The sequence below is a fragment of the Mangifera indica genome, chromosome 3 (assembly GCF_011075055.1).
Source record: "Mangifera indica cultivar Alphonso chromosome 3, CATAS_Mindica_2.1, whole genome shotgun sequence".
NCBI classification, from domain to species: domain Eukaryota; kingdom Viridiplantae; phylum Streptophyta; class Magnoliopsida; order Sapindales; family Anacardiaceae; genus Mangifera; species Mangifera indica.
The window spans coordinates 20915390-21037542 of record NC_058139.1 but is presented as its reverse complement, the minus strand read 5'-3'; the positions used below and the strand labels follow the sequence as shown (position 1 = coordinate 21037542).

General features: G+C 31.6%; 14 protein-coding genes and 1 pseudogene across 42 annotated transcripts; 7 read left to right on the top strand and 8 right to left on the bottom strand.

Annotated features, from left to right (window-relative positions):
* Nucleotides 1-5213: 5213 nt before the first annotated feature.
* Nucleotides 5214-7157, bottom strand: LOC123210621 (auxin-induced protein 22B-like). The gene is made up of 4 exons (XM_044629088.1): nucleotides 6766-7157; nucleotides 6467-6669; nucleotides 5819-5918; nucleotides 5214-5722 (listed from the first exon to the last, which is right to left on the bottom strand). The coding sequence occupies exons 1-4, from the start codon at nucleotides 6966-6968 to the stop codon at nucleotides 5647-5649; spliced, it is 582 nt and encodes a 193-aa protein (XP_044485023.1). The 5' UTR covers nucleotides 6969-7157; the 3' UTR covers nucleotides 5214-5646.
* Nucleotides 7158-22420: 15263 nt separating this feature from the next.
* On the top strand, nucleotides 22421-24985 carry LOC123210477 (auxin-responsive protein IAA14-like). Its single transcript, XM_044628854.1, has 5 exons — nucleotides 22421-22843; nucleotides 23120-23346; nucleotides 23623-23758; nucleotides 24286-24347; nucleotides 24625-24985. The coding sequence occupies exons 1-5, from the start codon at nucleotides 22596-22598 to the stop codon at nucleotides 24666-24668; spliced, it is 717 nt and encodes a 238-aa protein (XP_044484789.1). The 5' UTR covers nucleotides 22421-22595; the 3' UTR covers nucleotides 24669-24985.
* Nucleotides 24986-27440: 2455 nt separating this feature from the next.
* Nucleotides 27441-33840, bottom strand: LOC123212464 (sec-independent protein translocase protein TatB). 8 transcript variants are annotated; one of them, XR_006501548.1, is made up of 10 exons: nucleotides 33589-33840; nucleotides 33227-33364; nucleotides 32864-32985; nucleotides 32159-32297; nucleotides 32008-32066; nucleotides 31721-31919; nucleotides 31292-31403; nucleotides 30700-30925; nucleotides 28900-29870; nucleotides 27441-28742 (listed from the first exon to the last, which is right to left on the bottom strand). XR_006501548.1 is itself a non-coding variant. In XM_044631617.1 (8 exons), exons 2-7 carry the CDS (start codon nucleotides 33285-33287, stop codon nucleotides 31300-31302), a joined length of 684 nt encoding a protein of 227 aa, XP_044487552.1. In that variant the 5' UTR covers nucleotides 33288-33364; nucleotides 33575-33840; the 3' UTR covers nucleotides 30573-30925; nucleotides 31292-31299. The 8 variants fall into 8 exon arrangements, 5 of the variants coding, with proteins under 5 accessions (XP_044487552.1, XP_044487551.1, XP_044487550.1 ...); XR_006501547.1 differs by having other exon boundaries at nucleotides 29799-29870; XR_006501549.1 differs by lacking the exon at nucleotides 28900-29870.
* LOC123211629 lies at nucleotides 28156-29235 on the top strand (annotated as a pseudogene).
* Nucleotides 33841-44196: 10356 nt separating the features above from the next.
* Nucleotides 44197-49197, top strand: LOC123212587 (magnesium transporter MRS2-2-like). Of its 2 annotated transcripts, XM_044631763.1 has the most exons (11): nucleotides 44198-44582; nucleotides 44680-44709; nucleotides 44802-44955; nucleotides 45067-45188; nucleotides 46133-46207; nucleotides 46911-47138; nucleotides 47219-47263; nucleotides 48196-48240; nucleotides 48329-48358; nucleotides 48462-48581; nucleotides 48676-49197. In XM_044631763.1, the coding sequence occupies exons 1-11, from the start codon at nucleotides 44334-44336 to the stop codon at nucleotides 48760-48762; spliced, it is 1185 nt and encodes a 394-aa protein (XP_044487698.1). In that variant the 5' UTR covers nucleotides 44198-44333; the 3' UTR covers nucleotides 48763-49197. The 2 variants fall into 2 exon arrangements, with proteins under 2 accessions (XP_044487699.1, XP_044487698.1); XM_044631764.1 differs by lacking the exons at nucleotides 48196-48240; nucleotides 48329-48358; nucleotides 48462-48581; nucleotides 48676-49197 and adding an exon at nucleotides 48038-48185 and having other exon boundaries at nucleotides 44197-44582.
* A 3192-nt stretch (nucleotides 49198-52389) lies between these two features.
* LOC123210540 (E3 ubiquitin protein ligase DRIP2-like) lies at nucleotides 52390-59756 on the top strand. 2 transcript variants are annotated; one of them, XM_044628958.1, is made up of 8 exons: nucleotides 52390-52533; nucleotides 56157-56327; nucleotides 56681-56780; nucleotides 58076-58403; nucleotides 58499-58938; nucleotides 59015-59065; nucleotides 59204-59276; nucleotides 59352-59756. In XM_044628958.1, exons 2-8 carry the CDS (start codon nucleotides 56201-56203, stop codon nucleotides 59514-59516), a joined length of 1284 nt encoding a protein of 427 aa, XP_044484893.1. In that variant the 5' UTR covers nucleotides 52390-52533; nucleotides 56157-56200; the 3' UTR covers nucleotides 59517-59756. The 2 variants fall into 2 exon arrangements, with proteins under 2 accessions (XP_044484893.1, XP_044484894.1); XM_044628959.1 differs by lacking the exons at nucleotides 52390-52533; nucleotides 56157-56327; nucleotides 56681-56780 and adding an exon at nucleotides 57233-57582.
* Nucleotides 59757-61423: 1667 nt separating this feature from the next.
* On the bottom strand, nucleotides 61424-62216 carry LOC123210523 (PRA1 family protein D). Its single transcript, XM_044628925.1, has one exon. The coding sequence runs from the start codon at nucleotides 62152-62154 to the stop codon at nucleotides 61597-61599; it is 558 nt and encodes a 185-aa protein (XP_044484860.1). The 5' UTR covers nucleotides 62155-62216; the 3' UTR covers nucleotides 61424-61596.
* A 5296-nt stretch (nucleotides 62217-67512) lies between these two features.
* LOC123211026 (DNA-directed RNA polymerase V subunit 7-like) lies at nucleotides 67513-69695 on the bottom strand. Of its 3 annotated transcripts, none has more exons than XM_044629530.1 (2): nucleotides 69587-69695; nucleotides 67513-68211 (listed from the first exon to the last, which is right to left on the bottom strand). In XM_044629530.1, exons 1-2 carry the CDS (start codon nucleotides 69590-69592, stop codon nucleotides 67621-67623), a joined length of 597 nt encoding a protein of 198 aa, XP_044485465.1. In that variant the 5' UTR covers nucleotides 69593-69695; the 3' UTR covers nucleotides 67513-67620. The 3 variants fall into 3 exon arrangements, with proteins under 3 accessions (XP_044485465.1, XP_044485467.1, XP_044485464.1); XM_044629532.1 differs by lacking the exon at nucleotides 69587-69695 and adding an exon at nucleotides 69322-69562; XM_044629529.1 differs by lacking the exon at nucleotides 69587-69695 and adding an exon at nucleotides 68301-68873.
* Nucleotides 69696-70802: 1107 nt separating this feature from the next.
* LOC123212221 (DNA-directed RNA polymerase V subunit 7-like) lies at nucleotides 70803-71790 on the bottom strand. Its single transcript, XM_044631301.1, has one exon. The coding sequence runs from the start codon at nucleotides 71563-71565 to the stop codon at nucleotides 70984-70986; it is 582 nt and encodes a 193-aa protein (XP_044487236.1). The 5' UTR covers nucleotides 71566-71790; the 3' UTR covers nucleotides 70803-70983.
* A 3897-nt stretch (nucleotides 71791-75687) lies between these two features.
* LOC123211512 (CRM-domain containing factor CFM3A, chloroplastic/mitochondrial-like) lies at nucleotides 75688-82409 on the top strand. Of its 13 annotated transcripts, XR_006501429.1 has the most exons (9): nucleotides 75688-76772; nucleotides 77434-77977; nucleotides 78056-78186; nucleotides 78322-78672; nucleotides 78999-79155; nucleotides 79237-79319; nucleotides 79393-79529; nucleotides 79910-79969; nucleotides 80084-82409. XR_006501429.1 is itself a non-coding variant. In XM_044630286.1 (8 exons), the coding sequence occupies exons 1-7, from the start codon at nucleotides 75813-75815 to the stop codon at nucleotides 79480-79482; spliced, it is 2316 nt and encodes a 771-aa protein (XP_044486221.1). In that variant the 5' UTR covers nucleotides 75688-75812; the 3' UTR covers nucleotides 79483-79529; nucleotides 80084-82409. The 13 variants fall into 13 exon arrangements, 6 of the variants coding, with proteins under 6 accessions (XP_044486221.1, XP_044486222.1, XP_044486223.1 ...); XM_044630286.1 differs by lacking the exon at nucleotides 79910-79969; XM_044630287.1 differs by lacking the exon at nucleotides 80084-82409 and having other exon boundaries at nucleotides 79910-79970.
* An 841-nt stretch (nucleotides 82410-83250) lies between these two features.
* LOC123210768 (transcription factor bHLH92) lies at nucleotides 83251-84814 on the top strand. 2 transcript variants are annotated; one of them, XM_044629242.1, is made up of 4 exons: nucleotides 83251-83641; nucleotides 83856-84116; nucleotides 84228-84353; nucleotides 84502-84814. In XM_044629242.1, the coding sequence occupies exons 1-4, from the start codon at nucleotides 83306-83308 to the stop codon at nucleotides 84520-84522; spliced, it is 744 nt and encodes a 247-aa protein (XP_044485177.1). In that variant the 5' UTR covers nucleotides 83251-83305; the 3' UTR covers nucleotides 84523-84814. The 2 variants fall into 2 exon arrangements, with proteins under 2 accessions (XP_044485177.1, XP_044485176.1); XM_044629241.1 differs by having other exon boundaries at nucleotides 83254-83641; nucleotides 83856-84137.
* Nucleotides 84815-85979: 1165 nt separating this feature from the next.
* Nucleotides 85980-88016, bottom strand: LOC123210442 (40S ribosomal protein S15-4-like). The gene is made up of 4 exons (XM_044628800.1): nucleotides 87913-88016; nucleotides 87686-87834; nucleotides 87521-87578; nucleotides 85980-86440 (listed from the first exon to the last, which is right to left on the bottom strand). Exons 1-4 carry the CDS (start codon nucleotides 87913-87915, stop codon nucleotides 86192-86194), a joined length of 459 nt encoding a protein of 152 aa, XP_044484735.1. The 5' UTR covers nucleotides 87916-88016; the 3' UTR covers nucleotides 85980-86191.
* Nucleotides 88017-88640: 624 nt separating this feature from the next.
* LOC123210082 (40S ribosomal protein S15-4) lies at nucleotides 88641-91418 on the top strand. The gene is made up of 4 exons (XM_044628276.1): nucleotides 88641-88784; nucleotides 88863-89011; nucleotides 89120-89177; nucleotides 91002-91418. Exons 1-4 carry the CDS (start codon nucleotides 88782-88784, stop codon nucleotides 91248-91250), a joined length of 459 nt encoding a protein of 152 aa, XP_044484211.1. The 5' UTR covers nucleotides 88641-88781; the 3' UTR covers nucleotides 91251-91418.
* Nucleotides 91419-96252: 4834 nt separating this feature from the next.
* On the bottom strand, nucleotides 96253-101566 carry LOC123210061. 5 transcript variants are annotated; one of them, XM_044628235.1, is made up of 6 exons: nucleotides 101304-101566; nucleotides 100063-101020; nucleotides 99805-99902; nucleotides 97694-99738; nucleotides 97404-97517; nucleotides 96253-96418 (listed from the first exon to the last, which is right to left on the bottom strand). In XM_044628235.1, exons 3-6 carry the CDS (start codon nucleotides 99805-99807, stop codon nucleotides 96325-96327), a joined length of 2256 nt encoding a protein of 751 aa, XP_044484170.1. In that variant the 5' UTR covers nucleotides 99808-99902; nucleotides 100063-101020; nucleotides 101304-101566; the 3' UTR covers nucleotides 96253-96324. The 5 variants fall into 5 exon arrangements, with proteins under 5 accessions (XP_044484170.1, XP_044484166.1, XP_044484168.1 ...); XM_044628231.1 differs by having other exon boundaries at nucleotides 97694-99962; XM_044628233.1 differs by having other exon boundaries at nucleotides 97694-99902.
* A 4517-nt stretch (nucleotides 101567-106083) lies between these two features.
* Nucleotides 106084-110802, bottom strand: LOC123212115. Its single transcript, XM_044631166.1, has 6 exons — nucleotides 110047-110802; nucleotides 108146-108311; nucleotides 107422-107598; nucleotides 107231-107314; nucleotides 106756-106837; nucleotides 106084-106663 (listed from the first exon to the last, which is right to left on the bottom strand). Exons 1-6 carry the CDS (start codon nucleotides 110466-110468, stop codon nucleotides 106230-106232), a joined length of 1365 nt encoding a protein of 454 aa, XP_044487101.1. The 5' UTR covers nucleotides 110469-110802; the 3' UTR covers nucleotides 106084-106229.
* Between the last annotated feature and the right edge of the window lie 11351 nt (nucleotides 110803-122153).

Below are 122153 nucleotides of genomic sequence, written 5' to 3'. Positions count from 1 at the left end.
GTAGTGACATTACATTCAACCATCTCTAACTTGTACAAATCTTGGTTGTACATGTATCTTTTTAATTAACATGCAAATCAAATAAAACCTCGGAACACCATGTGTTAGTGCCTTCTTCAACTTGTTATAAAAATGAAGAGAGAGACAAAGGCAAAAGGTCCTCTCTTTTGCATCTTCTTCAATTATTTATCAAGCTAGAAAAACATTTTTGAAATTCTCCAAGAATTCTTATTTTCAAACTTATTTCATATAAACACTCATTAAATTATCCCCAATGAATGCGTTATACAAAAGAGTAATAATTGTTGACTTAGCTTGTACCGAAGCAAATGAACCATTTTAAAAACTCTCTTTCATTATTGTTCTATCATGGTGTGTTTTATTTGTATGGACACACCTTGTCACATATTCATTGCAATTCTAACGTATTTTCTCTAAGTAATTCTGCCGTCGTATCAGTGCAATTTCATGCATTAACAAGTTATATATCACATGGTTTTATCCAGACACGTCTATAAATCAGACTGAATCTTAGGCTTGTATAGTAACAAGCTTTTGAGCACGACCGACTCATAGATTTTTAAAAGCCCAGAGCCTAGCTCCATATATAAGGCCAGATTAAGCCTTAAACGGGCTGGCCCATAGGCTTTAATCAGGGTAACCTATGGATTTTAATCGAGTTTGCCTATTTAAATAATTTTAATTAAAATTTTTAAATATAAATTATTTTTTAATTATTAAAATCGATGACAGTATCCCAAATATTTTATCTATTCATCCTCAACATCTAAATTTCCGAATTCATTTGATATTGAATTTATTTTTAATATTTTGTAATGATAAAATTGAAATAAAAATAAAATTATAAACACAAAAAATTATTATTTATAAATTTAGATAGTTTTCGAGAAAAAGTTGATGAGAGAAAATGAGATTGAGAATATAATAAAAGAATTGAGATTGAGAGATTTGTAAATAAAATTGGAATTAAAAAAATTTGGATTGGTTTATATAGAAAAAATAAAAAAAGTTTAAAAAAACCACTACAAGCAGAAGCCTTTGGTCTTTTGTTTTTTTTAATTTTGCATACAGAATAGGGGGATCTATGGGCCTAATATTAAAGCCTACAGCCCGACCTAGAAGACTCATAAGCTAGGCTCTACATGCTACAGTGTTAGATTTTAAATTCGTGTTTTGGGTTGGGCCTCTATTTGGCTCAACCCAATTGACATGTCTAATTTCATCAATTAATTTGGTATTTAATTAATAATTTTTTTTATAACAAAAAACTCTATTTGACCTAGATTGACATATTAGATCGAATTCTGTCACTTTAAATAGGATGAATTCTAAATTTAATGAGTATTTTCACACCCACTTAACCAACTAAGTCAACCTCATTTTTTAGAGTTCAAACTACCCTTAAGGGTATTAGTGATGTTGAAAAATACCAAACTTACTTAAGATTCTCTCCACTTGTAAAACTTTATTCCTCAATCAAACACTCCTCTGAGCTCAACAGCTCGGCTGCCCAATCAATAAATGACCTAGTAACTTGTTGATGCTCGGCCACTAAACAAAGGGAAAACACCATTTCTGCAACTTCTGTTCATATGGCTTTCCCTTTATTAAGCAATGCCCACCTAAAAAATCTATACTAACCTCATTTTAAGCAAGTTGTGACATGTTAATCATAATTTAAAAAACTAAAGTTAACACAAATCTTATCGAGCATTGAGAAAATTTTTGGGAATCTGTAAACATAGTTTTGACTGGTATTCCTTCTGCAAAATAGGGATGATCAGATGGAGCCCCACCCCATGAGGCTAGAGTTTCTACCTACTGACCACTTTGTGTATTTTATTTTCTGTTTACAAAACAGTACATAAAATTTTCTTACAAAATATTTCATCTAAAAATATTTTTTCCACCTTAATTATTATAAATAACATCCTTTCACCTAAAATTAAATTTAAAAAATAATGTAAAAATAAAAAAATAATTTTATCATCAATTAATTTTAAAAAATAATTACATTATGAAAAACCTCAACATTTAAAGAAAGTAATTTAACCGTTAAAAATTTTAATTTTTACAATTTTTTTAAACATATATATTTTGAGGATTATACTATTAATTTATTATATTTTGTTCAATTTTTTAAGGAATAATTATAATTTTTGAAATTATTAAAGGATTAATTGAAAATTTTAAAATCAACCCTAAACTTTTTCAAAATTTTAAACCCTTTGGAAACTTTTATCAACATATTGAATATTTTTAAAAGTTATAATTTTTTTCAATAGATAAATATATTTGATTAATATCTTTATTTATAGAAAGAGAAGAAAAAGATATGGGAATGAAAGAAAAAGAAAAATAAATGAATTTTTTCATCATTTAGTTATTAAAATATTTATTTTAAATTTTTATTAATTTATAATTATATTATAATTTAAAATTTAATATAATAAATTTATTTTTTAATACTGTTATTTATATATCAAAAATTTTTTTATGTCGTATAGGGAAAAGGATTTTCAGATTAAATTTGGGGCGGACAATGTTATTCATTCAGTGAAAGTCCTCGAAAGAGTTGCAGGTGACAGTGGCAGTGGCAGTGGCGGTGGCAGTGACAGTGACAGCACCCATGTGATTTACAAGCACCAAGGATCCATTCAACTACAGTTACTGAAAGACTTACATACCTAGAGAAGGTGGGATGAGGTTTCCGAGGTGACATTTCTGGTTGCCATATTATTACCCTTATCTCTCTTTGACTGTAACCCAATGAAGGGAATCAAGAAAACAAGATCTGACATGATTCCAGGACTCTTGACTCAATTGATACTCAGTTTGATTCAGTTGTCGGCATAATGTCAAGCTTCAGATGTGGCTCAGTATTCAACCACACATATCTGGGCAACTCTTTTTCTTTGTATTTCGTAAGCAGATATTTCTTCAGCCATCAGCTTATTCTGCAATCTCTACTCACAGACAGTTGAGATTTTTAGGCAACAGATTTTGAGACAGAAGTACTAATGACTAATGACCAAATAACAGGCTCAGAAATGGCCACATCGATCACTTCTTATAATATCATTTGCTTCCCCTTGCGTCAAACTTGCTGTCACCAGAAAATGTTTGCTACTTGGCAACCAACCAGCCACAGCAACCCTTTTTTTTATAATAATAATAAATAAATGAGAATAATTTTTATTAAAAAAATATATATTATTATATAATTAGATATTATTTTATCTTTAATATCATATAATAATTTATTATTATTTATATTTAATAATTATGTATAAAAATTATACACGTAACATCATTAAAAAAAAACCTAATTTTTGCCTTTATTGATAAATGAGATTTTCAAGCATATAATCGTGTATCACATGATACGTGCGTTAAGCTTTTTTGGTCTATTGATAAAGTATAAAGTTGAATCTTCATACAAATATGTTCTAATATGCATAATGAAAACATATTTGATATTCCAACTATTATCGTTCAAGTAAAATAATAAAACATAATCTCACGCATCTCTTTTTAAATGTCGTTTATCTTATATAAGAGAAATATAAAATAATAGTATTATCACAAGTCTTTTATATTGGCTATACTAAGGACTTTTGATCTATAAATATGTTAATAAAAAATGTTTCTACCATCAAGAAAAAATAACTGATATATTAAATTTTAATTAATTATCAGTTTAAAAAATTAATGTAAAGGTTATTTAAGTTTTAAAAAAAATAATGGTCGTCGTTAAATTTTAAAATGGAGTTATAAGAAATTAACATAATGAGTATCTTTAAATCTTTAAAAGAGTAATTACAAAAATTAACATAAACCATAATGTTTAATATGTAGGCCTCTAACCTGTTCGACTTTGTAGTCGGGAGAAAAAAAAAAAAAAAAAGTTTAAATCCATAGGTTCATTAGGTAAAAGATGATCAATATTAGTTCAGAAAGGCTCAAGTTTTTCACCCATTTCTGATATATTTGAAGAACAAATCTTTATGATAACCCATTTTAAGTTTTTCATCCGTCTTAAATGGCTTTCTTTGTAGTGCCTTTCAAGCAGGTTGACAGGGTGTATTGGGCTGAATGAAGACATAAAATATTACGAGATTCAGCTTTAATGTTATTCCTTTATGTCTCAGGCAGGAATTTAAAGATTTTTGAACATCAGATAGACGCTTGTGATCATAACAAAAATAAGTATCCGATGAATTCCAGGGTGACTTTCTCTTTCGGCCATAGACTGACATGGAATTTATTGTAAACTTTTGGTCTACTCTTTGGTTTGTAATCAGTTAAAAGATCATTGTTAACTTTAACGTGCGGTCGTAGAAAATTATGTATATTATTTATACATATAATTTTATTATAAAACTAAATAATAGTTTGTTACTAAAACATTATAATTATAGCGATTAATAATCAAAGTTTTAATAATCAGATCGAGCCTTGATCCAAATAAGGTATCGGTTTAGGTAAACTTATGCTTCGATTGATCAACCAACAATTGGATTGGTTCAAATCCAAACAATTTCAAAGGTACTAGATTAGAAATAATAGGGGAAACTCTAATGAATCAAAAGGTTATGCCAAAGAAGAAAAGCTTGATGGTGGGTGCTTGAAGGCTATTATTGGTGCCTTCGAGGATAGACGCGTGTTTAACAGTTGTTAGGGTTGGTTCTCCCCTTTAGATAGACGTTTCAGGAGCAATGTCAAGCAAGAATTGGCAATCTAGAAGCAACAATTTTTAGATCTAAGGGTGTGGGTCGCAACTCAAGAAGTCGAGCAAGATGACAATTGTTTATGTCTAAGCTCCGAGGCTCATGTAGGTGGTGATGAGACCTCGACAACTTCTTCTTCTCCTATTGATCTCAAATAGTGTCAAGACCAAGCTTTTCAGTTTGGCAAAATCAAGCGGATCCAGTCAAGTCATGATTGGTTCGCGACTCTCCCAAGGCATTTTTCGACTATCGAAAGATGAGAAGAGTAGAGAAAGGAAAAAAGTGAAAAAAGAAAATAAAAAATATATAATAATGTAGGTGAAAATATAATTATTTGATTCCAAGATAAACAATCCAAGCTTTTTTATAAGAATGTCTCTCTTCCTTTGTGTTATTCGAATTCTAATATTTCACAAAGAGTTTTATATTTTTATTACTAAAACTAACTTGTAATAGTAATAATTAATTAAAGAAAATATTTCTGTATTTATATAAAAATACAACCCAAACTTGACAAGCATCTTCTCCTTCTACTTTCCTTCTTTTTTTTTTTTTTTCTGGAAAAGAAAATTTACACAGTTGCATCCCATGGAGCAACAGTTTCATCAATGGAGTCTCTGTTTGATGGGCTCCGTCGAACAACACGAATGACGATACACATGCATGAACTATCTTGCTGCCAAACTTGAGGGAAAAAGCTGTAACTTTCCTATGATTTTGCCTCTAAATTCCCAGTCCAAATCCTGAGAAAACATCCATAAGGTAATCGGAAAACCCGATAAGAAATTCATCATCTTCGACAACCCAAGCTGAAGGATTTCTTCGCCGTCATGAGAAACAAATCTCTGTTAAAAAAAATCCTCCTGTTCTTCTGGTTTTGATGTTGCTGTGGCTTTTAAACCCCACAACCTAAACCTCTTGCTTCTGACCCTTTCATGATTCTCAGCCTTTTGCAAGACGACATGAACATACTGCAACCAATATATAAATATAACTGTAAACACATATATATATATAGATAGTTGAGAGTTGAGAGAAGAAAGAGAAGAAGTGGAGAAAGAACTTACTCCCATGGAACATCTCCAACAAGCATCCAGTCACCATCTTTGTCCTCATAGGTAGGTGCATATTCAGAGCCTTTAAAGCCTTCTCTCTCAGAGTACTCACCTGAAAAAGTGAAAAACATGGAAGGTCAAAATCATTCTCAGAATAACCTCAGGCTGATCCGAATCGAGCTTACTCAGATTCGAAAATTGATTCGCTTTTAATTTTATTCTATTTGAATTTATTAATTTAAATTTGAATTAAATTTGAGTTAAAAAGTATGAGTTATTTTAAAATTAAATTAAATTAAACTCAATTTAACTTATAAATTACGTAAATAGTGTAATTCAGTGTGAATTTACTTCATAATTTGATTTGAAAATTCAATAATTATTAAAATGATATTATTTTATCAATGAATCATAAATATGAAACAAAAATTTTAGCTACAAATCTGCCCAATGGATCCAAATAATAAATTTGAACTAAATTTAAATCAAATGATTTATATTTGAGCTAAACTTAAACCACTTTAAAGTTAGTTTAATAAATTCAAAATCGAATTTAAACCAAACTATATTTTATTCGAATAAAACTTGAACTAACAAGTTTTCGACTCAATTCGGTTTGTATTTCAATCCAAAAAAAAAAAAATTTACCATATATCTTACCTATGGTGAAGTTGAACATGTTTTCTAGAGCCTTTAACAGTTCAGGGTATCCCTTGTAAACCTTGAGGTCAATCTTTCTTAGATATGGTGCTCCATCCATGCTCACTTTCACGTAAATCCCAGGAGCCTCAACCTCAGTCTTCTTCGGCTGTAAAGTGTTCTTTCGGTAGGATCGGATTGGTGGCCAACCTACTATTTGCGCTCTGCATTTCACAACATATCTCAAGTCAATCCATCGTTCTCTTTAACTTCCCTTTTTTTTCCCTTTCTTTTAACTTGGTATATATATTTAAACTTACTTGGAAACTGGGGCAGCTTCATCGGATTTGCTTTCGGTGACACAGTCATCGGCGGTGTCCGGCGATGAACGCTTGCTGGTTCTAGCTGTTGAAACAGCTTGTTCATGATCATCATCAGCTTCATCAATGCCCGGTAAGCCCAATCTCAGCTCAGTTGCCTTAAGGTTGTGATCGTCATTCTCATATGTAACAAGGCCTTCCATTGTTGCAAAAATTGAAGAAGAAGAAGAAGAAGAAATCTCAAGTTGAATTTGATTCAATAACTTTGTAGAGAGAAGAAGTTTTATAGGATATGAAATGTGAAACCTAGCAAAAAAATGGGAGTTTTATAGGATGTGAAAAGCAAAGGGAAAGTAGGAGGGCATTTTTATTCTCTTGAAGCATGAATTATGGACAAAGGCAAGCTCAGATGTCGGTAGCAATGGCAGCAACTTTGAGGCAAGTTGTTGTGGCAAAAGGGGGACAATGGTGGGACAAGCTCAGCCGCCCACATGGAAGACTTGGGACGGTCAAGATTCAATTTTGGAGGTTGGGGGAGTGAAATCAGGAGCGTTCATTTTATGACTTTTTGAGAAAGAAAATAATTTTATGAAGGGGAGTGGGAGCATTCCCATGTGGAAATGGGTCCACTTCGGGTGTTGGGTATGGGTAGAGCTTGGGCACGTGGGTCTGGAGTTTGGCATATTTTTATGGTGAATCACAGTGCCCACCCCGTGTTTGGTTAGAAGGATTTTTTTCATCTTTTAATTACACATATTACACTTTTTCACTTAAAACCAAATTCTATTTTAAAAAAAATATTTAAAAATAAAAAAGAATAATCTTTTTTATAAATCTTACTTCAACATTTAAAAGTTGATAATTTAACCTCTATAATTTTAGTCTATATAATTTTGGAAACACTAGTCATCATCTTAGATAACCACAACTTGTTAGTTGTTTCAAACAATCTATCGTAATCACGTACAATGATTTCATTAATGACAGAAGGATCCCACTAGCACTCGTCGAAATCGATAGAATAGTCAAAGTGAGTTACAAGCACACACTCCTTATCTCTTACACTTGTCAATTGTTGAGTCAATTTTTGATTGAGTCACAGGTGAAAAAGAAGGTAGTGGTGGTGGGGGATCAATTGGGTGTGCAAAAGAAAGGTGAAAAATAGTAAGGATGTCGTCGCTCAGTGGTGATAATAACAATAGTGAGAAAGAAAAAGAGAATTGATACAAATTAATATCTAAAGAAGTAATATGAAAATTTTGTTAATTTATAGTGATATGATAATTATGAGAAATAAAATAATTATAAATAATATAATAATTTAACTTTCTAACATTGTGTTATGTATTTTTTGTTAATGAAGTTTGGTATTAGGTAGAAAAGTGTAATTTTTTCCACTAAAGGGTTGAAAAGTTTTTGGACCAAACTTTGGGTGGGAAAAATAATTCACTTTTTTTTTTTTTTAAATTAGCTTTTATTCTTTTGTAGGGCACATCACATGTGGAATGTCATGTGTTACATGTAACCCCATTTACTTCTTCCTTTACAAAATTAAAAAAAAAAAAAATCTGGCTTCAATTTAGTAGCTGTTGTTATTATTAGTTCTTGGTATAAGTTCCTTTCTCCCTAATTAATTGATTATGAAATGGAAGAAATTTGTTTATGTTGGCTTCATTTATCAGTAAAGATCAATCACAACAACCTCCATCATTTGACCTTGATTTCTTTTTTAATTCATCAACATATTTCTAACCCCCTATCTTATTCTTCTTTTTTAAATCTTTGAATAATGTTAATATTTTCAAAACCAAACTGGATCATCGAATTCACCCAGTTTAATTCTGAATTGGTCTACAGTTTAATCTGATTCTTATAAATATATGAATTGTTTCAAGACTTGATCAAATTCGATCAAACCAATCAAAATTGGATTTGATTAAACTTTTATTTATTTTTTAGTTTTTCCAATAGTAGACAATAAAAAATCTATCCCATCACTTGATCGGCGCGTCATCTCTCTCTTGAATATTGATCGCTTTGTTTTTTAATTTTTTTACACAATTTTATCGTTTTGTAACTTTTGTTTTATATATATTAAATCAAAATTTAATTTTAAAATATAAAATTAATGTCTTAGTTACCTTCATTTCTTCAATTTGATCGCAAAGGAAGCCGTGGAAGTTAGAATAAAGTGCGAATTGTTTGATTAACATATTTGATTTTTTTTTTTTTTTTGCTTTTGTTGAGTTATTTTTATTTTAATGAATTAAAATTTATATTTCAAAGAAGCAAATATACTTGGTTGTTATTGAACATCGTACAAAATTGCTTCTAATGAACTTCATATATTTTATGTTTAAAATATGTATTAAATGATTAATATTATTTAAGAAATTTATAATAATTTGATAATATATTGAATTAGCTGGTTAAACCAGTCAAATAATAAATCAGTGAAATAATTGATTCGCTTACCGATTCAGTTTTAAAAACATTGAATAATACATATACCATTATCATTGTTTGGCTATATCTTAATATTCTTAATTCATTATTTTACTATAATTTTTAGTCTATGTTTTAGTCTTCAAATTATTAAAGCATTTATTTGTGTTTATACAGATAAATATATATAGCTTTATACGATCATTCTTGCTCTTAGAAAAATGTGTAAAAATTACACTAAAAAAGTGTCTATCCACGATAAATGATGCGCTAAGTGAGCAGCATAGTCAACACACGACATGTGAAATATGTCATCTGCTCGTAGATTACTCTAAAATGTACGTAGGAATCTTCCATTCAAAGGCAATAGAACGAGTAAATATTGATAGTTTTTATTATCTCCTTAACCTCTCATTTCTATCTCCTCCTATTATAGGATCACGTATCCTTCAATATATCTTTTATGATATAATGTCAACAACAGAAGTCAATAGATGTATAAACTTAATACACTATAAAAATATAGGTTTTTTTAATATGTAATTACACCAATATTTTTTTCTTGTTATATAAATACAAGATTGTGTAAAGATAAAAAGAAACTTTTATATAATAACTATTGTTATTTTGCTTTAACTCTCAGAAATGTAAATAATATAATAGTAGACGTAAGCTTTTGATCAGTGAATTAAACCACCATACGAACATCTTATTCACTAAATTTTAGCTATGAAAAATCAAAAAACAAAATTATCCCGCTCATTTTTATTCCTTTTGCGCAAGACTATATAGTTTTTTAAACATGTATGAGATTAAAAATTACCCGTTAAGTTTTGCACACCCAAAATAGCACCTGTCATCCAATTCTGTTAATGTCTTTTGTTAATTTATGGTTTAAATGACTAATTTACCCTTATTTAGTGTAATGACCAAAATACCCTCATTAATTAATTTAAATTATTTAGTTTTGTGATTGAATGTAAATTGTTTATTTATCCTTAATAATGTAATAGCCAAATTACATTTTATATTTAAACTGCAATTAAAACAACCTAATTCAATTCAATCCTCCTTTTACGTTTAACATAACTAATCAGCTTCTCAAGAATAAGAAGAAGATAACGAAAAGGCAGAAGATGGGCATTTTTGAAATCAAAAAGGCAAAAAATTGCGATGAAAACATCACCAGAGAAGAAGAAGGTGCCAGTAAGATAGAGATTATAGTGTCAGAGTGAATTGTCAGAAATAACGGTCATTAAAAAATTAGAATATAAAATATATTGGCCTTTGAATGTGAGAAAAGATGCCTTTTTTTTTTAACTGAACCAGAAGACTAAGGGTGGAGAGAAGGGACGCAAGGGGGCGGCTGCAGAGAGGAAGAAAAATGGTGAGAAGAGACACAAGGGGTGGCTGTTGAGGGGCTTTAGAAAACCCTAGCAAGGGTATTTAGTTTTTTCATGCAGTTGGCTTTTGAAAGCAAATGACAATTATAATCTTTTTACTAACATATTTTACTATTAGTAACAAGTTTACGAGTAAATATTGAGATTTTTCAAATTTAACGGGTATGACTTTGAAATTGCATCAAACCTCGGTGGGAAAAAGTCTTTTGACCTTTAATAATTAGCTTAGAAATTGCAATAGGTGATCTTGAAATTCTACCTTATAATAATATGGAGTAGCCCAAAAGTCTGTCGCCTAAATGCCTAGCTACCAAAGCAACAAAAATCATATCATCATTGACAAATTAAGAGAAGTCGAACTCAAAGAGTCACTTTATTAATTATATAATTAAATATTTTTTTTATTTTAAAATAATTAAATTACTTAATAATATATCATCATTTATAATTATATTTTTATTTATATTTATATATATTAATAATACGTAATATATGTATAATTAATTTTAAGAGTACATTTAGTTTGAGTAATATTTTATTACTAAAATTATAAGATTATCTTTAATATAGATTATTTAAAAGATTATTGAGTATAAATTATTTTATTTGATAAAATTTTCTAAAATTTGATATATATAAATAATTATTATGTTTATTTAGAGATAATAAAATAATACTAATACATTATTTTATTAAAATAACCTTGGATATAACTATTCTAAAATATTTTTTTATGTTACTTGTTACATTAATTTGAAATAGGGTTATTTTTATCTTAAAAAATTAATTAATAAGGATATAATTATAATAAATTAAATATTATTTTGTTAATTTTTAAATAATAATAAAATCACCAGTTATATTATTTGTCATAAGACTATTGATATTAGAATATTATTGAAATATTTTATTTTTTATAAACCAAATAAAATAAGATAAGTAATAAAAAATATATTACAAGAATAATATAATTAAAAATCATTCAGTTATATAATAATATATCATCAATGTATCTATAAATAGTTATATTGATTAATTTTCCCACAATCCTGAATTGTGAAATTTTGTAACTATGACTACAAATTTTAAATTTTTAAATAACTCTTCAGGATGAATGTATAAAAAATATCTTTTATGAAAAAAAGAAAAAAAAAACTAAATTCTAACTGAACAAGTTTTGAAGTTTCATGTATTTAGATTTCAAGAATATATAAAACAGTATTTATAAATTTATGAAAATATATAAACACGTCAAAGGAATTGGGTTTCAATCAAGCCTTCTTTCATTGGCACGGCCCATGGGGGCTTGACACACATTGTAGTAGCCCATGGGTTGCACCATAGGCCATGAAGTTTGGCCCACGGGCTGACTGAAAATATATTGTAAATAATTTTATTAAAATTTTATTAATTATTTTAAAAATTTTATTATTTATTAAGGAATCCAAATAATTTACATGAAAACTCTAAAAACATTTATTAATGTTATGGAAAATTAAAATGTAATAATAAATTTATTATTAATTTTATGAAAAAATCAAAAGATAATGTGAGTAATCTAAATTTGACGCAAACGGACTTTATATAATCTTATCACCATATTAATTATTTTTTATTATTCTTATGAAGAAAACTAAAAGATTAGTATAAGAAATACAAAAAACATAATAAAAATAAAAAAATAAAAAAAAATATAATTAACAAGTTGATTTGCGAAAAGCCTGTAAATTGGTTCATTATAACACAGGCCGTATTATAGACCTATATATTATGGTAGGTTGATCTAACACAAAAGCCCATGACTATGCAAACCTTAGGCCTAGGATAGTGAGCTGCATCAATGCCGGCTGTCTAAAATTATATTTGAATGGTAATTAATTTGCCTAATAACTACTGATATTTATATTTATTAATTCATGAAATTAACAGTGCGAAATGGCCCTCAGATAAGAAAGAGTCCCACCCTGTGCACACTGGTCTCAACGTTAATCTCCATAGGATGCTCGATGTTTGAGGAAAGATTTATATGGCTAAGCTTATAACATACAAATTATCAACTTCCGGGTCCGTTAAATTTCCGTTTCACTCGTGCACACAGAAAAGTTAATGGCAGACTCGAGGGATCAGTTGACCCTCTCTTGGGTTAGAAGATTTTCTTATTTTTTAATTAATTTTTTTTTCAGTTTTTGACCCTAAATTTTATATATGGGGCTTTTGCTTTTTAGCAATTTTTTTTTTCTAAAGTAAAAGTATTTAATTATTTGTTGTGGTTTTGTAGAAGCTTGTGAACGAGTTTAAATGAAAATTTAATGATAAAATTATGTGTATTCAGTTTTAAATATTTAATCAAATACTTAAATTATGTGTTATCATATAATTAGATATTTAATCGAAGATTCAAAACTAAAAATTAATTTATAGTGTTACTCAAATTTAAAACCCTGTAATTCTTTCGATAGATAGAAGTAAATAACTTTCACATTAGTGTGAAAACACTTATTCACATGGTGTTCAAACTACGTATCATAATATGTATCGAAAACATAGTTTTTTATATCATGTATTGAATATCGTATCGTATGATATAACTTTAAAAAAATAAATAATTAATAAAAATCTAATTAACACGACATCATTTTAGATAATCTCGTACATCTTTGAAAATTTAAGATTTCTTATATACATTCATATTATATTTTCATTTTCTTTAAAAAATGCATCAATCGGTAATATATATCATATTATATGATATGTTTACTGTATCGTATTAATTCGATACACTTTATGATATATATTATTTTCTATTTGTATCATATCGTATCATAAGATACGTATCATATACCTTATGATATTGATAACTATGCTTCATGAACATGGTGATCTATGAGAGGCTAATTTATGAAAGCATTTCTTAAAGTAAATAACTTAAAGGAATCAAACAAATATAGCTGTTAATTAGCTCGCAGTCTTTAGCCAAGGCAGATCACATTTTTAATTGCCCTTCTAGCTTTAGCAACATCAATGGTGGCTGGCCTATGACAGGCTAGCATTTTAAAGAGAACTGGTGGTTAGTTTGCATTGGAGTTGCAGACAAGCTTCAGTCTGGCATATGTTATCAAATCAATTGGATATTAGGTCTCTTACTAAATTTTTGTCCACAAAAAGTTTCCGGGTCAGATATGTATACATATCTTCGATTTGAAATGACCCTCCAATGGAGTTGAATGCATAGTTGGCTTGGCAATGGCAGGTTGGCGACAGCTTTGACTGAGTACCCGGTGAAATGGACTATTCGCCATTTGTGGTGCACGGAGATTCTTATTTATGTTTGGTTTCTTGACAATACTCCTGTGGTCGCAATTGATTGAGATCTTTCTCGAGTAATATTTTATGTATAAACTTATGTTTACAAACTAACATATAATATGTGACTAGATGATTTTAAAGTTAGAGAAGAAATACACAATCACATCACCTAATCATAAACTATCAGCTTAATTTATTCAAATAAATTTTTATAATTTATATATACATATAGTTTTATTTAATCTTTCCGCAACAATCAAGCTGCTGTTAATTTCTGCATATTTTTGTTTATATATATTGAACCCCGGCTGCCCTAATCAACGAAGAATCTGTCATAAAGAGTTCAATTCAAGAAGTCTCAAGTTACAACTTTCTTTTTATAATATTCCCTTTTTATACCGAAGAGATAGTTTGAGTGAAAAATATGGAGGATATCCAAGCATCAAAGTATAGATTCAAAAATCACTAATGACATATCAAAATTAAACTCTTGATTATATCAAGATCAAACTCTTAATTTATCTAGTACAAAGATTATGGGTTAATCACTGGATCCAGAGTTCACCTGCTTGATACAGAAGTAATATTTTTTTACTAGTTTCACAACTATAATCTTGTGCTCACCAACAGAGAGATTGCAGCACTTAAACAGGTTATGAGAGAGTTGGATTCCTTTGGGTCTGCAACTATGCAGTCGGTGTTGATACTTTTTTTGCCGACAGATTAAGCATGACGAGGGTTAGAATTAGCGAAAGATTGTCAAAGAATAGCCCAGATGTTTAATATAATTAATATTATAAAAGTCAAAGGTTCAAGAAGCAAGAGAGTTCCTTCCTTAAGCCAAGAAAGCTCGACAAAATGGCAAAAAAGGCCATCATGGTCCTCACAGGCCAACACATGAAGGAGCCAACCCAACTCATGAAGCTCCCCACCAAAAAGAGAGTATGCAATAGACAAAAACACATTTTTGGAGTCTTTGATTTGATAATTGAAGGGAGGGCAAGCTGTATGTAGCTTTCCAATGCATTAAATCCGTGGGTGGGCATCTTAGAAATTTTTCTGATGTAAATTAATATTAATTATAATTTTTATTTGATAAAACCGAATAATTAAATAATTAAATGATAATTTATTGATGAATTTTAAGTGATCAATAAAAATAAATTTAATACACTTAAATATTATGCACTGAGTGATTAACATTAGTGTGAGTTTTAAAATCGAATATTTGATGGGGGTTACTAACTTACGTTATATTGGTTAAATCCCTTTTCTGAAACTCATATAAAAATTTTATTAATTGAGAGTTGTCATTCAGAGGAGAAAGATATGTCACTCCAATTTAGGTCATTTCATGAGTTTTATGGATTCAGTATTTTATATCCTACGTGTAAATCCTACAAGATTAGGTTTGAATGTTTTTAATGAAATCTTATATACATGCAATCTCTTCTAAATTTACAAGTCTATTATATTTGTAAATTCATCTATGGAGTTTAATTTCGAGGGAGAATTGAGGACCACTTTGGGGGAGAAAGGGTCCACCATTTTGGGAAGCATAATGGAGCTCCATAGCCAGAGGTGGAAGATGAAGTATCTTTCACTAATATAAGGGACCAAACACTGACCAAACCGTGTGCATTCAAAGACATAGCCGTCCCACCCAGCCCACCTCTATCAATAATCATGTGTTGTGGTTTGGAAGATTTATATGTATCTTGATGATGAATTGTTGCTGGTGTTGGTTTTGCCACCCTATATCACCGCCTTTCCGGCACCTAGCAATTCCCCCTTATGGTCTTTCTTATATTTGCGTTTTCAATAAAACCATATATATATATTTTTTATACATAATTTAAGTATATAGATAATATATTATTAAATGATTAATTGATTTTAAATTGAAGATAAAACAACACTGAATTACATTATAACATATCATTTGTATACCTAAATTATGTATAAAAAATATATACACATAACATTGCTCTAAGGTTTTTTGAGTATTATTTTATTTACTTTTTGTTTTCATATATATTTGCGATAGCAAATCAATATAATATATGATCATGTAGCTTATATGGATCACTTTCTTCTATTTTATTTTTTTAAGATATGATTTTACCAATATATCAAAAAGCATATTATGTGTATCTTGTTTTAAATATTTATTTAAATATTAAGATAATATATTATCATACGACTTCATACATCAAATACACACTCTTCATAAATTTGCAAAGAAGAGAAATGCATGTGGGCAATGGAGAATATGAAAATTGAAAAGAGGGTACACATGTGGAACCGAAATGAAAGGACTAATAAGGATCCACAAGCATCCCTTGGATGTCCATTATGGGATATGTAAAATAATAAAACTACACGCAAACAATTTTGAGTAATTAATTAGATATTTAAATAATATATTATTATGTAATTAGTTAATTGTAAATGAAATATAAAGTAATATTTAATCATTTGATAATACTTTATATTAAATTTTCATATAGTAGGAGCTGTAATTGCTGTTATAGTTTTAATGTTAGGGACCCTTGATTACACCTTTGGAACAATCACACACCATAACTTCCCTGATATATATATATATATATATATATATATATATATATATATATATATATATATATATATATATATATATTTCTGTGTGTGTGTATGTGTGTGGTCTTTATCATTTATTTCATGGTTTGTGAGCAGAGGTGAAAAGGTTCCGTTATTTTCACAATATTAAAAACTTGCAACATCTGCATTTGGGAAATTAAGTGCTCACAGTTGTAGCAGAAATGCTTGTAAGTAAATGCTTGAAAGTTGCCGTTTTGTATTCTTCTGCATACTCTCCCAATTTTATGAAGGCTAAAAGACTTATTTCCACCCAAGGTAAAGACAATTTATCTTTGTTTTTCTAGACAACACTCGGGAGACGCTTCAATTCGTCCCGCTTCATCATGCAACGAATCTTCGATTCGTGGCCGAGATTCATCAACCATCCTTCTTTGATTCGTCTTGTCTCAACCCAATCTTCGATTCTTCTTCATCTAGGAGATGGGAGGAAACGCCGACAAAGAATAAGGTATGAGAGGTTAGCTAAAGAATGAAACTCAACCCTTGGGGGAGGGGGAAGGTAATTTTTCAAACTTTTTTATTGGAGAAAATTGTTAGTTTTTTAAACTAATGAGTGGAATAAGATAAAATTTTAGTTTTTTAATATTATTAGTTAAATGACGTTTATACACTTGTAACTAACAACAAATTTTAATATAAGTTGAATAACAGGTGGATATTTGAGTTTTTTTAATTTACTAATGAGAAGTTTAAAAATGGATCCAACCTTGGGTGGGAATAAGTCTGTTGGCTCTTTTATGAATTAATGATTATGGTCTATCTAACTTGTACTTAAATCAATAAAATTATGTATTATTAAGTAATTAGATGATTTTTAATTAAAAAGAAAATAAATTTTAATAATTTAATAACATATCATACGGTTATCTAATTGAGTATTAAAAACAAGACACAGATAACATTCATTACTCATACGAATATAAAGAAAATTTTGGATTAGTTTGACAATGCTTTATATGAAATCCGAGAAGCCATTCTGCATCCCCATTTGCGAAAATACATAAACATACTTAAAATATTTTCTTTTCTAAAGAATGCTTTCATGTATGTCGTTTAATCACATGATAAATATAAAATCTAGCCTTTTTCTTTCCTCACAAAACCAAATGGGTGGATTTGATCCGCACCAAGATAAGTACACGACCCATTTGAGTATTATAAAAAAATTATCAAAGAGATGAATAGTATTACCAATAAGGCAATACAGTGTTGTCGAAAAGATAAATAATATCCCCAAAAAGACAAATAAATCAAACTTAATCTGAACTACTGAATTAAAGTTATAATTTGAGTTCAACTTATTCAAACCGGACAATGGATTCAATCGAATCCACACAAGGATCTTGTACAAAAAGTATGAAGAGATTTTATCCAGCTGCTTACAAGTATAAAGAGTTTGGTGATTCTCTTGTCAGCCAGGAAACGGGATTCGTTATCCTCTTTAATATCCATTGAATAGGTGTTAATCAGTGCATCGTATATTTTTCAGAATCAACTTTTGATCATAATCCTTGTGCTGGATGATGCGTTGAGTTGAATATCTTCAAATGGATTTGTATTTGGAAAACGCAAAAGTTTTTACTGCACATTCGGAAGAAATGTTGCCCTGGTCAGCCTCAGCACCCCCACCATAGTAGCCATTGTCTCAGCTTCTGCCAACATTTGGAATATTGTTATTGCAGGGAAGATTCTCATATATTTCATTTGTAGGGTCACCTTAATAAACTAATGCACTGTTAGTTAAAAATAAATTCATTCAAGATAATATATCATTACGTACTTAGATAATTTTGAATTAAAAATAAAGTAATACTTTATCACATGATAATACATCATTTAAGTATTCAATTGAATACTCAAAACTGATATATATAACATTACTGATTAGTTAATATGACACGTATTTTTCTCCTTGCAAGAAGGTATCAACTTTTAAAAGTGCATAAGATTAAAAAAAAAAAATTATTAGCTTTGTTACAAAAGTTAACTCTATCAATTAAATACATTTTCCTATTTAAATTTTAATCCTTTATTTGGTAAATATATACATGTGATCCCGGTCCTAAGTTTACTTTGGAGTAGTTGGAACTTGTTAAAAACTTTAGCTGAAAATTCAAAATTTTTTGGGATTAAATATTGTTGAGAGATAATTCAGTGACAAAGATATATGTATTCAGCCGTATGCAATTTACCCTCCTCCGAAGTCAACCTTTAAAGTACAATCAAACATAATGGATAATAGACTATCACTAATCAACTTTTCAGTCTAAAGCTTACAACGGATTCAAGACTTGAACATCAAGATAAACAATTAGCGATTAAACAACATCAAATCAACAATTAACAAAAAGAGTTCTTTTGTGGTTATGAAAGAAGGGTCTCAACCAAATCCCACAACACAACATTATCATAATGGTCATCTAACAAAGAAGTTAACTTTTACATAAATAAAAAATTTTGTCAATATAAGCACAACTTCATATATTTAGATTTAAAATCATGGGTCAAGACCTGAAAATAAAGGAATATTTGGATGTGTTTTTCCCTTTAAAAACTTGTATGTAATGAGGAAGGAGGGAAAGGAGAGGGGAGGGGTGAAAACACATACAAAAAACTAGAGATATTATAGATTCTTGTATATTAGATTCTTGTACAAAATAAAAAAAAAAAAAACCAATGAGAACATTGTAGACTTAGGCATTTTAATCATTAGATCAAATCATATAAAAACTTTGATGTCATATATTTCCCTCTAACTTGTCTCAATTCATCTTTATATTTATTCTCATACACATGTAGTAGATTATTTAAGTCTTCTCAAATTCTAATTGCTACTAGTATAATTTATCTTGTGCAAGACTTTAAATTGTTTACATTAATTAGTTATGAGAAACCACATAAGCAACTATCGATTTCACCTTTAAGCAAAAATATTGATAATATAATTTTTAAGTATAGTGGCATGCGGAATGTGTGACCGTAAAAAGACCACAAAGCCACACTTGGATAATTGCCAAGATATTTTGACTCATCTTTAAAGGTGTGTGTTTGTGTGTGTGTGCACGTGTGTGTATAAGGATCACTTAAAAATCTTACAAACTATAAGGCCACTACATAGAATACAAAAATGTATTTCGTCATAGGAGTTATCTAAAATGGGAGTCATTGTGCACCCAATGGGTAGTTTAGTTGGCAAAGATGAGACACAAGAGGACATAAGTTTTGAAACTCATTAGAGACATAATAAGGTCAAACTTTTAATTTATTGATTGTAACAATTGTTGGACTGGTCATTAAACCCAAGACTTTCACTAACTTTATGTGATTAATTCAAATCCAATTCAAGATTAGTTTGATTCAAATAAAGATTTTTCGTTATTAAAAAACCAGTCACATTGCCCTTACTAGATAGGAGATACTATTAGACTTTACCAAGCCTAAAAGATGAAAAGGGCATGCATGCTTTTCTTGAAGGAGAGTCTTGATGGACTGTTAAAAGAAAGATGTGGCTGAAGAAGCTCGATGGGTTGGATAATTACTAAGAGAGTTAGGTTAGAAAGAAACAAGCTACAATGGGGCTGGGAGATGGTGACTGGGCAAGGGCACAACTAGGGTTAGGGATGTTTCCTTATTGCAGAGATGTGACTTGTCTCTAAATCACCTCCATGGCCTCATAGCTTAGAATGAGTGATGTTGATAACTTCCACTGATTGATGTGTTTATGTGTCCTGCAGGCTGATCGCTAGCTAACACAAAATTTAAAAATTTCATTTGTGTAACTGATCAAAGTGGTGGTTTACGTTTATAAAAGTGAGGGTTTGCAAATATTTTGAAGAGTGCATTACATTTTTCCACCCAAGGTTTCATCTTAAAATACTTTTCCACTCTTGGTTGGCATAAATGACACTTTCCCACCGAAAATAAAAATCTATTGATGAAAAAACAGTTTGAGGGAGTGAAATTATTATTTTATTCATATTATTTCATTTTTCAAAATTATAACATAACCACAAATTAATAAAAATTAAAAATAAACCATTACGTAACCAAAATATATAAAAACTCACTTCTTTATCTTTTCATCCATCATTATCTTTCTCTCTTTCTATAGATATGTGTGTTAATGACATATAACCGTATATTTTGAGAAAACTGTAACTTTTTAAAATATTATGAATGTTTATAAAATTTTTTAAGAGGTTTTTAAAAGTTAAAAAAAAGTTTAGTAGTGTTTTTAAAATTTCAATATATTCTTCAATAGATTTAAAAATTACAGTTACATTTTCAAATAATTGAATATAATGCAACAAATTAGGAGGCATAAATGTTATATTATAAACTATTGTGTCATAATTGTATTTTTAAAATATGCAAGTGTTTGAAAAGATTTTAGAGATTGATTCGCGAGTTTTTAATCATTTTTAAGGGTTGAATTTTCATTTTTAAAATGTTTGGATCTTATTGAAGATAGTTGTTATTTATTTTTTTCAAAATTAATCAATAATAAAATTACTATTTTATCTTTATACTATTTTTTTTTTTTATGGGGTTTGATTTTGATTAAAAAAGTATTATTTACATCAATTAAGTCGACCCTTGGGTGAAAAAATTGTTATTTAACCTATTTTGAGTGAATGAATTATTGGTTCATGTGAGTTTGTGCACGACTGAGGGGGATGGTTCCTAGAAGAATTTACCTATAAACAATGAACATAATTCATTAGATAGAAAACATGTATAGTGCTCAGTGTGATATGAAGTCTGAGAAGCCACGGGACCCCATGAATTGATGGAAGGGAAAGAGAAGGAAGAGGTGGAAAGGAAGATGGCGCATTGCTGAAAAAGGTGGTTCTGGTAAATCAATTTCGTAAAATTTATATTATATATGTTACTTCCCAGAATCATATAAATTAATTCACAAAGAAGATGAGAAAATTTTATTTCAAAGGTGATGTAATAGTTTCAATTTCAAAGACCAGATTTACAATTTCTCAATTAGCCTCTTGTAATTAATGACAAAGGGATAAAGATATAATTATATTCATATATTGTATAATTGCAGTGATTATAGCATATTTTGCTTAATTACCCAAAAATAATCGCCGCTTAAGTAGTAATTAGTAGATGGAATTGATTTTGAAGTGGGTTGCATTATTGCATTGCACGTGAAAGTAGATTTGGCAATTCGTTCCGCTAAACTAGATCCCTGATCGCTCCTCCGAATATTTCATAATAGGCATGAGCACGAAGATGAGAATAACTAAAATAATCATAATTAAGAACAAAAAAGAGATAAAAATAGTTATATTCTTAACCAAATGCTCTCAAACCTATTCTCAACCCATTTGCCTTCTCTTCGTATTTTTTTAAATTATTAAATATTTAAATACTTTTAAAAGTTTTAAATTATTATAAATAGTATTAATGTATAATAAATATTTTATTATTTTTTAATCAAAATGAAAAATAAAAGAGAAATTTTCCTAGGGAAGAGAACAAATCCCCATTATTCTCGTATTAAAGATAAAACGAAAACGAGAAAAAGTTTTCTTTACAAAAATGGGGACGGTATTAATGGATTTGGCCCTCCTTATCTAGTTGTCATCCCATGTATGAGTTAGCTGGTTGACCTTGACCACGACGGAAGGGACATGAACAGTAGCAGTGTAAAATTGAGAAACAGTAGAAGTAAACTGGTTTCCAAATCCAAACATCCAATCAAGATCTCAACGTCATCAGGCTGGTCAAATTAACATCTTAAAAATCAACTTCTGAAGTATGTTCACATGTGGAAGAACCATGCATTAGAGAGCTTGATATGACATACACATGCAGCTAAACACATAGTACCCCGCAGTTATATTAATGGGGTCTCTTTCTAGCATCACAACAACAATACATAAAGGAAGAGAAGTGGAAGAAGACACAAAGTAGAAGGAGAAGCGAGAGAAAGAGAAAAGCAAAAGTTTATGTGTCTTGAGAAAACAACAAAGATAAAAGGAGAAGAAGAAAAGGGTTTAGTTTTTCTTTTCCATGGAAGTTAGCCTGAAAATGGACCTGAAAGAGACTGAACTCTGTCTGGGATTGCCTGGTGGTGGCAAAACTGAAGCTGAAACACCAAAGGCCACTGGAAAAAGAGGTTTCTCTGAGACTGTTGATTTGAAACTTCATTTTCAGTCTAAAGAAGCTGTGGATCTGAACAGGAATGTTAAAAATCCTTCTCCTAAAGTGAAAACCCTCCTCACTTCTTGCACCAAAGATCCAGCCAAACCAGCAGCAAAGTAATTTGCTTTTCTTTTTTTTTTTTGGTAATTGGAAAATCCGGTCTGGTTTGGTTGGAAGAGTAAATTCTGGGCACAATCTTTGGATTCATAACTGCTATATCATATAAGTCAAAATTTTACAAATTGTGATAAAGATTCAAACCTAGTTTTTTTACCTAAAAATTTTAGTATTTCATCAGTTTTGTTGCGTCTTTTCCTCCTCTACTTTGTTTGCTATGAGAGAGAAAACCCTTATTCTTTACTTAATATAAAGTGTCTTTGGATATATTTCAGGACTCAGGTTGTGGGTTGGCCACCTGTACGATCTTATCGAAAGAATATAATGGCTCAGAAGAACCCTAGTGAGGAGAATGAGAAGGCGGCGAGCGGCGGCAGTGCAGCGTTTGTGAAGGTTTGCATGGACGGAGCTCCATATCTCCGTAAGGTAGACTTGAAAACGTACAGGAGCTACCAAGAGCTTTCTGCTGCATTGGCCAAGATGTTCAGTTCCTTTGCCATGGGTAATGAATACAATTATGCATACAAATAAATTATACAAAATTATTCATATAATATGAGGTAATAGTTTATGATTGGGTGATATGATTATTTATTTTTTCTATAACTTTAAAATTGTCCAGTCATATGCTATCACATCAAATTATATAAATAAGTTTGTATAATTTGTTTGTATATATATAAGATTGAAACCCTTGTTTCAGTATCATAATTTGATTATATTCTAGCTAGCCTGTTGCTGTTTTTGTAATATATGTGGTTGTTTTGGAAATGTATAGGTAATTATGGAAGCCAAGGGATGATAGATTTCATGAATGAGAGGAAGCTGATGGATCTTCTTAACAGCTCTGAGTATGTGCCAACCTATGAAGACAAGGATGGCGACTGGATGCTTGTGGGTGACGTTCCATGGGAGTAAGTTCTTCATTCCATTTTAAATAAAATTATGCGTACCTATTTTAAATACACAAATAGATACAAATTTCATGTGTATTGTCATGTAATTGGGTGATTTTGAATTATGAATAAAGTAACACCCAATCATATGATGATTTATATAAGTATATATATATATTTGTATACTCAAAGTAAATATGTATAGTATCGCTCTTCCACTTACAGCCATAACTTTAATCATTTTAATAATAATTGCTAACACAAAATAACGTGCTCACTTAATTTAGATCCATTGCATTGTACCTCTCTACGCTACCTACGCTTAACATTACAATAAAACTATCTATACACAAAATATAATTTGATATATGATAATATATTATTATATGATTAAATAATTTTAAATTAAGTATAAAATAACAATCGATCATATAATGATACATCATCTATATCTCTAATTGTACACTCAAACACGTGTTTAAAGCATTACTCATATAATTAAATTAGTGCAATTATATAAGGTGATTTCTTTTTATCTTTTACAGGATGTTCGTTGACTCATGCAAGCGTTTGCGCATAATGAAAGGATCAGAAGCAATTGGACTTGGTATGTATAGTTTTTAACTTTTTACAGTAATGCTATATATCTAAACAAATTGTAAAAACGTATTCGTATAATTTAATGTGATAGTATCTGATTAGATGATTTTGAAACAAAAAAACAATTTTATCATTCAATCATACGTTACTATCTCAGTTTGTATAGATAAATTTGTACGGTTTGTTTATCCACATAGTTTTATTCTAGTTTTTAACATGATTCCATCAAAGACTAGAGTAAAAATCCTAATTGTATTAACATGAATTTTCTCTGAATTTCTCAGCCCCAAGAGCTATGGAGAAGTGCAAAAAGCAGAACCTTAATTAATTTATATTTGTGGCTTGTTCGTCTTCCTTGTTAAGTAGTCCCATGTATCCCAGCTAGCTCAAAGACTGAAACTATTAAAGCAAGAAATCAAAGAAGTTGCAGAGAAGATGGATGAAAATTGAGCAAGCTGGGCATGTGTTTCCATGGATGTGCTGTCTGTATTTTTACTATTACGTGATAATGGTATATAGATATATATATTAAAAATATCTAGACATTTGTAATGGACAAAAGCAATAAACTGAAACATGTTTATTGCCAGTAAACAGCTTATAATATTGGATTGTCCTTGTTGTGATGGTTTCTATTGCTTCAAATCAACTTTCTTCATATGATTTATTTGGTTTAAATAATGAATAAATTCCTAGTTTGTTCTTGATGATTATTTTTATTTAAGAGGGGGAGGGAACAGGGCCATGTGCATGGTGATGGGGGTTGCCTTCATGGCCATTAATTTATGTAGCAAAATGCACATTTGCAGGCTGGCTGAGTGAATGTGGTTTCGATTTTTTTATTTATGGAGGTGGTGGTGGTGGTTGCCAGTTGCCAGTTGCCACCACCAGCATCTTCTGTTTATGTCTTTAAATTTTGATGGGATCACCAACATTTAAAGTTAGGTTAATTTATTTTATTAATAATAAAATGATCCTGGTCCCCTACAAATATTTTGCTTACTTTATCAGTGAAGTTTCCTTGGATCGGGAAGCAGCCTCATGTTCTTGGGAGAGAGAGAGAGAATCCGGTCGGAGATAGCACTAGAGAAAGGGAGGAAGAAAAGAAACAAATCTTAGGGGGGAAAATATAATTTTTTAAAAGTTAATTATGAGAAAAAATTGTTATTTTTTTAAACCTAGAAGAAGAATAAATAATATTTTATTATTTTTAATATCTTATTAGTTAAGTGATGATTTTACGGCCGAAACTAACTATTTCAATTAATTTTAACAATTTATAAGTGAGAGTTTAAGTTTTTGGAAGTTAACAGGTACCAATTTGGGTTTACATCAAACCTTGGGTGGAAATAATTCTTTTGGCCTAATTAAGTTTTTAGAAAAAAAAAAAAAAACTCTTATTTTTAATTAATATAACAAATTACATAAATAATATTTTAAAATAATTAAAGTTAAAGACATTTAATTAAAATAACATGTTAATATTCTTTTTTTATTTCTAATTAAATACAATAATTATTTATATCTGTCAATTTTTTATCAAATTTTATTAAATATAATAATAATTTATATTCGTTAATCTCGTAAGTAATCTATCTTTGTAATAATTTTTTATTTTTATAATAAAAAATTATCCGAACCAATATCACCCTGAAGGTATCTTTTTAAGAAGGGTGATTAAACAGGATCAATTATTAATAATTAAACAATGTTATATACACTCAATTTTGAATATTTAGATGATGAATTATTATATAATTATGTATTATTTTATTTTTAATTTAAATTTATTCAATAACAATATTATATATTATTTAAATATTCATTTGAATACTCCCACTAGATTTATTATTAATAATTTAATTCTGAATAATGATATATGCTTTGATTCAACAAGAGGGTCTATTAGAGGGAATTAAATAGAGATTAAATGTGAAGTACATTGAAGGAACATGAAAATCTAATTCAAAAGTTGAGAAGTTGATTGATACAAGACTGATGGATTTAGTGCATTGCTATATGTACATATTTTTCTTTTTGCATATAATTTAAATACATAAATATTATATTATCATATGATTGAGTGTTATTTTATCTTTAATTCAAAATTATCTAATTACAAGATAACATATCATTTATGTATTTAAATTGTGTATAAAAATATATACATATAATTTTATTGTAAGTGAAAATAATCCAATGAAGTTTTAATTGAAGAGGGAAGTAGGGTAAGGTTCGATCAGAACTATTATAACTCAAATTTTAGTTTAAATCGAATAATTAAAATTCAAATATTTAAGTTTGAATAATATTTTCGAACCAAATTGAAGCTTTAGTTTGTTAATCTCAAACCAATATCAAATAAATTCTTTTGAATTTAAGTTAATTTCAAATTGTATCTAATTCAAATTTTATTTGAATCGAATCTACCCAGAAGGGAGGGATACTACAAATAAAAACTCTATTATGAAAAAAAACAGGTAGCTCATGTACTGTCGTAGTCAATTGCTGTATCATGTCTGTCGTTAAGGTCAAATGTTTCAATCACCAGGTATATAGTTTTGGTCCCAATCCCAAAAGCGGAAATAGAAAAAATTGTTTGGAATTAAAATTGCAATTAAAGTTGAAACCATGACACATGCAATGCAAGGCTGGCATGACTCAACTTCTCATTGTGCTTTCAACAATTTATAGGTACACAATTTGTACATATAGACGATATATCATTATATGATTATGTGTTACTTTATTTTTAATTTAAAATTATTCGATCACATGATAACACATCTGTAGATACAAATTGTGTAACACCATAAAAAATATAAATAAACATAAATATGATGAGGTATATGGCAAGTGTTGGCATTTAAATATTGAGTGGTATTATGTACATAAATATTCACCAACCCACTGCTCCAGCTGAAGTTGTGAGCCTTTTATATGAAACAAAAACAAGAGTTATAACTTGGACCTTGAAAAAACCCAATTAAGGATTGGACTTACGTTGAGCCGACCTTGGACAAGAGTCAACTGGGATTGACTCAAATCCTAAACAACTTCGAACTTGACTCATTCAAATAGTTAAGGAAAAAGAATCATCTTAGAAGAAAACAAAGAATTATTGACAAAGCAAACTACAATGAAAGAGTTCGAGCTAAGTCAAACTTCGATTCAATCTTACACAGCACATATCAAATCCTCCTGTATAAACTAAGCCCATCCAATGCCCGGTAATTCACAATCTGAAAGCAATCAGTTGTAAAATTAAATCAATAATAACTGTGTCATTTGTCACTACTAAGTCAATTTCCAACTCAGAAAGATACTCTGCTCAGGAACCTATCCAATAACCATATATTTAATTCTAGGTCATATGAAACCAAAGAGTCTTAATGGTTTAGAAAGTGCCGGTTAAGAATGCTTGATCATTATCAAAGCTCAAATAAAATAATTTTTAAGGTCAAATATATAACCAAGTCGTTAGAAGTATTAAACACTAATTCATTCTCCCCACCAAAATTTCCAACCTTGCTCTGTTCATTGTTCCACCACCAGCTTAAGCTACCCACGGAATAAATCAATGGCTATCCCTCTACCCGAAATGGTCTTGCCGTATAACAGATACAGGCAAGAGGCCTTCCCATTCAAATATCCCATCAGAACTCCAACCACAGAAAATAAATCATCATCTCCATGGCTAAAAAGAAGAGAAGACGGAGAACCAGTGTGTAAAAGGTAGAGTTTCATCTAAGAATAATGGGTGTATAGTTTAAGAGCTTGAAAGAGAGAAAGAGATAGAAGATGATGAATAAAACATGATAGGAAAACAAGGCAAGAGGAAGCTAGCAGATACTTGGATAGAAATTCATGTTGTGGATAACTGGGACGGTATGCTTGACCATTTGGATCCCCTCTACCATCTGAACTAATATGATATAGAGAAATGGCTCAAGCTGTTATGATGCTTTTGACTCTGAAACATTCCCCAAGTGCTGAGGCAGTTGCAAATATACACCTACCAAGTCTTTTGAGTGTCTTGGTCTAATGCAACATGGATATTAAGTAGCTTCTTACCACTATGCTTCATGTAACATCAATCTCCGAGGCTTTTTCCAGAGATCAGTATGTGCTGAAGCATGGAGTGAAACAGCAAACTGGATTGGCTATGATGCATTATCAAATGATAAAATATCAACACATCTTGGACAAAGGGGTATAAACATTGCTTGGAGGGGTATGACCATTGCTTGGAGGGGTATGATGACAACGTTGGAGTGTATAGAAGACTTTATGTACTTTCTAATGCTGATTTCATCGAAAATATTGCTAGTCCAGATCCAAGGGTCAGAGCAGAGTCCGGGGTCCTTGATCTCTACACAAACGAGAATAAAAGTTGCCAATTCTGCAAACACTCAGCAAGATAACAAAGTTTAGGAGAAGTTAGTCAATTAATACAATAATACAAGGATGAGAACTTGAGCATAGCAGTCACAGGTAACAGTCTAGGGAGTGCACTAGCAATACTGAGTGTATAAGATGTAGCCAAGACAGGGGTAGACCTCATGGACAGTGGGAAAGTTGTACTTAGATATGTCTTCTCATTCTTGGGACCAAGAGTTGGGAATATCAGGTTCAAGGAACAGCTTGAAGAACTTGGGGTGAAAATATTGAGAGTGGTGAACATTCATGAAAAGTTACTACATGCACCTGGGATATTTTTCAATGAACTCATACCACTGGCACTCCAAAAACTAGGCAAGATGTCTCTGTGGCTTTTCTTGCATGTTAGTGTGGAGCTTGCTCTAGATCACAAGGACTCCCCCTTCCTAAAAGAAACAAGTGAATTGGGATGCTTCCATAATTGGGAAGTTCATCTTTGTCTACTGATGGGTTAGTACAGCCTTCTTTAGCATTCAGCAAGACAATCCCATCACTGAACCAAGCTACTCAGGTCAGTATGTCACACCATAGGCAAAAGAAGCATTTAAGTAAACACATCATATTTGTCACTTAGTACTTCTTTGGCCCACCAGAGTAAGCAATTTTAGGTAAACCAAATATCCAGAAAAGTCCTGCAATACTGTGCAATTGTAGAAGCATTGAATAGAATTGCACTGAAGATGCAGAAGAAAATAGGAAAGATGGCAGAAGAAAATATGTTATGTCCCACTAAACATACAGAACTAATTTGGATCATTATGTTATCAAATCTACATTATATACACTCAGTCATTCCAGAAAAACAAATGAATGCATGAATTACTGAATCAGAATCAAGAATTCTGAAACTACATTATTATGCAATCTAAATTCTTCAGTCATGACACATTGCAACCAACAAAAGCCACAATGATTGAGTTAAAGGCAACTTGGGTCTTAAATGATAACATATCATTCACTTTTTCTCATATTGAACAGGTATCATGGGAACTGGGAAGGGCCAAAGAATTGCGCATACCAGCAGAAGGGATATTGCATTGGTGAACAAAGAAGCTGACTTCCTGAAGAAGCATTTCTGGATCCCACCAAACTGGCAGCAAAGTGAGAACAAAGGACTTGTGAGAAACCAAGAAGGCCATTGGGTGCAGCCTGAACGGCCAAATCCCAGGGATCATTTATAAGTAGATCAGCAATACCAAAAATCTGTATTTGGATAACTCTGAGATTGAGACATTATGTAGCAACAGAACCAAACTAGCAACTCATCAAGGAAAGATGGGAGAGCCATGAAGTGATAGCTGAGATGACACAACATTTGATTGGATTGTCCAAACTCAAGGTAAAAAACAAAACTTGCAATTTTACTAAGAGTTCCGTGAAATGTATTAATAAGGCTGTCTAGTTCAACTATGGCCAAAAATTTATTTATAGGAGTAGCATTTCAATCTTAAATTGTAGTACAGCCTGATGATTATGCTATTTTTCCTGTTCAGCCATAAGTAACAATTGTTTTACATGAATAGGAACATTAACAGCAAGAAGCAAGTAAACTTAAAATCAATTCAATCAAAATACCAATAACCTTCTTTCAATAGAAGTTATACAACTAAATCTGAAGGCAGTCCAAACAACGACAACATTCAAAAACTAAAAGGGATTATATATCCTAACAGAAGCATAAATCTACTTTAATTGAGTGAATAACCAACAGTCTTTTCTCTTTTTTAAAAAAATGGAGAACATAAAATTTTTTGAATGAAACAGCTGTTGACACAACCAAAAACAGAACAGGTGAAGCAAATGTGGAGTTTCTTGGATTATTACCACAAATATGAAAGAGACAGTTGCATAATTAACATGGAAGCATCATATTGATCACAAAGATGGGTATGTAGCCATAAAATTACCCCTAGCAATACATAAATTAACTGCTTGTCTGTCCTTGAATGATCGAAGATTCACTTGAACATCATATAGTTTCCCCAAGATGCAGTTGAGCCGACTGAATCAAAGGCATTGAATTACCCTTAGTTATATCATTCTGAACCACTTCCATTTAGGCCAAACATATATACAAGTGTCTGAAGAAAATAAACCCAGACACCAGTTTAACCAAAAATGTAACATAATGGTTCCATGGTAATCCTGTGACAATAAAATAGAAACAAGGGTAATAAATACTAAGTAAGTTATCCTGCAGAAACCATTGTATTAATATACTGCATTGATTATGCACAGGCACAAGATATTTTCCAAGTGATGCATGTGCTTACAGCCCCAGAGAAAAGGATAACCACAACCATGGCAATATAAAAATTATTTCTTTGGTCATATAAATTGTAAATCAGTGCCGAAAAGCTGTTAGCAAAAATTTACTGAGTATGCTTAGAAAGATTTTCAATATCTATACCTCTTCAGAAAACTTTATCAAACAGTTTCTTATAGATTTTCTAATCAACAGTAATGAGCAAAAGAATGATGTACAAAGGTAGACAGACTAACGAGCAGTACTTTTGCATTCACGGTAATTGATTCTCAGGCTGAGAAAAGAAATCTTTGGCATTATGTGCTACCTCTGATTCAAGTACAGCTTCCAACAAAATATCTGATCCTTGTGCACTGTCTGCACCATATTATATGCTAGTTATTTAAAGTTAAAGATAATTTCAAACTAGAGACAAATTCTTTCAATAATTTTCCTTGCATGCTTGTGAAAAAATCATTTTAAAAAATGTCAGTTTGATCACCAAAGTAAATATATGCAAAGTGTCAAATGTGAAAATGTTTCCAAGAAAATTTTCAAGACCATGCTTAATGATAGAATTTTCAGTTTTCATCACTTGTGGAGGAGAAAAAAAAGAGAAAGAGATAAGGCAATTCCTTCAAGAACTTGCCAAGATCATTCGTTCACTAAAAGATAAAATCACATAAATGTTTTACCCTTGCGACCTGGAAGCATGCCAGTGCTTTCGGCTGATACTGGAAGTACAGTAAACAAAGCAGCTTCATTTTCAGAATTTTCTTTCTCTAAAATGCTCTTCAAAGAACCACTCTTCACAGCTTCAGATTCAGCCAATCTTGCATATGCAGTTGCTTGGCTGTGTAAGTCTAATGAGGCAGATGGTTTGACGCTACAATCCTATAAAAGCCATATAAAGACTATAATAGACATTTAAAAAAAGGCTTTGTTATGAGGAATAAAAATGGTGATTCACAGGATCAAAAACCTTTAACAAAGTGTCTGGTGATGGATAGTTTCCTTCATATTTTGGTGACAAAGCACTGTCTATAAAAAAAGACAAACAGAAAAGGCAATCAAGTGAAGCTTAAAACACATATCAGCAGAAAGAAAAGAAATGCTTAGGCTGTGAGTTCTACCATCATGATTAGAAGTGGGCTCTGAAGGATTGTCCATCAGCTTTCGAGTCAAGGGACCAGGGTTAATAAGAGATACACTTCTGATTTCATGACGAATTGCCTCTAGCTGTTGCATTGCATCTTGAAGTTCTTTTTGTACCTAAAAGATACAAGAATAACAAAAGATGAAAAAGGTTTCCCGAAACTGTGGTTACTGCCATGTCTATAAACTAATTACAGGATGTCAACACACTCCGCAGATGACCTCAACTAAGATCTCTACTAACTTCAATTTGGTAAGAGGTAAACAACAGCAAAGTTAGCAGGTAGGAACCAAACTTAACACAGGGCACATCATTTCCCACTGTAAGAGGTGTTCCAAGGAAAGGGGTAGGTTATATCATCCTTCCAAACAAACAAATATGATTACTTCCATAAACGTGCTCAATCTGGGAAAAAAAGAAGAAAGAAATGACAAAGAAAAATCATTAAAAGGAGAGAAACCTCACAAGGCTTCAGCACAAGTTGTGCGTCGCAACACACTCATTTAATTACTATACATTGCACATATATGTGCACTAGGATAAACAGCAAAGTCATCTCCCTTGTCCATGAACAACACAGTACAGTAGCATGGTTTAGTGAAACATCCAAAGAGAACTAACTGTTACTCCCATTAAACACAAGAACTAATTTAAAACAAAAGAGAGGGGTTGAAATAAGAACCTGGCGTGCTTGAGACTGTTGCATAACATTTTCAAATTGGCCACGAGCTAATTGAACATACCCAATGGCCTTACCTGCTAATCTCCCAGCTGTTCTCGCAATTATGGGGAGGTCTTTAGGCCCTAAAACACATAAAACATCAAAACAAGATTAAAATTGTGTTTCCAGTACACCTAATGAAAGAACCAACTTCTAGTGTATACGTATATAGATATGGGTTGGTTTAGATATGATGTCAGAAAATAACATGTAATATTATCAATTAATTGTTTTTTCAAACTAACAGACTAAGAGAAATGAACAGCTTGAAGTTTATGGCTTCCGCTTTATTTTAAGTCACAAGAAGGAAGCGAGAGGGGATACCCACAAGGGCAGCAGTGGCACCGATTATGAGGAAGATCTCTCCGTACGAAATACCAAACATAATTGGAGCTTTCCACTTCTGTGTTGCACAGGATTATCAACAATGAAGAGGGAGAGTTACAGATAGAATCTTTCAGACTGGCAACAAAAAAAGCGCACATTCAGAGCACGACTACTAATATGTTAATTCAAAACACATATTAGAAGGTTAAAAACAACTTTAAAAAAAAAAACAATCACAACAATTGAGTGCTCGCTTCATTCTGCAAGAGCTAAAATTCGGCAACAAATATAAGCTAAAAGTACAAATTTCATGAACTTTAATATTTAGTACACTTAATGTGAAACCTGAAGTTTTATACCAGTTAACGTCAGAGGTACATAGAATTGCTGGGTTCAAAATTCCAGCGGCTGGCCGTCTTGCTGGTGGCGTGCATAGGGAGCAGGATGCTGCTTAAAGGCTTAGTAGCTGAGAGGGCGGTAGCAGCTGATTAGTTGGCTGTTTCAGCTATCGGCGGCGACAGCGCGAAGAGGTATTTTGGTCGTAGATCTCATGGTTCAAAATTTTATTGGGCCAAAGGACAATTTCCCACCCAAGGCTTTGCGCAACTCAAAAAGATATTCAGTTTAAAAACTCAAATATTTATTAATAGGTTAATTTTTGTTAAAATTTTTTATTAAAAATAAAAATAAAATTATTATTTTATCACTAAATTCTTAAAATTTATATCATTTTTTTTTTTCATAGTTTGAAAATTTTATAATTTCTTTTAAGAATTAAATTTTAAAAAATTATTATTTCCCCCTTTCAAGTTTGAAAATTGTTTTCAGTCGATTAATACGACAAATAAACAATAGTCAGAACAATAATATATGATATCTAGATGACAAAACATTATCTATCATCCAAATTTAGACGATGTTTCATCATCGACAAATATTGTCTTTTGTCATCTAGATGACAAATGACACTTTATTATCCAAACGTCATCCTGTTGTTATTTTGGACACCATTTGTTCATTAGATTAATTGTCTAGAAATGATTTTCAAACCTAATAAGAGAAAACGATAGTTTTTTAAAACTTAATCGTAAAAAGAAATAGTTAATTTTTCAAAATATAAGAGACAAATAATATAAACTTTTAAGATATAGTGATAAAATAATAATTTCATATTTACTTTTAAAAATAATTAACATAAAAATAAGTATTTAAATTTTTTAATTATCACGTATAAGTTTTTAGTATTAAACTAAAACCTTGATAAAAAATAATTTTTCAGCCAATTTTAATATTTCAGAATGGACGGGTCAGGATGGCTCTTTAATCAAGCCCGATGGGTTGTTTAAGCCCAATCCAAAGTCTTGACATAAAACAGCCTTGTCGATAATATTTGAATTCATTAAGCTATTTATTGAAAATAAAGTTTAAAAAGGGAGGAAAATGGATATTGACCCGAGATGAGGAAATAATCCTTGAAAAGGCTTGAGAGGAGAGTAAATAAAATGTATGTTTTCCAGATCCAGAACTATGCCTAGACTGCTTCCACAAAAGGCTAAGATTCAAGAAGACGCGGGATATACCTAGTCATTGTAGCTGGAGCCTGACGCAAACCAAGTCTGAGTAAGGGTATCCCCAACTCGAGTTGAATCATCCTAAATTTGTTGATAAATTTATTTTTTTGGACTAATTTTTATCCCTTTTTTTAGGACTTCTCTTGGTATGCAACAACTTTTCTTCCTTATTTCTAGTGACTCTTTTTCGTACTCAACTTTATTTGAATCGAGGGATGAATATGAACTGAAATAATCAGAATACTTCTTGATTTAAATTTAATTTGAATAAAAATAGTTTAATTCAAATTTATTGAATTAAAATTAAAAATTATTTGAGTTTAGTTTGAATAAAAAATAGTTTAGTTGAATTTATTATTTGAGTTTAGCATAAATCTATATCGAAATTTATAGTTTGAAATTGTGATTCGAATTTACTATTTATTAAAAAAACAATGTCATTTACCCAATAGTAGATAAAATAATATTGTTTAGTAAACAAATCACAAACTCGAATCACTAATCAAAATCATGAATTGGAATTATAAATTCAAGTTAAACTTAAATCGATATAAATCAAACACTTTCTTATTCGAATCTAGTGTAGTTTTAAAGTTAGTCGATTATTTACACTCGAATTTAATTTAAATTTAAACTAAATCAAATTTAATTGAGTCAATTTTTAAGATTAAGTTGATTTATTTCGATTCGGCCGCTACGGTTGACCTAACATAGGTGAACCCGATGCTTAGGTAATATAAATCTTGTTAGAGCTGGATGTACATGTGATGTGATGTCATGTCCTCGTTTGAAGGCGTGGAAAATGAAATCAAGTTGTTTAATCATGATTAAACAAGTGATTAGTGTGCTAACTACTTGTGATAACCGACCGATAAAGCAATTAAGTCATAACTCTGCAGTACTCAAAATATAATTTTATATGCTCCCTCTCACCACATCACGTGTCATGCAGAAATTCTTGACAAACATTACATTCCAAGCAAAATTAGGTCCTATTTCATTATACGCTAAAAACTATTTTTTATCCAAGTTTTAATCTAATTATAAAAATATATTTATGATAATTTGAAAATTTAATTAATCTTTATTAAAATTTTTTGTTAGAGATAAAGATAAAGTCATCATTTTATTACTAAATCTTAAGAGTTTAGAAATTTATATCATTTTTCTTTTGTAATTTAAAAAATTAATAATTTTTCTTTATGATTAACTTTTAAAAAATTATCATTTCTCTCCAAGGGTTTGAAAATTATTTTCGACCAACTAATCCTATGAATGGACGATGGTCAGACAATAAAAGGATAGTGTCTTGATGACAAAGTATTGTCTATCATCTAAACAATGAAGGATGATGAAGCATCATCAACCTGGACAACGCTTCTTGACAACAAAGCTTCTTCTCCACATCGACAAAGTTTCTTCTCCACCTGAGCCACTAGATTGATGACACTTTTTCTTCAGACTGACAACAACGAAGGAACGAGAGAAAGCGAAGACGAATGGGTGGGAATCAATTCGTCGAACAAGTGTGGCTGCTCTTTCGATCGAAGAATGAACTTTATAGTCAAAGAAGATGGGTAGGAAGATGTAGTTGATCGAAAAGGAAATTTGTTGTCAAAGAAGAAGAAAAGAGAAACCCTTAGGAGAAAATACAACTTTTCAAAGTTTAATAATAGGGGAAAGTTGTTAGTTTTCTAAAGGCCAAATGACTATTTCCCACCCAAAGTATGTTGATTTCTCAAAGTTCCCTTCGTTAACTTTAAAAATTCTATTTACCCATCTATAATTATTTAAATCTGTTAATTTTAAGGACAAAATTATTATTTTATATTTAATATTAAAAATAAACTTAAATATGATTTTATTTTCCCCCCTAAATTTTAAAAACTAACTTTTCTCCCCTAAACTAAGTTTGAAAAAATCACATTGCCCCCCTAAGGTTTGTTTCAAAATCCGTTCACTTTCTTTAGCGCTATCGCGACCATCTCTCCCTCCTGACAGTTTTTTTTCCTCCGACGACCCTCCTTAACTCCACCTAACCCATCCGATGCCTAGAGACGTTGTCTGGGAAGAGAAATGATCTTCACACACGACAAATATGAGATCGATCGATCTTGTCTTTGTCGTCTGGGAAGACGATTTCTCTTTCTAGACGACGTCTCTTGACGTTGAAGGGGTTAGGGTGGAGTTGAGGCGGGCCGTCTGAGAAAGGGAAACCGTCGAGAGAGAGAGACGATCAGCGATGGCACTAGAGAAAGTGAACGAATTTTGAAACTAAACCCTAAGAAAGAAATGTTATTTTTTCAAACTTAGCTTAAGGGATAAAATATTAGTTTTTAAACTTTTAGGGGGGAAAATGAGATTAAATTTTCAGGGGTTAGGATTCTGTTAAATTTAACCGACCATAGGTGGGTAAATAATATTTTCAAAGTTAACGAGGGGGAACTTTGGGAAATCAACATACTTTGGGTGAAAAATAATATAAGTTTTTAGGGTTTAGTGATAAAATAACGATTTTATCATTATCTCTAACAAAAAATTCTAATAAAAATTAGCTCATAAATAGGTATTTGAGTTTTTAAACTATTATAAGTATTTTTTTGAAATTGAGATAAAACTTTAGTGACAAATAGTCTTTTGGCCTTCATTATATTAAGTATCTATTTTTTATGGTCAAACTAAGCTTGAACTAGACAGACTCAACCTCTACCCTTTATTAATTTTTTTCATGGGATTCTGTTCCTAACCAATTAATGTGGCATTATTGATGTAATAGTTTCCCATAGTATATATAATAATTTCAGTTTAGAATTTATGATTTTCCCAAACTCTAACAAAGAAAAGGATGAGGGCGAAAAATAAAAATTATATTTACAATCGAGAATAATGATACATGTGTGATTTTTCTGTCCTTTTGTATTAATATTTTTGTTTAAAATACTAACATATTTTTATTATTTTAAAGTATTTATATTTTATTATATATATTAAAATGATTAATATATAATATTTATGATAATTAAAATATTAGGTTAATTTTAATTTTAGCTAATTTTATTATTTAATATGTTTATATTATGATTAGAGTTTTCCCACGAGAACGGGGACAGAAAGAAAATTTTTATTTGTGGGGAGGAAACTAGAAATAATTGTCATCTCTATAACGGAGACAGGGTAGGGACAGAGACGGGAATTAATATCCCCTTCTCACCCCTCTTTGTTGTCATCTCTAGATATAGAAACCAAAAGACTTATTCTCATTCATGGTTTAATCTATTATCAAACTTTCATATGTTAAGTTTTAAAAACTCAAATATCTACTCATCAAAATTATCGTTTTAACAATAATATTAAAAAATATATATAATTTTATCTAATTCCTCTTTCACAATTTCGAAAACTCCAATTTTATCTTACTTAAACTTTTAAAATTTTGAAAAAGAACTTTCCTCCCCACCGACCCAGGTTTTTTTTTTCTTCTCTCTCTAACTATTATTTACGTCTACAAGGACCTACTCTTTTCACCCTAGCCCTTAGTTGATTCATTCTCTTTACCAGTAGACGAAAACTACTAATGACAATCCTAACAATCTCACTAAAGGCTCCAATTTATTAACAAAAGACCATTGGACCCCAAATACAATCAAACCTTACAAAAGAGCTACAATCGGTGAAAATTTAAAAAAAAAAAAAAAAAACCCATATTCAGAGCCCCTTAATGTTCTCCATTATGGACTGCATCCAACGTTGATTTTTGCTTGATTTGACTTTCACTTAGAATATTCTATATTGGATATTAGATTCTTCTTCTACCCTATCGATATTATAATTCTAAATAATCAGACTTTAGATTAAATACTTGGTATTTGAAGACAATTATAAATTAATGGAATAATTCGTCACAAATCAAATAATCATTATATAGTCATTCAAATATGTGACTACCACTACATTTTGAATTTAATCAGATTCATTATATTTAAAAGGCCAAAACACTTATTCCCACCAAAAGTTTGGTGAAATCTCAATTCATACATATTAACTTTAAAAAAAACATAAATATTGATCATTCCATAAAATTTATTGGTAGGGTTAATAGTAAAAAAGTTATTTAATTAAAAATATTTAAAAAATTATAAATTTATCACATTTTCCCCTAAATTTAAAAATGTAACAATTTTTTTCATTAAATATTTGAAAAATAATTATTTTCCTCTTAGTATTTTTTTTGTCATCACATCTTGCAGTCATTATTGTCTACGACCACGTTTTCTCTCCCTCCCGATCACCTTTATCTTGGCAAATTGAAAAAAAAAGGTTGGTTTAAATATCCTAACAAAACAAATAGGTTAGTGACAACTAATCGAATCAAAACAATTGTACGAAAAAGTTATAGCAACACCGTAGAACAATAAAAGAATTTATTAGGTGGATAGTAGAAGGGATTGTTATCGAATGTGATAACAAAATGTGTAAAATATTAACTCAATCCCCATAGTTTATCAATTCAAACTTTTATAATATAAATATTCGCTTAGTATAATATAGGTTAACATGTGTGTTATAATTATCCAACAAAATCAATCAAACCATATGGGTCAGAAATAAAGGAATTATAAAGTTTTAAATTATCGATTTTATTACAAATATAACGTAACAATTAATATAGAAATACTCTTATTGCCATCACCATTTTAATGATCAATAGATTACTAAGTTAATATTAATGTTATTATAATTATATCTTTATTTACTATATTTAAAGACAAAAATGTTGGGTTTTCGACGCGTTAGTAATCAATAGTATAGTGGAATTAAAAATTTATAAATTCAAACACTCTCAAAAACCACCTCCAAGATACCCGTTTTGATTATATGATTCATGAACGTACATTAACAAATATAGGGTGTCACTGAAATTATGCTTACGTTAGACGACTCATTTATTGTTTACATGACTAGAAATGATGCTATCCTTCTCTCGTATTTGAGAGTGACAAATTCTTTATTGATTAATCATAGCTTTTATATATCTCATGATATAACCAATCACTACTTTTATAGTTACTTTAGTTACAGTAGCATATTAGATCATTTCAAATCATATCGATTCTTACACAAGACTATTTGATGAACTTAAGTTAAAAGATTATATGCACTCGTGACGTTTAGAGGATTTATTACATTAACATTAGAGTAAACATCTATATATATATCATCTAGTCGAGTTAAACTGGTGAATACGCCTATGGCGTATACTTATGTGTTACATTGAACTGTCTACAAACAATTTTGATAGTGAGAACTATTGCTAATTTTTGGTGGACTCACTCAATAGTATAATAATCTCACCATCATTACTAGTACCCTTTGTCATAATAATATTAGGATTTTACAGACGTTTCTAAAATGAGCACTTAATATGTGCATATGAATCTCACAATTAGTTATCTAATCCTTTTGTTACAGTTCTACTATTCTAAGAATATTTTATTCGCTTAATTATATTATTGACATATATATGAACCGAATAATAATAAATTATTTATTAATAATTAATATAAAATATAAAATTATAAATGTCAAATGTAATCGGTCGTACTACAGATATCCTAACAAAAAAAAACCATCATTTTCAATTAAAATAATAAATAATATAAAATAGTTTAAATTAAAATACATTAGACAATAAGATGACAACTTAAAAAATAATTTTATTAATTAATTATATAATTTGACAATATAAAAATAATCTGAATATATTATTAATATGACAAATATTTTAAAAAATACACAAAACCACTTTTATGTGTATTTACGTAAAATATTATTTTAATATTTTTTATCACTATTAACCTAATATAATAATTATTTGATTGGCATTATATTTATATTGTTTTGATTATTTAATTAAATATTAAAATAATTTATTATCATATGATTGAGTATTATTTTATCTTTAAATTAAAATTATTTAATTATTAATGTTATATTATTTAAATATTTAAAAAATATAATTTTATTATAATTATTTATTCCTCTAAATTTGACTTAATAATGTATATTCCTTATTCTTTTATCTAATATATTTTTATATAATTATTTAATAACAAACCTAACCCATCAAACCCTTAAAAAAAGGGCTTTTACGTACAGCCCCAAACTCTCTGCAAAAGTCAAAATTTAATTTTATATTCATCGTTGGGATGAACATTCTGGCTTCACGTCACACGTCCCGCAGGTTAACTAATTTGACACTGACTAAATTGCTTACTTTTTTTTTTTAAATTATTAAATCTCTTGGTGTCATTTTCTAACAAATCACATGCTTTCAAACTAATTTATGGTTAATGAAATGCATAATCGGCCTCACTTGATTCCACCACCTAAAGCAAAAGAGTTATTCCCACCCACCGTTTTGCGTTCTCTCAAACATATATTTGTAGGATTTTAAAAATTTAAACACTCATCTATCATCTAAATTATATTAAATTTTTTTGTTAAGATTAAACGTAAAATTATTATTTTACTATTAAGCTCTAAAATCCTAAAAATTTATATCATTTTTCCTTTTTATTTTGAAAAACTAACAATTTTATTTCGGATTAAATTTTAAAAAATTTACTTTCCCCCTTAGGCTTCAAAATCCTCCTTCCATTTTCTTGTGACCGCCTTTACTGAGCCATCTTCTTCCTTCACCGTCGATGATAGATGATAACACCTCATTGATGCAATTTGACAATGAGAGTTTTGTTATCTAGAAGACGAATCGTTTAATTTGTCTTAATGATGATGAAGATGATTCATCTTTATCATTGTTAAGATGAATTAGACGATTTGTCTTATGAGCCACAATTCATCTTCATTATTTGTCATCTAGATGAAGCCTTCATCGTCAGATTACGTCAGTGAGGTGCTATCATCCATCGTCGATGGTAGAGGAAGAAGATGACTAAGTTAGAGCTCTCACGAGAAAATGGAAGGAGGATTTTCAAACTCTAGTAGAAAAAAGTGATTTTTTCAAAACATAATCATAAGGTAAAATTATTAGTTTTCTAAACTAAGAAGGGAAAATGATATAAAATTTTAGAGTTTTATGGTTTAGCTATAAAATAACGATTTTATCTTTTATAACTAATGGTTTTAATTAAATTTAACTGTTCATAAATAAGTGTTTATGTTTTTTAAATCTCATGAGTGCGCGTTTAGAAATGTGACAAACCTTAAGTGGGAAGAAGGCTTCTGACCATAATATTATTTAAAAATAATAAGATATAATCAAAGCCATCAAATTTTGTTTTTCCTTATTCCAAGTATGACAATTTTCAATTTTGTTAGTGAAGAGTTTAAATTTATATCCTGTTAAAAAAAAAAAAAAATGGCAAACGAAGCGAGTTCAAGGAGGGCTAACTTCAATGGGTTTGGAAAATTATTAATTCAAATTGGTAAAAAAAAAAAAAAATCAATATAATCTCTAAAATTATATATTAATCATTTTTAGATTTAGTTATTTCTAATGAATTATCTTATATTTTATTTTTATTTAACTTTAAACCCCTTATGTTTTATCTAGGCCAAAGGCCTATTTCCCACCCAAGTTATCTCGGCCAAAGGACTATTTAACCTTGTCTAGCTATCATCCAGTTGTCATCGTTGAGTCATTGGAGATGCAACCCTAGAAATAGGGGGTGAAACAAAGTTTTAAAAAGTTTATAGGGTCAATTGCAAAAAATAAAATTTAAAAAGTATGAAACCATGGAACTAGAGAGAAAAATGAATTTTTCAAAATTTAATATTGAAAATGAAATAAATTTTTAAGATTTTAGAGTTTAGTGGTAAAATAACAATTTTACCCTTACCTCAAACAGATAATTCAAACAGAAGTTAACGCATAAATGAATTTTTGGGTTTTTAAAATATTACATATGTGTTTTTGAGAGTAGACTAAAACTTTCGCCTTTTATCTTTAAGTTCATCAATGCAAAAATGAGTCCAACATCTAACGTTGTTAAAAATTAATTATAAAGTTTTTTGTTTCAATTTTAATTTTTGTTTCAAGTCTTCTCTTTTCATATATTAAAATCAAATTTTTGACTTATCTAATTTTATAATTTTAATATTAATCATTAAATTCGAAATTTAACTTATTCGATATAGTTAGTTCCACTGTGAAGAGATGACTTGACTCAAGTATAAAATGTTAATGTTGAAAAACTGGCATATCAAGGTTTATTTAACATCCTTTGAAGCAAAATAATATACAGTAACGAAAGTTTAATTTTTTGAATAAGAAAAATCATAAAGCTAGATCCGTTCAATCTTGTTTATCCATGTTATAATATTGGCCAAAAGATATATTTCCACCTAAGGTTGGATGCAAACCTAATCTCCCGATTGTTAATTATTGAAAATCTAAATTTTCACCCATCAACTATTAAAAGTAATATGAATAATTAATTACAAAGGTGAAATTATTATTTAATTATTAATATATTAAAAAAATAAAATATTACCTATTTCTTCATTAGTTTTAAAAAACTAATAATTTCTCTTCTAAAATTAAACTTTTAAAAAAATCACATTTTCTCCTATTAGATTTTATGTTTTTCGTTGATTTTTGTCTGGTGATTGTCGTACCCTTATCCCCTTCTCCGATGACAAAGACGAAGCATCTTCTTTGCTAGAGAAGGGGAGAAGGGCAAGACAGTGGCTGGAGGGGGAGAAAGTCGAAGAAAAATTGTCAAAAAATGTAAAACTTAATAGAAAAAAATATAATTTTTTAAAGTTTAATTTTAAGAAGGAAATTGTTTATTTTTTAAATTTATGAGGAAATATATAATGTTTTATTTTTTAATATATTATTAGTTAAATAACAATTTTACTTCTCAAGTTCTGATACTTTTAACAGTTTATAAATGAAAATTTATATTTTTGATAATTAACCGATACGAGATCGAGTTTGCATCGAACCTTGGGTGGACATAGTCATTTGGCCCTCTGGATTTCGGAAACATGTTATATTTATTTATAGCCTTCAATAAAAATGGGAAAAGAAGTCCAGTCTAAATTTATACAAAATCCAAAACGGCAGTTACCCTCCTCCATATAAAGCCAACACTGCCGTGAAGGTCGCCCTTTTCTTTTGGCTGTGCAGCAACTGATAACATTTCTACTAGACAAATTTGACTTTTCTCTGGGTTGTTCTACTCCGCTATTGTCAGGTCTACTCAGCTCCAGTACAACCCCACCGCTTGTCAAATCTTTTTTGAGGTAATCGTTTGTTCTACAACCAATCAAAACATGACACGTAACGGATTATAAAAAGAAAGATGAGTTTCTGTCCTCGCCGTAGCGTTTACATTATTATTAATATTTAATAATAACGACTGAATTAAAAAAATAAAAAATTGTAAAAACAATTTCTAAATTCTTTCTTTGCTTTGCAGTGGTGTTTTCTGTATGAATGTATCTGTGCATGTATGTGTATTTGTTTGTGTGGGATGTGAGTGTGAAGGTGATGGTTAGGGAGAACTATGGGACCACAGGGGTACGTTGTGCCGGCGGACCCACAGGCGGTTGTTGCGGCGAAGAAGAAAACGCCGTCGTCTCGGAGTTGGATTCTTCTGGAATGTACGGGGAAGAGCACCGTTTTGGATGTCGACAAGTACGCTATCATGCAACGCGTCCAAATTCACGCGCGTGATCTTCGCATTCTTGATCCTTTGCTCTCTTATCCCTCCACTATTCTCGGTCGTGAAAAGGCCATTGTCTTGAATTTGGAGGTCGATTTCGACTTCACATTCAATTTTTTGAGCTGTATTTGTTCAATTTCTTTAATTTAATTTTCATTTTTTTTTTTTGTGTTTCTGTTTATTGCAGCATATCAAAGCAATTATCACCTCTGACGAGGTAAGCGGAAGTTATTTTTTCATCTTCTTGGAATTTTAATCGAGTTGTTATGGAGTTTTTGTATAGTGAAGATAGTTTTGTTATATTTATAGGTATTGCTTCGAGATCCTTTGGATGAACACGTTATTCCAGTTGTGGCGGAGCTCAAAAGGCGACTTCCACGTGTGAATGCCATTCGTGAAGCGCAGGAAGATGGGAAAGAAGAAGCTGGAGGGCATAACGAAATTGAAGCGGTTGAACAAGATGGTATGTGCTACTGATTCAATTAGTTTTAGCTTGATTTGTTCGATAAAAGAGCAAGTGATTTCTATTGATTGAGAAAATGAAAATCTGAATGATTTAGATTACGCTATGTAGAGTCTCCGTTTGAATTTCGAGCCCTGGAGGTAGCTTTGGAAGCTATTTGTAGTTTTCTAGCTGCCCGTACCACGGAATTAGAGGCTGCTGCTTATCCTGCTTTGGATGAACTTACATCCAAGGTCAGTACTTTTGTTTCTTCTTTCTTAATTAATTTATTTGCCTTGCTGCTTTTGGTTTATCTACCTGCAATACCCTGTGTTTTCCTGTGTCTCTTTCGCAAGAGAGATAAAGAGATTTCCTCAGTTTGTCTAGAATCATGTGTATCAAGATTTCTGTTGTCAGCATAGGCTTTTGATTAAGTTCTTCCTTTTTTCTCCTTTTGTTCTCTTTTTTTTCACTTGATTTAGTTTTCTATTATCTATTTGGATTATGGACTACATGGTAAAAGTTCTATCCTACTGTCATGCTTGAGCCATTGCATGTTTAAATTTCGGAATATCTTCTAACATATGTGTATGCCCAGCTATGAGTCCGCAGTTTAGAGCTTTAATTGTAAACACAGACTTGGTAGTTCGTCCTTTTACAGAATTTAACAATTGTTTCCTGGTCCAAGGCTTTGGAGATTCAGATTAAAAGAGGTTCATTTTGGGAGATTAGCAGAGTATGTTGGTGGAATAGTTATTAGAAGGTTCTGTGTTTAGGCAAGAATGTTTGGTAATTGTTTAGGAATAAACAAAATGGTTTTGTGAATAAACTTTTTGTGATGGATGTATTTGTTAGTTGGGATATAACATAAGAATCAAGTTTCATTTTATGGGTTTATATGAATGGTACATGCACGTTCAACATTGATCCTGCATTTAAATTTAATTGAAAAATTGGCTCCAAATTTCTTTTTCATGCATGAAACGATTGACATACCAATAACTCATGTTGTGCTTACATGTTTAAGGTTAATTAAGCTTATCTTGTGCATAGAAATTTGTTTTATCTTGATCTCCTATAATTTAGAAAGAATCGATCTGTTGCTACCATATTCAGCTTTTGATCCTTGTTTGTTTTGTGGCATCTTGGCTTGTTTCTCTTACGTAAGTTGGTTTGTCTGAATTGCATTAACGTGCAGATCAGTAGCCGTAATTTAGATAGGGTCCGTAAATTGAAGAGTGCAATGACTAGGTTGACTGTCCGTGTTCAAAAGGTATGTATGTTGTGTCTTTTGCTGAGCAAAACATTCTGTGTTTGCTCTATTCAATCCTTAATGTTTAATCTTTTATGCAAGTTACAAATTATGATCAGCTACAGAGATATGCTACTGGTATTGGTGAACTTTGAATGTAATCAATGTATAAAGTTATATATTACTTTTTGATAATTTTACCCAATATATGAATTTTTTATTGTACTGATATTTGACCCTGATAAATCTATTCCAGAAAATAAAGTTTTCACTCACTACATTAAGTGGGAAAAAGAGTTAGATGTTAATCTCACACAATATAGAAATTAAATTTTGTATATTGAATGAGCAATTTCTTATCATGTAGAATTAAAATTTGAGACTGCTGTCATAAACGGCAAGATAGGTTGGCAATAGCAAAAATTGGGGCATGGAAACTGGTCTGATCTTTATAAATATCATCAAAGTGGAGAAAATATTCTTTTTAAGTATGTCATATAAGCTAAAACTTCTTTTTAGCTTTCTAAAATTTGACAAAGTTGAGCTTATTAAAAACTACACAATAGATTACATTGCGACCCTTGAAACTTATTGTTTGAAAGGATGTCCAGTAAGCAGTGCCACCTGTCTGGCAGTTCATTTTATTGTGTGTCTGATATTATTTAATCCGACAAAATTTCCAAATATAGGTCCGAATTAATCTTGTGGCTGTCACTTGTTTTAGGTGAGAGATGAACTTGAACAACTACTAGATGATGACGATGATATGGCTGACCTTTACTTGTCAAGAAAGTCGGCTGGTCCATCTTCACCTGCTAGTGGTTCAGGTCCTGCGAATTGGTTTCCTGCATCCCCTACCATAGGTTCAAAGATTTCAAGAGCAAGTAGAGCAAGTATAGCTACAATTCGTGGAGATGAGAATGATGTTGAGGAGCTTGAAATGATACTAGAGGTTACAAGATTTATTTATTTTGTATTTCTCATATTTTAAAATCCAAAATTCTAAGAAAGGGTAGTAACTCTGTTTTGCAGGCTTACTTTATGCAAATTGATACCACGTTGAACAAATTAACTACGGTATGTGCTTTTATCCTTCCTTGTTTTGGTTTTAATGTATTTATTTGTTTTGGTGCTTACTTAGATTTTGATTTATCTTGTTTATTTATTTTTCTTTTTAAATACGAGTCACAATTGTTGTATGTTAAACTATTAACTAAGTTGGAACACGCTTATGGGGTTAAAATTATGAAAGATGCATGCTTCTAATAATTTGCCAGAAATGACAAATAAATTTCAGTAAATTGTAAGGGATAGAGGCTGTAGAAATTTCGCAGCTAGAAATTAATAGTGTATGTTTGTCTGTAAGCAACTTTCAGTTGCATGTATCAATTAGTCTTCTATATATATGAAGTATAAGATAGCACCCTTGGTTATGAAATAATGTGGGATTTTTGTTTACTTTATTTGGTGATGTCCTTTCTTCAGAACTTTTGTTTCAAATTGCAGTTGAGCTTTGTGGTCATATGTTATGTTGATGCATAAATGTGGGGACCTCTTTTGGGTTCACTGTAGTCGATTGGGATTGCAACTGGATTATTTCTAGTACCATATGCCTTTATATAGCCAAAGAATGGTTGAAAAGTAGTATTGCAGAACAAAACCTTTTGTGATTGTGAATGTCACACAAAGTTAGTAATTAATACCTCTACTGTAATCTGTTTTTACTTTCCCTTTATGTTTTGTTTTTTTGGAATGGGAAACAGTTTATATTCCTATAAAAGTCGATATAATATATACAAAGCTTGATTACATTAACAATTTACTTATAAGTTTGCCTTGTTTGGAAATAAGTTGAAAAGTGCAGAATATTTCGTGAACTTTTCAAGCCTGTAGCTGCTGCATCTGGCTGCTTAATAGCCAGGAATATATGACAGATAAAGGGACATTCTACATCGTCTATTCTACATCTCTTGTTTTGATAACTAAATGCATTTTTTTTTTTTTTGCAGCTGCGAGAATATATTGATGATACTGAGGATTATATCAATATTCAGGTATCCACAATTAATTTATAGCTTAAAACTCAAAGTTCAATTTTGTATTGCATGCATTAGATTTGACATTGTACACCCTTTTTCGCAGCTGGATAACCATCGTAATCAGCTGATTCAGGTGTTTTAATCTTGCCTAATGAATTAATACAGTATTCAGCTGATTCATTTCTGTGCTGAGTTTTACTTTCTCTTTGTTAATCTTTTCTCACTTTATTCTGCAGTTAGAGCTCTTTCTAAGTTCAGGAACTGTCTCTTTAACCATCTTCTCATTGGTAACTGGAATATTTGGTATGAATATCCCATATAATTGGAATACTAACCATGGATACATGTTTAAATGGGTATGCAAAGGTTTTCGAGTTTGTGAATTTAGCTGCTGATTTAAAGTTAAATTCTCTGTCAGATTATTGAATGATTTTTCTTCGATATCTGCAGGTGGTCAGTGTGACAGGACTATTATGTACTATGCTGTTTGTAGCCATTATGTCGTATGCTCGTTACAAGGGTTTGGTTGGATCTTGAGCATTCATGGTCGGAAAGGATTCTTCAGATTGGACTTGCAACACTCAAGCCATGCATGAAAATTGGTCAGGCTGTCATGCCTTCATGGAAGTAAGTGAATAGCTACATCTTCAAATTGGTGGTTCCACTGTCATTTCATCGAATTATTTCAGAAGTTTTCCTTTCTTTGATAATATCAATGTCAGATAGAAGGATCTGTTGCAAAGTAAAATAACAAATTTACATGAATTTACCATTCTCATGAACCAACACTTACGAAAAACAGTTCATAGATGGATTTTATCTTTCAAGTCTTTGTTTTCCACCCCGTCTTTGGTTCTTCTCATAGGTATTAATAGTTGAGCATGAAGTACATTTACAGGTCATATACTTGTAATAGTCAGAATTTGAATCAAATAATTGTCTTCAGAAGTTTTCATCTAAGACCATTTTCAAGCTCAGCTGTTTTATTTAATATCCAGTGAAGATCAACAGACATTTCATTTTATGTTGTTGCACTGCCTGATTGAACTTTACTATTGAAGTTTATAATCTTACTCTCTCTTCCCCTCTTCTTCTTGGCATGAATCAAATTACTCTTTTCCAGTACCAGTTTAAGATGTGTGAATTGTATTACTACTTCTACTATACTAGTTTGGATATTCTTGGATTTTATTTATAAACAATATTATATGCATTTAGTTTTAAGTATTCAATTAGATATTTAGATAAAGTATTATTATGTGATTGAATGTTATTTTATTTTTAGTTCAAAATCACTTATAACAGATCATCTAATACCCAATTGGATATTCAAATCTGAGTCCATATAATTTTATTGTATATTTATATCTAATGATTTGAATCCTTTGCTTTGTTGTGTGATTGCAAGTTGCAATTGGGGGTGTGAATGTGCTGTGTTGACCAGTGTTCCGTGTGAGCGTGACTGAATTACATATATAGAGTTTTGGCTTGAGTTTGTCAAGTCGTTAAGATTTTAGCTTGAACTTAAACTTGAGATAAAAACGTTTGACTAAAACTTAACTTAAAATATTATATTTTAATTTTTTAATTTCAAAAAATTACATTTTACTCTTATAACTTATAAATTTATCAATTATTTTTATACTCATAGTTAAGAAATAAATTTTAATAGTATAAATGTAAGATATGAAATTTTTAGTGGTTTATTATATTTTATTCGAATCGAACTTTAAGCTTGTTAATTTATTAAGCCAATAAATATCAAATTTGGCTTTAGAATTGAATTTGAATCGAACTCAGTTTGACTTTAATCAAACCAAGCTGCAAGCACCTCAATACTTGGCGAGGGACTGAACTTGTCTGCCCTACCGAAATGTTATATTAAGTAGTATAGTTTATTATTTTTTATAAATAAAATATTATACTTAATCTAATGTTAAGCCACTACGGTTTTCGCCGGCCACCACCATCGTCGGCAACGGTTAGATATGCTCAGCTTTCTTTACCCTGGACGACATGGGCCTTTAATACTCAAAATTCCTGTTAGGCATAGGCCCATGTTTATGCGCAAAAGCTATGCACCGAAGGCTGCTAGCTGCCCATGCTGCTCAAATGTTTCCTTGCACAGGTATCTAGATTCTTAATGTTTCTAGAAGCATCTTATACAGTCGCGAGAATCATCTCTGCAGCAGCTTTTAGATCAGTCAGAGATGATTCTTACCATGATACTTTTGGAAACATTAAGAATCTGGACATTGGTGTAAGGGAAATACTTGAGCACATTTTTTCAAGGTTGGGCAGCTGAAAAAGAGAAAGGAGATGCTCTTCTTCAGCTGAGCCAAACAGACCTGGTGGGTACCATTCAGGACCCATGTCGTCCAGGGGTAAAGAAAGCTGTGGGAGATTGCCACCCTGGCTCTGGCTACACAGCCGTCTGCGAAGGCACTCTGGGACAATTCACCTGTGCATCTCACAGAGCCGCTTATCACCAATTTTGTAACAGGAAGCTTGAAAAGAAAAAGGTCATTGAAGAGATCCACAAATTTTCAGCAAATAAAATTACGTATACATATTTTTAAATATATGATTAGATATATAAATAATATATTATTATATAATTGAGTAATTTTAAATTAAAAATAAGTAATATTATACATATCCAATTAAGATATATATATACATATATATTGATATATATTATTATATAATTATTTATTATTTTATTTTAAATTTAAAATTATTTAATCACATGATAATACATTTGAAAGTCTGTATATTTGTGTATCTAAAATAGATACATACAATTTTATTTGATTAAGTGTAATACTAAACTCATAACCTTAAACTTTCAAAAATTCAAACTTCCACCCATGAACAAAATTATTTTAAAAACTCAGTTAATGTTATTAGAAAAATCATTATTTAACAAAAAAATTAAAAAACTAAAATTTTATTACATTTTTTTCTCTCAATTTAAAAATCTAATAATTTATCTTTACCAAAAACTTAAAAAGTGGCAATTCCCCCCCCCCCGGGGATTTTGAAATTGTCTCCGGCCATATTGGCTCTCCCTCCCAATTTCATATATAGAAGTGTTTTTTTTTTTGCCTTCATTTTTACTATATTTTCTCTCTTTTACCCGTCTTGTTCTTACCATATTATCAATTCCAGAGGTTCGTATGGTTTTGAATTTTTCAATCTCTACTCCTTTTTAACATTCATGCCATTTAATATCAAAGCCACTGTCATAACTCTCATTGCAAACTTGGGACAAAGGTAATGGTTCAAAGACTGGTGAGAAACTGGATGAGTTTCTTCCATTTTGTCCCTGAAGCTTTCCGGACCCTGTCATATTGATTCTTTAAGGCTGTGCAGCACTAAAATTCTCTTGGTTTTGGCACAAAATTTGTAGCTTTCAGAAGTGATGGAAGACTATCATGAGATTATTTAATTGAATATTTAAATAATAGGAATATAATTTTAGTACAAATAAATTGCATAATATTTTGTGACTTGGATAAATTATAGGTCAAAAAACTTGCTCCCATTTAAGCTTGTAAATTTTTATTTATTAATTTTTAAAAATTTAAATACTTATTAATGAATTAATTTTTATTAAAATTTTTAATTAGGATTAAGGGTAAAATTATTATTTATTAAAATATTTAAAAAATTAAAATTTTATTATATTTTTTCTCTTAAAGTTTAAAAATATAATAATTTCTTCTCATCTAAAGTTTTCAAATTTTAAAAAACAACAATTTCACGTTTAAAGGTAAATAATGATTTTACCTTTAACCTAATTGAAATTTTTTAAAAAAATTGACTCATAGGTGAAAAAAATTGTTAGATTTTTAAACTTAGAGAAAAAAATATGATAAAATTTTAGTTTTTAAAATATTTTTAATAAATAACGATTTTATCTTTAACCCTAACTAAATTTTTTTAATAGAAATTAATTAATAGATAAATATTTAAATTTTAAAAGTCGGCAAAAGTTTAAAATTTTATTATAACTTAGGTGAAAACAAGCGTTTCGGCCTAAATTATATAATATCAAATACTAACAAAATTGATAAAATATTAAAAAGTATATTTCCGTTCTTTTAATATGGACAGGGCCGTCGATTTAAAAAAAAAAAAAACCAAAAAAGGAAAATTACACGTAGTGTATACAAATCTTGTAAACTATGACACTTGTAGAAGCAGAGAAAAATTGAAAGAAAAAAAAAAGCAAGAAGAAAGAGTTGTGAAAGGCCAAATCTAACAGAAGAAGGCCGAGAAGAAGCTGCAGGCAGAACGATTAAGGTATTCAGATTCATTCTCTTTCCCTCTGTTTCTCATGGATGAAATTGAGGCATGCGTTTTAATTTAATTATTTTTTCTGAATAATTTTTTTTTTTTTTTGGAATTTTGAATAAGAATTCAGTTTCATTGCAAAAGACAAATTTTGTACACAAGATAAATCAAGGTGGCAAATTTTTCGATAAATCCCACTTTCTTTCTTGTCTCATCTTTGTGGTCATTTCTTGTGATCTCAGATATTCTTCTTCTGTAATTTGAATTTCTGATTCATGTCAATCCAAGTTAGGAGCTAGCCGGTTGGATAGGGATGACAACTTATCCAAACTCATCCCCGTACCCTTTTTTGTCTGTATTTAGTTTTAAATATAATTTATAAAAAATATATATTACACTTTTAAGGGAAATTATAATAAAAAGGTCAAAATTAAGGAATTCTAAACGAAATTGTCTAAAATAATCAGGTTAAAATAAAAATACCTAATATTTATGAAATGACCAAACTGACTCTATATATAAATAAGACAAATTTTGATATTTTCCATGGAAAAACTGTCACGGTTACTGTGCAAATCCAAAGAAAAATCGCACTCTTTACTGTCCCATTGTCAAGTAGATTTTCGACGATTTTCTTGCTTTCCAACAACCGAAAATGGTCAAGAAGGTTAATATATCTTCCGTAATCTTGTTTGAATCAAATTATTGTTCATATTATTGAGATTTGAGTGAGATTTTACGATTTGAAACTTTAGGGTTTCGATTTTGAATAATGCTTAAAATGTTTTGATTCTCGGCTGTTTTCGTTGAATTTGTTGAGGGGTTTTGTGTTATAGCCTATGTAGATTTGATTTGTGTTGAAATTAGAGGCCGAAATGACGAATTTTTGGTAGAAAAATGCGTTCGAAGCAATCGGCAGTCTGACTGTGGGAACAGTGGATCCCACGGTCATGACGAATACTCCCATTGTCAAGAGACATTGACCGTGGGTTAGGGGGTTAAGTGGTTTTTTTAAAACATTAGGGAGTTGACTGTTATAGATTAGTCCACTGCGAGCGTTTCTGAAATTTGCCATGTGACAGTGGTTTGTTGCCGTGAATACCGTGGGTTGAGGAGAAAATTTACTTTTTTGAAATTGCAGGGGCGGTAATACATTCTAAAATTACTGAGGGGGCAAAGAATAAATATTGGACCTGTTTGCAATATAAATTTTCTCAGGGGGTAAATTGATATTTTTCACATCTAAGGTTTCTCAACGTGTAGTTTTCGAATTTTATATCCGTTTTTTCTATTTTAGATTTTTTCAATATGTAGTTTTCAAATTTGAGATTCAGTTTTTCAATTTTTGTGCCTTTTGGACACATTTTACTATGTAATGATCTAATTTCAGTCAATATTTTAGTTTTTTTGTTTATAGGATATATCGACTCGTATTTTTGAATTTCAGTTTCGTTTTTTCGAATTTCACCGTTTTATGATATATCGATTTGTATTTTTCAGATTTTGAATAAAAATGAGAGTGAAAGTGAGTGTTTGAGTGATATAAGAAGTGTGTATAATAAGAGTGAGTGAGAAGGGTTTATATAGATGAGGGGAAGGGTAATTTTAGTATTTTAGAAAAAGCTATGGGCATTTTTGCTTAGGAATAGGGAATTTGGGTATTTTTACTTTAAAATAGTGAATTTGGGTATTTTTGCTTAATGGAGGGGTATTTTGGCCATTTTTTATAATTTCCCCACTATTAAATATTTATCAAAATATTATTATTATTATAGTATTATTTAAAAAGGGGATGAAACGGGGCTGAGAAGGAAAAGGAATGAAGGGAGAATTATACTTTGTTAATGGGGATAAGGTTTCTCTGTATTCTCTCTAGTGAGAAGGAAAAGATACGAGAATGTGTCTCACCTTGTAAGGTTGGGTATGGGGATAGTTATCCATGCTCTCTCCCCTTTCCATTGTTATCTCTAGTTTTGGATCCAATCTGTAGAGTTGCCCTTAAGTTAGACATAAGGCTAAATTTCCTTTTTTAATTTTCATGTGAGTCGTATGTGATGATAAGTAAGGTGTGTTAGTTGTTGTTATAGTTAATATTGGATTTAGACTCAATAAAACGGATGGGTCACTCACATAATCTACGAGTAACTCGTCAAAAAAGGGTATGAATTTTAAAATTTTAAAATTATACTAATTTGGATTCACAAGTAATGAATTTTTGTTGGTGGGCCGAGTATGCCTACGGGTTACTCATGATTTTTTTCTTACTCATGTTTTCATTCCTTTTTAACATCAAACTTTCAACATATTTAGTATAAAATTCATATATTTTCTCTTTTTTTTTGACATGAAATGAGCTCATCTCCACTCTAAAATTAATAAATTTGTTATGTTGAAAAGAAATTTAAAGAATTTGAACACCAAACACTTTGTTATAAATATTCATTCTATGCTTAGTGCTAAAATTTTTTAGGTCTATAAAAGACATTTTTATAATTTGATATTAATTTTCGTTCTTCTACGAAATGCTTTTGTACTTGAGGAAAAATGTATTAAAAATTATGAAATGAATATATTAAAATAATATAAACAAAAAAGAAATAGTGAAAAATTAATATTAATAGATAATCCTCTGGTCGATCAATACCTATAGGATCGGGTATAAATTTTGGAAATCATTCCCAAATAAATTGACCTGTTTTGACGCACACTAGTTTTACCCATAGTTGTTTTTATTCGGTTTGCACCTAACGCACCAGACTGTTTGTCAGATTTAATTGAATTTGAATTAAATTTAAACTAAATACGAATTCATTGGAGATGTTATCGATAAGATGAATATTATCAACAATAGAATGAGTATTGCCATTGACTTACTAAATAATATCGATGAAAATAAACAATATCGTAAAATAAGAATTTATGCTAAATTCAAATTAAATTATTTAATTAAAATTTTAAACGAATTTAACCTAAATCAATGTGAATATCAATTTAAGCCGAGTTTCTTTGTTCGTATCCACCCTTCATTAGAGTGATGTATAGGGGAGTCTACGCCGTTACTCTGTGCCACTTAAAATGAGAAAGGCAACCGCAAATATATGCATATAATTGACGGCTCACAGTCTCAGTCACTGACGCCGTGACGCTTAACTCAAGTGCGCAGTTTAACTAATACTGACTCAAGCGGTACATTTTATCACCGATCCCTGAACAAAATCCATTTCTCATGAGGAATCTTGAGTATATCTGGACTGTACAAGAACTGACTTGTGTCCTTCGTAAACATAGTAACACTATTATTATTCTTATGCTCTGATTCATGGTGGTAACTATTGAACCTCGAACAGATCATCAAAACCCTCTCGCCATTGTCCCAATCCCACGTTGAATACTCCGAATACCCTTCCTTTTTTGTCTTTCTCACCCACCAGACACATCCACACTACCCAGAGAAACAAAATTAAACCAACAAAATCGTTTTCTTCTGGCTGATTTTGGCCGTGATTGTGGTGTTTTATTGTCATGATTCGTTGTTTATTTGTTACATGCACCATGCGAAGTACGTGAATATATACATACATATACTTGTATATAAAGTCACAAGTCAGTGTGCTTTGTGTTGTGTTGTGTAGTGTGTGTTGGTGTGTTTGTTTTGTTTTGGTGGTGGTGAAGAGTGATGACGACGGCGGCGAATAGCCAAGTGTTGAAGGTGAACAGAGAGAAGCTTGTAGCATGCATGACATGTCCTCTCTGTAAAAAGCTCTTTAGAGATGCCACCACCATATCTGAATGCTTGCACACCTGTAAGTATTTAGTTCTCGTTTTCTTTGTTTTTAAATTTTTTTCTGTATAATTTAATTATTTTTTTGTCCTGTTGATTCATGATATGGGTCTGGCTACATTTATCCGTTGGTAAGTTTTTCAGATGCAAAGATTGAAACTTGATTCATATTATGAATTTCTTTATATGCTTGTAATTATATTATAATATAACTTGGTAGATATATTGTTTTGTTCAGTGGTAGTCAGAAAATGTTTATTTTTTTAAATGATAATAAATTGATGTATTACCTTCCAGTTTCATGAATGTTATTAGTGGATTAACCTTTCAACCTTGATCTGAACCATTTCATAATGCCTTTGATTTTAAACACAGTTTGCAAGAAGTGCATAAGTGAGAAGATAACAGAAGAGGGCCTGAATAGCTGTCCAGTTTGTGACATCAATCTGGGTGGTGCACCATTGGAGAAACTCAGGTTCTTGATCATTCTCTGCCACCAACTTTAACATTCCTATGACTGCTAGTTGTCTACTGTTTATTCTGCAATACTGTGCTGTACCAAAGGAACAAAAGCAATAATTTACAATAATGGTTCTTCTAATGTGCATATCGCTAGTCCATCAGTACAAGTGATATATGCTAAGAGGGGCAATTATTGATATGCTACATAGACCTGGAAGTGTGTGCACGATATAACTGATACATTGGCTAACTGATCGATGCCCTGATGTGCCAAGGAAATAAAAACTTTAATGAAGTGCTGTTTTTTGGAATGAGCTTATGGATGATTGCTTGTTTTACTCTTGTTTACTTTCTCATCTTTCGATTTTATAGAATTTATAGTGCTGAATGATAATGGCCATAGTGTTTTAATCTGGTTATGTTGATGCAGTATATACATGATCTGTTCCAAAATTATGAATGAAGTTCAACTGGTGCAACATCTTTTCTGTAATTGATTTTCTTTTGATTGCCTCTAAAGCTATATTATAAGATACAATTATCCTGGTAATTTAGAGTTGTGTTGTTATTAGATGAATCTGGAAATATGTGTTTCCAAAGATTACATGCTGGTACAGTTTGGTTAAGTCTTGTATGAAAATATAAATAGAAAGAAAACAGCTACATAGGACTTCTCTTTCAGAAACTGAAAGAATCTCAGCAGACCTTGTATTTGATTCACCACATTAAGACTTCCCTCTCATGAAAGCTAGACCTCTGAGCTCCATTTTCAGGCCTCCTTGGCACCATTTACAGTATATGAAGATGCACATAAGGTAATTCTATAACAATAAAACTATACATCCAATTTTAAGTATCTAAGTGAACATCTAGACGATATGTCATCATGTGATTAGTGATTTTGAATTAGGAATAAAATAACACTTAATAATATGATGACACATCATCGAGTACCTAATTGGGTACTCAAAATTGGGTACACATGACATTGCTCGTTCCATAATATAGTTGAGTTTATCAATGCTAGTGATGTTTCTGATTTGAGTTTATTATTTGTGTTAACCAACAACAGACTGTCACATAAAATTGTTTTAGTCATCACAGAAATCCTGCTATTAAGGACACCTTATTCCTTCTGGAAAAGCTGCTTATTGATGTCTGTTTGTGTGATTTCATAGGCATGATTTTCCTATGCCACATCTACTTAGCATTATACTATGTCCAGTAATAAGAAGTCAATTTATTTAAAGATGTCCAGACTGAAGTCTATGTTCGTTGAATCTTTGCTTGTTTTCTTATAATCTACAGAGGAGACAGCAATTTGAGAGAGCTAAGGTTCAAACTCTTCCCTTCCAGAAGAATTAACTCTGGTGCCCCCGAAGCTGTGTGCTCAATCCCATTGCCAGCAAGAAGAAAAGAGAGATCTCTGTCTTCATTAGTGGTCAACACACCTAAAGTACCAGCCAAGCCTAGCCTTAATGGAAGAAGATCAAAGCCAGGTCCAAAAAAGCATTCTGCTTTACAAGAATCTGATCTTCGCATTCAGGAACCTGTTCAGGACATTGAAGATCACCATGAGAGTATAAGCTCACCAGAGATTATTAGCAAAATTGCACTACATAAAAGGCAGGAAAAGGTGGCTACGGTTTGGCTTTTATGGCTTGTTGTATTGTTGTAAATGACTAGTCCTTGCGTATAGTATGTAATAGCTTTACTACTGGCTTGATGCAGATATCTTCTGCTGCTGAAACATCGAACCAGCGTACACCAGATAAAGATACAGAGGAGAATACTGAAACTTTGGATGGGAAAGCTGATTTATGGAAACCCTTAAATTTCTTGGTGGATGCTGCAAGCAAAACAAAGTCTAACAAGTCTAATTCACAAACCAGTGTTGCCAAAACAGAATTTGCTGATGCCAATGATAATAAACGACTCCTTAAGGCCAAAGTAAAGGAATGTGGTAATGCAACAAAGGGCAATGATAATGAAAATGATGCAATTCCTGGGCCATCATCTTCAGGGAAACCAAGAAAATCTCAAGGCCGACCAAAAAAAGCAGCTGCCTCTGAGGTGTTCAATGTTTCAGCACAATCTGTGGTGGACACAAACAGCAAACATGATGGAAGATTTGGCCCCATTTGGTTCTCCTTGGTTGCTTCTGATGACCAGTGAGATTTTCATTTAAATAAATTCCTTTATAGTCTCATATAACTTGACTTTCTGATTCTTTATGGACTGTTTCAGGGAAGGAGATGCACCCCTCCCTCAGATATCTTCATGCTACTTAAGGGTTAAGTGAGTTTTCAATATCCTTTTACTTGAAGACCATGCTCATTATCTTTGAATTTTGGTATATGTTAGTGGTAATTTTCACTTGAAATGTTTTGGCACATGCTACATATGCTTTATTTACGAGTTTTCCAATTATTGTAGGGATGGCAGTTTGCCTGTTTCTTTCATAAAAAAGTATCTGGTGAAAAAACTCAATCTAGCTAGTGAAGCCGAGGTAAGTGCAACCCTTACTTTTTCCAGGGTTGTTGAGATCTCTTTCTGAACTGACCTGCTGCCGATAATTATGCAGGTGGAGATCTCATTGCAGGGTCAGCCATTGCTTCCTACGCTGCAGCTTCATAACTTAATAAATTGGTGGGTGCAGACAGGCTCAACATCTGAAAGAATACAGACCTTTGTTGGTGGCTCAGCTAAAGATTTTGTGATGGTTCTGTCATACGGCCGGAAAGCTTAACCCCTGTAAACATGTAACAGCAATGCTTACTGCAGTGATGGGGGTTGGAGGTCTGAGAAGCAACATTTTTCCCAGCATGCCTTTTCTTTTTGAAAGTTGGAATTCTCCTATCAATTTTGTTTTCTATGTTCAACTTGCATATAATGTAGCAAAATATTCAGGGGAAAGGTGGTAGACTATGATCAAATACATACTGAACTAACATAAAAAGGAAATATTCACCTTCTCATCCTTGCTTTAGCTTCTTGACTCCTAGCATTAATAATATCATAATTTCAAGAATTGAGATGAAAACCACACCTACATATCATGATGATGCAAGTGAATAGTCCTCTATGATTCTCTCCAACATATTAATAGTTAACATCGTGGTTTTAAAAATTGAATTAAACTGACTAACTCTCAAAAGAAACTATTACAATTTGTCAAAAAACCATTTTTTGAAGTTAGACTAAATTGGATTGGATGATTCAAACAGTTGAACTCGTTAAAAATCTTTAGTTTGATTTAGTCAAACAAAAAAAAAAATCAATTTTTTTAAATTTATTATTAGGATTTAAACTCAACACCTTATTTATCAATTTTAAGCATATATATGCTCAAGTTATGTTTATTTTTATATTAAAATAATATAGATATTTAATGATGAATTATACGAAATTATTTTAAATATTATTTTTAAATAGTTAACTAGTCCAAACATCGATCTAACTATCTAACCGTCAGTTAGACTAGAACCCCTTCATCGGACCGACATCCGATCTAATTCTAAAAATATTGGTTTAACATAAAACTTATGAAAACCTGTCACTTGCTTATGGCAAAAAATGTTGTGTGTTCAATGTTATCCTTGCTAAAGTCCTCAGGATCCACCGCGTACAGCAACAAAAAGACATGCTTGAAAGAACGGTTCGTAACACAAGAAGATTCTGAAATTATATCTGCTTTACTTTCCTGCCACGGAGAGAAAACAGTTTGATCCATTTCCGCAACAATAAGTTACAGCATGAAAAGTTGGAGTGACTGACAAAAATTTCAGAATGAAGGGACAATCCCAGTGAACACTCCCCATAAATTAAACCCATTGTACGTTCTTGTCTGTCAACTCCAAAATCTGATATTAGCCCCATTGTAGTTTTATGTAGCTAGACCAATATTTCTGGAAACCATGGGAACACTGTGCTGATATCCATCAGGAATGGTGGCTGATTATCAGTGGGTATCCCAAACTCCCAACAAACAAGAAGAATAGGGAAACAGATTATAACAGTCATTTCAGGGCACATTCCTGATTTCATATGGGGGCAACCTGACAACGAGAAAGAAAATTGAATACATGGTCGCTTAAGATATAAATCCCAATAACAATGGGTGGATTTGATCCGATTTGAGCCTAAGTTCAACAAAAGCTCAAGTCAAAGCCACAACACTGCCCAGTTCAACTTCAAGCTCCTTTGAGCGTGTACACAATGTCACTAGACAGCCGAAAGAATAAACAATATCAACCATGAAATAAACAGTATATCCAGATAAAAAAACTAGTCAATCTAGAGTAGTAAACATATCGAGCTAAAACTCCAAGACTCATTCGAACTTAGCTGTGGATGCAATCCCAACCAGCTGAGATCGGATCCACCCCTAATCACAGTCCGTAATAGACTCCAAACCCTTGAATGCAAACCAAAAGTTGGTCATAGATTAGATCAACCAACTCTTAATAGATGGAAACAAATGATAATAAGAGATGACTTTCCACAAGCTAATGCCATTTATCACAAATGGCAATCTTACTAATACCCTCTAATAGGAAAGAACAACTTTTTGTCAACCATAATCTTCCTCTGTATGAAGCATGAATCAGATAATTGGCTATAAAATGAAGAAAATGCATTACACAAGCTAACCTCTACACAGAAGGCAAGATGGCATTAACAATTTCAGAACACAAACTAGCAGTAATATTGAATCTACATTAGTACAAGTCCAAGAATTATAACACAAACACCGAATCAATTAAGCAAGAAACGATTTGAGATTAACTCAAAAGTATTCAGTCTTTACGGGCAAAAATTTAAAAGAATTAAAAACCAGTATAAGCACCATGTGGGCTATCGTCAAGATCATCAAGCAAAACACCATATGGTGATTCTTGGTCATCCATCACAAGATCGTCCGTACTCCTCAACCCCGCATGTAGAATCACCAAAGCAACCCCAATCAACGTGGAAACCAACACATTCACCCACACATGCGTCAAAACCAACCCCGTTACCGTCGCCGCAAAAAGCACACCCACCACGATACGGTCGTCGACAACGAACCCGAAGAGCGTCAAAGCGTCGTCGCGCGCGAAGTAGAAGAAGAACCACGCGACAAGCGAGAGTAGAAAGACGATTAGTGAGACGGGGTGGTAGATTAGGCTTAAGAAGAGGATTAATAAGAGGATTATAGTGTAATTAACGCGAAAATGAGTTAGGTTTTGCGTGATGCGTATGGTGGCGTCGGAAAGGGAAAGGGGGAGATTGAATGCGGAGATGTCTAGGAAGTCAGCCCAAGGGCGACGCGTGGCGGCGAGTGAGCGAGTGGTTTTCTTGACTCGAGAGAGGAAGCCGCCGTCGGTGGTTGTTGTGGCGGACATTTCTGCGGGCGTAGAGCGGAAGGGCGATTTGAGTGAGTTGAGTCAACAGCTATATTTCTTCAACCGGTCTAAATAAGTGCTTCGTGGATTGCTGAAGTGGGCCAAAAGGCCCATGTTAAGTGGGCTTTGGACCAAATAATCCAATTAGGAGAATAAATTAAGAGATTTTTATTTAAATAACCATTTTTCTGGGGCTATTACATGATTACACAAAAATGATGCAATTCTATTGTGAATCACATTGGTTGAATGCGATTCAGTTAGAATCAAATCATCTCTAGAATCGTACCAACATGCTATTATCCTAATTGAATTGCATCAAACCAGTACAATTCCAATAAGAATTGTATCATATTGGTGTGTTTTCGATCGGGATTAAACTAGCCCAGTGCAATTAAAAGTTGCCGATAATGAATGTTTGTTAATGCCTACTTTGAAATTTATTTTTTTATCTTGAAAAGTTATGTTATCAAGCTTGGGAGGCAAAATTATTTAATTTTGTTAGCATTATTCATAATAAAAAGTATTTTTGTTTTTTCTAGTGAAATTATTCTAAAAATTAACGATTTTCAACTTCAACGACAAAAATTTATCGTTTTGTATCGTTCCAATGGAAAATAGTCTATTAGAAATTGCTAGCATAGAGTGTTATGCTACTCATATTCCACTTGTGATTAAAACTTAGACCATGCGACTTCCCTTACCAATCTTCAAAAGAAAATATTTTTCTGTAGATTTCGGAACCCATTTAGGAAAAAAGTTTTGCATGCCTAGCTATAGACATGGTAGTGGGCTGTGCTAAACTTTTAACAAAAAAGAGGGTTTGGGTTTTGTTGTAGGCCAACTTAACCCTTTTGACATATTTACTTAATTATATAAATATAGTTTAAGTACTAAATTAAATATAACGATGATATATTATTATATAATTAAATATTATTTTATTTTTAATTTAAAATTATTTAATCATATAAAGATATATTATCATAATATTTAATTTAACGCTTAAAACTAAAGTTACAAGATTTTATCAGTAAATTTAGGGGGCGTTTAGTTGTTGTTTTTAAATATTACCTTGGTAATATATCTTTTATTCCTTTGTTTTGTTTGTGAGTAATAAAATATTACAGTAATCTTCTATTACCAATACTGACGTGACAAGTAAAATAAGTGGTAATCTGATTACCACATTCACTGTAATACCCTTAGGTATGTTCTAGGGCCAATTACGTCTTTTGACACTGTTTAGAGATATTTCCAATTGTATGTGTGTGTTTATATATATATATATATATATATATATATATATATATATAAACACACACACACACACACACATATATATAATAATATATTGAAAAAGTATGTAGATATATATGTTTGAAGAGAAAAGTCAATAAAGGAAAACCTTCACCTTTTGCTTTTTCCATCATTCTCTCGTCTCTTCCAGAAGAAGACAGTCTTCTTCCTTTCTTTGCTGCATTTTTTAAGAACAGTGAGTGATTTTGGGAGGGCTTTGGAAGATAAATACGGAAGGAAAATAAGAGGAAGCACTTTGGGAGCTTTGGTAACCAAAATATCTCTTTCTTTTTCCTTTACCTATGTATATATATATTGGATGCATGTTATATAAATATGTTAGTATGTTTTGGTGTTGATTTAAGGTGATTTTGGTGATAAAGGAAGCAAAACAAAGAGAAGAGAGCCAACTTGCAAAGATTGACTTGAAACAAGGTAAGGGGGTATCAACATTGATATATTGCATGTTTTAGGTTGTTGGTTCCTTGGATCTATGTTATAAATGATGATTTTGAAGTTGAGAAATGTTGTTTTGCTATTTGGGATGTCTATGTGTGTGATTTTGTTTATGACAGAAAGTTGCATAATATTTACAGTTTTGCCACTGAATTCGTCCCACGTTTTGACTGTCTTATCTAATGAATTATGAGTTATATTATATCTTTTTGGAAATCTCTTTGAATCCTCTTTCCATTGATATATAGCTTGTATGAATTATAGATCATTTGGACTATTAAATATTGTATGAACCAAAAGGACTGCTTTACTAAATAAACAGAGGAGAGTTTTTGCCATTGATTTCATCTCACGTTTTGACTACCTTAGCTAACGAATTATGAGTGCTATTATAGCGTTTTGGAAAGCTCTTTGAATTCTGTTTTCGATGATCTATAACTTGTATAAATTGGGGATCATTTGGACTGTTAAATATTGTATGAACCACAAGGGCTGCTTTACCAAATAAACCGAGGAGTTAGTTTTTGCCACTGATTTCATTTCACATTTTGACTGCCTTATCTAATGAATTATGAGTGTTATTATAGCTTGTTGGAAAGCTCTTTGAATTCTCTTTCCAATGACATATAGCTTGTATGAAGTAGACATCGTTTGGACTGTGAAATTGTATGAAACAGAAGGCTGCCCTGTCAAATGAACAGGGCTGTGAACAATATTTCACAGTTTTGGCAAGGAAAAGAAAGAAAGGAAAGGAAAGGAAAGGAAAGGAAAGGAAAGGAAAGAAAGGACAGAAAAAAAGAAGAAGAAAAGAAAGAAAAACAAGAAAAGGAATTCGGGGCTTAAGATTCAGGGGTCGTCCCAAGAATATGGTCTAGTGAATTATGAATAGATTTAGTTGGAAGCAAGATTAGTAAGATATAAGACACGCATGCATGCTATGAACTATGAGGGGGCACTTTACACTACACCGTCCGCAGTAGGGCACATCCGCAGTAGGACACGTCCGCAGTAGGACATGTCCGCAGTAGGACACGTCCGTAGTAGGACATAGACCCCTAGTAGGTTCTGCTCGTAGTAGAGCTCAATTCAGATTCAGAAATGGTATAGTGAAGTGTCAAATTCCTATAGTTAGCTTCCAGAAAATATCAAATAGACACTAGATGGGACAAAGTATGACCCAAATAGTAAAGAATGAATTAGATTATCCCCTCGATTTCTTATAAGGCTTGTGAGTGAGGTTGAGTCCCGAGAGTTAGTTAGAACAGGAAATGAGATAATTTACTTAATTTTTTCCCCTTACTGAGTGTTTTTATCACTCACTTCCTTTTCTTTCATGATTGCAGGTACAAGTGATCGAGGTAGCTGCGAGGCAGGGTCAGATCAGCGTAGGTAGATCCAGCTGGAGCAGATTATCTCTGGTTTATATTACATGCATACAGTCGCATGTTCTTGCTGCTTTTGGATCTTTTTGGGATGATTGTAAAGTTGTATATGATTACTCCATGTTTTCAAATGCTTTCAGATGAGTTTTTCATATAAGTATATACATCTTTTGTTCGCTTCCAAATTTTCAGTTTTCTTATAATACTTTCTAAATACTTTCAGTGATGCGTTCATTTTAAAATATTTTTAAAAGAAAAAATGGACGCTTCGGATATTAATTTGTAGCATTTCTCCTTCGGTGGATAGTACTTCTAGGGAAGGATGTTACATTCACCTTAGGTATTTAGATATAAAAATAAATATATTATTTATTAATTTTTTAAGATAAAAATAAATTTATTTTTAATTAATATGATAAATAATATAAAAAATATTTAAAAATAATTATATTCAAAAATATTTAAATAAAATAATTTACTAGTAATCTTTTATTACCTTTAACTAAACACAATAATTATTTATACTTATCAAATTTTATCAAACATAGTAATCATTTATACCCAGTAATCTTCTAAGTAATCTATTTTTAAGTTACTCTTTTTATTTTGGTAATAAAACATTACCTAAACCAAACGTTCTTTTACTGTATTTGTTGACATTCCTATCTAAGTAGGGCCAATACCTTATAATTAAGGTACACTTCAGAAAACTATGCCCATGATGTGACAAGATACTAAATTGAACAAAATGTATTTCATGTCCTCATAAGAGAGGATCGAGAATGCTTCAGGGCTCCATGCCTATCTTTTAGAGGAAGATCACAGGCTAATTGGGAAGAAGAGCTTCTCATTGAGAGTGACAACCTACCAGGATCCTATCTTATCTCTTAAGAAGGATTTCTAGAATCCATTTGAGGCTTTTTGACTTAAACCTTCCCATTATTAATATTATTCATTATCTTATTGCTGGATTCCTACTAATGAAGTTGTCAAAAGCTGTAACAAAAATTCCCCTCTCCCCATCAAATCATTCAAGTTTGATGCAAAGAGATATTCAACTTATTGTATAGTGATGGCCCAAATTTTGTAAAGAGATATTCAAGTTTAAAAATTATGAATTTATGACGTGAATTTTTCAATTAGATATGTGGTGGTATAGGAATAGCTCCACAATAGGACTAGACGAATAGTCCAATCCTTGTCCTAGATAAATCGACCCAAAAACAAAACAAATCACAAAAGTAATTTTAATCTAAGACATTCGTAAGGAATTTAAGCTTATGAATACTAATTAATAAGAAGTAAACAAAAGGGGGAAATCTTTAAAAAGAAGAAAATAAAAAGGAAAATCAGGAAGAAATTTTGATATTGAAAAATCTTGAGGTGGAGGAAGGAGGGGAGGGGTGGGGAAGAAATTTTTTCGATCTTCCTTGTCGTTCTAGCTTATTTAGGAGAATTTCCACTCTGTACCAATTGGGGAGAGACAAAAACCTAATTTTATGGTCTTACAACCATCTTTAGATGGTAGTTCATAGATTAACTGTTAAAGTTAATTTCATAACCCACTGTCAAACTCATATGAAGTTTGGGGTTCGTCTCTCCAATAAAAATTACATGAATTAACAGGTAAACTTCTCATTATACTCAAGTAAATACAACAAATTAACATTATAGTATCGACTTGTAGTATACATGTTAAATATTTGTCATTTAGGTTTTATATATATAGAGATTGCATTAAAATGTATGTAGTGTGTGAGTTGAGAGGACCCTATACTATGAATAGAGAGAACAAAATAATTTCTTCTTCATTTTGTAATCTTCTTAATTCATAATATAAATTTATCTGTTCTTTGTCCGTAATTTTTTTGCTATTACATTTTTCACATAAATATACTTATGTTATTATAGTGATTATATGTCTACTCTCCTATGTATCTTTCTTTTGGGTTTCTTAGCAAGAATGTAACCCTTTTGTCCTTTCTTCTCTTCTCAAAATTTTTTAATCAATTCTATCAATGTCACTGAGTTCTGGGGTTCGGATTATCACCGTCAACAGTCTCTGGGTTGATTCAGTGCTTTGACTCAAGTTGACTTCATGATCACTACCTTCAAGACCATGGCCAGTTTAATATATATAAATGTATGTGCAAAACTCAGAAACCTTGCATCTAAACAAAGATTCTGAATGATATTCTGAAGAAATTTAATAATGTTCATATTGAAAAGGATAAGCAGCCTCTCAGGTTTTATTAGCAGCATGAGCAAATTCAACAAAAATCAAAACAGGAAAAAATTTTCCAGGGGCTGCAAACGCAGAAGATTCAATTCACTGGTTGATTTCAGCGGTTCCAGGAAGGTAAACTGGGCCCAGGCCTTCACGATCTATGCCAGCAACCAGCGCAAATTCCCTCACAACATGAGCCGTTTCCTCTATCCAACTCACTCCAAGCACCACAAACTGCACCACACTACCCATCTTTATCTTTTTATTTGTTTCGCCTTGCAAGAAAAATGGATCCTGTTCAGCAGCAGGAAAATACAAGTAGCCAGGCATCTTCATAAATGGAAGAAACCCATATCTCACAGGCCCCGTCTGCAAAAACACCCCTTCTTGAAATATGTAATGAACGAATCCCTGCAAAACATCACCCACTTCAGGCTTGAAGCTGCGACATTGAACCGTTACAGTGAAGGACGTACAGCCTGATTCATCCAAAACTTGGCCTTTGTCAATGTTCTTCAAGCTATTTACTGCAAGAAAGACACCATGCTCATTGCTGGCCTTTTCTTGAGACAAGATCTCCAGCACCTGTGTTAAGAGATACCTCCCGGAAACCAGTAGTTTTCCATCTGAGCTTCTTACAGGGCGTGCTATCAGAGTCCTGTGCAATTCTACTTCATAAATCATCTCTGCGATCTGCAACACACCCACCGGAATAATTACGTCTTTGTTATGCAATTGTGATTAAAGAGACCTAAATGTAATGGAAGAATCAATTATTATACAGAATGAACCGGAAAAGCAACCCAGCTGGAAAGCATGAATCTAGATCACACCCTAATTTGAAGATCACACTCTAATTGGAAGGGAGAGATTTTAATCGAGAGTGACCTCCTACCAGGACCCCATCTTATCGCTGAAGAAGGATTTCTAGAATCCATTTAAGGCTTTTTGACTAAAACTTCCCCATTATTAGTATTTTTCATTTTCTTATGGCTGGATTCCTACTAATGAGGCACTCAAAAGCTGTAACAAAATTCCCATTTCTGCATCAAACCATTCAACTTTGATGAGAAGAACCGGATTCTATTAAGAAAATTATTGTATAGCGGTAACCCAAATTCCGGAAATGGATATTTGAGCTTAAAAATTACTATTCGTCATGTGAATTTTTTCAAGGAGATATATAATGGTACAGGGATAGCAATAGGTCAGGATATAGCCGAATACCCAATGGCCCAATCCCAATCCTTGTGGGATTCTGGTGTCAGCCACGTCTCTGTGGAGTGACTTTTTCCCATCCCTGCCTCCAGTTCTTTAAGAGCAATATCACGCGTAAATATTTTTGTATATTATTATTGAATGTTATTTTATTATTAATTTAAAATAATTTAAATTACATTATAATATATTATTTATATTTGTTTGTACACTTTTATTGATTCTTTGAAATCATTTGTAAGGTAGATCTTTGATAAAATTGATTTATATTTGCTTGGGGTTTCAGGTTGGTTTTTTTTTTCTTTTGGGTGGGTGGAGCTGGAGCCGAAGATGAAATTGGTGTTGAGGAATGCTGCAGCTTCCTCTGGTTTTGATCTTCTTCTCTGATTCCAAATAAAGGAGTTGAAAAAGATGCAGATATATTACCAGAAAACCTTTACTTTTTCTTGTTTTTTATTCTTCTTAAAGCGCTAGAGTCGGGATTGCTTTGGGTGGGTCTAAGATAAAGAAAAAGTGAGTATTGCTATCTGAATAGAGCCAGAAACAAGACAAATCGCAGAAGCATTTTCCATCCAAGACACTCACCCGGAATTCTAGCTTTTGAGTGCTGATTAACAAGAAGTAAACAGAAAGGAAAATATCTGGATGGAAAAGATGAGATCAAGAGAAAAGATGCAGAGAGAGAAAGAAAGAGAAAAAAAGGGAAATCAAGTTTTTCTCATCAGTTTCAGTATTTTGAACACCAAAATTTGAACTAAGGTTGTTCTCTGATTTGGTGTCATGCTGATAAACATTTTTCTCTTTCTCTCACTCATTTTCTTATCTTCTTTCTGACTTCCAATAAGCTCACCTTCATCACAAGGAGAATAAGGGGAGAAAGAGGACGTGCGAATGGGAGAAGGAGAAAATAAAAAGGTAAAACACGAAAGAAAATTTGATATTGTATAAATCTCGGGGCTAAAGAGGGAGGTGCAGGGTCGGGATATTTTTGTCCCCGTCCTCGAACCCATTGCTTTTGGGGAATTCCTTTTCTTGTTGGACACGGGTGTAGGAAGGACCTAGTTCTTAATAAGGATGACAATTCAACCTTCTAAATTTGCTTTTTGGTCTCTTTAATAGAAATGGAAACAAAGGCAAAGATAGCTAAAATCCATCAAATCAGGGATGAGGTAGAGATATAAATAAATACATCTCTGACATATATCATCTCTTATATATTCTCTAAATTTTTTAAATATTGAATTCTTTTTAAAAATTTTAAATTATTAAAAATATATTTTGACATTTACTAAATATTTTATTATTTTTTTAGTGAGAATGAAAACAGAAAGAGGGGGAAAATTTTTTCTACAAGGAAGGGGAGGGGAAGAGAAAGAGAAAGAGAAAATTTCCCTACAAGAAAGAGATGAGGATGGAGATTAGGGAATTTATTTTCTATCCGATCCTTTGTCATCTCTAGTTTTAAGGTTTTATTGTCATCTATAAGAGTAGTAGAGGAATTAGATAAATAGACCTAATCTCATAATTCATTATTGATCTCGTATATTTTGGGGTTTCGTCTCAACGATAAGAATCAAATAACTCAACATGTAAATTTTTTATTACACTTAAGGAAATATGATGAGTAATAGCAAAAAACTACTGTAAAATAGATCAAGTATACATGGCAAACATCCATTAGGTATGTGTTATATATAAAAGTTGTATTAGACTATACGTAATGTGTGAGAGAGCGACTCTGCCGCAAACAAAGAGAAATAATTTTTTTTTTAATCTTCTTCATTTGTGCATTTTTCTGTTTATCTCTCCCTTGGATTTCATAACAAGGAAGTAACCCTTTCTGACCGACTCAATCTCTGACTAAGTTTTTCCATCTTTCACCTCCCTAGCATGGCGAAATGGTGGGACTTGGGAGGCAGAGGGAGTTGTGAGGTTCGCACTATCACCCTCAAAATCTTTGGTTTGATTCCACGTTTTGACTCAAGCTGACTTCATGATCACTACCTTCGTGGCCATGATCAGTTCACACATGTAAATGTAAATACAAAATCCGAAAACATAATATCTAAACCAAGATTCTGAATAATTATACCTTCAATTCCATCTCACTGGGAAGAAGAAACTTATTTATGTTTATATTGAAAAGTGTAAGCAGCCTCTCATCACTCGGGTTTTATTATCAGCATGAGCAAATTCAACATAAAGCAAAACAGAAAAAGATGTTCTTCAGGCTGCAAAGCAGAAGATTCACTGGTCGAGTTCATCAGTTCCAGGAAGGAAAACTGGTCCAAGCCCTTCACGATCTATGCCAGCAACCAGCGCAAATTCCCTCTCGACATGAGCCGTTTTCTCTATCCAACTCACTCCAACCACCACAAACTGCACCACACTTCCTATCTTTATCTTCTTATTTGTTTCGCCGTTCGAGAAAAACGGCTCCTCTTGAGCAGCAGGAAAATACGAGTATCCTGGCATATTCATAAATGGAAGAAACCCATATCTCACAGGCCCCGTCTGCAAAAACGCCCCTTCTTGAGATATGTAATGAACGAATCCTTGCAAAACATCACCCACTTCAGGCTTAAAAGTGCGACATTGAACTGTTACAGTGAAGGACGTATAGCCTGATTTATCCAAAACTTGGCCTATGTCAATGTTCTTCAAGCTATTTACTGCAAGAAAGACACCGTGCTCATTGCTGGCCTTTTCTTGAAACAAGAACTGCAGCACCTTTGTTAAGAGATACCTCCCGGAAACCAGTAGTTTTCCGTCTGAACTTCTTACAGGACGTGCTATCAGAGTCCTTTGCAGATCTACTTCATAAATCATCTCTGTGATCTACAGCAAACCCACCAGAATAACCAGGTCTTTGTTATGTAATTGTGATTAAAGAGACCTAAATGTAATGGAAGAACCAAATATTACACAGAATGAAGTGGAAAAGCAGCCCAGCTGTGAAGCACGATACTTAGAATTGAGGAAGTGGACCAGAAAAAGGAACCTTGAGTGACAAAAGTCGTCTGATTCTAGTAAGTGTTTAATCAAAAGTAAGGCAGAGCTCCTTTCTCAATGGCTGATGTTAATTTTCTTATAAATGGCCAGGAAAGTCTTTCCATGTAACTGACAATAGTATAGATTATCAACAAATCAGAAAGACAAATAAAAGGATAGATCATTCAATCGGTCCTTCTCAAAAGCATCACGGGTGTGCATAAAATGGTCTAATCCTAAGAATCAAATTGAACTATTTAAAGTTCACGGTCTGATTTGGTTTGATTTAAATTATAATTTAAATAATTTTCAAATAGAATCAAATAGTAAATCTATTTTGGATATATAATTATATACACACTTATATATTTCCAAACCAAACACTCCCTTAAAAGAATTTAAAATGTGTAGCTCCGACCCACTCTTATCTTGCATCTTGCAAGCCATAGTAACCCAATACCTTATTGGTGGCGGCGTTTTTGGGTTTAGTGTTTGATTTTGTTGATGAATGACGATTGTTTATGTGGGATTATGTTTAAGCATAGAAATAGTGAATTTTGCAAATTTAATGGTCTTGAGTTTTGCTTGTTGTAGATTAAAGTGGTAGCTTGTTTTGTTTTAGGGTTGTTTTATTGAAAAACAACCCTAAACAAAAACAAGTTTAATTTGGGAATGTGCAATTGGGAGGATGTGGTTCTTATTGTTTTAGGATGGTCCTTAAGGAAGAAGAGCCCATAGAGTACGTGTTCTTGTTAAATACATTAACCCAATTCTTTAGGGCATTTGATTAAAAGAGATTAAAAATTACTCTGGTAATTTATTTTTTATTATTTATATTATTTTATTTGATTTGTAAATAATAAAATATTTCAGTAATATTCTATTATCAATAGTAATGTGATAGATAATCTAAGAGATATTCTAATTATCACATCTGTCTTAGATATTAAAAGATTATTAAAATAATATTAATTTTATTATAACTATATCCTTATTTTTTAATTTTTTTAAGTAAAAATAATCTCGTTTTTAATTAATGTAATAAATAACATAAAAAATATTTTTGAATAATTATACCTAAGGATATTTAAATAAAATAATATACTAATATTTTTTTTATTAACTCTAATCAAACACAATAATTATTTTATATCTACCTATTTTTATCAAATTTTATCAAATATAATAATAAGTTATACGTAATAATTATTAAAGAAATCTATCTTTAAGATAATTTTCTAATTTTGGTAATAAAAGATTTTTAAAACTAAACTCCTCCTTATAGAATTAGAAATCATTATTTGTGGTGAAAGTGAAGTTAATATTTGCTTGAATGTGGGACTGAAACAATATTTATATTGATGCATAAACAATAGCAAAACTGCAAAGGTCTCCCTTAACAAAACAACTTGTTTTCATCACTGTTAATCATTACTATGTAAAATTTTTGCTTACCCCCTAAACCCTGTGATATAATCCTTAATTTCTTGGTAATTGTATAACCTCTTAAAACTAAGGGCAAAGGACATATTCCCACCCACAGTGTATTCTTTTTCTAGGTTTTTACCTTTTATTTTTCAAAAACTTATATATCAACTCATGGACTGTTATAACCAAATTCATTAGGTTTAAAATTTTATATTATTTTACCCCCCTTAAACCTAAAAACTAGTAATTTTTCTCCAATTCAAGTTTTCAAAAATAACATTTTTTCGAGTTTTTATTTTTTTAGAAACATTTTTTTGGGTGAATGATCGACTTCTTTGGTGATCTCTAGGTGATGTCTCTTTCTTTTTGCTGTGTCTTCCTTTTGATGCTATTTCTTTATAATGTTGTGCGACATCATCGTCAGAGAATAAAGACGAACTATCTTTGTTCCCTGACGATGATGTGATATAGCACTGAGAAGAAACAATGCCGAAAGGAGGATATGTCAAAGAGAAAGAGACATTGTTTAAAGATCGTCAAAAAAAATATCTCTGAAAAATGGAAACCTTAGGGGGGAAAATGTAATTTTTGAAAACTTGAGCTAGAGAAAAATTGTTAGTTTTTAAAGTTTGGGGGTGAAATAATATAAACTTTTAGTTTTTTTTTAATATTACCAGTTAAATAACGATTTTACTCTTAAAACTGTCAGACTTAACAATCCATAAATTGATATATAAGTTTTTAAAAGATAAAAGATGAGAACTTGAGAAAAGAATAAACTTTAGGTGGGAGTCAGTCCTTTAGCCGAAAACTACTTATTTTATTAAGAACCCTTAAGCAGAGCTTTGATCAATGAATAATATTATGTGAATATATTTTTGAGTATTTAATTACTTATACAAATAATGTGTTATTATATAATTAAATATTAAACTGAATATTAAAAAAAATGAGTGCATGTAGTTTTTTGAATAATTATTTATGGACAATGGGTATTATAATCTGAATATAATAGAAAATGTTTTTAAAACTAAATTGGTGATCGAACTAGTTATTTTACTTATTTGTGGTTTGATTGATTCAATTAGATAATTAACCGGTTCAATCTATTGTTAAATTATTATGTATTTATTAAATAGTATAAAATATTTATCATATTTTTTAAATATGAAACATGTAAAATATAATTTTAAATATATTGATTAAACAATTAATATTATATTACATAAATAAAAAAATCAAATTATAAATTTTATTATTAATTTAATTAAAATCTTATAAATGACAACCATTTTAAAGGGATATTAATTAAAATAGGCAAAAAATTTTCCGCTTATACCTTTTTAGGCAAACATACAGTAGTTTTACTTTTATAAGAAAATTTTTTTATAACTCCAAAAATACCCTTCCAGCCCTGTAGCTGTAGGCGCTGGAAGGAAGGTGTAGTGCGCGCGGTGCGTGTGGAGTGCGCGCAGTGCGCGCGGTGAGTGCGGAATGCGTGCAGTGCGCGCGGTGCGTACAGAGTGCGCACCCTCGTACTCTGTTTATATATATATATATATATATAAACAGAGTGCGGGGGTGCGCGCACCATTTCTTATATATATATATATATATATATATATATATATATATATATATATATATATATATATTATATAATATAATATAATATTTAAAAAATATAATAAATAAATATATATTAAATATTATAATATTTAATATAATATATAAAAATAATAATAATAATTTTTAAATATATATAATAATATAATATATATTTAAAAATTATTATTATTATTATTATTTATCTATATTATATTTAATATTTATTTATTTATTATATTTTTTAAATATTATATTATATTATTTTATATATATATATATATATATATATATATATATATATATATATATATAAAAGAAAGTGTGCATGCAGTTGTTTATATATATTATATGAGGGTGTGCGCACTCTGTACGCACTACACACTGGGCACGTACCGTGCGCACCGCACGCACCGCGCGCACTGTACGCACCGCGCACACCGCACGCACTGCGTACGCACCGCTCGCACTGTACGCACTGCACGCACCGCACGCACTGCGTACGCACCGCGCTCACCGCACGCACTGCGTACGCACCGCGCGCACTGCGTACGCACCGCGCGCACCGCACGCACTGCGTACGCACCGCGCGCACTGCGTACGCACCGCGCGCACCGCACGCACTGCGTACGCACCGCGCGCACTGCGTACGCACCGTGCGCGCAGCACGCACTGCGTACGCACCGCGTGCACCACACCTTCCTTCCAACGCCTACAGCTACAGGGCTGGGACGGTATTTTTGGAGTTACAAAAAAATTTACTTATAAAAGTAAAACTACTGTGCGTTTACCTAAAAAGGTATAAGCGGAAAATTTTTTGCCTATTTTAATTAATATCCACATTTTAAATTTTAATTAAAAAAATTATGTAATACTGTATAACTCGATTTTGTTGATATAAATAATTTTTTCGATTGAATAGATTTATCGAGTTTGAGAGAGAATGCCCGCCGCAGATAACAGTCGAGTCTACAGACAAACAAGCTTCTCTTCAGAACTTTCTGAACTCCTTCAACTCTCTATCCCTAAACAACTTCCATCAAACACGGCCAATGAATGCCTTCTTCACTTTCGTTTCATCTGTATCTTATCACATGGCTTTAGTATCTAGTTCCCACTTCTACCCAACAACACCAACCATTTTCAATTCCTTTCAAAGCTCCTTCTCAAGATTCCGCGCCATCCACCTCAACTTCTTAAGGTATGCTCACTCTATTCCTCTAAAAAATCGCTCCTTTTATCATAATTTCTCTTCAGATGCTACACCTCGACAAAACCCACCTAGGAAATTATATTCTTTCTCGAATACGGAACATACTGATGAAAGTTTTAGTTCTAGTGGCGATTGGTTAGACAATTGGAAAAAATCCAGTGAAGATAATCGCCCCAAACCGCCTCGGGTTGCTTTGAATTTTAGAAAGAATAATGTAAGTTTGCTAAGTTTAGGCTATTTAAGAAGTAGAAGTGATGGTAATCACAGTGTTGTTGATGATGGTGGAGGTAGTACAATGGGTAAGATTGTAGAGAAATTGAAAAAATTTGGGTACCTAGATGATGTTGTAGATGAAAAAGAGAAGATAGAGAAAGAACAGAAGAGAGTAATTGAAAAAGGGTCTATAGAGGACATATTTTATGTGGAAGAAGGAATGTTGCCTAATACACGAGGAGGGTTTTCAAAAGAATCACCATTAGGGTTAGGAGAGGTGGTGGATAGTGAAGGAAAGGTGAGGTTTCCATGGGAGAAGCCAAAGGAGAATGTGGAGGTTGAGAAATTGTTAGTAAGGAGGAAAGGTAGGACTTCACCAGCAGAGTTGACTATCCCTGAGTCTGAGTTGAGGAGGTTGAGGAATTTGACATTTCAGACAAAGAGCAAGACAAAGATTGGTGGTGCTGGTGTTACTCAGGCTATAGTTGATGTAATTCATGAGAAGTGGAAGACATCAGAGATTGTGAGGTTGAAAATAGAAGGGCCCCCTGCATTTGATATGAAAAGGATGCATGAGATATTGGAGGTTTTTTTTTTTTGGATCTTTTTATCTAAATTATGTTTATTTTATTATGTGATTTCATTTTTAAGTTTTCTAGATATTCATAATTATATTTTGTTTATATTTGGTGATTAGATTTCTGTATATTCAAAGAAGGTTAAAGAAACGAAACAAACTGGATTAGTTTGACATGGCAACTATGAGCTGAACATATGTTCAGTCTCAAACAATTAATCAAAGAGTTTAAATTGTCATGAGGGTTCAATAAAGTAGCCTCATTGCATTCTTCAATGTAGAGGATAAAGTAGCCAATCTGCCTATACATTAAGATATGACCTTGGCCTTCTATACGTGTTGGCATCTGTTAAATAGACCACTGTATCACTTCAAAGCATAACCTTCTTTGATATGTCAAATTTTTCATGCGTAAGTGGAATTTCCTGAATTCAGTTGAGGTATCTTGAATATAAAAATGAATGGAGGAAATATGGAGCATCTTGACAAACAATCCTTTGAAAAATTATCTCCTGCAGCAAGCTGATAGCTTGTCCATCTATCATTTTTAGTAAAATGGAGAAAAAACACCTCTATTCAATTGAATGATTTGCTACAATTTTATTCTGTATTATACAATCATTTGATTTTACTGATGCCCTTTTTTCCTCTTTTTGTCTTTATTCCTTAGAGAAAAACTGGTGGGTTGGTGATATGGAGATCTGGCACTGCTGTTTCTTTATATAGAGGTGTGAGTTATGAGGTTCCTTCTTTGCAACTGAACAAGCGGATATTTAGGAGACATGAAATACCTGCAAGTTCCTTACAAAGAGCCACTGATAAAGAGATATATAATATAAATAATAGATCTAGTCATTCCTTATCAAAAGCTACTGATATACCTTCTCAAGATCTGTCTTGTGGCTCTTGTAATATTGTGCATTCACCTCAAACAAATGGTGAAATGAATACTGAGGAGAGGGATATGGAATCAGTGCCAGAAGTAAATTGTGGAGACAAAATAGACAACCTATTAGATGGTCTGGGTCCTAGGTTCATGGATTGGCAGGGATGTGAACCATATCCTGTGGATGCAGATACGCTTCGTGGTATGGTTACTGATTACCAACCTCCATTTAGAGTGCTTCCTTATGGAGTGAGATCTACGCTTGCACGAAAAGAGGCAACAAATTTGAAAAGGCTTGCCCGTGTTCTTCCTCCACACTTTGCCATAGGTATGATGCATGTCTTGGATAAGCTAATATGCTCTTGTAGATGGTATTTCAATTGCATGTAAATTTTCCCATCTCTAGGTCGAAGCAGGCAGCTCCAAGGTTTGGCTGTTGCCATGATTAAATTATGGGAAAAAAGTTCAATTGCCAAAATTGCTCTTAAACATGGTGTACAGCTGACTACGAGTGAGAGAATGGCTGAAAATATCAAGGTAATATTTCCGGAGAATTAAACTTTGATGACTTGATCTGTATACAGTAACTGAAATTTATTAGTTTATATATATCAATGCATTAAGCTTCTTTAGCAACTCTAAGATGCTTTAAACAATGGGTAATGACTGCAGAAATTGACAGGGGGCATACTGCTCTCAAGAAATAAGGATTTCCTGGTCTTTTATAGAGGAAAAGATTTTTTATCACCAGATGTCACTGAACTGCTATTGGAAAGGGAGAGATTGTTTAAGTCTCTGCAAGATGAAGAAGAGCAGGCTCGGTTAAGATCATCAGCCTTTGTCTTTCCAAGTACTGAAGTAAGTGAGGAATCAGGTACCGCAGGCACCCTTGGGGAAATTTTGGATGCAAATGCTAGATGGGGAAAGATGCTGGATGACAATCATAAGGAAAATGTGATGAGAGAAGCTGAAATAATGAGACATGCCAGCCTTGTCAGAAAACTGGAAAGAAAGCTTTCTATTGTGAGTTCCTAGAAACTTGGTATTCTTCCTGCGTTGATCTGATGCAATATTGTCTAGTTTCTATGTCACTGGGAGTACTTTTTTCATCTGCAACACTCGTATGATTTCTAATAAATATTTCCATTTTCCATTGATTTGCAGATTCTTGTCGTGTAATATTTGTAGTTTCATGTGATATAATATAATATTAAATATCTATTAATAGCATAACACATCACACAATCATTTGTATCCTTTAGCTATATCCCCATAATTTGGCCGCTGGGTTTTCGTCGCTGTAAAGAGGTGGATGAGGTTGGGGACATAACCTGGATTTTTTTTTTCAGGCTGATAAAAAGCTAATGAAAGCTGAACAAGCTTTATCAAAAGTGGAGGAGCTTTTAAAACCAACAGAAAGACAAGCAGACCCTGAGAGCATAACTGACGAGGAAAGATTTCTGTTTCGCAAGCTTGGTTTGAGGATGAAGGCTTTCTTACTTTTGGGTAAACAGTCTCTTCCATTGCCCTTTTTACATGTTTTTATTTCAAATATGAGATTTTATCGGAGTGTAATTTCTTGTTCAGGTAGATGTGGAGGTTTTGATGGTACAGTGGAGAATATGCACTTGCACTGGAAATATCGAGAATTGGTTAAAATTATCGTTAAGGTGAAAACTTTTGATCAGGTTAAGAGAGTTGCATTAGCACTTGAAGCTGAAAGTGGGGGTGTCTTGGTTTCAGTTGACAAAATCTCCAAAGGTCATGCTATTATTGTATTCAGGGGAAAGGACTATAAGCGGCCTTCCAAATATAGGCCAAAAAATCTTTTGACAAAGAGGAAAGCTTTGACACATTTGCTCAAACTCTGAAGACATGAGGTATCTCACAAAAATTTTACAGCTCTAATCTAAAATTACTGCATTTGTACGTATACAACTTGATAGAATAATCTGTATGCATCAAAGATAAACTTGTCTTGGTCCCAAATGTTCACTTGTGAAAGCAATTTTCTTGGTTCTGATCAGGAAGCTCGCAAGTAGGGGCCTGATCCAGGCCATTAAAGGGGGCAATTTCTACTGCCCTTTCTGGTGTCTGTGCTGGACTGAGCCAACATGAAACAATGTTGTACAGTGATGGTGGTGGTGGTGTATACATGTTTATGTTGGCCCCAATTAAACATGGATCTTGCTTTAATTACTTCCAATATTTTCAGATTCCTCTAGCCTTATCTGATTTTTCTCATTAATTTTTTCAAAAGGCTCTCCTGAAGCATCTTTCTGTCCAGGAGACTAATGTTGGGAAACTAAGATCTGAAATTGTAAGGCTTACACATTTTAGCTTTTGCTATATATAATCAAGCTGCTGTAAATATGAAGTTATGACAATGCCTTCTTTTGCGCTAATTTTTTTGTCTCATGCTTCGCATCCATAGGAACAAATGAACAGCGTGAAAGACCAGGGAGATGTGGAGCTATATGGCAGTTTAGACTCTACTTATAGCACCAGAGATGATGACGGTGAGGTATGCTTTCCATTTATCTTCTAGATCGTTTTCTACTGATAATTTTAATCATCTTGTATCTCATCTTATTTCATCCCTGTTGAGTGCTATTACAGCAAGAAGGAGACAATGAGTATTTATGATAGTGGAAATGACGGTGAATATGAAAGTGATAACTCAATTAACAATCTCCTCACAGAAACAAACTTCTCTTCTCATGAATAAGATCAAGAGTCTGAAACTGAACCTGGTGATTCTGAAGATGAAGCAGAAGCATATGCTTGACCAATGAGTCTCGTTGAACCAAACTCGAACAAGGGCCAGCTTGAACTTTGCTTGAAAACAGAATGGTCAACTTGAATTTGACTTGACAGAGCTAGTGATGAGTTTGCTAGAGAAGTTGTTAGAAAAGAAGAAGAGAGATGAAAAAGAGAAGAATTGTTGAAGATTAAGTAAAAAAAGGTCATTAGAGAAGATGAATCTGTCAGTGATTTCTTGATGACTCGATTGAATCTAGTTGGTGCGACTCGATTGAATCTAGTTGGTGCAACTCGAGCTTGGGTTGGGGTTACCCCTATTTGAACTTTTGCTTATTTAAGCTGAACATTGAACAAAATTGCCAACTGAGTTGGCATGATTTGGAATGACACAAAAAATACATCCCTGGACATGCCATTATCCTTTGGTTGGCTATAAAAGGGAGGCTCATGACTAAAGATAAACTCCTAACCTATGGGGTGACAAAAATTCTACTTGTGTTCTTTGTAATAGTTGTGATGAAAGCATTGACCACCTTTTTTTCCTTTGCCCCTTTAGCAGCCACATTTGGGAAAGCATCCTCAAGCTTAATCTCTTGAAGTATAGACCACAATCTTGGGGGAATTATATTGAAACTATTGTCAAGGAATGGAAAGGTGATGGTCTCAAGCAAACCCTCTCAAAATGAGCTTAGGTGCTTGTGTGTATTCCATTTGGAGGGAAAGAAACAATAGATGCTCTCCAATAAAAGTCAAACTAAGGAGAGGATGGTTGATAACATTAAAAGGTTGGTAAGAGAAAAGGGGGATGAAATCTCTAAAATAAAGCTCTCTAACAAAAATGCTATTATTGCAAACAAGTGGAGCCTGCCTAAGACTATCTTTGCTGATGGTGAGCAAGATATTTCCTGCTGGGGTGTTCTTGTTGGGCCAGTGGGTCTTCTCCAAAGTGGATATGCAGCTTCACTTAGTTGGGATGGGAGGATCTCTTTTTTCTCTAACTTGGGTTCTGTTTTGCAGGTTCTCTCCTAGTATTCTTCTATCTATTCTGCCAAGCCTCTTTTGCAGTACCCTTTCTTCCATTCTGCTGGAAGATCCTGTTATGTTCTACTCCAATGCTGCCATCACCTCTTTAAGCATTCTGCCCTTGCTGCTGTCATACCTGAAGACTTCCCTTGTTGGCCTGCAGATGCTGCCTTTTTTCTGCTCTTTTGCTGAGTTTTAGTTACTGCCTGCTAATTCCTCATTTGCTGCTGGAGTCTTCTGGTTGGACTGGCTCTGTCTCTGAATTTCTTCGTTACTTGCTCCAGTTCTGCACATATCTGCCTTAATCTGGGTTTGAGTTTCTGCTTGCTATGGTCTTTTGTAATTGCAGTGGTAGTTTCTGCAGTTTTATGCTTTATAGAAGATGGTTCCAGCCTGCTAAGTTTTTCTGTTGCTCCTCTCCTCCAGTCAGTGTCCAAGTCAGATTCAGTATCAGCCACCTTGACTTCCTAGTCCTGCTGATTTTTTCAAGAGTCCAGATATCTGCTTATTTGGTTTTTCTGCCGTAGAAGAGTCCACTTTCCAATTGACTGTTGCAACCATCTCCAGGGTCTCTTTCTGCAATCCCCACTATCTTCCTTGTGGCAAGTCTTTTGTTGGCTCTTTTGACACAGCCAACAAAAGGAAATTATCCCCACTGGTCTGCCGCCCTAGTTCTCTCCTGCAGTTGGCTAGTTTCACCTTTGCGATCCGCCTTGTGTCAATCTAGACTGGCTTTTGGTTGGCGATCCCCTTCTTGATGCTTAGTCCATAGCATCCTTTGCTATTGCAATTTGGAACTCATGGCTTCTTACCCATTTGAATTGTATGGATATCTTTTTGTTCAATTTTGATTACCATCTCAGGCTTACTATTAGACTTGTGAATTTAGACCTTGACTTGTGTCATTTGTCTCACTTCTTGAACCCTATAAAGTAGATACCATGATAGACATTCAAGAGGCGAATGATCACCAATTATTGTTGAGAAAGTCTGGTTTTTGCTAGTGGAGTTTAGGGTTTAGGATTTAAAAGCTTACATTGTATCTAGGGGTGTTTAAAATTATTTGGTAATCAAATTGAATCGATTTTTAAATCAAAAATTGAACTGATTCAGATACTGATTAAAAAATAGAGAAAAATCGAATTTTCAATTTATTTATCAATTTATCTAATTTTTGAAATCAGTTAATCAAATCAAATAGGTTTTTAAAAAGTTGAGTAAGAATTAATAAAATATTAAATATATTTAAAAAATTAAAAAAAATAAAATGTGATAATTTTTTGAAATTTGGTTCAAAACCGTTTAACTAAAATTTTGGTTTGGTTACCTTATTTTCTTGGTTTACGAAAAATTTGGTTTGGTTAACTTATTTTCTTGGTTTGATTTAAAATTAGTTAATTTTTAAATTGGTTTAGTTTTAGTTTATAATATTTTTGAAATCGAAAATTTGGTTTTATTTTAAAAAAATTAGTAAACCGGTTTTGAACACACTTAGATGTATATGTGGAAGACTTCTTGTCTTCTATTTTAATACACATGCTTAATTACCCAAAAAAAAATCACAATTTTCTGTTACTCTATTGGTGGAATTGACGTCATGAACCGTTGACTTTAAATCAAACGGAAGCAATCAACTGCCCACTTGCAGTAGTTCTTACCAATTCACCACATGCCAAATTTGACAAAATGGGTGTACTCTGACTCAGGGGAATTCACGGAGACCCCGTGTGAAACCTCGCACATTTGACCACGTGTTAAGTATGCTTAAATGAAAAAATAAAAACACACATTTTAGGAGGCTAGTGAACCATATAGAGCCAGCGGTGAAATAAAAAACTCCAAATTTTCCGTAGTAAACAAACACAACTGAATGGAAAGCTTCTTCCAAGAGCAATTCTATGGCGGCGATGATCTATTTTGGTTTAGTTCTGAGTCTCATCCGGTGCATCGAAGCGCTTTTATGCCGTATCCGAAAGGAGCCTTAATCGAAGTTCGGATGGAGAGTATCGGAAACTGGTCGAAACCTCAGAATGCCATCAAGAGAATGATAGAGTTCTTGAGGAGAATTAACCAGTCTGCAAAAAAGGAAGCAATAAAACCAGAGATAGAGCGAAGTCACCTGCATATGATTAACGAGAGGATAAGGAGAAAGAGGGAGCAGCAGAGTTACTCAGCCTTGCATTCCATGTTGCCAATTGGCACCAAGGTTAGTGAACAGCCTACATGTTAATTTTTTGTTAAGCCGGGTGCTCTTAAGGCCACAATTTAATAAATTCTTTTTACATCATACTCATTTTGCATATACAAATAGATATATATTTATATACATCATCATATGATTAAATATACCTATTCATGTATTCAAAGAGGATAGTTTAGTATTGCTCTTCTTTTTAATGGGTATGTTTTGTTGATGTCAGACTGATAAGAACTCTATTGTTCAAGTGGCGGTGAAGAGTCTCCAGGAGCTTGAATGCTGCAAGGTAGAGCTAGAGAGAAGAAACGATGAGCTAGAAACGAAGGTGGGGAAAGAGATTGATGGCGGAACAAAGATAGGAATAAGAGTAACTAATCCAATAGCTGGGATTGATTATATGGTGGAGGCTCTTAAATGCTTGAAAAACATGGGCTCAAGAATCAGAAATATTCAATCACAATTTTCTGAAGAGAAACTGACAGCGGTAATACAAGCTGAATCTGAGGTAACCCTGTAGTTGGTAGCCCTCTGACTACAGTTCAACCAATGGTGATATGTTTAGAATTTGATTAATTTGTAAGTATGAAAATGGCAGATGGGAGATGAAGAATTGAAGAAGACTGTACAGGAAACACTAATAGAAGTAGAGCAGAAGCTTCTTATTTCATTGCCAGGAAGTGTCGAAAAGCTACACAACAAGAGAAGGCGAATGGAAAATGAAGTAAGCCAATCAAAATACAAGTTACCCATGCTACACTTTTGAATACATATATATATATATATATATATATATATATATATATATAGGATTGTTTTAAACGTGATTAATTTCATTACACTAATTTTCTGTTGTCGTTTTTTCATTTAAGCACATGCAAATTAGCCACTGACCTTAGTATTAACACGGCAAAGAAAAAAGTAGCAGCGAAGGAGCAACGGTGGAGGAGGACGACTGAGAAGACGAAGAGAATAGGAAACTCGCCTTGTAAAGTTTGAAAGGTGAATGTAATAGGGTTATAGTTGGAATTTAGAAATGTACAAAAATGGGGCTGGAATTTTGAATACTATTTATACTTGGAGGCATTTTCGTGAGTCTGCAACTTATGAGCCGTGCAGTGTAATCCTTAAGTTCTTTGTTAATTTTGCATAACCCCTAAGAATATTGTTATTTTCATTGATAAACCCTTGTTATTATTGCCCATGAACCTCTATGTAATTGCTGACAAAATAACCATATTGCCTTGAGTATATACTTTTTTTTTTTAAACAAAAAATCCCACTTGAGCTAAATTGTCTCTTCCGGACAAAATCAACTATATCGAGCAGGTCAAACTATACATACAGTAATTGATCTCAAAATTATAGTACCAAATAAAAAATTTAATCTTAAAATACTATAAAAAAATATTTGAACTCATGTTTTCTTATATATAAAATATTCTCTGTTACCACCCAAACAATAACTTAGAGGCAAATATGGGTATTTTATAGACCTAACAAATGGACAAGTTAAGCTAAATACGTTCTAGATTGAAATGAGTGTATATAAAATAGGTACTGGTCAAAATGAGTCAATTTATACTTGTAAAGAATATATAAAACTCGTACCTGGTCTAATAAGTTCAGATAAACTTATGGGTTATTTGTTAAGTAATTCCAAAAGAGGATTAAATATACATTTTGAAGATAAAAATAAAATATTTGTTGTCTTCTATTAAAAAAAAAAAAAAAACTAAACACATTAACTGATATACATTTGCATTCAGGTGTTGATAAGAATTTGCGGTTGTTAAACAAATGTTTATAGATCACTCACGGGTCATCATATTGACGCGTTTCGATGGGAGACTCAGTGTAAATAGGTGCCGCGGCGTTGACGAAGACTGAAGAAGAAAAAGAAATTTCCAAGATAAAAAGAAACAAGAAGTCAACAAGAAGTCGTTTTCTCTTTTGCACATGGTTAAATTTGACCGTTCCACTATTTTCCGTCATAATGTGAGAAGAGCGAATTAAATGAGACAACTTTGTGAGCGGTGCAATATAATGGGTAGTTTAACTCGTTAAAAGAACCCAACTAAAACTGGTTTCAAGTTTCCCAGTAGCCCAAAAGAAGCCAGAACATAGAAAATCCGACCCACCTAAGACCAGAGAAAAGTCCTTGCTGTTAATCGGCTCCAACTCTGTTGGCAACAACCAAATAAAGACTCTGGCCATCGGTATTCAGAAATAAATCACTATGAAACCTACCATTCATTCTAAGGGGAATTTGGCATCAACCAAAATTCATTATGCAAGCCACCATTCGATGACTGAAAGAGCGGCACACAATACAGAAGAATAACAGAGATAAGGAATTATTGCACTTCACTAATTGTATTTAAGTTAGATTAATTCAACAAAACCCGGAATCTTAAACTGCCATAAAGTGTGAGATACCATGAAACAAACAAGCTTTTTTAAACTAGAATCTGAAGTTCCATCATCTAAATTAACTATTCAAAACATTACTATTGTCAAGAAGTTGAAGGTGGAACAAACAAAAATTTGATCAAATATATCTCACTTCAGAGGAATGAACCTTGATGAATGGGTAGCACCAATACCAGGTCTACCATGCTTCACAGGCTTGTATGAAATTGAAAATTCTGCGAGATAATGCCCAATCATTTCTGGCTTGATTTCAACCTGATTGAAGGTCTTACCATTGTAAACACCAATAATGCTTCCAATCATTTCTGGCACAATGATCATGTTGCGGAGATGAGTGCGAACTGGCTCTGGCTTCTCACCAGGCGGAGCCTCCCTTTTCTGGTCCAAAACAAAAAGTATTAATCAGAACTAGAGGCAAACTAATTCCAATCAGTACAACAATCAATAGAAAAAATCTTACAAAGATTTCATAGTCCTCTACTTAATTTGGCATCCATATACAACATGCATAGAGTTTATTGCACAAAAGAATATTACCCAATCATAGATACTTCCATCAAATCAATAAACATATAGAAATAAATCAACTAAAAACATATTTACAACCATACATACAAAAATTTGTTGAGAACATCCTATTTCTAACAATATAACAAATAAATTGTTACTTTGCATATATTCAAACAGATAGCCATTTATCAAGTCATTTCCACATTCGTACAGTTAAAAGGCTAATTTCATAACACAACACCAATATCATGTAAGTATAACAAACATTTGCAATATTAAAGCAGAAGTGCATTTGAAATTCATGAAAAAGAACAATTCTGTAACTATAGAAAGAAACAGTTAAAACCTGAAAAACAATATTGATAAAAGATAAATCCTAACAAAAAACTGTCTAAACAACAATCACAATTGTAATGGTTATATAATCAGAGATGGAATCATGAAATTGAAACTGTTTTAGCATATTGTGACACTAGTTCAAAATCTAAGATCAAATATAAAATTTCTCAGAGTCAAAGAAAAAAATTTTCTGTAAAACAAAAGCACATGCCACAAGCTTTTATCTTTTAGACATTCATATCCACACACAGTAATTACATGATCTTCAGCAAACAGGAAAATTTTAATTGAATATAGATAATCTCTTCCAAGGAATTCACCATGTTTTTGACAATATAGAATGAGTAAACAATCACCATTCACTTACATTAGAGCCAAGACTAGAAAGTACTCCTTACATGAATTAGCGATAGTTTAATGAAGTTTCACCCAACAGAAAACAAACTACTGTAAAAGATATCAGCTATTACAATAAACCAATCATTCTCACACCTTCAAGAAACACATAAATTATCCAGAGCTTGTAAACAAAGCCATCACAAGATATAGTTGAAATCAGTTACCAAATACAAAACCCGATGTAAAAAACAATAGAGTGAAAATTATTACCGCCTTGCGAAGTCTCTTAATCAAAGCCATGGGCTTCCTCTTCAAACCCCTCTGAAACCTAACCACAAGCAAAAATAATAATTAAGTAAAAACTAAATCAGAACCAGCTACAACGACAGCAAACCAATACGAATTAAATGAATGTAATTGTGAAGTAAGGAGTACCTTCTGCGAGCACGTGCGGTGAAGAGCTTGACGAGCTCGTCAGTGGACATGTCGAGAAGAGCATCCAAATCCACTCCTCTAAAAGAGAACTTCTTAAATGTTCTCTTCTTTGGCTGTCCTGCAACCGCCACCTCAGTATCGACATCCGCCTATACACATGCAAAGGAAACAAAGTCAGACAGAGGTAAATCATGAAGCATATACACATAGGATGTAAGACAAGTCACCATCGTTGGAGATTGAAACTGCTTGGCCGCTAGGGTTTTGTTATAGGATGTTAACAAGCGTTTGGTTTGGGAGAGGACTTTTATAGTTGGGAATTGTAACTCAAGGACCTTGGACCCGTGCATAAACTTAATTGGCCAAAGGACAATTTCCCACCCAAGGTTGAGTGAAAAGACATTTTTCATATGTTAATTTACAAAAACGCAGATTCCGCCCATCTATTAAAACTTAGTAATTTAGTATTTGGATTTAGGGTAAAATTATCATTTAAAAATCTAACCATTTTCTCTTATCCAAAGTTTAAAAAATAACTATTTTCTTTAAGATTTTCTTTTTTTCTCTAACAACTATATCTCCTCTTGGCCATTGACTTTTTTCCCCTCTCTTAACATTTCTCTTCTTTCGATCTCTTTTGTCATCGTTCTTTGTCTCCCTTACCATCGTTTGTTTTTTAAAGTATAATATTTTTAATTTAGAAAAAAAGATTGATAATTTTAAAATATGAAAATCTTATAAATTTTAAATAGTAAGAGTGAAAAAATAATTTTTTAAAATTAAATTAGAAGAAAAAATATTAAATTTTAAAATTAAAGTAGAAAATGAGGATGAATTATTATTTTTTAAATACAATTTTAAAATAATAATAACAAAATTTAATAGATGTAAGTGTTTAAATTTTTAAAAGATAAGGGGGTGAAAATAAGAAGGGGAAATTTGGATGGGAGAAAGGCCTTTTGAAAATTAATTTTCGACTGACAAAATGTACACGATTTCATGATGCTCGAGTATAAAAGCCCTCTTTTGAAGATCAAATCCCTCTGAACATCTAAAAACAAAAACCCTAGCGGCCAAGCAGAGTCTATCTCCAACCATGGTAACTTCTCTTAGATCCTATGTGTATTTGCTTCATAATTTACCCCCTTCTGACTTTGTTTCCTTTGCATTTGTATAGGCGGATGTCGATACTGAGGTGGCGGTTGCAGGACAGCCAAAGAAGAGAACGTTTAAGAAGTTCTCCTTCAGAGGAGTGGATTTGGACGCTCTTCTCGACATGTCCACTGACGAGCTTGTCAAGCTCTTCACCGCACGTGCTCGCAGAAGGTACTCCCTCCTTCACAATTACATTCATTTAATTCGTATTGGTTTGCAGTCTTGGTAATTGGTTTTGATTTAGTTTTTACTTTATTATTATTCTTTGCTCATGGGTAGGTTTCAGAGGGGTTTGAAGAGGAAGCCCATGGCTTTGATTAAGAAGCTTCGCAAGGCGGTAATAATTTTCACTCTATTGCTTTTTGGTTGTTTTTTTCGATTGGGTTTTTTATTTGGTGACTGATTTCAACTATATCTTGTAATGGCTTTGTTTTCTAGCACGGTTTAATTTATGTGTTTGCTGAAGTTGTGAGAATGATTGGTACATTGTAGTAGCTGATGCCTTTTACAGTAGCTTGTTTTTTGTAGGGTGAAACTTCATTAAAATAATGCTAATTAATGTAAGGAGTTCTTTCTAGTCTTGTGTTAGGATCCTAAGTGCAAAGTATAGGTCTTGAATCTCACATTGGAAAGTATGGGGCTCTGGGTTTTTAGTGGAGGGTCTATATAGTTTTGGTCTCACTAATTCAATAGCTAGCTTTTAAGGCGTGATTTTCTTAAGGTTCATATCATTTAGTATCAGAGTCATCACCACGTCTCTCAGTTGCGATCGTGTGGCATGACTGGTGACGTAGATATTATAATGTTCATCAAGGGTTAGTAAGGAGCTAGCACACAACTAGCCTATGTGGGCATCGGTTGTGGATTGTGTTGGTATGTTGTGATCCCAAATGTAAGATATGAGTTTTGGATCCTATATTGGAAAGTATAGGTTTCTAGTGTGAGGTTTATATGATTTTGGGTTTTTCAATTTCAATAGCCAGTTTTTGAGGTGTGGTTCTCTTAAGGTTCATATCATCTTGGCTCTAATTTAAGTGAATGGTGATTGTTTACTCATTCTACATTGTGAAAAAGATAATCTATTCCTTGGAAGAGATTATCTATATTCATTTAAAACTTTCCTGTTTCTGAAGAACATGTAATTACTGTCCATGGATATGAATTTCCAAAAGATAAAAGTTTGTGGCACATGCTTTTGTTTCAATGATCTTTGTTACTGAGTTGTCAACATTATTGTGAAGTTGTTACTAATGGAACATTTGTTTCTTTGAATTTAAGAAAATTTAGATTTGATGTTAGATTTTGAACTAGTGTCACAATATTTTAAAACATAATCAATTTCATGATTCCATCGCCGATTATATGACTATAAGAATTGTGATTGTTGTTGTATACTGTTTTTAGTTAGGATTTATCTTTATCAACATTGTTTTTCCAGGTTCTGACAATTTCTTTCAATAGTTACAGTGTTGTTCTTTTTCATAAATTTCAAATACACTTCTGCTTTAATATTGCGAATGTTTATTAACTTTTTCTTTCAAAAAAGACTGCTCAAGGGGAAATATTCATCTGATATTGGTGTAACTATATGAAATTAACCTGTTGACTGGAAGAATTTGTAAATGCTTGATCAATGGCCATCTGTTCTAATATATGCAGAGTGACAATATATTTGTTATTGTCAAGGGGAAACACTGATATTCTCCTGTTCCAATAAATGGCCATCTTCATTAACTTTGTCTTTCAAAAAAGACTAATCAAGGTGGAATATTCACCTGATATCGGTGTTGCAATATGAAATTAACCTGTTGACCGGAAGAATTTGTAAATGTCTTGATAAATTTTCATCTGTTCCAATATATGCAAAGTGACAATTTATATGTTATATTGTTAGCAATTGGTTATTTTCAACAAATTTAAGTATGTATGGTGGTAAATGTGTTTTTCAGTTGATTTACTTCTATATGCTTATTGATTTGATCATAGCATTTTATATTCTTTTTGTGGAATCAAATCTATGCATGTAGGACATGGATGCCAAATTTACCTAGTATTATGAAATCTTTGTTAGATTTTTATACTGATTGTTAGATTTGAGTAGTATTGGTTGGAATTAGCTTGGCTCTAGCTCTGATTAATGTTTTTTGCTGTTTTGGACCAGAAAAGGGAGGCTCCTCCTGGTGAGAAGCCAGAGCCAGTTCGCACTCATCTCCGGAACATGATCATTGTTCCAGAAATGATTGGAAGCATTATTGGTGTTTACAATGGTAAGACCTTCAATCAGGTTGAAATCAAGCCAGAAATGATTGGTCATTATCTTGCAGAATTTTCAATTTCATACAAGCCCGTGAAGCATGGTAGGCCTGGTATTGGTGCTACCCATTCATCCAGGTTCATTCCTCTTAAGTGAGATATATGCCAGTTACCTGGATACTTTATTTTTATCTTGAAAGACATCTGTGTCTATCAAATTTTTGTTTGTTCCTACTCAACTTCTGGACAATGTATTAATGTTTTGAGTTGTTACTTTAGATGATGGAACTTCATATTCTAGCTTAAAGAGCACTTTTAAGTACCAGGTTAACTTATTCTATTTGTCATGGAAATTTGATTTTTCTTCAGTTTTATGTTGGGCCTAAGTTGACCAGTGAATCGCCAACGTCCCACAAATTGTCATCCCAGTTAGTGAAATCATGAATTATTTACGTTAAATTCACGCTCTTGTTTAATTCTCATTTTAAACATGCCTTTTTTAATCCAAAATATATTAAATATGTATTTTTGTTGTTTTTTCTTTTACATTTTGTGTTTTTTATGAATTTTTTAAAATACGAAAATATTTTTTTGTATTTTCAATTAATTGTTAATAGTGTTATAATTATATAAAATAAAAACTCAATTTTTTGATATCAAAATCTCCAATCTTTTTTGGATAATATTTTAAATTTTGATTATATATTATGTTATATTAAGATTAATAGTTAATTAAATGTTTTACATTAAAATTATTAATCAGAAGATTGAAGAAAAACGTTAAAATTATGTTTGGTGTTACTATATTTTTAAAAAAGTATTATTGACAATATGTTGTATTGAATTTGCACATATATATTTCGTATTTTTTTATTTCTGAATTTTATGGCCTATCCTCTATAAATATATTTTTTCACTATTCATTGCATTATACTCCTATAATTTTTACATCATTTTTTTCCTATTTTCTCATTTATTAATTGGGATTGTCATATGCTATAATATTATGGTTATTTGTCTGCAATTGCACGGTGGTTCATGGACAATATTAATAAGAGACGTTTGATTTAGGTAATATTTTATTATTAAAATAGTAAGATTATTTTGAAAATAGATTATTGGATATAAATTATTATTATTTTTGATAAATTTTGATAGGTATAAATAATTATTGTGTTTAGTTAACAGTAATAAAAAAATGCTAGTAAATTATTTTACTTAAATGTTTTTAGATATAATTATTTTTAAATGTTTTTATATTATTTGTTATATTAATTAAAAATAAATTTATTTTTGTCTTAAAAATTAATAAATAATAATATAATTATAATAAAATCAATATTACTTTGGAAATATTTTAATACCTAAAGTGAATATGATAATTAGAATACTACTTATATTATTTATAACGTCAGTATTAGTAATAAAAAATTATCGTAATATTTTATTACTAACAAACTAAACAAGATAATGTAAATAATAAAAAATATATTATTAAGGTAATTTTAAAATCATGGAATCTTAAAATCCTAGAATAAAAGATAGTATTATTTTGTGTTTATCTTTAAAAGTACTTTGGATTTATAAATGAAAAGTATAATTTTTATGGTTGTTTAGGTGATTAAGTTAGGAATTTCTTTGGGATTAATTAAGTTTAGAGTATGTTTACAATAAATTAAGTGGGTTTGAATGGGTTTAGGGTTTAGATTAACAATTGCTGACCTAGAAATTGAAGTTTGGTGTATACACTAAACTTTGAAGAACAGTTGGCATAATGCAAAACTAAGAGAAAAAAAAAAAAGGGAAAAAGTGGTTCGGTTTAACTACTTTAAAATGTAAGTAGTAGTTAGAGTTCAAAAGAAACTGTTAATCAAATACGAATGACAATCAAAAGATATTATTCGAAAAGATATATTTGAGTTTTTCCTCTACTTCGACATCACTATATAGAATAATGTAATAATACACTTAGGGGACATTTGGTTTGGGTAATGTTTGATTACTAAAATAAAAAAATTATCTTAAAGATAGATTACTTATAAGATTATTGGGTATAAATAATTACTATGTTTGATAAAATTTGATAGATATAAATAATTATTGTGTTTGGTTAAAGGTAACAAAAGATTACTAGTAAAATATTTTACTTAAATGCCTTTGAATATAATTATTTTTAAATATTTTTTATATTATTTGTCATATTAATTAAAAATAAATTTATTTTTATCTCAAAAAATTAATAAATAATAATTTTTCTATAATAAACTCAAGATTACCCTAATAATTTTTAAATACTTAAGGTAAAGGTGATAATCAGATTACTACCTATATTGCCTGTCACGTCAACATTGGTAATAGAAGATTACTGTAATATTTTATTACTGACAAATCAAATAAGAGAATAAAAAAAAGATTATCAAGATAATCTTAAAAACCTTTAACCAAACGCACCCTTAGTGCCATTGTAGGAGATGTACAAGGAAACTTCAAATGATGAGTTTTGGTTAACGAGACATATAGTTATGGATATTATCACTTACATTCATTTGGTAAACATTAAACATCAATTTGATTAAAAAACTCTTAATATCATTAAAATTTCACAAAAATAAAAGCTTTCAATTTCATCAAAATCCCTAAATTCATAAACCTGGTTAGTAAGAATGCAAATTATTTGCGGTTAATTCACTTTCTCATTTAATTCGTGTTTTAGATATGTTATACTAAATTTTTGATTCCAAAACGTATTAAACTCGTATTTTTACCCTTTTTTATAATTTTTTTTAAAGTATCAAATGCCCATTATATTTTCAATTAATTACTATAATATCATAATTGCATAAAACAAAAAATCTAATATTTTATTATCGAAATATCTAATATCTCATGATACTTTTTTATAATGATTAAATCTTGATTATATATTATGTTATATTAGATTTAATAGTCAATTAGATACTTTATATTTGAATTTTTAATCAGAAGATCTATAAAAAATGTTAAAATTATGTTTGATATTGTCATATTTTAAAAAACGTATTATTGACGATATGTGATATTAAACCAGTATATACACGTTCTGTATTTTTTTTATATCTAAATTTTATAACTTTTTTTATAAATATATTTTTTACTATTCACTATATTATATCAGTATAATTTCTGTAATTTTTTTTTTCCGTTTCTGTATTTACTAACTAGAGTCATAAATAGGGTTTGTCTCATTTCAACTTAATTGATTAAATCACATAAAATCAATACCATAATTAATTACATTGGAACTCTGATTGAAGTAATAGCACTTCGAATTCCTTGTGTCTTCAAAAATGGGCAATGTCATTGGGAAGGTATGAATTTATGTTGTGGAGACCTGACTGGAAAATTTTCATCGTAACTGACCTGTATCTATCTTTTTATAATTTGTTAATAAATCCTTCAAATTTTCTTTTATTTTTTTTTATCCTTCTCATAGAATTAATTCATGTCTTACCCTTTAAACTTAATAATTTAGCACTATCCTCCCCTTCTTTGAGAATTTCATGCATATCTTTCTTAAATCACATTTTACCCTCCAAAAGTCATTAATAATTTTAATTTCAAAAGAGAAAAAGACCAAAATAGCCTGGATACATACGTGTGGAGGTTACACGCTGGATTACGACAATGTGGTTTTGCTAGAGAGATCGGATGGGTTGAGCGGAAGGGGTGGATTACAAGTGGCTTTATTGGTAAAGGATGATGATTTAGTGGTAGTTGTGGGGTTGACTAGACCCTGTTCACCTAAAAAGAAGAGGGTAGGAATAAAAGAAAAAAAAAACCAGAGTTTTAAGTATGAAAGTCGAATTATATATCATATTATGTATTAAAATTTTAATTTTTTGTATTGAGTATCATATCATATAATACAATTTTTTTAAAAAATAAAATAATAAAAAATCTCATTGACATGTCATTATTTTAAAAAATATCACAAATACCTTTAAATAATTTAAAATTTTTCATATACATCCTTATTATATCATTATTTTCTCTAAAAAATGTATCAATTTATATTTGTGATATATATCGTATTGTACGATACGTTTACTGTATTGTATTAATTTGATAAACCTAATGATATATACGTTTTTTACTTGTATTGTATTTTATCGTAAGATATGTATCATATATCGTAGGATACTGATAACTATATTAATTTTGTTAATTTGAAGTGACTTAATAATTTTGAAAAGTGAAATAGTTAGAGATAATATAATAATTAATTTTTTTGACATTTTATTAGAATTATATAAAAGTTTGATTTTGAGTTGAAAAGTGTGGTTTATATTATAAAAGGAAAAAAATTGTTTTTAAGTCAAACTTTTATATGCACACTTTGTCATGTTTGGATGATGTGATGAAAGATGACACAACATCGTCCTTTGTCATGTCTTCCAGATGCGACAATGATGGTTGTCGTCCCTCTTGGTGGTTAAATGACTATCTTTTGTCATTAGATTTGAAAGATAGGTGAAAAACATCGGCTAATGGTCGGAATGGTGGCGATTGGAGAAACTAAACAAACCCTAGGGGTAAAATCTACGTTTTTCAAACTTTGAGAATAGAGTGAAATGTTAGTTTTTAAAACCTATGAAGAAAATATGTAAACTTTTAAAAATTTAGGATTTCATGGTGAAATGATAATTTTGTCCTTGTTTTTAACTGAAAATTGTAACGATAGTTAGCTTATAGGTAGATATTTGAGTTCTTCATCTATCGTGAATATGTTTTTCTTTGGCCTTTTAAAATACATTTATTGCTTGAATACACAAAATCTATGCTTAGTTTAAATTTTATTTTTGGCAATTAGATAATTTTAAATTATAATTAATCGGCAATCCAAGTAAAGCAAAAACTGGTTTTACCAACCTTGTCAATACTCAATTTTGTATCTTTTTTTTTACAATAAGAGTATGAGTACATATTTTTTATACATAATTTATGTACATAGATAATATATTATTATGTGATTGGATGATTTTGAATTAAAGATAAAGTAATACTCAACACATGATGACGTATCATCCGAATACCCAAATTATGTATTAAAAATATGTACACATAATATTTCTTTTTATTTTATGTATTCATTTGGATGCAGACATGGGCAAAATTTCATATATACAAGACATCATATATAAACATTCTCAATATGCATTACACTTATACAGTCAACATTACGAACATCTAAACTACATCCCTAACATTTTTCTTTCTTCTAATTTTACTCTTAATTCTTCTTCAGATGGACTCTTAGCAGTTGCAGACCACCATGCCATCCTCATCCTGCAAAATGTTATGCCAGGGTAAATTTTCTCTTACTCTAGAATGTCAGTAAGTAGTGAGATTTGAAATAACACCACTTTCGTTTGTTATCACTTTTAGCCCCCTAGAGTTTATGGTTTGATTCAAGTCTTTGATTGATTGCTCATAATGATATAAAATGATATTTGACTATTCAAAACAGTGATATAAGGCCCAGATATTAACCAAACCCAGCTAAAGACCCTCCAACTTGAGTTTGACTCGGATAAACAAAGGGGCAGCTTGTGTTCGACTTGATTCCTAAGTTTGAAATTCAAAGTTTGGCTTGAATTTATGACTCAGATTCATAGATCGAGTTTGTAGTTCATTAACAAAACAATGTCATTTTACTCATTAATGAATAAAATGACGTCATTTTAATAATTATTTAACATAACTTGAATTGAGCCACAAGTCAAGCATGAACCGATTCGAGCTATCTACTTCACTCGTATGTTAGACTGAGTCAAACTCCTTACAACTTTTTAGCTTGGTTTCACAAATGTGCTAACCATTCCAGCTCAAGCTCAATCTAAACAAATTCAAATTAAGTTAAATTAAATTGAGCTGGCTTTTGAGGCCAAACCAACTCGGTTAAGGTATAATCTTAATCTATGAGTAAAATGTTTGTCATGTTTTTAGTACTAAAAGAATGCATGATTGTGAATGCGGGATTAGTAACATATGGACTCTCCACCATTGGAAACATTGTGAGCAAGAAATGCCTATAAATCAAGTGATTTTTTACCTCGAGGAAATCATGGTTGGAGATGTATCGACTTTCTACCAAGCATTTGGTCCCTCCTACATTCACTGATATTGAACATTTGGAACCCTCTCTGTGTGTCCCTAAAAAGTTCAAAGAAAAAAAAGTGGGAACACTGTGGAACATGAATCCCTCTAAATCTTCTATCCATGACACAAATTAAATGAATTGAAGAATCAAAATGTAACTTGAGAGACATACCGGTTATACAAGCAGCAAAATACCCAGTTCCTCCTAGTCCTTCTTCCCACTTCCCCACTCGTAAACGTAGGAAAAGTCCATTTAGATGTGCCAGAGACGTGTGAATTCATCCATCTGATCCCATGCAAAACAGATACATAAGTAATGGAAGGTTGTAAACATATTAAGATCCTACAACCATTGTTTACTTGCTATATCATGTGCCAATTATCTGCCATCGCAGAGTGCAATTGATGTGAGCCAGTGCATGTAGTCATTAAGAAAATGACTTTGAAAAGTGATCTACTTACTTGAGGATATCTGTTCGGGATAGACGAAGTCCTTTTATGGCATCAATGATCCCCTTTGGTACCTCTGAAATCTGCTTGTTGACAAGATTGCATAAAAGGACGATCTGGTTTTCTTTCAACTTTTTTGCCCCAGAACTTGAAGGAAGGTAATCATTTACCAAATTTACTTTACTAATCATTCTATCAGAGGTTGCAACTTCAGTCATTTTCCACTGAACATCAGCATCTGCCTCTGTTCTTGGATCATTTTGATCACAAAGTGTAAGTGCACCTGAAGCTTGAAAAGGGCTTTTCTTACCATCCAAGAGCTTTGTGCTTTCTTTATCTTTTATATCCAATTGCATTCGACATTCTAATTGATTTTGAACTCTAGAAGATGCATTTGGGCATGCTACAGCCCAATGATTGAGTTGAAAGCATCTAATGCACAAACAAGGTAACTCTTTTGCTCCATTGTATGACCGAATATTTCTTAAAAGGTATTCAAGCTCATTATCTGCTATCTCTGGACAATGTTTCAAATGGTGACCTTTCTTGCCACAAAAGAAGCAGGTGATGGTTGCACCAGCTGGTTTATCTGTTACATATGATGGCACGCTGTGTTTAAAGGCATTCAGTCTCCTTGCCAAGCCAGAAGGCAATGAAATTTTGAATCTTTGGGAGGGTAAAATGGGGTTCAGATTAAAACCAACAGAAGACTCAATTTCAGCTGCAAAATTTGACTCTTGAACAACACCGATCAGTGAATCCTCAACAGAGAGTGGTCCAGCTTCCACAATACTGAGGTCATTGGAATGATTGCCATGGTAATTGGTGGCACATTCATGGGCTGCACTAGAACTTTGGAGATTTAACAAGGGCAAAGAACTTCTTGGAGTAAATCGAGTTATCCACAAGCTTTCCAGAGGATCATTCCCATGAGCAAAATTATGACTTGCCTTCACTTCAGATGGTGGATCAGTATTAGTGTTCTGAGTACTGCCTGTCTTATGTTTATCCATGGAGGAATTGGAATTTGTTCCTTCTCTCACTTTACCAGCTGTCATATTACATAAATTTTTGTTCCCTTCACTGTTCTCACTGCTGCAAGCATAATTAGCAGAGTTGATCCTAGGTTGAATTCCTGGATCAGCTCCATTTCCTTCTGTAGATTCAGTGAAATTCTCAATGGACATCAAAAACTGTTCACACAAGTTATTGTTGTCACCATGACAGGCAATAGGAGTTGGAGAACTTATGTCACATAGTCTGTTACCAGGCTCAAATTCTGTTTGATAATTGTTATCCAATGCCCTTTCAAGTACTTTTCCGTTCGGACGATATATTGAATGAAAAATAGACTGAAAGCCCACATTTCTGCAACCAGAATCCTCGTTTTTGTTGCAGGTGACAAGTTTGTGGTGAGGACTTTCATGGCCATTATCAGGATGTGCAAGTGTAAAAGCAAGAGAAGGAATCTCATCCTGACTTGATTTTGAGAAACCCTTCATCATGTTAGATATCCAATTCATGAAGGAGCTATCTTGTTTAGTGTGTGATGCAGAAGCTGGACTTTCATGAGCTTGTTTTTTGACTCTTTTGCTCCCAACAATCAACCGCTGCTCGAAGCTCCATTGCTTCTTGCCGGTTGAAAATAATCTGGTGCTGTTACAGCTTTCAACACTCTCATGGCTGTCATCATCCTCTTCTGACATTCCTCCATTGACATCTTCATCCAATAGCGCCTTTTCCTTGCCTTTCTTTTGTAACATCAGCATCCTGCTATTAGTGGGAGAAGTCCCACCTGAAACAGCCCTGCCTTTTGCAGTCATCTCCTCATTCTGTGGCCAGCTACATATAATGCCATGCGCAGATTCTGAAGCCACAATCTTCTTCTTTTCCGCACCATAGACATTTTCAGTAATAAGAGTTTGTATGTCATTCTCAGGAGTGGACTCCCGTCTCTCCAAAGGATGAACCCCGATTGTTATTGTCATCTTACTTTTGCTCTCTTTTCGCAGAAATGGAGCATATCCATCATGTCCTCTGCCTGGGAGTGCCAACATCTGCACTACATTGTTATTAGCTTCGCATTCTTTTGTGGGGTGAACTCCAGAGTCCAAAACAATTACCATTCTGGCTGCCTGATTCTCTTGACCAGCATCTCTGCCTCCACTGGTAGGATTCTCAGATAATGGTTCATTTTGTAGGAAATCAACTGCAACTTCGTCTACCACATCACATCAAGCTTCATCAGAACAAGAGTTTCTTGGCCATCCGAATAAACAGTCTAGGGATGAAAAAGGTAAAAATATATAGGATTGAAATTATATTTTTGACATAAATTATGTGTGCAAAGTCACCAATACTCTAACACAATCAATACTTACCTGCCGTGTCTTCACGACCCAATCCAAAACAGCCTTGGCAATCGCATCACTTTCAGGAGTCCTGATTGAAGTACCTTGATTACCCATTTCACTTTTCACATAGAAATCTCCTTGAGAAACTATGAAATTATCTTTAATGTTTTGGGATGGTGAAAGAACAGTGTTGTTTGGTCCTGCATACCAGAAAAGGGAGGATTTTTTGTCTGTGAAACTGCAGTCAGTGCATTTCATACTCAGACCATTCTGTGGAGTCCAAACCAGCCCAGAGAGAGAATCAGAGGTCACAAATTTCATATCTACCCTGAAACCTGCATTTGCACCTGCACCTGAATCGTTGTTCAGTTCTTTGAGTGCATTGACTGGAATAACCCAGTGCAAGCCCTAAATCAGTCACTGGTTCACTGTTCTCATTCTCCACATTCATCTTCAGCTGGATGAACTCCTAGATCAATCCTGAAACACCAACAGAATGAGGCAAACAGCAGAAAAATTGGGTTGTTTTCTCTACAATGGAATTAAAATATTACTGGAGCCATAAACATTGACGATGGCAACAACACTGCCACTCTGCCACTACTATTATTTGATTCAAACATTAGGCTGATATATAATAAACTAATAAAACTATATGTACCCAGTTTTGAGTATTCAATTGAATACTCAGATGATGTGTCATTATGAGATTAGATGATTTTGAATTAAAGATAAAGTAACGCTCAATTATATGATAATACATTATTTAAATATCCAATTGGATACTAAAAACTGAGTGTACAAAACATTATGCATAGTAACAGCATTGTTCTTGAAAAATGATGATTGATAATTTGCATTGGAGCTGCAACTGCTACTGAATATGCTTGAGAGAATCAACAGAAAACCTCCACCGAAGTTAAATCTTGAAAGTTAGGGTTAAAGAACGCGATTCTCACAAAATACTTGGCCAGGATTAAGCTACCTTCAAACATACATAAACCATTTGAAAAAAAAAAAAGAACAAGTTAACAAGCTTTGATATGTTGAAAAAACAGATCTAAATTCTAAAGTCTCTGCTACAAAACCTTACAAGGATGAAAGTCATTTAATCAATCGGGTAAAAATTCTAAAATGGGCACCATCATTTTAATTGTAAACAAATACAACATGAGTCAATACAGTAAAGCCAAAAAAAAAAAACGTTAAAATTAAGAGGAATCCAGATGAGAAAATCATGATCTAATAAATCCATAAGTACTAAATACCTTCTTAAATGCCATGGAAAAGTTTTCCTTCATCATGGCTGAAAAACACCAAGAACAAGCAGAAAGAAGAAGAAGAAGAAGAAAAAAGGAAGAAATTCTGAGAGATAGAGCAGAAGGATTACAGTTTGTGGATTGCTCTTTTTCAGAGATTCTATTGTATGAAGCTGATAACATGCAAGTGGGCACATCCCATCCCAGCATACACTAATGTCAGACTTATATAATTCAGATTACTATTGTAAGCAAAATTTACCGCAACAAAAGTGAGAACTGAACAGTGTTCTCAACTGCCGAGCTCAAATCTTTCTTGGACTTCAAAGTCAAAATATAAGAAAACAAATAAATATGTTGTAAGTACAAAAGAAGGAATATGTTGTAATTTGACTGAAGGTCAAGAAACATCGGGATATATTCAGTAAAAAGCTGATTCTCCTTCACGTGACGGAAAGCTTAGATTCATGATTCGTTGGGTCCCTCGCATCTTCTTTGGAAGTTGCCGAGAATCACAGATGACCTTGAGGGTGCGTTTGGTTGACGGTAAGATAGATTACCTTGGTAATCTATCTTTTATTCTCTTATTTGGTTTGTCAATAATAAAATATTACAGTAATCTTCTATTACCAATGCTGACGTGACAGGTAATATAGGTGGTAATCTAATTACCACCTTCACCTTAGGTATTTAAAGATTACTGGGGTAATCTTGAGTTTATTATAGGAAAATTATTATTTATTAATTTTTTGAAATAAAAATAAATTTATTTTTAATTAATATGAAAAATAAAATAAAAAATATTTAAAAATAATTATATTCAAGGGCATTTAAATAAAATAATTTACTAGTAATCTTTTATTACCTTTAACCAAACACAATAATTATTTATACCTATCAAATTTTATCAAACATAGTAATCATTTATACCCAGTAATCTTCTAAGTAATCTATCTTCAAGGTAATCTTTCTATTTTAGTAATCAAACATTACCCAAACCAAACGCCCCATAATCTTCTATTACCAATGCTAACGTGACAGGTAATATAGGTGGTAATCTGATTACCACCTTCACCTTAGGTATTTAAAGATTACTGGGGTAATCTTGATTTTATTATAGAAAAATTATTATTTATTAATTTTTTGAGATAAAAATAAATTTATTTTTAATTAATATGACAAATAATATAAAAAATATTTAAAAATAATTATATTCAAGGGCATTTGAATAAAATAATTTACTAGTAATCTTTTATTACCTTTAACCAAACACAATAATTATTTATACCTATCAAATTTTATCAAACATAGTAATCATTTATACCCAGTAATCTTCTAAGTAATTTATCTTCAAGGTAATCTTTCTATTTTAGTAATCAAACATTACCCAAACCAAACGCCTCCTGATAGAATATTTTGGTTCACCAGTAATTAAATGGTTCAAACCGAGGATCATGTGTAATAAACAGTTTGATGTATATTTTATAATATAATATAAATAAAAATATATATTATAATTAATATAATACATATTATTAATATATTTTTTTTGAGAAAATAATAATATAATAAAAATATATATAAAAAATTTAAAAATTTTAAAAATATTTGTGATATTTTTAAAATAATAATATATTAATTAATTTTTAAATTTTTTATTAATATTTTATTTTTATTTTTTAAAACTTGTATCATATGATATGATACTCGAAACAGAATATATAAAATTAAGATTTTGACACACGATTCAACTATCATATGCATTAGTTTAAAATGATCTATGATGATAAACAAAATATAATTTACAAATTATAATTTAGTTAGACGATTTAATGTGAGTTTTTGAGTTATTAAAAATTTGATGAAATATCCAATAATCTTTTTTAAATTAGTTGGTCTCATCTCAAAACCCTACCACTGTAATTTTTCCAATTGAAAGCCTCATCAAAGAGTTTTCAAAAGTGAAAAATCATTTATTATATATTGATAATTTTAGGAATTCTCGAAAACTCTTCAGATTCATAGACATGACTCAATAAGGGTTTTTTATAACCCTAAAGTTGATTATATATTCATATTTATTCTATAATTTGATATTTATACTATAAGAATTAACAATAAAATTATGTGAACATATTTTTTTATGTATAATTTAAATATACAGATAATTTGTTATTATATATTATATATTTTGAATTAGGCCAAAGGAAGATTTAGTGAAAGGACAAATTCCTACTTGTTAACTTTTAAAAACCTAAATACTCACCCATCTGTTAAAATTCTCTGTTAGAATTAGGGGTAAAATTGTTATTTAATAAAATATATTTAAAAGATTAAAAATTTATCAAATTTCCCCCCTAGGTTTAAAAATATGACAATTTTCCCTTAGTTTAGTTTTAAAATATTACTTTTTCCCTATCTAGGGCTTCGTCTTTTTCCCATTCAACCACCCCCAAAACTTTTGAAAACTTTATTTGGCCCCCTCTCCTTCATCAACTTCAGATTTTCCAACTAGGGTTTTAAAATTTCAACTACTTCTCCCACCATATCTGGCATCATCTTTTACCTGAGACTGAGTTGTCGTCGTCCTTGTCTTCTTTCCATTGCTCGAGTGATCCTTCGATGATGATGCGACACTATTTCTCTTCCCTTGAGTTCATCATGCGTCTCGTCTCCATGGGAATTTCATCTAGTTGGTCATCGACTTCAAGCACAACATCTATAGAGGGAGAAGCCATTGTTGACGAGAAGAGCCGAAGAGAACTCAAACATCGTGGTTGAATCACGATGCATACCTCTTGATGATTTCATGTTCGTTGATCTATTAATGGAATCGCCGGGAAGAGAGAGCACCCATAAGGAAGAACAAAAGCAATAATGGCTCTATCTAAAACAATGGTTGTCATCAAAGACGGAGAAAGAACGGTCACCGAAATGTTTTTTGCAAAGTGAAACTCAAAATTGAAAGTTTCAAAAAACTAGGGGTGATTATAAAAAAGAATAATATGTGGGAAACCCTAATTCAGGAGTGAAAAAAATTTAGCAAAACTGAAAAAAATTAGGTGGAGAGAAATGTTAGTTTTTAAACCTTAGGGAGAATGTGACAGCTTTTTAGTTTTTAAAATATTTTTAGTTAATGACAATTTTACCTTTGATCATAATAGTGAATTTTAACAGATGAATGAATATTTGAGTTTTTGAAAGTTAACAGATATAAATTTATCCTTTTACTAAGCCTTCAGTAGGAAATAGTCCTTTGGCCTTTGAATTAATAATAAAATAAAATCCAATTAGATAATTACACATAATTTATATTTCCAAATTATATACCAAAAGTATTATTCTTGCTTAATATGCATTTAAAGAACAAACTATTTTTATCTTCGTTGTTAATTGGAAGCCGACTCATTGACATAGACAATCAAATTATCATAGAAAAATTAAAACTAAATTTAGACCCAGTTAAACTTTTAGCCATTGGAGTAACCTTCCACAAAATATTCTAGTGTTTGAGAGTTGAATATTCACTCTAGGTAGGGCTAGACCCAAACTGAACTAGCTTAGGCTCAAAAGTCAATTTGGTTTAATTTGATCTGGTTCAAATTTGTTTATTTTGAATATAAACTGAATCAAGTTAAAAAGATTCGATTTGTTTTAAAATCAAACTGAACTTAAACTATAGAGAGTTTGACTCAATTTAACTCGTAAGCAAGATAAATGACTCGATTCAGTTTGAATTTGGCTTGTAGCTCGATTCAAATTATGTTAAATAATTGTTAAACAAGATCGTTTTGTTAATAAGTCACGAATTCAAACTATGATTTGAGCTACATATCTGAACCATGAAATTGACTCATAAATTCGAATCAAACTTAAACAAAACCATTTTCACTCGAATCGAACTCAAATCATCTTTAATATTGATTCGATGAATTTAAATTAAACTTTTTTTATTCGAATTAAATTTCAGTTAAAAGATGTTCAAACTCAGTTTGATTTATATTATTCCTTGCTTTGAGTCAACCCTCTTATGAAACATCCAAAAGAGCTACAAAATCACACGACTCACAAGGGTGGTCCGATAGAGCTATAATATTTGTGCGTGTGTGAATCAACGGTGTCATGGTTTGACCGATCAAACCAAGAAAAAACTGTACTGGGCGCTTGAGCCCTAGACTTGGTTAAAAGCCGGTCGGATTATTAAACATTATTCCTAAGTTGCTGAAATGGAATTGAGGAAAAAAACAGCTAGCTAAGAAGCAACCACAGGAAAAAAAGCTGTTCCACTACAACACAAGATTACAAATGACAAGAAACACTTTGTTTTAAAGGTGGTGGATACAAGATGACAGATGGATGACGAAGCAATTTGGGCAAATTCAATGATTTGAGACAATGATATTAATGAGGTGGACCCTGTAATTCCTCTATTCCTTTATTAAAAAAAGAAAACTTATCTATCAATGATTGAGCTCACACTAACCTTTTTTATTTTCACTCTCCTGTGCAGCTCAACTGTTAAAGCAGCATTATTGACTATTCAGTATTGAGCCCTCCAGTCTCCACTGTCCAGGTAGGTTTAGACTACAGACTCATCCATGGGCCCAGAAGACAGAGATAGTGTGACATTTCTGACTATTTGGCCAGCAATCGCCCATCCCCCGTACCTACGATATTAATCCTCCAATTCCCAAGCCACCAGTCTTCCATTAAGCTTCAAAGTAACATTATGGAACTCTAAACCTTTCACTATTCAAATAATTATCATATATGCTAAGATAGAAAAAAATTGAAATCACTGTTGAAAGTATGTATAGAAAACATGTCATCGCCAGATAGAATTAATACACTTGATACCTATATAGAAAAACAATTAGAGCAATTTATGGTAAAATTTTAAATGATAGATACAAGGTCTTTGCTAAAGAAAATGTTTTACCCCCTGGCAATCCTCCGCCCAGCTCCGAGCAACAATACCTTTCCGATTGCACCTGAATGAAGTCCACAAGCCAAAGCCACAGTGCCACCAATCACTATCCATTTCCAATCAATGCAGTGATCTCTGTGACTTCTGGGGTCTACAACCTGATCTTTTTCTTCTCCAATGGAAACTGGATCCAAGCTATTCGTGCTTCCATCAAAAGAAATTTTTGTTGTGATTTGGGCCATACGTGCACATCCAGACAGTGCAGCCTCTGATTTCCTGTCATTCTGATATGCTCTAATGCCTGAGTGCAATTTCTTCACAGCTCCCCACATCCCATGTCGCACACCCAACTTTGCCACGTCTTTGGGGATACCCATGTCTTCATAATGGACAAGAGTAACCTCACATGCAGACAGCTGCCCATCTCCTTTGCGTGACTCCACTGCATTAATAATTCATAAAGAGGCATATCCCAAATTCATTAGAGGACACCTACATATTCCAAAGGAATCAACTGTTTAACTGACGACTCACCAGCTCTGATAACCCAACTTGAGAAATAAAGCTCCACACGCCTTGGCTTATCACGCTTGGGCAGACCAGGATATGGCACCACCTGATATATCGTAGGTTGTATATCTATATTTATTATCCACATGCTAAAATATATAGTAAAACAGAAGACACAAATTATAGTTTATAATAAAAACTTCTGTACCATAGAATACAGACAGATGCAAACCATATGTGGTACTATGACCTTATCAACTATAGGATTAATCTTATAATCCAATGAAACCATGAAAATAATCAGGTCAAGTAGAGGTGCCTTTCAAGCCACATATGATTAGAATGCAAATTTAACTGCCAAAATATGTTCCAGCAAGAATAAACATAAAATTAATTTTCTGATAATCAAGACCACTCAAGGGAATAAAAAGGTAATTTAACAGCATATGTTACTAGATCCACAAATCCAAGATCTGGGACTCCAAACTCCAAGCAGTACCTTCGTCACACAATAATAAGTCCCTCCTGCCTGCCATATTCTTCGACCAATGATATATTCTCGATCGCTGCAGAAAAAAGGGAACTGCAAAACAGAGCAAAACAATTCAACAATAAATATATTATTTGAACAAGAATGTGGCATGGCAAAACCAAGGTATCAGAGATATGCAGATCAGCTGCTCCCCAAACCTTCTTTATCCAGTGAACAACCATTGTCCCACTATCAGGGCACTCCTCCAATATTTTAACGTATCCAAGCATAGGATCCCACTTCAGTCGAAACTCATCATCCCAAAAGAAATCTCTGACCAACTCTGGAGTTACACCCTCAAAGACAGTTCTACAACGGTACACTGTAGGACCTGTCTGATAGACAAAATCATCATCAGCTACTACAACATGATTTAGTCAATACCACTATCAGATGGTAAAACTTGCTCTAAAGAAAACTTGATCAATATGATCCATGATCACATAGACAATGATATCCTAGATAAAAAAAAGATAGGCATGTTACGACCCAGTATTGGGCAGCTTTGCACAGATGTCTGAAACTAATTCAAATGGCAACAACATTTTCTTCATCAGAAAATAAAGTACCAAAAATAATTATAGACTGAATTGGAAATGTAGCCATCCTATTTTTCATTGTAGTCTAAAAATACATATTCAGCACATCATACTCCATCAACTAGGGTAATAAATCCCAAGAAAAAAGAAAAATCACAAGGAATGAATAAAGATAAGCCATACACTATGTATTTTCCTTCCTTAACATGTCTCCCTATAGAGGAATTGATATTGACAGTACATTTTTCTAAATAAAGTAGTAGCCAGTATTTCTGAGAGGCACATTTTCAGCAGTTGACAAGAAAACAATATAGCAGACAAGGGGAAAAAATTGAGAATCTACCTCAGGCTCATGACGCCAAGCTTGGTATGTCATGTTTGGGTTGGACCTCTCCATCAGACTTTGCCATTCCATCTCTCCATCCTTCCCTTCAAGTAGATGCAATAGGTGCTCTAAATCATTCTCTGTGACGACATCCTGCTCTCTCTTTGCAGTTACACTACCGGGGCTGCAGGAAAGAAAATTTTCATAATATACAACATGATTGCAATTACAACAATAAGACTCCTACCATAATGATGTGATGTGACTAAAACAAAAATTTAAGAACATTTCTTGAGCTCAAAGCATTACAAATAATATATTATTGTTTCTTTCCTTTTTCTCACAAAAAGCATTAAATAGATGAAGATTTTATTGGTGGCTTATTGAATCCATGCACAAACAAGCTTTATGGTTGTCACTTGTCATTAAATCTTCTAGATCATTATTTCAAAAATGACAAGATCAAAATACTACACAGACTATATAGATGAATACAACTTCACCTTTCAATAAGAAATTGTTCACCCTTATAGAAGAGAGCCACGTGGCTTAAAGGAGAAGGGAAAAAAAGGATAAAAAGGAAGATGTGAGGAAGGAATGGAAGAGTACATCAATATTGAATTTTGTGGGCAATTTCGGCTAACTAAGGGAGAGAGTTTAGCCTCTCGAAAGCTGAACAATCCTGGGAGAGAAGTTGGCCTCCCGAATAGCCGGATTGGGGAGCATTTTTGTTATCCTTTCTTTGTTACTTGCTGTGTACTTCTTAAACTCACCCTAAATTAATACAAATTCCAAGTGTTTCCTTCATTTTCCTGCCATTTGATTTACTGTTATTGGTCTGAGTATTGGATAATTGGTGTGTTCCTAACAGTAACAGAAACATATATTGAACATAAAAATATATCACGCATTTCACTAGCAACCCTAACTATAGGGTTCAAATATTTATGTGGATTTGGCTCAAGGCAACATTAATACAAATAAAGTAATCCAAGAAAGTATCCTATGAGGATTTTTTTAATTCTGGACCTGTAATATATAAATTAAAAAATGTGTCTAATCATCTTTTCCTTCATTGTGATGATGTCTCAAGTCTCTGGGTAAAAACTTGCATTAAAGTTAGGATGACATGGGCCATTTTTTTCAAGTGACGCTTATGGAAAATATGTGCTTTTGGTAGAGGAAGGAAAGCCAAAATGTGACTGGGCAAATGAACTGTATGTCTATTGTTAAATACCTAAAGCATAAAAAATTGACAAGTTCCCAGTTAACAGCAGATCAGAGCAAAGACTCACAATAAAAATCTGCCCATCTTTGCAAATAATATATACACCAATCTCCTAAAGATTCATTCAAATCTAGTAAGAAAGCATCCCAAAATCTACCAATTAATCATCAAACTCAATATATAATTTGAAAGCAAACATCAACTAGTTCAACACCACCATATATTAACTGATCACATCACAATTAACTGATAACATCAAGAAAGAACCAAGATCGTAGCCATCAAATCATTGATGCAGTGCAGTCCTATTCACAAAACAATTCACTACAAGAGTTGGAACAACATTGTAAGCAAAACTTGCCACTTCCCAATTTTAATGGCTTCAATGCTTAAAAATTTTACAATAAAAAAAAATCATACCTGGATAATTATCATGCATACATACAGAAGTAATACCTCAATTATGAAGAAATTACCCTAGCAGCAGTCGTATCAACTGGTTAAACTTTAGTTGCACATTAAATTAGCAATAAGATAATGACAAATTTAAAAACTAAAGACACTACCTCAATCACACAACCAAATTTTCTTTGTTGCAGATATAAATACCAAGAAAAGATTACATTTCATTAATGAACCGAACAAACCCTAAATTGATACCAAAATTTCGAAACTAGAAGTTGACACTAACCTTATATCATCGCCATTCACCTCCGCAGCCGTCGGCGCAGGCGCCGGACCAGAATCCGATTTCATGCTTTTTCTTCTGAAATTATTCCAAATCGCGCGGCAAGCCGAGAAAGCCGAAAGAGCCGTAACAGCCAGCCAGAGCCTCCGAGCACCAAACCCGGGCGGCGCGGTCCATATAAACCTGAATTTGCTACGGACCCCCAGGAACACCAATCCAGTCCATCTCGGCCGCCACGACCAGCCGATCACCATGCCAATCATCACGGCCATCCATATAGGCACTGCACAGAGCAGAATGTCGACAAATGTTTCCGTCACTGAAGGCCTCTTCAAAAACTCCATCATATCAAAGAAGATCTCCTCCATCATGAAAAATTTCCAGGGAAAATTATAAATTTTCCGAGAACATTTATCTTCTCGCATAAAAAATAGTTTGCATTTGTAGTCCACGCGCGTGATCCATAGAGAGAGAGAGAGTGAGAGAGAGAGACGGAGGAGCGCGAGAGGCTTTTAGACGGAGGAAATCAAAGCGGGTAATCTCGACAGTACGGTGAGATGAAGTGGCAGTTTTAGGACCGTTGATGGAGGTTATTTGGGGTAAAGGGCACGTTGGAAGGTGATGTGCACGCGAGCAATGGAGCGTGACAAATTAGAGGGTAAGTTTTCAAAGGATTAGTTATAGGTTAGGGAGACGAACTCCGAGGAAGGAAAGAAGAAGATGCTTTAACTGTTGGTGAGATGTTTGGCTCCTCGGCAAGTCGGATGGGACAAAATTCGACGATGATTGTTTCAGTTGTTGGGTTGATGTTTGCCCTCCAACTGTCCAGTCCCACGTGGAATTAAGAATAGTTTGAACGTAAATTGGAAGATCTAAATTTCTATGATGAGGCAGAAGGATTGAATGTTATATTAAAATTTTAATTTTTTATATTATATATTGAAGATTTAATTAATATATTATTATTTTAGAAAAAATATTATAAATATTTGTAAAAATTTAATATTTTTCATATATATTTTTATTATATTATTATTTTTTTTAAAAATATTGATCCGTATCAATAATATATATCATATTATATGATATATTTATTATATCGTATTAATTCAATACATCTTATAAAAAATATTATTTTTTTGTCTAAATTACATCGTATCGTAGGATATATATTATGTATAATAGGATACTAATGCCCATGTTTTAAACTATAATAGTGTTTTTATGTATATGTATTTTAAGTATACAAATGTGTATATAGATAATATGTTATTATGTGATTAAAAATTATTTCATCTTTAATTCTATATCCATTTTATGTACTCATTTATATAGTTTTATTAAAACTCTAAAGCTATCTTGTTTTTCTAAATTTCTGTCCCTTAACTTTAAAAATCTTATTTATTCACTTATGGACAATTAAAGTTTATGAAACCTTAACCCCTTAAAATTTTATCTTCTTTTCCTCTTTAAATCCTAAAAATTAACCATTTCACCCTTATATCAAGTTTTAAAAAATAACATTTATCCCCTTAGGGTTTAGTTTTCAAACTCTAACGTCATTGTCAACGATCTCTCTCTTTTGAAGTTTTCTCTTCTTCTGATGATCTCTCACATCGTACTTGAACCTTTGATCGATGTTAATTGAAGCTAGAAAGATAAAAACAAAGATCTCGTCTTCATTTGAGAAGACGATCCTCTTTCTAAAAGAAGTACTACGTCTTCCTCGTCAACACATTCATTTTGAATTTAAATTTTGAGATTAAATTAAGTTTAAATTTAAATTTTAGATTATATTTATATTATATTTAAATTAGATTTATTTGAGTTTAAATTTTAGATTAAGTGTATATAAATGTGGATTGGCCTGTCAAATCCCTATATTGGGCCTGCATAAAATACAAAATTAATATGATAATAATTAAATTTATAAATATATAATGTAGACAAATATTTGATATATTTATGCTAAGTTTTTTAAAAATTATATAAATAATCAACGCCTTAAATATTTATGAAATTGTTATTACAAAAATTAAATAATTTTTTTCTAAACAAATTGTTATTTATGAAATTGTTTTTCTAAACAAAGAAAAACAACTAATCGCTAATTATGTTAAATAATATATAATTATATTATGTATATAATTTATATGAATAATTTTATATACAATCAATGATATGTCATTATATAATTAGATATTACTTTATCTTTAATTTTAAACTATCAAATCACACGGTGATATATCATTAATTATGTGTAAAGTTGTATATATAAATTATACATATAATATTACTTAACAATATAACATTAAATCGACCAAATAAAAAACATTTTTTTAATTTATTTTCATTATAATTATCTTGCTTGGTGTATTTTTTATTCTTCTTATTATATGCCTGTCAAATGGGTTGGGAAAATTTGAGACTGCCAAAACAATAAAATAAAACTTTGTATACCCACTTTAATTACACAAATATATATATATATATATATATATATATATATATATATATATATATATATATATATATATATATATACTTTTATATATATATATATATATATACTTATATATATATATATATATATATATACTCATATGTATCATCATATTATTAGATTTAAAATTATTTAATTACGTAATAATACATATAAAAAAAAATATATTTATATATATAAATTAGATATATATAATATTACTTTAAAAAATATCTTCAGATTGAACAAAAATCAAGCCTTTAACGAATCTGAACAAAAATAATTTACCCATCAAGTTAGTTGATGGTTGTTCAAACTTGAGCCCTGATAAGATCTTAAAAGTATAATACTTTAATTTATATTAATATTATATTAAGGTGTGTTTCTTAATTTACTCCAATTTTGAAATGAAATAAATTCAAATATTATAATTATGGGCGTAACTAAAACCTTAGTTAATAATTATGGGAATGAAAAAAAATAGTATAAGAATTATATGAGTATAATATAGTAAATGATAAAAAATACGTTTATAAAAAATGGTAATAGAATTCAGATGTGAAAAAAATATGAAATATATATATATATATAGATTTAATATGACACATCGTTAATGATATATTTCTAAAAATATGATAATATTAAATATAATTTTAATGTTTTTTTATAGATTTTCTAGTTAATAATTCAAATGTAAAACATTTAATTGACTATTAAACTTAATATAATATAATATATAATCAAAATTTAATCGTCATAAAAAATTATCGGGAGAGATTAAAGTTTTGGATGACAAAAAATTGGGTTTTTTGTTTTATATAAGGGAAAAGGACTATTTCCCACCCAATTTTTACCCCATTCTCAAACTTATACCCACGACAGATCAAAAACTACTTTTTTCACCCATGACCAAACTGTCGTCTATTTTTTCAGTTAGGGACAGAGGTAAAATCGTTATTTTAATTATAAACCTCAAAACTTTAAAATTTCACCATTTCCCCCCTCCAGGTTTTAAAAACTAACACCTCAACCCATCCTTAAAGTTTGAAAAGTTTAGATTTCACCCCTAGGGTTTGCTTCCTTCTCCGGCCACCACTGACGACCGACGCATTCCACCAATCTCCTATCTCCGACTACAAAGGACGACGAAAGATGACCCTTCGTTGCCTAGATCTGGATGACGAAGTGTCATCCAGATCTGGAAGAACAGACGAAGGACGATGCTTCATCGTCGCGTTTGGACGACGCAACGAGTGACGAAGGACGACGATGCATCGTATTGTCTGGGTGGAGCGACGAGGAGATGAAGATCTCTTCGTCGCACCACCGTCGTCACACTAGGAGGAGGAGGTCGATGACAACGTTGGAGACGACGCCGGAAGATGAAGTTGAAGAACGGGGGTAAAACTGCTATTTTTGAAAGTTATAGGGGCGGCTGCGTTTTGAAAAATATGGAAACCCTAGGTTTGGGGGTGAAAATGTTACTTTTTAAAGTTTAAAAACTTTAGGTAAAGGTGAAATGTTAGTTTCTAAAACCTATAGGGGGTGAAAAGTAATAAATTTTATAACTTTTTAATATAAACAGTAAAATGACTATTATCCCTCCCTTTAACAGAAAAAATGGATGACAGTTTGGTCATGGGTGAAAAAAGTGGTTTTTGATCTGCCATGGGCATAAGTTTGAGAATGAGGTAAAAAATGGGTGAGAAATAGTCATTTTCCCTTTATATAATTATGATATTATAGTAATTAATTAAAAATACAAGAGATATTTTTGTATTTTAAAAAATTCATAAAAACTGGAAAATGTAAAAAATAGCAAAGATACGTGTTTAATATATGAAATATATAAAATACGAGTTTAATATGTTTTTGGTTCAAAAATTTAAAATGACATATTTAAAATATGTATAATTTGCATTTTTACTATCTAAAACTAAAACTAAAGAAGTTTTTATATTTTAAGTGTGCAAAGTTTTTATACCATTCTAAAAAAGTTAACAAACATGACATAACAACAACAATGATTTTTTTTAATTTTTAATTTTATATTTGCAAATATTATATTTCACCAAACAAATGTAACTTATTTTTGTCTAAATACAATTGTTAGGGATGGATTCGAGTTGGGCTAACTCAAGCTCAACTTGGTGTTTAACTTGAATAAGTTGAACAAGAGTAGGGATAACCTCAACTTGAGCTCAAGCCGTCGATAAGTTATTGTTAAATTTATTTTTTGTAGTAACTTTTTTTTTTTTAGCGATTCTTCTCTTCTTCTTCTTCGATAAACTCATCACTAACTCAAGTGAGTCAAACTAGAGTTAGAGTTAGACTTTGTTAGATTTGGTTTGATTCGAACTAACTTTTGTTCAAGTTTGGTTTGATTTAAATCCATCCCTACTAATAACAATTTAGTAAAAAAAATTCTTAATTGGACTTAAGTCCATGGCCATAATATTTTGGTTTTCAGAAAAAAGTTCAAACTTGTTTAATCTGGCTCTTAATAAAGATGTTTTATATAATTATGATATTATAGTAATTAATTAAAAATACAAGAGATATTTTTGTATTTTAAAAAATTCATAAAAACTGGAAAATGTAAAAAATAGCAAAGATACGTGTTTAATATATGAAATATATAAAATACGAGTTTAATATGTTTTGGGTTTAAAAATTTAGAATAACATATTTAAAATATGAATAATTTACGTTTTTACTATCGAAAACTAAAACTAAAGAAGTTTTTATATTTTAGGTATGCAAAGTTTTTACATCATTTTAAAAAAGTTAACAAACATGACATAACAAATAACGATGATTTTTTATTTTAATTTTTAATTTTATATTTGCAAATATTATATTTCACCGGATAAATGTAACTTATTTTTGTCTAAATACAATTGTTGGGGATGGATTCGAGTTGGGTTACTCAAGCTCAACTTGGTGTTTAACTTGAATAAGTTGAACAAGAGTAGGGATAACCTCAACTTGAGCTCAAACCGTTGATAAGTTATTGTTAAATTTATTTTCTATAATAACTTTTTTTTTTCAACGATTCTTCTCCGATAAACTCATCACTAACTCAAGTGAACCAAACTTGAGTTAGAGTTAGACTTTGTTAGATTTGGTTTGGTTCGAACTAACTTTTGTTCAAGTTTGGTTTGCTTTAAATCCATCCCTACTAATAACAATTTAGTAATAAAAATTCTTACTTGGACTTAAGTCCATGGCCATAATATTTGGGTTTTCGGAAAAAAGTCCAAACTTGTTTAATTTGGTTCTTAATAAAAATGTTAATGTTTAAAAATTGATTTCAAATTAGAGATGTATTTCGGAAAAATTGTTGTTTTCTACAATAACTCTTTATAATTAAAATTAAGTATTCCGAAACATAAAAATATGATTTTTTTTTTCCAACCCTTTGTTGTCAATTATCAAGATGCTTAACCTTAAGGGGTTAGCCTATTTGTAGACTATGAATTCTTTAGACTCGACGTGGATGACATACCTTTGACTTAATCATTGGTTTATGATGTTTGTGTCATCCAAAAAAGAAAAAAATGAAGACCTTTAATAAGAGCATACAAAAATGAACATACAAAAGAAAAGAATGAAGAAAATGAACAAACAAAGGAAAAGAATGAAGAAAAAGATGATTGTAAGAAATGGGTTTGAGTAAGATTTAATTCAAAGGAGTCTTTAGAAGAATTTTTAAAGTAGGAAGAGGGAAGGTGTGGTGTTGAATACTTGCTTTATAGAAATTAAAATTTTAAAAAATAAAGTTCAAATCTAAAACAAAGTGGTTGAAATATATAGTGGAGGAATCAAAATCTCTACAAATTAAAATACTTTTTGTCACACATACTCAAGATGTTGCTCTTCTCTTTTGACTCTATGGCTGCATTTGTTTCATTCCTATATGTTAATGCCAAAAACCATTAACTCAATAAGAATCAATATAAATATAGTCATTTTCTCCCTTGTGAGACACCTTTAAGGGCACAACCATGAACTCGATATAGATCAAAATAGGCAATATTTTGTAGCCTTAAGTGACCTCCTATGTGTGGCTCAAGGTAATACCAGTAGTAGTGTTGTTTGTGGGAATGATGACAGGTACTTTCCTTATTCCTCAACCCAATTGTGAGAATGAGATCAATGAAGACCAAAAGAAACAATAACTTTAATGACTTTAAGTGACATGCTTTTTACAAATAGAGCCAACATCAACACTATATAATAATCAATTAAATTATGCGTATCAGTTTTTGAATATATAAATAGGTACACACTTGATATATCATCATATGATTAGATAATTTTTAATTAATAATAAAATAATATTTAATCTCATAATGACATATCATATATATATAGATATGGGTACGGGAATCATTGCATTATAATAATATAGATACGGAATAGACAAACATTGAATAAAAAGTTGGTACATAGAACATATAATATGTGACAGCTGGGTCCGGCAGAATTGATTGAGAAAATTTTATCTTTTTAGGTCAAGCAAGGCCCCGACCAAGTCTTCCTCATTGACCATATAGACAAAAATGCCGGCTATTTGATTCGAATTTCATGTTTAACACATATAAATAAAACTCTGTTATATATATGTTGAATGAATTGGAAAGATGTAAGATTTATGTAGTTGAGATTTTATGATAAAAGAAGAAACAAAAGTTGCAAAAGAAATTGGGAGAGTGATTATGCTTTTATTAAAGGAGAGAATGCGAGAAAATTGTATCTCTGAATACAAGTGATTATAGATTCAATTATTGTATTTTAAGTTTACCATTGTCTCGTTTATCAAAAAAAATAAAATCTTGAGGATCAAAATAAAAACATTAAACCAAAATCATAAAAACTCTAATGAAAATAGATACAGTTTTATCATCTATTATACCTCAAACTGGGCTGTTAGAATAACAGTTCATCTCGATGCATTAGACCTCTGGACGACAGTTGAGAAAGACTATGTCATCCCTCCATTGCCTGAAAATCTTACAATGACTCAACTCAAATATCACAAGGAAACAAAGAGCAGAAAGTCCAAAGCTGAAGACTGACTAAATCGCAGATATGTTAACAAAAATATTCCAAAGTCAAATTTGAAGTGTTAAGAAGCAAACTGAGCCTCTGCCGTTACTGAGACAAGAAAAAAATGTAACAAAAATATTTCAGCACCTACTACATGTTGACATGGGCTGCTTGCAAATCTACAAGTGTGTGATTCTGTCCTGTTGGGCTGCTTACAAATCTACAAGTGTGTGAAACTGTCATGTTCTTAGGGTGCAAATGAAAAATGAACCTGCATCTTTAAAAGGTTACTTGTTTATTTTAAATTAGGCCAAAGGACTATGTTCCATCTAAGTTTTAGCTTAATCTCAAAAACACATATAGGACATTTTAAAAACTCAAATACCCATTCATAAACTTACTTTCATTAGAAGTTTTTGTTAGAGGTAAGAGTAAAAGCATCATTTTTTCACTAAACCTTAAAACCCTAAAAATGTATATCATTTTTCTCATTTGGTTTGAAAAACTAACAATTTCTCTCTACGATTAAGTTTTGAAAAATTTATTTTTCCCTCAATTTCTAGGTTTCATCTCCAGTGGCTTAAAGAATTCGCGCACCGATCTTCTCCAATAAAGGACGACCCTTTGTTGTCCAGATCTGAATGACAAAACATCATCCATATTTGAACGATGAGACAAAGGACAATGCTTCATTGTCCTTCATAACGTCTTTCAGGTTTAGATGATATTTCGTTATTCTTTGTGATGGTGGGTGGTCATCCTTCGTGATCGGATCTAAAAGATGTGTGGAAAGCGTCAACCATTGGTTGGAATGGTAATGGTTGGAGAAGGAAAACAAACCCTAACGGTGAAATATTAACTTTTCAAACTTTGGGTGAGGTAAAGTTGTTATTTTTAGAACAAAAGGGGAAAATGATATTAACTTTTAGGTTTTAGGGTTTAGTGAAAAAATGACTATTTTACTCTTACCTATAACAAAAAATTCTAATAAAAATTAATATATAAATGAGTGTTTTGATTTTTGAAATGTCACAAATGGACTCAAACTAGGGTGGAAAATGGCCATTCAGCCTTTAAATTATTGGGCGTACTTTTATATCGGGAGATATTTTTAGTTGTTCTGTTTAAATTTTTTTTTTTTATATATAAAGATAAGTATTGAATAAGAATATATCAATAATTTCCTAAACTATTTCCTTCATCGATCAAATATTAATTCAATAATCCAGCTAGATGCAATTCCTAACATTATAATCCATGTCCAAGATCAAACCCAAAAAAGGAAACTTCTAATTTGATTCAGATAGGTCAATTTATTCCATCAATAGAGTCTTTAAAATTAGTTTACTGAATCGGTTTGTAATTTTTTGAACTGAACCAAATTTCCAGCTTGAAGAAAACTATAAATTGAAAGCGAACCAATTTAAAAATTAACCAAATTTCAAAGGATTATCTTATTTTATGATTAATTTGTAATTTTTTTGAAAATATATTCAATATTTTATTAATGTCTTATACAATTTTATTAAAACCGCTTTTGGTAATCAGTTTTGAAAAATAGATAAATCGGGAACCGAACCGAAAAGTTGATTTTTCTATATTTTTAAATAGGTTTTTTCAGGTAAACTATTTTTTTATTCAATTTTCAGTTTAAACATAAATTCGATTCGGTTATTGAATAATTTTGAATGCCTCTATCTATCATAACCAATCTAATATTTATAGACACACACATAATATTTCACATTTTGCCAGTTTTTCATGTGCATATTAGTGTTTTAGAAATATTTTTCAACATTATTAAAACCATATTGGCATATTTTAACAGGTATTTCCATTCAGATATGTGAAAAGTAAAGAATTGGCCAAGAATAAGGAGATGGTTATGATGACAGTCTTAAGCAAAAAAGATGGCATCAAAAACAATTCAAAGCTTGTAGTGATATAGCAAAAAAGAAATTTTTCGATATGAAGTAACATTAATTAACATTTTGATTAATATAATCAGATAATTAAATAGTCTAATGACAAATTATTAATTCATATATTATAATTTAGGTGATGGTTTAATGTGGGTTTTGGAGTATTGGATCTTTGATAAAAAATATTAATAATCTCTTATACATTGGTTAAGTTTCATCTTTAAACACTGATGTTATAACTTTTTTTATTAAAAGCTATCATTAGTCAATTTTCAAAAGTGGAAGATTTGTTATTGCTTTTTAAGCAATTATTCTCAAGAGCTCTTCAAATTCAAAGACAACCCATACAAGGCTTTTTATAACCCTAATTTCGATTATGTATTCATGCTAAATCTATAATTTGGTATTTTGTAAATTATGCGTATCTATGATGGATTAGAATTAAGTTTAAAATGGTCTACTACTTTTGATCTCATGCAATCATGATGTAACCGATTAATGATAAAGTGAAAGTTTCCCTTTGGCTTATATTCTTTGCAACTCTCCACAAGCAAACCCAATTTCAACCTCCAAAAAGATATATAGAAAACACTCTATATACTACTTTGTTTTTGTTTTTCTTTCTCTTTTCAGTCAGAATTTCACACTCAGAAACAGACCATCGCCTGTTTTTTGCGAGTTTGGTGGTGAATGCTTGATCTCTTGCCTAAAAGTTTCCTGTAGAAACCAAGGTGCTTTGATTAATCTCAGTTACGAAAGAAATAAGAAAACTACATTGTAGATTCTAGCATGGGCCAACAGAAAGCTAGCGCACAACTAGCTCATCTAGGTACTGGCACAATAAAATTGTAATGATATATTAGTATCTTAAGTGCAAGATATGAGAATTAAATCTTATAACGAAAAGTATGAGTTTCTAGTATGAGATTTATATAGGTTTTGATTTTTCAATTTCAATAACTAGTTTTTGAGATGTGATTTTTTCAAAGTTCATATAATTTGATATCAGAACTACCATCATGTCTATCAGTTATAATTGTGCAATACAAAGAGGGAAATTGACATTATAGTGTTTGTCCGAAGTTAGTAAAGAGCTAATGCACAGTGCACCCATATGTGGGTGCTAGTTCTCCAAAACTTCCTATCAGAGTGCTGAAAATCCACCTTGACTGTTAAGTTAAACATAACATATATGTACCTGCTTAGATTGAGTAACACATATACATCCTTGTTCTCCTCAGGCCACAGCTTCTCCTGCAAATACAAAGAATATCAAACCATAAATTGAATTTCATGAATAATTTATATATATAAATATATATAGATGCATGACTAAGGGTTACGTTGGGGGGAATGAAGCCTGGTCCGAGATCATTGAGATGATGAATGGTCTCGAACCAGACAGCATTCCCCTCAACTTGTGTTTAAGATGGAGGAAAAGAGAGAGAAGACTGCGTTTGGGGCAATGCATTGCTTTTGAAGCAAGGGATCTATATATGCGAGGGTGATGAGTTGAGTATGATTACGTGGGTCAGATGACATAGACTTCCACTTCAAATTCTACAGCTTTTCCCACTTTGCTAGCTAATTGCTTTTACACAGTTGACGGTTTGCCTTCACTTCTAGCAAATCTTTTAGGCTTCTTAGATACTGACAACCAAACACACAGCCTCGTGATTGAAAAATGATCCTATATGAATAGGAGTGTGTATAATTCGATTCAAACCGTAAAATTTGATCAAATTACTCGTAAATTATGGTTTGGTTTGGTGTGTAAAACGATTTGGTTTTGTTTAATTTATAAAATGTTTAGTTTGTATTGATAAATTTTGAAAAAAAGGGTTTATGGTTTCGCTTGTAGTTTAGACGGTTTTCAAATAGAATAAAGCTGTAAACCATTTTTTTAAACACACACACACACACACATATATATATAACTAGTTTGGACAAAATTTTTCAATAAATAATTAGATGTGCTACCACTTGTTTTTCATATTTATTTGATTATTTTTTTAATGTTTATTCATTACAGATAAAATAATCTTAATACGTATAGTTAAAAGTAAGTAATTAATCGACGAAATACTACAGTAAACGTTGAGAAATTAAACGAGGATATTTTTGGAATGAAAAATTCAATTTGCTTAAAAAGGTAAAACGTATGAATTGCTATCGAAAAAGGTTTAAGCGGAAAAGCGGCTGCCTATTTTAATTAATATCCCTTATTATATATGTATTTCATATTTATTTTATATTTTAAAAAATTATAATTCAATTATTCTTTATTAAATACAATATATTAATGATTGAATTATTTTTAATAGGTTTAAATTATAATCCAAACAGGACAAAACTATATTTTTTCAGTTTGATTTGACTTGGTTTAAAGCCTAAAATTGTTTGGTTTGGTTTGAAAATCTTTTAATTTTTTTTTTAATTTGGTTTGAAAAAATTGTTAAATTGTACTAAATTAGATCATGCACGCCTACCTACCGATTAACTTACAGTTTGGTAAAGAAGCATTTGTCAGTAATATATATTGGTTAAAAAGTAAGAAAATTGATGCAATTCTTGGAGGTGAAAGCAAGGGCTTATTTCAGCTCTCATTAATCAGTATATGTTATGATTCATGAAAATAATTATAGGATAGATGG

Excerpts from the sequence above, each read along its gene's own strand:
- LOC123210768 (XM_044629241.1), top strand. The coding sequence starts at position 83,306 with ATGGAAAGCTTCTTCCAAGAGCAATTCTATGGCGGCGATGATCTATTT. Across the intron at positions 83,642-83,855 it reads TGTTGCCAATTGGCACCAAG|ACTGATAAGAACTCTATTGT; the intron begins GTTAGTGAACAG and ends TGTTGATGTCAG. Across the intron at positions 84,138-84,227 it reads TAATACAAGCTGAATCTGAG|ATGGGAGATGAAGAATTGAA; the intron begins GTAACCCTGTAG and ends TGAAAATGGCAG.
- LOC123210477 (XM_044628854.1), top strand. The coding sequence starts at position 22,596 with ATGGAAGTTAGCCTGAAAATGGACCTGAAAGAGACTGAACTCTGTCTG. Across the intron at positions 22,844-23,119 it reads CCAGCCAAACCAGCAGCAAA|GACTCAGGTTGTGGGTTGGC; the intron begins GTAATTTGCTTT and ends GATATATTTCAG. Across the intron at positions 24,348-24,624 it reads ATCAGAAGCAATTGGACTTG|CCCCAAGAGCTATGGAGAAG; the intron begins GTATGTATAGTT and ends TGAATTTCTCAG.
- LOC123212464 (XM_044631617.1), bottom strand. The coding sequence starts at position 33,287 with ATGTTTGGTATTTCGTACGGAGAGATCTTCCTCATAATCGGTGCCACT. Across the intron at positions 32,986-33,226 it reads TGCCACTGCTGCCCTTGTGG|GGCCTAAAGACCTCCCCATA; the intron begins GTATCCCCTCTC and ends TATGTGTTTTAG. Across the intron at positions 32,298-32,863 it reads AACAGTCTCAAGCACGCCAG|GTACAAAAAGAACTTCAAGA; the intron begins GTTCTTATTTCA and ends TGTATCTTTTAG.
- LOC123210523 (XM_044628925.1), bottom strand. The coding sequence starts at position 62,154 with ATGTCCGCCACAACAACCACCGACGGCGGCTTCCTCTCTCGAGTCAAG.
- LOC123210061 (XM_044628231.1), bottom strand. The coding sequence starts at position 99,807 with ATGGTAATTGTTTTGGACTCTGGAGTTCACCCCACAAAAGAATGCGAA. Across the intron at positions 97,518-97,693 it reads TCCCGAACAGATATCCTCAA|ATGGATGAATTCACACGTCT; the intron begins GTAAGTAGATCA and ends GCATGGGATCAG. Across the intron at positions 96,419-97,403 it reads TTTTGCTGCTTGTATAACCG|GATGAGGATGGCATGGTGGT; the intron begins GTATGTCTCTCA and ends AACATTTTGCAG.
- LOC123211512 (XM_044630283.1), top strand. The coding sequence starts at position 75,813 with ATGAATGCCTTCTTCACTTTCGTTTCATCTGTATCTTATCACATGGCT. Across the intron at positions 77,978-78,055 it reads TCCTCCACACTTTGCCATAG|GTCGAAGCAGGCAGCTCCAA; the intron begins GTATGATGCATG and ends TCCCATCTCTAG. Across the intron at positions 79,156-79,236 it reads GAAGGCTTTCTTACTTTTGG|GTAGATGTGGAGGTTTTGAT; the intron begins GTAAACAGTCTC and ends TTTCTTGTTCAG.
- LOC123212587 (XM_044631763.1), top strand. The coding sequence starts at position 44,334 with ATGGGACCACAGGGGTACGTTGTGCCGGCGGACCCACAGGCGGTTGTT. Across the intron at positions 44,956-45,066 it reads TGAAGCGGTTGAACAAGATG|AGTCTCCGTTTGAATTTCGA; the intron begins GTATGTGCTACT and ends TACGCTATGTAG. Across the intron at positions 48,241-48,328 it reads AGGATTATATCAATATTCAG|CTGGATAACCATCGTAATCA; the intron begins GTATCCACAATT and ends CCTTTTTCGCAG.
- LOC123210621 (XM_044629088.1), bottom strand. The coding sequence starts at position 6,968 with ATGGAAGGCCTTGTTACATATGAGAATGACGATCACAACCTTAAGGCA. Across the intron at positions 6,670-6,765 it reads GAAGCTGCCCCAGTTTCCAA|AGCGCAAATAGTAGGTTGGC; the intron begins GTAAGTTTAAAT and ends TGTGAAATGCAG. Across the intron at positions 5,919-6,466 it reads CATGTTCAACTTCACCATAG|GTGAGTACTCTGAGAGAGAA; the intron begins GTAAGATATATG and ends TCACTTTTTCAG.
- LOC123210442 (XM_044628800.1), bottom strand. Across the intron at positions 87,579-87,685 it reads ACCGCACGTGCTCGCAGAAG|GTTTCAGAGGGGTTTGAAGA; the intron begins GTACTCCTTACT and ends GCTTGTGGTTAG. Across the intron at positions 86,441-87,520 it reads TTAAGAGACTTCGCAAGGCG|AAAAGGGAGGCTCCGCCTGG; the intron begins GTAATAATTTTC and ends GTTTTGGACCAG.
- LOC123212221 (XM_044631301.1), bottom strand. The coding sequence starts at position 71,565 with ATGATTTATGAAGTAGATCTGCAAAGGACTCTGATAGCACGTCCTGTA.
- LOC123210082 (XM_044628276.1), top strand. Across the intron at positions 89,012-89,119 it reads ACCGCACGTGCTCGCAGAAG|GTTTCAGAGGGGTTTGAAGA; the intron begins GTACTCCCTCCT and ends GCTCATGGGTAG. Across the intron at positions 89,178-91,001 it reads TTAAGAAGCTTCGCAAGGCG|AAAAGGGAGGCTCCTCCTGG; the intron begins GTAATAATTTTC and ends GTTTTGGACCAG.
- LOC123211026 (XM_044629529.1), bottom strand. The coding sequence starts at position 68,336 with ATGCTTTCCAGCTGGGTTGCTTTTCCGGTTCATTCT. Across the intron at positions 68,212-68,300 it reads TTGCTTTTCCGGTTCATTCT|ATCGCAGAGATGATTTATGA; the intron begins GTATAATAATTG and ends GGTGTGTTGCAG.
- LOC123212115 (XM_044631166.1), bottom strand. The coding sequence starts at position 110,468 with ATGCGAGAAGATAAATGTTCTCGGAAAATTTATAATTTTCCCTGGAAA. Across the intron at positions 107,599-108,145 it reads CTTGGCGTCATGAGCCTGAG|ACAGGTCCTACAGTGTACCG; the intron begins GTAGATTCTCAA and ends TTTGTCTATCAG. Across the intron at positions 107,315-107,421 it reads TTGTTCACTGGATAAAGAAG|TTCCCTTTTTTCTGCAGCGA; the intron begins GTTTGGGGAGCA and ends TCTGTTTTGCAG.
- LOC123210540 (XM_044628958.1), top strand. The coding sequence starts at position 56,201 with ATGACGACGGCGGCGAATAGCCAAGTGTTGAAGGTGAACAGAGAGAAG. Across the intron at positions 56,781-58,075 it reads GCACCATTGGAGAAACTCAG|AGGAGACAGCAATTTGAGAG; the intron begins GTTCTTGATCAT and ends TATAATCTACAG. Across the intron at positions 59,066-59,203 it reads TCATGCTACTTAAGGGTTAA|GGATGGCAGTTTGCCTGTTT; the intron begins GTGAGTTTTCAA and ends CAATTATTGTAG.